General features: G+C 36.8%; 7 protein-coding genes and 1 long non-coding RNA gene across 11 annotated transcripts in view; 1 reads left to right on the top strand and 7 right to left on the bottom strand.

The window, feature by feature from the left end:
- LOC107809709 (acetyl-CoA acetyltransferase, cytosolic 1-like) overlaps positions 1–3,982 on the bottom strand; it is a 6,792-nt gene extending 2,810 nt beyond the window's left edge. Inside the window, 7 exon segments of the mRNA NM_001325842.1 lie at positions 234–299; positions 384–461; positions 958–1,096; positions 2,340–2,445; positions 2,531–2,704; positions 2,804–2,902; positions 3,829–3,982. Coding sequence (NP_001312771.1) covers positions 234–299; positions 384–461; positions 958–1,096; positions 2,340–2,445; positions 2,531–2,704; positions 2,804–2,902; positions 3,829–3,865 — 699 coding nt within the window. The 5' untranslated portion in view covers positions 3,866–3,982.
- Positions 3,983–8,824: 4,842 nt separating this feature from the next.
- On the bottom strand, positions 8,825–10,497 carry LOC142177508 (uncharacterized). Its single transcript, XR_012706011.1, has 4 exons — positions 10,315–10,497; positions 9,814–10,236; positions 9,162–9,739; positions 8,825–9,092 (listed from the first exon to the last, which is right to left on the bottom strand). It is a non-coding gene; the product is annotated as an uncharacterized LOC142177508 (long non-coding RNA).
- Positions 10,498–58,756: 48,259 nt separating this feature from the next.
- Positions 58,757–61,270, bottom strand: LOC107766002 (DNA oxidative demethylase ALKBH2). 2 transcript variants are annotated; one of them, XM_016584712.2, is made up of 5 exons: positions 60,951–61,270; positions 59,871–59,987; positions 59,595–59,784; positions 59,254–59,414; positions 58,757–59,153 (listed from the first exon to the last, which is right to left on the bottom strand). In XM_016584712.2, the coding sequence occupies exons 1-5, from the start codon at positions 61,230–61,232 to the stop codon at positions 59,112–59,114; spliced, it is 792 nt and encodes a 263-aa protein (XP_016440198.1). In that variant the 5' UTR covers positions 61,233–61,270; the 3' UTR covers positions 58,757–59,111. The 2 variants fall into 2 exon arrangements, with proteins under 2 accessions (XP_016440198.1, XP_075102920.1); XM_075246819.1 differs by having other exon boundaries at positions 58,757–59,414.
- Positions 61,271–62,343: 1,073 nt separating this feature from the next.
- On the bottom strand, positions 62,344–65,780 carry LOC107766000 (protein C2-DOMAIN ABA-RELATED 11-like). 3 transcript variants are annotated; one of them, XM_016584710.2, is made up of 4 exons: positions 65,597–65,780; positions 64,363–64,504; positions 63,744–63,839; positions 62,344–62,992 (listed from the first exon to the last, which is right to left on the bottom strand). In XM_016584710.2, the coding sequence occupies exons 2-4, from the start codon at positions 64,471–64,473 to the stop codon at positions 62,693–62,695; spliced, it is 507 nt and encodes a 168-aa protein (XP_016440196.1). In that variant the 5' UTR covers positions 64,474–64,504; positions 65,597–65,780; the 3' UTR covers positions 62,344–62,692. The 3 variants fall into 3 exon arrangements, with proteins under 3 accessions (XP_016440196.1, XP_016440195.1, XP_016440197.1); XM_016584709.2 differs by having other exon boundaries at positions 64,363–64,482; XM_016584711.2 differs by having other exon boundaries at positions 64,363–64,479.
- Positions 65,781–69,902: 4,122 nt separating this feature from the next.
- On the bottom strand, positions 69,903–73,804 carry LOC107766004 (nuclear transcription factor Y subunit B-9-like). Its single transcript, XM_016584715.2, has 2 exons — positions 73,736–73,804; positions 69,903–70,619 (listed from the first exon to the last, which is right to left on the bottom strand). Exons 1-2 carry the CDS (start codon positions 73,802–73,804, stop codon positions 69,903–69,905), a joined length of 786 nt encoding a protein of 261 aa, XP_016440201.2.
- A 3,597-nt stretch (positions 73,805–77,401) lies between these two features.
- Positions 77,402–82,208, bottom strand: LOC107765999 (uncharacterized). Its single transcript, XM_016584708.2, has 8 exons — positions 82,013–82,208; positions 81,505–81,593; positions 80,821–80,884; positions 80,160–80,237; positions 78,315–78,391; positions 78,153–78,219; positions 77,972–78,079; positions 77,402–77,669 (listed from the first exon to the last, which is right to left on the bottom strand). Exons 1-8 carry the CDS (start codon positions 82,082–82,084, stop codon positions 77,640–77,642), a joined length of 585 nt encoding a protein of 194 aa, XP_016440194.1. The 5' UTR covers positions 82,085–82,208; the 3' UTR covers positions 77,402–77,639.
- A 4,074-nt stretch (positions 82,209–86,282) lies between these two features.
- On the top strand, positions 86,283–91,219 carry LOC107765998 (peptidyl-prolyl cis-trans isomerase FKBP16-3, chloroplastic). The gene is made up of 7 exons (XM_016584707.2): positions 86,283–86,417; positions 86,540–86,841; positions 88,611–88,694; positions 89,102–89,151; positions 89,862–89,910; positions 90,481–90,555; positions 90,903–91,219. The coding sequence occupies exons 1-7, from the start codon at positions 86,387–86,389 to the stop codon at positions 91,020–91,022; spliced, it is 711 nt and encodes a 236-aa protein (XP_016440193.2). The 5' UTR covers positions 86,283–86,386; the 3' UTR covers positions 91,023–91,219.
- Positions 91,220–93,258: 2,039 nt separating this feature from the next.
- On the bottom strand, positions 93,259–99,985 carry LOC107759893 (heavy metal-associated isoprenylated plant protein 7). The gene is made up of 5 exons (XM_075246628.1): positions 99,797–99,985; positions 99,112–99,286; positions 98,007–98,206; positions 94,042–94,132; positions 93,259–93,890 (listed from the first exon to the last, which is right to left on the bottom strand). Exons 1-5 carry the CDS (start codon positions 99,803–99,805, stop codon positions 93,541–93,543), a joined length of 825 nt encoding a protein of 274 aa, XP_075102729.1. The 5' UTR covers positions 99,806–99,985; the 3' UTR covers positions 93,259–93,540.
- Positions 99,986–144,179: the final 44,194 nt, after the last annotated feature.

Below are 144,179 nucleotides of genomic sequence, written 5' to 3'. Positions count from 1 at the left end.
GCACATTGAAGCATTATTTTACTATAGAGTATTAGGCAAGAAATAGCTCAGGGATTTTCCTATAGCTAGTCAGATGCAGTTTCCCACATTAAGGGGTGAAAATATGCGTAAAGGATAGATAAAAAGGTAAAGCAGATTAAAAAGATTCGATCTACGAAAAAATAATCTCACATGGAAACAAAAAAAAAAAAAAGTAAGTACTATACGTCAGTTTGTTAACGAATCTGGTTCACCTTTATTAAACCTTCATCTTTATCAACATATGTAGATGGTCTTCCACTTCCACCAGAAATTTCTACCTGCACGAAACATCAAAACTTTAGTCTAAACTCTCAACTTTCTAGAGCATCATTTATACCTAAAAAAGGAATGTAGAATCTCACCGGAACTATTTCCCACACAAATGCACCACTACGTTGTGCAGCAATTCCTCGCTCAAAGCTTTGAATAGCGTAAGAATCCTAGAGAAAGAAGATAAAGCACAGGTAGAAAATTCAATAGACAATCATGTTTAACACTACGTTTTCACAATTCTAAGGCATTTGCTTCCAGAAAACAAAGCAGCTCTAAGCTCTACAATAAAAACACCCTTATAGTACTTCCCAGTTCCCACAAAAGGAAAAGTAAGAAAACAGGAGGCAGGAACACCCCCGTGAGAAAGAGGTTGATAACAAGGAAATTACATGTTTGTCCTTTTGATTGGTCGTGGAACTTTTTTTTTAATAGAATAATAATTTTATTGATTTGGGAAGAGCACCCGATACAAGAAAGATACTAAAAAGTAGAGTACCTAGACAAACAGGTGGAGATGTATTACTAAAAAGACCAACTCATGAACAATGGAGAAAGGGAAAGGTCAACAGGCAGAAAAAGAGAGGAATGCTGACTGCAAGTTCCTAACATGATTCATAGACGAAGAGAGAAATCTTGAAAATTTGAGGTAGCAACAGATGTTACCTGCTGTTGTCTTGTGATTTTATACTGATCAGCACATAGTTCTGCACAGACGCCCATCCCGAAATCATTATAGGCATCCCAGAGTCCATCTTTTAGCATGCCATCTACTATAGTATCATGACCTAGCCGCGACCCCTTCCTATCGAAATAAGTAAAATCAGAAATGGCAAATGGTTTTTACTGTATGTTATACAACAACAACAACAACAACCCAGTATAATCCCACAAGTGGGGTCTGGGGAGGGTAGAATGTACGCAGACCTTACCCCTACCCCAGAAGGATAGAGAGGTTGTTTCCGAAAGACCCTCGGCTCGAGAAGAAGAAAAATAAACAATAGACAATATGTCAGTAACAACAATAGAAGATAAAAAATATTAACAACATCATAAGAAGTAGAAAAATAGATGTAAAAGCAATAACTATAAACAACAATACTACCATAGAAAATAGTGAGGAAACTACATAAACCACGAAACAACAACAGGCCACCCCCCGGAACAACCCTAACCTACAACCCTAATGCTCGACCTCCACCCCTTCCTATCCAGAGCCATGTCCTCGGAGATCTGAAGTCGCGCCATGTCTTGCCTGATCACCTCACCCCAATACTTCTTAGGTCGTCCTCTACCTCTCCTCGTACCTGCCAATGCTAACGTCTCACACCTCCTAACCGGGGCATCTATGCTTCTCCTCCGCACGTGCCCGGACCATCTAAGTCTTGCTTCCCGCATCTTGTCGTCCATGGGAGCCACGTCCACCTTCTCCCGAATATCTACATTCCTAATCTTATCCAGCCTTGTGGCAGCCATTCTCAAAATGGAGCTTCCTCAAAGCAGACCAATAAAAGGAAGAAAGAGAAAATCTTTAAAGAACGTTGTCTTTAAACGATCAGAGAAACAAAGATCTTTCAGGTGATTATCTATAGGAGTCCTCATGTAAGATCCAATCCAGAATATAAAGAAACAGCTTGATTCACAGACATAAATACATATATTTGAATGCAACGGTGTAGTGTCTTCCACCAAAGATGCCTATGACATGAGGGGCTGGATGTAAAAAGCTACACTTTAAGGCATCGCAAACTTTAAAGCATGCAAATCTTCCTGGAGAACCAAGAGACTAAAGATTGGTTTCTCGTTTTCACATAATTAAGATAATTTTGTAATTCACATAGGATGGCTTTACAGCCACAATAGATTAAGGATGTGAACATTATCGATGGAAGAAAGACAGAAAACACTAACACTTGAAGAGTAAGTGATTTTACTCTTTCCTTTTGCTTCCTCCCTCTTTTCTTTTTTATTCTTTTTCCTTGGGAAGTGAGGCTTTCTTATTTTATTATTATCCAGATACATACAATTATTAGAACCAAAAATCAAACCTTGCTTGAGCTAGGTATTTCGGTACATTAGACATGCTTTCCATGCCACCAGTCACAACGATATCATTGCTTCCTGATTGTATAGTCTGAGCTGCAATCATTGTTGCTACAAGAAACATAAACATGTCAGGAAAAAGCGGGGGGAAAAAAGTTTGATAGAAATCATCGAAATGTATATATAGTGATCCCACCTTTAAGTCCCGAAGAACAAACTTTGTTGATGGTCGTGCAAATCACTGAATTAGGAATCCCGGCTCCTAAGGCAGCCTGTCTAGCAGGGGCTTGACCTAAGTTTGCACTGAGAACATTTCCAAAGAAGACCTCTTGAACAAGGGACGGGTCTACATTTGCTCTCTTAAGAGCAGCTACAGGCGTAACAAACACGGGAAGTTTACTAACATAACCAACAATGCTAAATGGACATTAGATAAGTAATGCAAAATTTAGCTATCCATTAATCTCACCTCGGATAGCTACAGAACCAAGCTCTGTAGCAGACAAAGACGAAAGAGAACCAAGGAAACCACCCATTGGCGTTCGAGCAACACCCACAATGCATACATCTGGAATTTCAAACATTCCGTCATACATACATTTTTTGGTGCTAAAAATCAGATCTTTATGATCACTTTATTAATTGCTATACCAGTACCACTAAATAATAGATGAAACAAAGCATGCCTAGACAGATAAATATGTACATATATGTTAAAGACTTCTAACCAAACACTAATAGCACCAAACAACTGTCTTTGGCCGAATTTGTTTGTCGGAGATCAGTTTTACAACCCGTCACAAATGTGCTTTTAGTTATATGGCCCTTTTTAAAGGAGATCGATAAAACATACTCCCTCCGTCCCAATTTGTGTGGCACTCTTTCCTTTTTAGTCAGTCCCCAAAAAGAATGTATCTTTCTATATTTAGAAACAATTTAACATTTGAGTTTCCCCATTACCCTTAATGAATTGATTTAAAGCCACACAAATGTCTAAGGCTTGTCTTAGACCATAAATTTCGAAAGTTTCTTTTCTATCTTAAACTACATGCCTAGTCAAATGGTGCCACATAAACTGATATCTTTGTAGTATGATCTCCTCTCATAGATAAGACTAAAAAATAACAGAGATCTTTTTGTAGCACTTTGCCCCTCTTTTTATTTATTCTTTTATTATTTCTGAAAGTGAGTCAAAAATAAAAAGGATCATTGTCTTCTATTCAAATTGTAACTGGTTATAGGAGATCATTTCCTTTGGTACCATTACAATTCAACGAGTCAACGAAATTTAACCATAAAAATTGTGATTTATAGTGTTTATGTAGCTTCTAATTATGTAAATTTTTATTTTTAAAAAAAACATAAATTCAAAGGTAAAATCAGAAAGCTGACTCTCCTACTCCAAACCCACCATTCTTACAAGCTATAAATAAATAAATAATTCAAATTCTGAAAAATCCATGAGAGATTTAAAGTTAAAAGGGAAAGAAGAACCTCGAGGTTTAATGGAATCATTAACCATCTTTGCCATATAGATTTCTCCAAAAATGATCCGTTCAAGAACAAGAATCAAAGATGAATACGACCCAAGTGAACTGATTTTGAGCCAAGATAAAGTAACGAACAGAGGAAAGAGCTTGATCAAAGATGAATTTTAAGGCCGTGAATAAATTTTTTGCAATAAGTTAATTTGAAGTTTCAATCAATTGTATTTTGTATTTTATGGAGATAGAGCTGCTTGCGCATAATAAATGGTGTCAGCAGATGGAGTAAAAAGATTAGCAATTGCATAGAAGGGCGTGTCCAAATCGATATAGCGCCGTTATTAGTTTGGTTACGTCTCTGGTGCTATCAATATTTATTTGGAGCCCAGAACCTAAACGTGCTTTTTTTTTGTCGCGTAGCACAGAAATAAGTGTAAAAAAAAGAGTGATTTATCCTTATATAACGCTCTTCTAAAGAGCGCTATATATTAACGGACGTTTTGAAAGTTAACGTATAGCGCTCTTTTAAAGTATTATACATCTATAATGCTTGGGCCCACCAATAATCTCATGCATTTAACTGACATAACAATAATTTAAATGGGTATAGTGTCTTTAAAAGAGCGAAATACCTAAAAATAATTCAGCTCCCCCGAGCTAAGCATTGTCTTATTTAAAGGCGTTACGATTTTACAAAAATCCATTCAAAAATATTCGTAACTCCTGTTAAAAATTTTCTTCTTGTTAAATTCTCAAGCATTTTTTTATAATGTCTGAAGAGCGAAAAGTAAGGGTTTCATTATATTTGGGGGTGAGGTTGTGGTGACGAATAACACTGTGAGCTATAGTTTATCTCCACAGTGTCATGTTAAGTTGCCACTTACAATGGAGTACGATACATTGGTATCGTTGTTATGTAAAAAAAAATGAGTATGAGGAAACGTTTGGTGAACCTTAAAGTAACCGGAAGATATCTGTATTTCGTCACTCCGCAAGGGGTTGCTTGTTACGCTAAGTTTAACATCGACGATGATGAAACTTTGAGGGATTTTTTGAGGACTCCAGATGAATACCGAAAATTTCTTGTAATAAAAATATTGGAAATGTACGTCAAGGTCGAAGACGTTCGCAATAGTGAGGTTGAGCATAGTAGGGATAACCCTCAGTCGTCGGGTGGTTATTCTGGAGCAGTTTTTGCCGGACAGGTTCCGGTTGAAAGAGTTTGGTCTGATTTAAACTTATCACCACGGGCGAATGAGGAGCGAGGAAATAATTTCTCTCATGCTTTACATAATCCACAAGACGAGTGGTAAACTTCAATTTTCTTTAGTGTTACGATATATATTTTTGTTGTATTGAATTTGTATTAACACTCATATATTCCACCAGGGGTACCGCCCAGATATGACTTTTACAAGTTATGAACCCACGCCCAGTTGGAATATGCGTAGTTCTGGTGTGTTGGATCATGGTGGTCCATCGGGGAGTCATCACCAACAGGATAATGTCCATCAAGGAATGTCAACACATTACGACTTGTAAGTGAAGTGATACAGATATATGGAAAGTATTTATTAATTTGAGTAGCTTATTATTTTATTATTTGTGCAGTAAAAACGAACAAGTTGAACCACCTGTCCTGAATCAATTGCCCGAAGACGATATATTAAATCGGGATCTGGCAGATACACAGAGTGAGGAAGAGAAGAGTGATTATGACAACAATGCCGATGATTCCGGAGACGACACACCCTTCCCTCGTGAGGATGGTGATGAGGAGGAAGATAATAAAGAACCTAATTTGACGAGAGAGTATGCTCCACCCCCGTTAGACTAAGAGTGTATGAGTCCCAAGTGTTGTTTCATTCAAGGAAGATTCCCTACCTTGATCATTTGCCAAGTATGCCGGATGTGGATGCTCTCACAAGGGATTCCCTACCTTGATCATTTGCCAAGTATTCCCTACAAGGTTGTTTGTCGCAGATGGTTTACGGGTTGTCATTGGATGCTGCGTGCGAGCAAGAAGAACACAGGTCTGTGGAAAGTGGGTAAATATATTCCCACCCACAGATGTGAAATGAACACATTCAATGGGAATCACTAGAACTTGGATATTGACTTGATTTCTCTTGTCCTTATTCCACACCTTGAAGCGTCCATAAGGTATAAAATCAAAGAGTGCATTACATCAGTCCACCAGGAATATGGCCATACCATTACCAAAAGAAAGGCATTTCTCGGGCGCAAACGTGCGTTTGAAATTATTTATGGTAACTGGGATAAGTCATTTGCAGCTCTACCCAGGTACATGGCCGCACTGCAACAGTTTAACCCCCGGGACGGTTGTTGAATGGAAGCTTGAGCGGAGTCCGGGAATACCAGAATATATATATTTAATTACGTGTTCTGGGCATTTAAACCAGCAATTAATGGTTTTTCGCATTGCCGACCGGTAATATCCATAGACGACACTCATGTTTATGGAAAGTATGATATCAAGCTGTTGATCGTCGTTGCAGTAGATGCTAATAGACAAATAATTCCTCTAGTTTTTGCTATTTGTGCCAATGAAAGTCAAGAGACGTGGACGTTGTTTTTGAACTATTTGAAAGAGCACGTTGTCAAATAGCTTTCCGGTATTTGTCTAATATCTGATCGACATGGTAGTATCTTAAGTTCTGTAGAGAATTTTCCTGCATGGCAAGAACCTTATGCCTACCACCGTTATTGTGTGAGGCACCTGAAGGCCAATTGCCAGAAGGCACATCCCAACAAGGATCTGCATGATTTGATGTGGATGGCAGCAATAGACCACCAAGAGCATAAATTCCAGAGGCACATGGAATCTATCAAGCAGGAAGACGAGAGAGCCTATCGTTGATTGATGCGATATGAGCTTGACAAGTGGACTTTGCATGCGAATGGTGGAAGAAGATGGGGAATTCTGACTACAAATGTGTTAGAGTCTTTCAATGGGTTATTGAAATTGGCAAGAGGATTTCCTGTCACTGCCATGGTGCGCATATCGTTCAAGCAGATGGCGGAGAGGTTTGTTGAAAGGGCTGCAGTTGCAACGTCATTGATGGAAAGGGGTGTTGAATTTATGCCACTGCCGATGAAGAGATTTGAGAAATACATGTGGCAAGCACATTAGCATTCATTTTTACAGTATGATCAAGACAGAAATATTTTTGAAGTTCGCACCGCTATCCATAAAAATCGAGGGAATAATGTACATACCATAAATGAATCTACAAGGTTATGCTCTTGTGGGAAATGGTCCATCTACCACATGTTGTGCTCATATGCCAGCAGTTGCTTTCAACATGTTGGTTTAAGGCCAACCAACTACGTTGATAAACAATATAGTATTGTTGCATACTTAAACACCTATAGTAGACAGTTGCAACCAGTGGGTGCTGAGCATTATTGGCCGCCGGAACCATTTAAAATGGTGTGTAACAAGGAGTTTTTGCGTCAAATACAGGTGCAGAAGAGAACGCGTATACGGAACCAAATGGATGTTAGCGATACCGTTTATGCGCGCAAATGTGGTATATGCTCGCAAACAGGACATGACCATCGAAATTGTCCTTCGGCTGGTTTGGGTGGCGGTGGTAATCCATCTCCTGGTGGGAGTTCTTCTAATGTGCCCAACTATCAAGGATACACGTAGTAACTGGATTTCGTAATGTAGTTGTAATAAGTGTATGCATTTGTTTATGTTGCAAGATGTATCAAATAAAATTATGTTTCCATTGTTGTTATTGATAATGGTCTATTTTTCAGTTGAGTAAATTAATGAATTTCTCCCTCTCGTTCATGTAATCAAAAATAATATTGGATTAAAAAACAGAAATTTTTTTTAGTAGACCTTCGAATTTCACGCTAAAATTATTATTAGAAAACTACACTGTCAGAAGAGGAAGATTTTTGATAAATATGTGAATATATATAGCGCGATTAAATACTACGTTATGTGTTAGCATAGCGCGGTTAAATACTACGTTATGTGTGTTGTCTTGTCGAACTGAAAAGTTGCCCGCCTATGAAAAAGATGTTTTGTATCCGAAAGAATCTTTAGCACACGAAGCACAACGCGGTTAAATACTACGTTATGTGTGTTGTCTTGTCGAACTGAAAAGCTACCCGCCTGCGAAAAAGTTGTTTTGTATCCGAAAGATACACACGAAGCATAGCGCGGTTAAATACTACGTTATGTGTGTTGTCTTGTCGAACTGAAAAGCAGCCCGCCTGCGAAAAAGCTGTTTTGTATTCGAAAGAATCTTTAACGCGCGAAGCATAGCACGGTTAAATACTACGTTATGTATTAGCATAACGCGGTTAAATACTACGTTATGTGTGTTGTCTTGCCTATAAATAACGGACACATTCTAGTTATTTTCTGCGCTTAACAATAACCAATATCAAAACTCTCCATAAAAGCAGGGTTTTTTTTTCGCTTTAACAAATGTCTGAACGCCTTTATGTACCAAGGTGTCAGTGCAGCAAACAATGTATGATGGCGGACTGTTGGGATGATGGTGAAGTTGGGCGCCGATACTGGATGTGTGTGAACAAGTTTTATAGGATTCGCGACGAACCTTTTTGTAATTTTGAGATATGGATTGATGAACCCTGTAAGCAGGAATACTACAAACAAACTTTGCAGTATATTCATGATTTGAACAAAAGATACGAACGTGATGAGGTTATGTATAAACGAGAAATTACGGCGTTGAAGGAGAAACTAAAAGAGGTGGAAGAAGAAAAAAATAAGTTGTTGGATCAATTTGAGTGGTTGAAGAAGATAATAGTTGACTAAACAAACCAATGTATGTGTTGAGTGTTGTATTTTATCTTTATGCTTTCCATGGCATGTATTTTCATTATGTGTGCCGAATTTAAATTATGTTAAGTTGTTGTATTTGTGTTTGTGTTTATGTTTGCGTTTGTGTTTGTGTTGCAGTATTAAAATAACGAAGAACCCGGAAAATATATACATAATGCGCATATAACGAAAACAATAAAAATTGTTGTTATTATCTACATAAAATAATATTTACATCAAATACAAAAAAAATAAAAAAATCAATGTGTTCCACAACCTGTGTGCTTCAATGCAGCTGCTTGCCTGAGGCGCATCCCATCCTGCCTAGCTACGCTATCAGGATCATCCTCATCACGTCGTCTCTTTATAGCAGGATGCGTTGCAGCATGATTATCAGTAGTGCTGGCAGGATCGGTAGAAGGGGTCGTCGGTCTAGTAGTAACCTACAGAAGAATAAGTCAGCTTAGTATAGAAAAATATATATTAAGTCACAACAATTTAAATTGTCTTACCACGATCTCGTCGGGCTCCTCGATGATGAGCCATAACTCAGTCGGCACCCACTATCCACATCTCGGGTCGGCCGATCCTCAGCAGCGGTCGATGGGCCTCGGAAGTATGCATCCCAATACTCTCCGGTAATGCTCGTACCTGTGATCAATAATGGACTTGACTGGGTCACCTGCGAAGTCCCTGGAGTGAGTTGCAGCCCAAGGCTGTATGACGGCATGCTGCTGGGATACTCATCCGGCTCATGAAGGTCACCCGGCAGATCAGCATCAATATCATCAACAGGGGCCTCAACTCCCCTTTGCTGGGGACCACCTCCTCGCCGCCAACCACGACCCAGTGGAGCAGCCCTGCCTCATGGGGCACCCCTCCCTCGTGCGACACCCCTACCTCACTGGTACTGCTCTGGCGCCACATAAGCAGGGTCGTGTCCTAAGTGCTGATCCTCCCGGGCTCGCTGCAGTATCCGGGCAGCCACCTCTGCAACCTGCCAGCCATAATCGTGCAAAGCGGTCGCTCCCTCGCCGGCATGCTGATGCATCTGCAATCCCATCTGGTAAACTATATGTAGGCCAATAGCCTGTACAACGTATAAAATATAAACTACAAAATACTATGTTACAGTTATATAAGTAATAATACTAGAAAACATACCAGGGCCTTGTGCCGCCCAGCATATGGAACGTACCAACTGCCAGCTCGATGAATGGGATTCCCGACGAAATTTTGGGTAACGCGGCGGTACCAGGGCATATACTCATGAATAGTATTCGTCCGGCTCTGTGAAGGGGGGGCTGAATCAGGTCAGCTCGTCGGTCCTAAGTATCGACCTAGCCATGCCACATATGCGTCGTCCACTCTGGAACGATCATCCTACTGATAATGTGTGGGCTCCCATGTGGGCCCTCTCGGTACAAGTTGCGGACGGCTAAACTGGCGAAGTACCCGCTCCGTGGCATGATGCTCCACAATATCGAGGCACATCAGCATGACGGAAGTGCTCCAAATCAGTCGGACGGTCGAGTAATAATCTGGCAGGCCACCTATCAAGTCATCGTTGTATGGCATCCAGATGAACTATTAAATAACAACAGAAAACGTGAGTATATGCAACACATGTGAAGCTATACTAAGTAAACTTAGGAATACATTTACCTGTGCGCCCTCCAACATATCCAGCAAATCCCTGCAAAGGGGGAGATTATGTCAAGCCTCGTAGATATGTACGTATCCCCGCCGAAGAACCCACCTCCTAGCTAGAGGGAGAAACGAAGGTGGTACATCTGGAGGTAATGGTGGTAGAGGTGGATGCAACTGCAGGAACCGCTCCCAGGCCCAAACCTAACATACAAAGTTGACATAAAGTTTAAGAAAATTTTTGACTAGATAGAATTGGAAGGAATGAACAGAGTATTCATCACCTATAGCAGCGGCAAAAATCCACATACGTCATGTTGGGTGCCCATGCTCGCGCGGCACATCTTCCTGTACAAGTAGGCGAGAACAGCAGCACCCCAACTATACTGGGGTAAATCATCTAGCCGCTAAAGATGATGAAGAAATCTCAAGCTGACTAGGTTCCCTGAAGTGTTCGGGAACAAGACCCCTCCAAACATAAGGAACAACAACAACCTCGTATACCGGTGAATATGCATATCATCTGTCTCGCCAGTGATGTCGGGGTGAAATATCTCCAAATGCTGTCGAATACCTGTCAAACTCATGCGACTGGCCCATGAGTGTGCAGTCTCATCCTGTGGCCTGAAACCAGCGAGCTGTTGTAGTATGTCCAAATACTGCCCACGCGTCATCTCTCTCATGGCATGAGGCAGTGCAACGGGCAGTCCATCAATGAGCAGCCCATATAAAACCTACACGTCCTGCAATGTGATGGTGGCCTCGCCAATGGGCAGGTGGAATGCGTGCGTCTCCGGTCGCCACCACTCTATCAGGCCCGTAACCAAAGACCAGTCGAGTTACAGCCGCCCGATCTCCAAAATTCTGTAGAAGCCTGTAACCCGCAGGCGCTGGACTACACGGGGATGGAGATCTTTGTCCTTCATAAAATCCCACATGTCGTCCACTCTCCTGGCGCGAAGAGTCTGGGCTAGTAACTCTCTCTCCCATACGTGGGCGGACCTATGATCGCCCTGTAACACTAATAGCTCATCGCAGAAAGGTTCGGGATGCATAGGCCGTCTATGTCATCTATTGTAAATTAAACAACATTAATTGTATGTGTTGGTCTGTAAATTAAATAATTAATTTTTATAGTTATACAATATTTAATTGGACAGAGTATATATCTATGGGTTCCATGCTCGATATTTGAGGCCCAGTAGCACCAAGCTATCCTGAATTCTTGTATGTGTCAATTTTATTATTTTACATGTTAGTTTCATAACTTTGTATGTTTGTTTTATAAATTAAATAATTAATTTTTATAGTTATACAATATTTAATGGGACATAGTATTAACATATGAGTTCCAGGCTCGATATTTGAGGCCCAGTAGCACCAAACTATCTTGAATTCCTGTATGTGTTAGTTTTATTATTTTACATGTTAGTTTCATAATTTTATGTGTTTGTTTTGTAAATTAAATAATTAATTTTTATAATTATAAAATATTTAATTGGACAGAGTATTCACTTATGGGTTCCAGACTCGATATTTGAGACCCGGTAGCACCAAGCTATCCTGAATTCTTATATGTGTTAGTTTTATTTAATTTACATGTTAGTTTCATAATTTTATATGTTTGTTTTATAAATTAAATAATTAATTTTTATAATTATACAATATTTAATTGGATAGAGTATTCACATATGGGTTTCAGGCTCGATATTTGAGGCTCAATAGCACCAAGCTACCCTGAATTCTTGTATGTGTTAGTTTTATTATTTTACATGTTAGTTTCATAATTTTATATGTTTGTTTTGTAAATTAAATAAATAATTTTTATAATTATACAATATTTAATTGCACAGAATATTCACATATGGGTTTCAGGCTCGATATTTGAGGTCCAGTAGCACCAAACTATCCTGAATTCTTGTATGTGTTAGTTTTATTATTTTTACATGTTAGTTTTATAATTTTATATGTTTGTTTGTAAATTAAATAATAAACTTTTGTAAATTGGACAGAGTTTATTTTTGATCTATCAGTATAAGAGATACTTAAATAACAGGGATACTACGCTAAAAGGCTCTACATTTTACTACGCTAAAAGGACACTATATTACTAGTCTTTAAGCAAATAAATAATCTAAACTAGATAAAAATGACAAATATATTTTAATCACAAAACATTCACGAAAATACATATAAAATAGTAAAAGTAATTTATTAACATTTTTATTAACAAATAATAATGATTTCTCAATTTTTACATATTTTTTTAAAACACTAATATCTTAGTCCGGAAAAAAATAACATACCAGTTTAATCGCAAAAAAATACAAAACAACATGGAACACATTCAAAACAACTAATATGCATTATTTATTCGAGTTTTGACATAAACTAAATCGGAATACCTCGATTTATGTTTTTCGAAAAGTTGAAGAATTGAAGATTTGAGTCTGGAACAAGCAACCCACAACAAGAAAAAGCTTAGCTAGGATGTGGGACCAACACTCTTTACTTTTTGTGGGACGGGTGGGGTCCACTCGATTTTTTTATCTCGTTAATTGGGGGGCGTTTTTTAAAAATGGGGGAGGGAGCTTTTGGTTCAAAACGTGGGGGGAAGGGAAGGGGAACATTTTTTTATGTATGTATAGCGCGGTATATAAAAGCGCTATACATATAGCGCTTTTATTTACCGCGCTATGCATACATGTCTTATCAGCTTCGAGGTATATCGCCTTTATTAAAGGCGTTTTACATATAACGCTCTTTGAAAGAGCGCTATACCTTAACATCCAAAACGAACGTTAAAGTATAGCGCTCTTTAAAAGAGCGCTATATATAGATATGTCACTCTTTTTTTTTTTACATTTATTTTGGTCCTACTTGTCCAAAAGAACCACATTTAGGTTTTGAGCTCTATTTATTTGGCGTTCGGATAATATTTAGTTGGAGCCTAAAAAGATTATGGGTAGAGGCGGATGCAGGAATGCAAGTTGCGGGTGCCACTATTTTATACATATGATATATTCAGGGCAGATATACATGACATCAAGATCGTTTCCCCGAAAACTTTACTAAATATGTAATATATAAATAATAAATAAAATAAAAATATTGGATATAAATAGAAAAATTGACTTTGTCACTATAATAATTAATTCATTTGTATTCAAATGTTGACACTATTTATGAAAATTTATGAATACACGCCTAAATATACTTACAACTAGCTACAAAGACCGAGTAGTTTATATGTCGTTTTGGCTAGTTTATGGGTCGATTTGGCTAGTTCTTTCATTCACAAAGCATCGATTTGGCTTCTTTCTTTTTTTTTTTTTTTGTTGAATTTCCAATGAAATGTTTTCTTTAAAGAATAGCTTAATACTACATATTCTTTATTTGACTAGATTAATTTACCTTTATCATTCTTGGGTTATCTTTTACATGTTAATTGTCGAGTTATATGATAATTATTTTTAAAGCAAAACCTTCAATGTTTAACCTATAATAGTCAACTCAAAACGACTATTAATCAAGTTATTTATTTTTTCAAAAGCCAATAGAAAAGACGATTCAAATTATACTCCAATATATAAATAAATACTGTGTCATTAAAAGAGAGACATTATATGCTAACTAAATCAGTTCACATTACCTATCGAAAAAAGTTGTTCATGAAGTAAGGTATAATAATATAAAGTAAAAATAAAATGAAGACTGATATACAAAAAAAAATTAAAAGTAAAGAAGAAACGTGAAACTTAGCAAATAAAAAGAAGAAAAAAGAGGAAAGAAAACTAAGAAGAAAAAAAAGGAAAAAGAGGTGAGGCTCTAGGGCCCAATTAAAAATAAAGGAAAATCTTAATTAGTAAAAAAAAGGAAAACCAGAAAAAAGGAAAGAAAGAAAGATAGTGCTCCTAAGGGAATCAATCTCGTATTCATGAGGTCAATGATAGCCTTCAGAAGGGACGTAGAACCACTGGCACCCATATCACTTTATGAATTTTGGGTGCCATCATTTTAATATATCAGTGTTTTCACAAATATATTTTATATATAGTAAAAAATTTAGTAAAGCGAGCGGATGGCGTGGCACTCCTACCTCATAAGGTAGATCCGCCCCTGATTATGGGAGGTTGAAAAAGGCACTTATTGGATTTATAAAGTTCATTTTTGAAATTTTAACTATAAATTTGGATTTAAAATGTATAATAAGTCACCTTCTTGCTAGTTGGTGGTTTTCTTGTACTTAATTGTCCCTCCAAGCCTTTCCATTGTGTATATTACAACTTGTTTTGGATGGTTAATTATGTATTGTGTTCGTAATGTATCGTATAGTATTGCATTGTATTATATATATATATATATATATATATATATATATATATATATATATATATATATATATATATTATTTTGATATACTATTATGTATCGTATAGTATTGCATTGTATATAATATTTGGATATATTGTATTGTTTGTCATCATTTTATAATGTCACGAACCAACAATATGAAGAATAAATTTGTAATACGAGGTAAAATTATTATATAAAATATAAGGTAAAAGATAAAATAGGATTATTAATAATAAGGAAGTGCAAGATGAGAGAAAGAAAGTATAGGTAATGACGCGACCACACCAAATTGATCATTCCATAAAGTAGCAATTTTTTATCGTTACGTAACGACAGATTTAACAATATGATACAATAAAATTTAAGTAACAATCAATACAAACATTATATCTAAAGTAATAATGCGATACAATGTAACATGTAACAACCAACCAAACAAGGGTGACTTGGCACGTCGGCTGTTTTAATGGATTATATGGAGAAACATTATGAAGCTTGCAATGTGAATGCTTAGGCAGTGTTATATTCTCATACATTTTTAAACTGAGCTCTATTGAGCAAAGACTTACTTCCATAGTCTCTTAAACGAGGAGGGGACAAAAGCATTGTACTAGGTGATTTGGAACTCTCCGGGAGTCATTGTGACTTTGGGTATTGTAGGCGGATTAGAGTTGATGAAGTTGAAGATTAGAGTCGTTGTGATTTGGCTATGCGTAAGATGAGAAGGGGCAAAGTGATCGGGCCGGATGAAATCTCGATGGAGTTTTGGAAGAGTACGGGCAAAGCAGGCTTGAAGTGACTCACTAGGTTATTTAATGTCATTTTTAGAACGAAGAAGATGACCGAAGAGTGGAGGTGAAGCACGATGGTTCATGTATACAAGAACAAGGGTAACATCTAAAATTGCAATAACTATTAGGGTATCAAGCTGCTTAGCCATACTATGAAAGTCTAGGAGAGAGTGGTAGAGCTAAGGATGAGGAGAAGTATGTCTATTTCTGAGAACCAGTTCGGGTTTATGCCGGAGCGTTCACTATAGAAGTCATCCACCTTGTTAGGAGATTTATGGAGCAGTATAGGGAGAGAAATAAGGACTTGCATATGGTGTTCGTTGACTTAAGAAAGGCATACGATAAAGTTCCAAGGGAAGTTTTGTGGAGATGTTGGAGGCTATAGGTGTACCTGTTGCCTACGTTAGATTGATTGAGGGAATATATGATGGGAAAAAGACCCGAGTGAGGACGGTGGGTGGAAACTCGGACCATTTTTCGATTATTATGGGGTTGCATCAGGGGTCAGCACTCAACCCTTTTTTTGTTTGCTCTAGCGATGGACGTACTAACGCGCCACATCAAAGGAGAGGTGCCGTGGTGCATGCTATTTGCAGATGATATTATATTGATTGACGAGACGTGAGATGTTGTGAATGTACAATTAGAGGTATGGAGGCAGACCCTGGAGTCTAAAGGTTTCAAGTTGAGTAAGACCAAGATAGAATACTTGGAGTGTAAGTTCAGTGGCGAGACTCAATGAGGGGAAGGGGAGGTGAGGCTGGACTGGCAGGTCATCCCTAGGATAGGGAGTTTTAAGTACCTTGGGTCTATTATTCAGGGGATGGGGAGATTGATGAAGATGTCACACATTGTATTGGGGCAGGATGGATGAAATGGAGACTCGCTTAAGGTATTTTGTGTGCCAAAAAGGTGCCACCGAAACTTAAAGGTAAGTTTTACAGAGTGATGGCCAGGCCAACGATGTTGTATGGAGCTGAGTGTTGGCTAGTCAAGATCGCTCATGTCCATAAGATGAAGGTAGAAGAGATGAGGATGTTGATATGGATGTGCGGGCACACCAGGTTAGATAGGATAAAAAATGAGGTTATTCGCGACAAGGTGGGTGTGGCCCTTATTGAGGACAAGATGGGGAAAGCGCGGCTTAGGTAGTTTGGTCATTTGAGGATGAGGAGCATAGATGCCACGGTGAGAAGGTGTGAAAGGTTGACATTGGAGGGCCTACAGAGAGATAGAGGTAGGCCAAAGAAGAGGTGGGAAGAGGTGATTAGGCAAGACATGGCGCAACTTTCGCTGACCGAGGACATGACCCTTGATAGGAAGGTACGGAGGTCGAGGATTAGGGTAGTAGAGTAGGTAGTCTAGAGTGTTCATAATAGTAGTATTGTCACGCAGTCTCGCTTTCTGTTGGTAATAGGTTTTTATGACTAACCGTTGTTTTCTTTCATTGTTGATCTCCTTACTATCTTGTTGTTTTTATTCTGCTTTTATATGAATTTTTGGTACTGTCCCTTCTTATCTATATTTTTTATTAATGTGGTGATCATGCTTTCCTGAGCCGAGGGTGTCACACCTCTTTTTTCCGATGAATCGGGAGTTTTTCTAATTTAAGTGACATTATTTGAAATAAGATTATTTATTTAATTAGAGTCGCCACTTGGGATATTTATTATGGTGTCCCAAGTCACCGGTTTATTTTAAAATTCCAAATTGAGGAAATTGGCTCTGTTTACAAGTCCTCGAAACACAGAAGACCGGATAAGAAATTCTGTTAACCCGGGAAAAGGTATTTGGCATTCCTGGATTCCGTAATTTTAGTACGGTCGCTTTGATCATACCTAGCATAATTGATTGTTTAATTACGTATTTTAAAACCTATATGTATTTTACCTTTTACCGCTTTTAATTATGGCGATATGGATTTATCTTTGAAACGGATCACATGTGCGTAAATCCGTTTTATTTAGTGCGCTAAAATCATGTCATGCATACGTGTACACAATTAATCACGCTTTATTAAATATTAAGATTGTTTAACCAAAGTCGCGCGAACGCATACCTTAATTTATTTTGGAAATCATAATTATGTCATGCGAATGTGTACATAATCACGATAATGAATTAAAGAACGCGCCTAAAGAATTCTACGAATGTTTGAACGTTAATAAACTTTACTAAATGTTTTAATATATTTGAAAAGAAGCCTCATGACAAATGGAGTCAGTTGGTGATAATTTGGATTTACAGATTTAAAGTGCATTGGCTTTGAAGTCGGAAATTGGTTCAAAGGACTACATCAATGTGTCCACAATCTAGCATTAAGCTAAATTAAAGTTAATGAAAGAACTACATTTATTCAACTAATTTGCTTTTATTCAAAGACAAACTGGGCTAGCGTTTTGGCATGATCGGAAGTTCACGTTGAGACCTCAGATGGGTCAAACATCAGCAGATTTTGGGAGGAAGTCTGTCTGCCCCTACAATGAGGCAGATTTCTACTTGGGCCTGAAAATGAGTCCTAGGTCCATATGTAGCTTAATACCAACAACTTTGTATGGTCTGATTAATAAAGCCTAAAGATTCTGAATATTTATTAGGCAATTCTACAGGATTTTCATACACTAACATGAATAATCACTCGCAAACTAATTCACATGATCAATCCATCTTACATTACAATGCTAAAATCATTTTATTTACAATAGAAATCACTTCTGCACTCTAAACTTCCATTTCTGAAATTGAATCATGTTACAGCAAATAATAATTCCTCATGTTTTAACTCTAATTAAAAAAAAAGGCAGTAGTGGACAGTCTCGACTCCAGTTTTTCACAAGTGGTCTAAGAACCTACAAACTCTGGTAAAGATAAAAGTACCGATCCTCAATTACTAACACATTCTATGCTAATCAAAACACATGTTAACTTAGGTATAGCTATAGGTAAACTTCCATTTCAACTCAAACACCAAATATCATCACGGACATGCCATATTTGAATCAGTTTATCGAAAATAAGTTACATCAAAGAAAATATTGAATCTGGACATTCATGAGACTATGGAGGATTAAACAGGATCTCAACTTTAAGGGATTACAAACCAATTGAAAGTAGGATTCGAAAACTACAATATTTCATTACCCAAAAACAAACATATCATTATCAAACTCCATACATTTCAGAGATTTATAAGAGAGCAGTAGGCAGAAATACCTGGAGAGATGAACATAGAGAAATAATAAGAGATAAATAAAGGTTGGAAAACCAAAGAAGGATCTCAGCTACGAAGCAAACAAACAGCAACATCAACTAAAGCCAGAACAGCCTCAAATCTACTCCCAGAAATCCCAACAAGAACTCAGAAGCTAATGAAAATTGTGTGATGGAACTCAGAAAAGGCTTTTAGATCTCTCTTTTTTTGCTTTTTTTTTAATACTATTTTTAGCTCGAGACTCTGAATTTCAGAATGTTCTTTGTAAGAAAATCAGTGAAGATGAAGGAATATTGCTTGAAAATTCAGCAGAAAATCAGTATTGTGATGTGTGTCCTAGTATCTTTTTTAACAGAAATGGACAGCTGTCCAATTCAAATGATTCCTTCCTACTTCTCCACCCCCTAACTTTTGAATTTACCCTTTTTACCCCAATTTTGACCTAATTTTCCTTGTTTTATTGCATTTTAATCCTTGTCTAGAAGCTTCATACATAACTGTCACGACCCGAAATTCTCACCTTCGGGACTGTGATGGCGCCTAACATTTCACTTGCTAGGAAATTCAACGTTATCATAATCTTAACCATTTTTAGACAATTTAAATTAAATGGAAGTCAATTACTAAAATAAAATGCGGAAGACCATAACTACCGAATCATCAAAATACATCCCCGAATCTGGTGTCACAAGTGCACGAGCTATTAGAATAATACAAGTAAAGGTCTGAATATAATTCAAGCTGTTTGAAAAATAATACATAGCTAAGACAAGATAGAAGGGAACTCCAGAACTGCGAACATTGTGCAATTATACCTCAAGTCTCCTCTGAGTAGCTGAATCCGAGCAAGTCTATGGTATGCCGCTGGGACCAACTCCAAAATCTGAATAAGAAGTGCAGAGTGTAGTATGAGTACAACCGACCCCATGTACTCCGTAAGTGTCGAGCCTAACCTCGACAAAGTAGTGGCGAGGCTATGACATGACACATACGTAAATAACTTGTACAAGTATATATATATACAAATACGAAGCAACAATAATATAATAAATAACACTTTATAAATTTGGGAGGGAACATGCGAAGGGGGAAGATGTAATAATTTCAGCAGGAGAAGTATCACTTAGCAGCCAATTAATTCCTCAACAATAAAATGAGCAACTGCTAATATGCTTTCATTCCTCCCATAATTTGATAATTAAATAATAATAATTGGCACGGCATCACCTTTCGTGCTTTAACTCTCTTTTGGCATGGCATCACCCTTCATGCTTTTACACTCTCTGAAAATGGCACGGCAATACCCTTCGTGCTTTTACACTCTTTCTCACCATATTAAACAATAATCAAATCAATAAAAAAATTTCATGAATAATGATCAAATAATCAATAATAAACTTATGCATGAATATCTTAATTAAATAAGCAATTATTCAAAATAAAATAAATTCCTCCAACATGCTTTGACTCAACCACAACACATAAGTACTCGTCACCTCACATATACGTTGTTCCCGCACATTAAATCACATAGCAAATAGACAAATAAATCCTACTCCCCCAAGTCAAGGTTAACCACGACACTTATCTCGATTCGCAACCAACTCAAGATTCCAATAAACCTTTGCCTCGCGAATTCATCTCCGAAAGATTCAAATCTTGTCACAAATAATTCAATATACTCAACACGAATCGTAGGAATTAATTCCATATGAATTTATTAATTTTCCGAATTAAAATCCGAAATTCACTTAAAAATTAACAGTAGGACCCACGTCTCGAATCCAGAGAAAACTCATGAAATCTAAACACCCGTTCCGATACGAGTTCAACCAGACAAAAATTATCGAATTCCGACATCGGATTGACCTTCAAATCTTCATTTTACATTTTTGAAAGATTTTATAAAAATCTTATTTTTCTTCCATAAATTCACGAATTCATGATCTAAATGAGTATGAAATCATGAAATATAATCAATATAGGATAAGGAACACTTACCCCAATGTTTTTCCTTAAAAATCTCCTGAAAATTGCCTCACCCGAGCTCTTAAAATCCAAAAATGGTCAACCCCCGAATTTATATGTTCTGTCCAGGGCTTTTCGCTTCTGCGACCTCGGCCTCAACTGCTCTCTTCTTAGACCTCGGACTCAAATCATGCCTCGTCCCTTCTGTGACCTGGGCCTCAACTCATGCCTGGTAGCGACCTCGGCCCATCTGCTCGATTCTACGACCTCAGCCTCAACTCATGCCTGGTCGCGACCTCGGCCCATCTGCTCGCCCTCGGCCTCAACTAATGCATGGTCGTGACCTCGGCCCATCCGCTCGCTTCTACGACCTCGACCTCGGCCCATGCTTGATCGCGACCTCTACCTCAGCCCAAACCTGCGAGCTAAATTCTGCAGGTGCGATTGCACTAGAAGACTAAAATTTCCAACAGCTGTTTAAGTCCAAATTTTGATCCGTTAACCATCTGAAACTCACTCGAGGCCCCCGGGACCTTAACCAAATACACCAACCAATCCTAAAACATCATACGAACTTATTCGAAGCCTCAAATCACATCAAACAATGCTAAAACCACGAATCATACCCCAATTTAAGCCTAATAAAACTAAGAACTTTCAACTTCTACATTCAACGCCGAAACATATCAAATCAAGTCCGATTGACCTCAAATTTTGCACACAAGTCATAAATGACATAACGGACCTATTCAAATTTTCAGAATAGGATTCCGACCCCGATATCAATAAAGTCAACTCCGCGGTCAAACTTTAAAAATACTTAGCCTTTAGATTTCTAGTTTTCGTTAAATGGCGATAATTTGAGCTAGGGACCTCCAAATTCAATTCTGGGCATACGCCCAAATCCCAAATCATGATACGGATCTACCAGACTGTCAAAACGCTAATCCGAGTCCGTTTTCTCAAAATATTGACCAAAGTCAACTCATATGAGTTTTGAAGCACTATTTTCACATTTTAATTAATGTTTCACATAAAAACTTTCTGGAAAATTATACGGATTGCGCACGAAAGTCGAGGATTGATAAATAGTACTTTTCGAGGTCTTAGAACACAGAAATGAATGTTTAAATTAAATATGATATTTTGGGTCATCGCCTAAGATTCCCTATTTTTCTTTCCCAATTACCCGCTCAAGTTTCTAATAACTACAAATAAACTAAACCAAAGAACCAAGCGGATAAAAAAAAAAATAGGAAAACAATATCCTGAAACTAAATCAATGACCTACTTCAATATCCAACCAATTATTGACCAATTAACCTAAAATTTATGCAATTAAACTAATTTCATGTAATTGGACTACTGATTATGCAATTAATTGTTTAAATCTAAGCATGCAAACAAGTAATTACAAAACCGGATGCAAGACTACAATTAATCCATGAACTAAGCTATTCTACCAAAAACTAAATTAAACAAGCAAAAAAATTTCAATTAGATATTGATTAATAAACAAGAAAATGAGTATATGATAGAACGAGATGTTGGTATACCTATTAGAACACACTGTGGAGTAGGAAATGGCCAAACAACGAGGTTCGAACGGATTCTGGTGGCTTCGAAATAAATCGAAACTAGCGTATAGCGATTGCTCTTGTCAAGAGAAATCGATTCATGTAAGTTTCAAGCCAAAACGACTGAGCATATAGTTGAAAGTCACAGAGGGAACAAAATTCAACTTTTCTGGAAATTAAGTTCTGGTATTGGGCAAGTTTGGTGGGGATTTTGGGTAAGTTGATGGTAGATTAATGACGAGGATGAGGTGAGGAGTGTGGGGTGTGAATTTTAGGGAATTTTGAGTGGTGTTGTCACGACCACAAATTCCCTCCGTAGGATGTCGTGACGGCACCTAATCTCTAAGACTAGGTAAGCTTATCAATTATGTTACAACCCAAATTCGCATACCATAAATCACACCGTAAGTTAGTCGACATAAATCCAAGAAGAGATTATCTTTGAGATGATAAGACGTTAATTCTATTGGTCTTAAACGATACAAGGGTGTATAAGAGTGGTTAACAAGTATTTGAAGTTAAACGAATCAAGGATGTTGTAACCCGTATTTTCGGGTAACACTAGATGTGATTAATTATCCCAAGAGGTCTTGTTTTAATGTATTTGAATCATATAATATCCGCATCATAAGTCTTGAAGTCAAGCGAGTTATGAAACAAAAGTCGATAAAAGTTGTCGTAACCTAGGTTTATAATTTTACTTAAACTTTAGGTCAAATGTTACTGCATTTTTCTCCCAATGTGCTTAGAATTATGGGGTGATCTACCTATCAAATTGAATATCTATGAGTCTAGTTTCCAACGCATTAAACCGTTCATCGATACGATCTCGGAATAGAGAGATATTCATATTTTTGCGAGAGTGCACCAAACTGCTCTCTATGGGGCCCACAAAGGCGGTTTAAGACATATGGACATATATAAGATACCTCAACCCCGTTTTAAGTCATTATCTTTCAGTATATTCAGACCTTATAACCCTAAAAACAGTCTCTCAAGGTTCTCTCATGATCCAAGACCCAAACAAAGGGCAAACAACACAAATCAAATGTCGGGAATCCCGTGGCGCTAGTAAGTTTCTTGTTCTTCTTGTTGTTGCTGATTTTTGTGTTATTCCAGCTCGTGTGGGAGGTTTTTTTAAGTGTTTTATGTCCTGTAAATACACCTTCAAGTTTTTAATATCAACCCTAGGTGATTTCAAGTCTTCTAAAGTAATTCTAGTGCCGAAAAACCCGAATTGATGGCTAGTTTCGCTTCCTTGTTCTTGTGGCAGAATTGAAGGGATATTTCGTGAAAAATTAAGGTCAAATTGGAGTTGTTCTTTCTATTTAAAGGTAAGGAATCTCTTACTCTATATATATTTAAGATTATCCAAGTTGCAGCTAAGTCGTTGAAGCTAGAACTTGTGAAATATATATCGAAAGGCTTGGTAGTAATGTTGTTGGTTGGTGGACTATTTTGGAGGCTCAATATGATTATTAATGATGTTTTTTGGGCTGTTTGGTGATTTTATTGACTTGTGGGAAGTCATATAAATAGGGGAGGTGCTGTCCGTTTCATCGTAAAATAGGTTGTGGTCGATACATAATAGTTACGACGCTTAAACGATAATGATAGTGTCATTTGTCTTATTGTAGACTAAGGAGTCGTGACATTTGCATAGCTTGAGGTTGGGCAGTATATACAAGGTATGTGAGGCTATCCCCTTCATTCTTTTGCACGACTCCGATTGTACATAATGTAATGAACGAGCTCCCAAAGATACTCTACTCTTAGAAGCTAGCAGTACTTATATTGCTGCCCTTCTTATGAAACGATTGATATTGATGTTACTTCTCTTATTCTTATATTATCAATGTTGTTAGTAGTTCCTGATTCTTATAAGATTCTTGATGAAGATTTAATCCTAATAACGTGTACGAAGGATACCAACCTTATGTCACTCCGAAAGGTTCAAAATGTGATTCCAATGAGTCCAGCATGCATCATATATATGTATCTATTTTACTCTACCGAGCCGCGCTATAGTCGGCCGGGTACGGCACCTATTGTGCAACCACTGATCAGTTGGGTTTTACCGAGCTCCACGTGGTCGGGTACGATTCTACCGAGCCCTATGATGGCCGGGTACGTTTTACCGAGCCTATTATGGCCGGGTACGATATGATGATGGTGATGCCCACAAAGGCGTATGTTTTAAAAGTTTATGTATATATATGTATGTATCATGTATTTCATGTCAGTAGCCCTCAGAGGTACCCAGATGTCACAGGTTGTATATTCTCTATTCCTGTTTACATTACTATTCTTACTTATGCTTTCTTGCCTCACATACTCAGTACTTTATTCGTACTGACGTCCTTTTTATTTGTGGACACTGCATGTCGTGCTGCAGGTCCTGATAGACAGGTAGACGTTGCTCCCCCACCACAGTAGGCTGTCCAGTTCAGCGGTTATTGGCGAGATCCCTTCTCCGGACTTGCCGTGGTCTTGGTATGCATTTTTGTTATAGATATTATGGGTATGTCGGGGCCCTGTTCCGGCAATGTTGTAGCACTTATGTTCCTTTAGAGGCTCATAGACAGGTGTCGACTTATGTATGGTTTAGAATGCCTTTTCGGCTGATTTTTGTTGTATAGTCTTTCATGGCATCATGATAGCTCGTACCTTATATATAGTTTCTTGACAGTCTTGTCGTCCCATGTTATGTATGTTCATGACATTATCTTTTATTGTTGGATGTTCATGATCCATGTCTACTATTTATATTGATCTTGTCGGCCCTTAAAGATAATAAGGAAGATTAGATAAAATGTACGTTGGTGCTCGGTAAGTATGGCCCGGGTGCTAGTCATGACCCTCCAGTTGGGTCGTGACAAATTATGTGGAATAATGGAATCTAAAACTGAAACTCAAATCTCAACATATGTAATAAATCAAAACTAGAATTCAAAATAGTTACAACTCCCAAAACCCGGTAGAATTAAGTCACAAACTTCTAAGAGAAATACTAAGTATCTTTATGCATGAAAGTATAAAGAGAATAAGGAGAACAATAGAATAAGGATAGAGGGGGACTCCGAGGTCTGTATTTTGCTTAGATTACATGTTTTTAGGTGAAATTAGAGGATTTGGGCCTAGGGATTTCAAAATAAGAATTTGAAATTTGGAGGTCGAGTTGAAGATTAACTGAGTTCCCTTCTTTTAAAATACATTAACTGAGTTGCCTTAGCATATGTAGTGATATGTCTAGCCCAAGACTGGGTCAATACCAATGGCTGTGAAGATACTTTTTACGATCCGTAGTGCCCCTTGCGGGTTTTCACCAGCTGACCTCTCTCATTTCTCTTCTCACCATCGCCTTATAGAGCTCTTTATGAGTTTTCACTAATAATACTCTCTCATTTTTAATTTATCTACTTACCATCGTCTTACAGTACCCCGTGAGGGATTTCACCAATAAGACTCTCTCATTTTATTTCTCTCATTTGGTTGTATCAGATCCAAGTAACTGTATTCTCCAATTCTTGAACATTCTTGTCAATTGATCGGAAGGACTTGAAAAGGATTTGGGTAAGAAGAATTTGGATTTTTTTTATTTTTATTTTATTACCCCTCCCAAATTATGAGGATCTATAGTGTTTCCACACTTCCCCTCAGCGTGACTCGAACCCAGGACCTAACGGTCGTAGGTGGAGGTGCTTTTACCAACTGAGCAAGCCTCACTTGTCGAATAATTTGGATTGAATTACAACTTTTGAACCTTTCAGCCGAAACCATCGCCGAACCATTGTAACATCTGCCCCAATTTCAAATTTTGGGGGATTATGGATTTTTGTTTTGGTGTGACTGAACCCCAGAGACAGATTACCTACGTATCCTTACAGAATCAAGTCGAACGTAGTTCAATATAACTTTATTTTTTATTTTCTTTTATCTTTATTATATTTTGTTTCTTTTCTTTTTTCTTTTTTTTCATTTTTTTCATTTTTTATTCATTTTTTTTCAATAATAACTTCTAGGTTCCAAAGAGGGTATTCAAAGAAAGAGAATCGGCTCAACGGGTTTGTAAATGGTTGATAGTGTTTGCATAGCGAGAAAGAAAGTCTTCGTCATCCCAATCGGAGCATGTTAAATCTGTATTAAAAAAAAGGGTCAAACGTAATACCTTTTGACCGCATCTGGATTGAGAACTGTCTCGGGGTCATTTCATTCAATGTCTCCCAAATACAGTGCTCCATTCGGCAACACTCTTCTTATAATGTATGGACCTTTCCAATTTGGAGCAAATTTTCCTTTGGCTTCTTCATGATGCGGGAGAATACGTCTCAGAACGAGTTACCCCACATCGAATATTTTGGGCTGCACTTTCTTATTGTAGGCACATGCCGTTCTTTGTTGGTGCAACTGCCCGTGGCAAACTGCGGCCATCCACTTTTAATCAATCATAGTCAATTGTTCCAACTGGGTTTTGACCCAATCTTTCTCCTCAATCTCGACTTCAACAATGATCCGAAAAGAGGGAATTTCAACTTCGTTCTAATTTTCTATTTATTTTCTTACAAGCCTTGTCTTCAAAACATTCTGTTTCTTAATTCATTATTTCAGGGTCTGACTGCATCTTAGGATCTGCGCTTGAAGTCCGCAAGCATGTCATGCCATTAAAATCTGCATTAATAGAACTGAAAAGAGAATAAGAAAAGTGACAAGATTAAGAAAAGAGACATTCCTGGACAATGAAATATTAATTTTATTTGATTTTGATTTTTTTAATTTTAATTTTAATTTTTAAAGATAGAAGGGTTTACATCAGAAAGTAAGACAATAAAGTAAAACATCCGGATTATACCCAGAAATAATTCGAATGCACAAAAAATAGCAAGACCGGCTACCGAGATTCCCTTATAACAGAAAACTTTTCAGGTTTGGCACCCGTTTTTTGGTTTCTCTTCTGTCGCGACAATGGCTATTATGGCTTTCAATGCTAGATCAAATTCCCCATTATCACAGATTGTGAGCAAACACCAGATTGTTCGTCACATTAGGGGCTTCTTCTTCCTTGAGAACTATTGACTTGACCTCAATAAGGTCCTCCACTGCTCTTTGAGAGTCCAACAGTCTTCAGTATCATGTCCTACTGCTCCAGAATGGTATTCACATCTAGCATCATCTCGGTGCGAGGGGGACTCGGGGTTTGGCCAGTTCGGGGCCACTAGCTGCAGCAGACCTAACTTGACTAGCCTTTGGAACAAACTTGAATACGATTCACTAATATGGGTGAACTGATTCCTTCTGAGGGGATCTCTTCGGCGAGGATTGTATTGGGGAACATTTGGTTGGGTATTATATGGAGCTTGGTAGGGATGGGCATTTCTGGGAGGTGGAGCTCAGTTTTGTGTATAATTTTGTGGCCGCGTGTAAGATTGCGCGTTCATCACCATATAGGGAGGCAGTGCCACGGCATAAGCAGCATCTTGATAGGGATAATAGTTTTGTGGGACCTTAGGAAACATATATGATTGGTTGAATGACCTGCGGGGCCCTCTCGAGCTCAAAACCATCATGGCTCCCTCTACTCTCCCATTTTTCTTCATCAACCCCCCCGAACTAATCTGAACGGCATGTGATGTGGCCTTAAAGGCAACATGACTCAAAATTCGGCCCATTTTTAATCCATTTTCAACCATCTCCCCAATTTTAATAGCTTCATCGAACGACTTACCTATAGCAGACATCATGTTCTGGAAGTAGTCCTCCTCTTGGGCCTATAGGAAGACCGTAACCATTGCTGCTTCATCTATTGGAGGCTTGATCATGGAGGCTTGCTCACGCCATTTGGCAGCATATTCACGGAAACTTTCCGTTGTTTTATTTTTCAAATTGGACAAAGAGTTTTTTCGGGAGCGATGTCCAGATTATATTGCAACTGGCGGACAAAATCTCGGGCCAAATCGTACCACACATGCCAATGGGTAATTGCTTGATCTACGTACCATTCGGAAGCAATTCCGGTGAGACTTTCTCCAAAATAGGCCATTAACAACTCTTTTTCCACCAGTGCCCCTCAACCGGTTACAATATCATTTCAGATGAGCGATCAGGTCTCCATGGCCGTCGTACTTTACAAATTTTGGGGTTTTGAAACCTACTGGCAAGCGCACATGAGGGAACATACATAGATTAGAGTACGCGACACTCTTTTGGCCGCTTAAGCCTTGCATGTTTTTCAAGCTTTGTTCCAAGTTGTTCATTTTCCGAGCCATTTCTTCTTGCTCGATATTATTGACAACCTTTTCTTGCCCAACCGAGAAATCACATTGCGGAGGTTGAGTAAATGAGTATGGGATCACATATGTTATTTCTGGTTGAAACTGTGGACCCTGAAAGGTGAACATTGGAGGCTCAACTTGTTGCCTGGGCACAGTTGGTGGTGCCATGGTGAAAACCGGTAGTGCGGAGAATAAGGTTAAAGGTGCCCCGAAAAATGGTGCCTGGGGGCGAACAACAGAAGGCATACCGGTAAAGTTGGATGATATTGTAGGGTACGCACACATGATAAATGGGTTGGTTATATGGATGTTGGTGGTTCCACTCGTCCTTGGGATTAGCTCGGGGAACCCAAGAATTGCACTTGGAGGTTCCCTACCATTAGACCAAGCGTCCCACATTTGCAGCATGCGGAGATGCATCATCTTATTTTCTTCGACGGTTGCCGATTCAGGTTGTGAAATAGACAGTTCATGGCTATCCTCAGGATTAATAATACTGAGATTGCTTTCTGAGGCCATTGGAACCCTTCCTTTGGATCTTGTAAAATAGGGGTAAGAAGCCAGATTACCGACAAAACCAACCACCTGAACAGAACCTAGCTTATTTGCACACACAACAACCTTGTCAATTTTGAGACATTTAACAGATAGGGAATCACACATTGGGGATGCAATGCACCTGAACAGTTAAATGCTTCTAAAATATTTTTACAACGGCTGCGTGTTTCATCCCGACTTTCACTATCTCTTTTTCACTCTATAATTCTTTTCTTTCATTTCCACTCTCTTTTTCTCTTTTGTTTTGTCATTCCTGGTTTTCTCTTTTGGGTTTATCACACTTTTCTTCCATTTTTTTTACTTATTGTCTCTTAATTTTCTCTTTTTTTTTTGTTGATTTTCACTCAGATTAATTATGGCTATGATCGCATCCGATGGGGATTACCTACTTATCATGACGCCTCATGAATCAGACCATTATGTAGTTGATAACAAAGACTCGAAGACATTGATAACTGAATTAAAAGAAAAACATACAGACTTGAAATGGATGAAAAGACAAATAGACTTGATGCGAGGAAAAAGTAAAATACAGACTCAAAGACTGAACAATCAAGAACACAGATGAGCCTCAAATGTTATTCCGGGGGCCCAAGTGGCTTCAGCTGGTCTTGCTGTAGGCCTGCTTGTAAGCTCTTCCTGAAGGAACTCGAGGTCGGCCATGACCTAGCGAGCGAAATACAGTACCAAAGCAAAGAATATAGCTCGAGTCATATTTTCACACTCATTGCATTTCATTGCCGTGTAGTCAGCTATTTCCTTGATTCTTAGCTTGATAGCCTCTTTCTCTTGGAGCAATCACCCAATCTGTTATTCCCGAACTTCCACTATTTGTATGGCCTCGTTGTTATGGTTTTGAAAAATCAACACGCTTTCTTCCTATTTGTTGATCAAGGCATAACAATGCTCCCTCTCTGTCCTGAAGTCTTTCACTTATTAACCCATTTCGTTTTCAACAACGGCCAACTCTTTCCTTAAGATCGCGACTTCTCTATCATAACTTTGCGTCACCTGGCGGGCTAGCCTTGTCTATTCTTCTGCATCTTTCCCCAGTTGGATCATCCTTGCGTGAGCTTTTGCCAAATCTTTCTCGGCCTTTGTCAGGTCGGCCGCATAGTCATGCACTTTTCGCCTTAAGTTGCTCATGATTGTTTCATCCCTCTGACTCCTCATAGGCATTTCAACGGCTATTCTAATTTCCCGGATTTGAACTCGGAGTGCCTCGTTCTTACGGGTCATACTTTTCTTTTCACCTTTAGCCTCTTGTGCTTGTAAGTCATTCTCAAACTTGAGGTTTCTTAGTAGCCCTTTTTCCTTTCTCCCCAGGCCAACCGTTCTCGGATTTTATCATCAAAAGCCTGAACATGAGGCCTTTTGCCGAGCCTTTAATACTCAGGCTCATCATCAACGCGAGACCTTTTCTCGAACCACATAGCATAACCTAGGTCTACTTCACCTCTCTTGGGATCTGACACTTGGGTATCATCTTTTGAGTACCGGCAGCCATTCCAAACTCGTTGGATTAAAGTCTCAGGGAGTGGAGCTTCTGGGTGTAGCTCAATGACTTGGACACTCAAATCTTCATCCTCGGGCACCACTTGGTACCTTCCCAGCTATCTTAGAACTCTCTACGGTGCATATGGTTGGACACTTCTCAAACCCATCAGCAACAGATAGCTTTCCAAAGCCAACATGTGTATCACTTCCCTTACCGGGAGTCATCCCAAAGTCCACTCAAATTGACTCGCGTTTAAAGATCTTAAATGGGATATCCATGCTTCCACCCCTTCTAGAGAGTCGTAATCTTTTACTCTTTCCTCGTAACTCTCGATGAAGTTGTTCTTTCTAGGGCCATTACTCATTAATTTGGGGTGATGACAGAGATGCTCGATCAACCACATCTGAAATAAAATATTGCATCCTTTGAAGAACTTTGCCTCGGATTTACATAACGTCAATGCCCGATAAATGTCTGATAGTATCTTCGGAGCAAGCGTGTGATTCTCTTTGGTAGTGAGGACCTGCACAATTCTAGCAGTGCGGATATCAATTGTTCACTCTTCATATGGGATGACCATAATTGCCAAAAACGCCACTATGAAAGCAAAGCGACGATGAATTTGCCATGTGTCCTTGATCTGCTTGTTGTTTAGGCCATTTTCTTGTATTTCGAACCCATTTGAGTGCCCTAACCTGGTGTACAGGAAGTAAAAGGAACAACATCCTCTGTCTACATTATTTTTTTTGATTTGCTTACTAATATTCAGAATATCAAAGAATCGATGCACGGAGAGAGTCCTTGGGAATATGAGTTGTTGGTTTCTCAAATCCCTGCCAAAACCTGAATATCCAGCTATTTCTTCTAAAGTGGGGGTAAGATCAAAATCAAAGAATTGGAAGACATTGTGAACGAGATCCCAGAAGGTCACTAGTGCTTCAACCAAATTGTCCCGTGGTTAACTTTCATAATATATGTAAGGGCGCCCAAGTGCTTCATTACCCAATCTTGACCATCTTTCCCTAAGTCGTACCACCACATCGGAAGTTGTAGTGGAGCCTGATTTATAACCATTAATGGCGGATTCTGGACAATGCTCATTTTGTACCTGTGGATGGTTATGGTTAGGGTTGACACTAGTTCAAAAGACAAACTGTCACGACCCTAAATTCTCTCTGTAGGATGTCGTGATGGCACCTAGTCTCTAAGACTAGGTAAGCCTATCAATGCGGAATAATAATAAATATCTGAAATAAATAAACTACAATTCAAACAATTTCAACTCCCAAAACCCGGTAGAAATAAGTCACAAGCTTCTAAGAATTTATTCTCTATGTCTCTATACATCAGAGTCTAAAGCAAATAAGGAAGACAACATAGTAAGATAGAAGGGGACTCCGGAGTCTGCGGACGCTGGCAGATATACCTCGAAGTCTCCTCGTACAGCTAGTTTACTGATGCGTGGTCTGATAAGATGTACCTGGATCTGCACAAAAAGATGTGCAGAAGCGTAGTATGAGTACACCACAGCGGTACCCAGTAAGTGCCAAGCCTAACCTCGGTAGAGTAGTGACGAGGTCAGGTCAGGCCCTACTGGAGAATAAATAATGGCATGGTAAAATGTTTAAACAATATTATAAGATAAAATGACAATGGAAATGAATCAAGTAGTATGTCACATTTAATTACATCAAATAATGGCAAATAAATACCTCGTGGAAACAAAACAGAATTCTTTTCAACTTTAAGAAAATCACAACAATAATCAAAGGCAACTGCGGCCATAAATCAATATCAACAAGGGCATTCCCGAGGTACCGTCTTGTAGTCCCAAATCATAAACAAATTCACAATATCTCATTTTCTTATCTCACCGCGGGAGCCTTCACAATTTATTTGAAAGAAAAATATTTTTCTCGAACTAGCATCCCGCGTTTTAGTCATCCTTATCACACCGCATGATGTCTAGTAGTTCCCCCTACTAGCCACGCGTATCAAGCCACCCTTATCTCACCGCATGCGTTTCAATACCCAGACCTTATACCACCGCATGCGTATCAATAACACAATTTGTACCTCAAGTGCTCAAATAATATAACTTGCCAAAATAATTCGACAACAATATTTTTTCACAATAAAGAGCTCACGGCTCATGTCTAAATAATTCAACAATAATATTCTTCCACAATAAAGAGCTCACTGCTCCATCACAATGAGTACAAAAATATTCAGGAGTAAATAATTTAGGAAAATAATATTTCAAGATCTTTAATACGTTGCTTCAATATCAAGTTTTAAAATGTCAAATACTTCATATTAATAATATTTAATTTAAAGAAAATCAACCTTCAAATAATGCACAGAATAAAAGAAACCAAGTTTCAACTAAACAAGTAAAACAATTAGTTAGAAAAGGTTAAACAAATTTGAAGTATATATCTCAGATCAATGATGAAGAATATAACAAGATAAAATAATTTAATAAATGCGCAACAGTGATCTACACAATTTAAAAATATAATCTTTCACATTTATTCCGTGTACACACTCGTCACCTCGTGTACACGACTTTCAACACATTTCAATAATCACATTAATATCAATTCTAGGGAAAATTTCTCTCCCACAAGGTTAGACAAGTCACTTACCTCGACTTACTCCAATTTAACCAAGTATTATGCTTTTTCCTCGATTTTTCCGACTCCGATCGACTCGTATCTAGTCATAATTAATTCGATACAGTCAACAAAAATTATAGTAATCAATTTCATAAGAAAATATTATATTTTTCAATAAAATCTGAAATTAGCTCAAAATTTGCCCGTAGGGCCCACATCTCGGAATCCGGCGAAACTTACAAAATCCGACAACCCATTCAATTACGACTCCAACCATACCAGTTTCACTCAAATCCGACTCCGGATCGACACCGAAATCTCAAAAATCCGTTTCTATGAGATTTCTAAAAAATTTCCAAATTTCTATCTCAAAACACTAGTTAAATGGTGAAAACAATGATATATTCGTGTATATTCACCAAATTCGAGTTAGAATCACTTACCCAAATAGTTTTCCTTGAAAATATATCAAAATCGCCTCTCATCAAGCTCTAATTCGTCAAAAAGGTAGATGGGACGAAGTCCTCTGTTTTTATAACTTACAGATTTGTCAGGGACCTCGATTTGTCAGGGACCTCGATTTTGGAAGGGACCTCGATTTTGTCAGGGACCTCGATTATAAGGGACCTCGATTTTGTCAGGGACCTCGATTGTTAGGGACCTCGATTTGTCAAGGACCTCGATTTGGTCAGGGACCTCGATTTGTCAGGGACCTTGATTGTTAGGGACCTCGATTTGACAGGCAGTCCGATTTTGACAGCATTTCCAGCAGAAATATTACAGCAGCTAAGTCCCACTTTTGATCTGTTAACCATCCGAATCTCACCTGAGGCCCTCGGGATCTCAACCCAATACACCAACAAGTCCTAAAACATCATACGAACTTATTTGAAACCTCAAATCACATCAAACAACGCTAAAATCACGAATCATGCTCCAATTCAATCTTAATGAAACTTAGAATTTCCAACTTCACGAATCATGCTCCAATTCAACCTCAAAGTTTACACCCAAGTCATAAATGACATAACGGAGCTGTGAAAATTTTCAAAACTGGATTCCGACCCCGATATCAAAAAGTCAACTCCCCGGTCAAACTTCCAAACTTTAAATTCTTATTTTAGCCGTTTCAAGCCTAATTTCACTACGGACTTTCAAATAAAATTCTGATCACGCTCCTAAGTCCAAAATCACCATACGGAGCTGTTGGAATAATCAAAATTCTATTCCGGGGCCGTTTGCACAAAATTCGACATACGATCACTATTTGAACTTAAACTTTTAACTTTTTATCAAAATTCCATATCTCGGGCTAGGGACCTCGGAATTTGATTTCGGGCATACGCCCAAGTCCCAATTCACGATACGGATGTACCGGAACTGTCAAACATTGATTCGAGTCTGTTTGCTCAAAATGTTGACCAAAGTCAACTCAGTTAAGTTTTAAACCTCTAATTCACATTTTAATCCATTTTTACCTGAAAACTTTCCGAAAAAATTTACTGACTGCGCACGCAAGTCGAAGAAAAATAAATAGTACTTTTCAAGGTCTTAGAACACAAAATTAATTATTAAATTTAAAGATGATATTTTAGGTCATCACACAAACCAACTGACTCTTTTTGCAAATCAACCTTCCAATTTTCTAAGGAAAAATCTAAGGGAGGGTGGATATTTATGCAATATTAGCCCTAAGCAATGATGGCTATTTTTGCAATAATGGCCATTTCCCACTTTCAAGGAAAGTTTTGAGGCCGGGGAAGAATAGTTATGGCAAAAGTGATTCCCAATTGACAGACATGTCCGTTCTTGCGAGACTCGCCCTTCGACAATTTCGGAGGTGTTCTAAGGCTATTCCGACATAAACGGCTCAAGATGCAACCGAAGTTGGGTCGGCTTACTTATTTGACCAAAACACTGAACACATTTTATTTTTTTGGTAATTTTTGCAAAAATGAGGTCGAACCCTATGGAGGTTGCCTGCGTATCTCACATTCGGTGAGAATCATACATGCGTAGTTTGGTCAGTTTTGACACAACAAGGAAAACATGATTTTGAAGATATTGACTCATTTTGAAATAACTTTTCTTTGTTCTCTTTTTTTTTTCTTCAAAATTTCGGTAAAGTTTTAGGATTTTTCAAATAGCTGGGTTTTTCATAATCGGGTGAATCTTCTCTTTCCCACCCCAATTTTGGTTTTTTCTTGATTTTCTTCCCCTATTCTAGAAGCCGATCAACATACAAGCCAAAACAAACAAATGCACAAATAGCACGTAGGATGCATCAAAATGGTCTTTTATTTTGGGTACATCTATCCTAGACGGACCCAACCCCTGTGTTGAGTCCTCAAAGTCAAATGTATGTGATGCAAACAATCGTTCCTATTAGGGATCCGGCATGAGGCTATGTTATTCTAGGTTTAAAATCCTGGGGGAGTGTTTTAGACCTGGCTTACCCAAGCGGACAACTCGAGCCGAGGTGGGGGCAACGTACCGGGAGCAAGAAAGTCTACCCGGCCTTGTTATTGATCCAGCCTCATTCTATTTGGTATGACCTCTAACAAAAAAGTGGGCCACACGCACGGGTGCACCATAAATTTAGAAGACTGAAAAGGGAGGCATAGAAAGAAAGTTTAATACAGTTCAAATACTATCAAAGCGGTAAATGAGCGCCAATTAGCACATTAAGCCCACAAACAAAGTAAGATCCAAAATCAAGAAATCCAAGTATAGATCACATTACAAGCTCGAATTATGAACCCTGAACCATAGATTCTGGGTTCTTGTCCCCAGCAGAGTCGCCAGAGCTGTCACACCTCCTTTTTTCGAGGAATCGGAAGTTTTTTCAATTTAACTGACATTATTCGAAATGAGATTATTTATTTAATTAGAGTCTCCACTTGGGATATTTATTATGGTATCCCAAGTCACCGATTTATTTTAGAATCCCAAATCGAAAAAATTAACTCTGTTTACAAGTCCGCAAAACACAGAAGACCGGGTAAGTAATTCTGTTAACCCGGGAGAAGGTATTAGGCATTCCCAAATTTCGTAATTTTAGCACGGTCGCTTTGATCTATGGGTGGCATGTGGGCCGGTACGGGCCCTAAATGGGCCAAGTGGGGTGGTCTAATCGGTCCCGGGACCGGCCGGTCCTTAAATAAATAGACCTACCGGTCTCGAGCTAAACGGTCTTTTTGTAGGAACCGGCCCTGGACCGGGTCCACGAAATCATGGTCCCAGGCTAAACGGGCTGGGCCCGCGGGCTAAGTGGGACCAACGACTAAATATTAAATAGAAATTAGAGACAAAAAGATGTTTAAAAAATATCTAAGGTGCTAATATTGTAAAGAGATATTCAAAATAATGCCTTGTCATTTTATTATAGCATTAAAAAAATATGGCAATATCTTTCTTAGTCTTCCTCCCCCTATCGTGAGCACAACTAGGTGCTAATACCACCATTGAGAAGAAAAAGAAACTAATCAAGATGTGCCAAAATATAAGTTACATAATACATACTAATCTTTAGTTCATACAAGTTACATGGTATGTTGATACCCAATTGTGCCCTCATATTTTCTCACAAATATATATATATATATATATATATATATATATATATATATATATATATATATATATATATATAATTATTTAGTTTACAAATCTATACAATCATTTTCTATAATTTCCTATAATATTTAGAGCTTTAAAATTGATTTTCAGTATTTAAATTGCTTGAATATTTATAAATTACTCTTTCAAATTATTTTATGATGACTTAACAACTTAAAGTTATTAAATTTGAACCTATAATACATGTTTCAAATGTTTTACTTTATTTTATGTAATTACATTAATATTTTTAAGCTATATGCGCAATTTTGCAGTAATAGCCTATATCTGTACAGAAATGCTCTTTATTTATATTAGTTGTGTCAAAATAGCATTTGATATTTTTATAATACAAAGTTATTATTTTAATTATTTTAGTGCATAAATAATATTTTTATTTATTTATCAAGCATTGTTTATAAAGAGTTTTGATAAATTTTTGGTATTTAAATAATAGCCCAATTTTAACCAATTTTCGGACCAGAATTAGCCCAATTACCCCAAGCCCAAAACCAAACCACCCTTTTAAAATAACCCAGCGGATAACCCGTTTAAATGGCCTACCCAACCCAATTCATTCATCTTGGCCGTTGATCTCAAATGATCAACGACCCCTAATAAACTAACTCGTTCTCTTAAAACCGGCCCCCATAATCCTAGAGACCCATTGTCTCTACCCAGCCACCCTCAAACGCTCCTCCTCCCACCAGAAAACCCTAATCGTCGCCTTCTCCAAATCTTTCCCTAATCCCGTCGATAATGGGATTCTCCCATCATTCACTTACCATACTAGTGTTTCTCCGCTACTGGGTGTTTCTCCATGGTATTACTTAGTACTTTCCTAAACATGGAAAGTCCCATCTCTCCTATCATGCCCATTCACTTCAACCATTTGAATATGGAAAATATCTAGTCCATATACATCAAGACCATGGCTATATGGGTCCGATTAACCAAGATTTCCGGCCAATCTTTGATTTCTGTCAACTAGGGTTTACTTATTAAATTCCTCCTAATGCTGCTAGTTCTGAGATTGCCTAAGTCTAACTTGGATAATCTGACCCTCTTAAGTTCGTTTATCTAGTGTATCGGTGCCTGAATGTTCCCTAAAATATGCTTATTTGCTTTGTCCTTAATCTCTATAATGAATGCTTCACACTTGTGCTAGAACTTCTTGTGTTAATTATGACATATTCCCCTGCTATTGTGTCACTCAGCATGATCCCCATACCACATTAGTGATTGACTGAGATCTTAACAGTTACCTCAACTTGTTTTCCCTGCCCCGTTTCAACCATTTTATTTTATGGCATAACTTAGATCTTCTTTAGTTAATTAGTATATTATGTCAATCCCAGAATCCCTACATGTGCTATTTGGTATGAACTTGCTATTTCACACTGCTCTGAATCTATGCAATATTTGTCTTGCATGTACAATGCGTTTCAATTTGTATTAAGACCATTCTCTATGATCTTACTTCTATGCTAATATGTTCCCCATCATGTCTATGGTTCATTTGATATCCTGTTCTTTCAGTGATTATTTGGCTTGTCATAATGTGCATCCCCCATCATGTCTAAATACTGATTAGCATGACACTAGGATGTATGTTTAACATAATCTCTTAGGTTTTAACTTGTTTGTATTGTGCATCTGTGACTGCAAACTTGTTTCTCCCCTGGCCCTTCCCACATGTGGTTTTGTCATAATGTGTGCTCCCTATCATGTCTCAATGCACTCCTGTTTCCTGATGAGAGTTAATATGTCTATCTTATGATACTAGGATGCATAGTTAGCTTAATTTGGACTTTTAGGTCTCAATTGGTTTAGTATCATGTATTTAAACATGATAATCTCTGTATATCCATGCAAACCTTTTTCTTCCCAAACTCTTTCAAAATGTGGTTGTCTATGTGATACTTTGCTATGTATGGAAATCCTGCTAAACCTACTGGCCTTCTTGATGAGTTACTCTGTATGCTCAACTTGGCTATGTCTACTTTAGGTTATAAGGGTACCCCCAGTTCTGTCCCTCAGCCATTGTCCATTCTCCTCATCTGCTACTTATGCTATTCTGAACTTCTTATTCTTAGCCGGCTGAAAGCCAAGGCTACCTAGGCTTTACTGCTGATGTCCTAGTGTGAGCACTGGTCGGGGTCCATTTGAGGCCCTTGTGAACTATGACACACTAGGATTTGGGTCCTTAGTCATTCCCTGAAACTTAAACTACCCCCATTCAACCCCTTTCTTCCTATTATTTGTTGTACATCTAAGTCGGTTGGTTTAAATGATGCAATGCTTGGAAATATGGTTATATGAATTGACTTTGGGCTCCTCTATGGATTCTGGGGTTGTGTTAATGAATATGGCTCCTTGTTAGAAGTCTGGGTATGCTGTGTGAGAATTGTTGAAGGCCCAGACAGTGCTGGGTATTTCATTTGGGCCTATTGTGGGCCTATTGTCATTATTTGTATAATATTTATACCTTACTCATTAATGTGCCTGTAATAACTTTGTATAAACGATTGGGGTGTTAGTAAAGTGGGGAATGGGTAGATAATATACCTATAGGACTCAATGATTTACTTGTGATATATATCATATTCCATCACTATGTGCACTATAGAAATCATGCCATTAGAAGAAACACAAACATACACACAGTCTGCTAGCAAACATGAATTCAAAGTGCTGCAATTATGCTCACTGCTACATGCTACTAGAAAACCTGTCTATAGGAATAAATATCATTGATTTCATTTCGCATCAGCATTCACTAGAAATCATGCCTACAGTATTCTAACTATTCCGTTTGTCACTGTCACCTAGAAAATATGCCTATAGGATTAAGGAATAACGATAAAATCAGCTCTAAGTGTTGAACGTTAGAGATCCTGCCTATAGGATATAATTACTCGCCATAATTTGTTAATGTTAAATCGCTCAAACATTGCTTCATGTATGCTATTGTTAGAAAGCATGAATAATTATGGGCTTTCCTCCAATAGATTTCATTGTCACTTAGTGATTAATACCTAAACACAACATATATAGGTTAAATAACTGGAAATCTGCAATCTCAAATCAGCATGCAACAATCATATAATTATTTGGAGATAAGCAGCGTCTAGCCTTTGAAACCGCTTGTATGTTTTAATGCATAGTCACGTAGAAATCATGTCTATAGGGCATGAGGTTCTTAATTCTGAAATGGCGTAACATGAAAACCTGTTTTGCATGCATTTGTTGCTTAAGTGTGGAGGCTAACTTGAGCCCTTAACTGCCATATTTGCAGTCCAATATGTGTTTTGTACGTCACCTTGTTTCGATATTTTTGAGCAGCCTATCTAAGGTCTAGAACTACCTAAATAGAGGTCCAAAGCCTCCTGGACCATAGCTATGGGACGGGCAGGGCACACATAGGGCACGGCATGAAATTGAATTAGAGCGCTCTTAGGTAAACAACTTTAACATAGTAATCGGGTAGCAGGAGATGATAGTCTGTGCCCGCTGGATAATATGAGTAATAGCATATCTCAAGGGAGTTACGAAATATTATTTATGTTGCACGGGGTGATCCTTTAGGCTAAAAAACTTAGGACCCCCCCCCCCCCTCCTTTCTTTTCTATTAGAATGAAAAATAGTTGTACATCCCTATTCAAGATCTCTTTGTAATAAAATTCTTAGATTTTGTACTCTCTTTGCTTACTTGATAACATAGACTAATCCATATAATTTAAGTTCGGCTGGGACCCATAGTTGTGGACCTCGAGGAATGCCTAACACCTTCTCTTTGAGGTAACTTGAGCCCTTACCCGATCTTTGGTGGTGTTGACTAGTTAAAACAGAGTTATTTGCAAATATGTGCTGTAACGCACCTTAAAAATCGTTAGGTGGCGACTCTCCTCTTTTAATACCTCCTTTAAAAGAGTTGTCACACGTCGAGGCCCACTTTTCGCGAGAAAATGGGGCGTGAAAGCATGGCGACTCTGCTGGGGTTTTACACTTAGGCTCTTACCATAGCGAATTTGGCTTATATGGATTAGTCTTCTTTAATATAAACACGCTTCCCTTTTCCGTTTTTATTTACTACTACATGCACATCCCTCTCCCATTTTCCTTCTATTTGTTGTAATATGCACATCCCTTCCCTGCTCCACCTTCCTTTGCTTAAATTGGTTATAACATGCATATCCCTTTCCTATTCACCTTTATTTACTCTAAACTACTCTTCATTTGTTTAAGGATTGCTACATCATGTCTTTCCCATCCCTACTCCCTTGTTTTCTTTATTACATTCTCGCATATATTCCACAGACTAACTTTTTCCTTTGTCTTTCTTTTATGTTTTTCATGTTTTACCTTAATACTGTATTTACCGCTTTTTACATATTTATCATGAAAATACTTGGCAATGTGTTATTATCTCTGCATAAAGCATGCTCCATATCATACTCCACTCGTTCCAATTATCAACATAGCGGCTCTTGATGAATGTCCACGCTCTTCCAAAATTACCCTTTTAAATCGGAAAGGCTTATTTGCGGTAGACTAGTCGATCAACGGTGCAGTCGACAGTCCCGTTCCTTTCCCTATCAAGTTGTCAACTTGGGAGTACCAGTCTAGGCCATTCTAGAAACCTCACTCCAATATTAAATGTACATGCATCATGTTACACCTAGTACGGGTTAGAACGTTGCTAACATGATAGCCTGCTAAGATAAGCCTTGTCCAAAGTCCGGCGGGATTTCCACAATCCCAATGGACACCATCACGTTATGTGCATTACTTGGAAAAAATAGGCAAATATATTGATCATTAGTGTGTAAATAGTCGAATCTGGAGGGGGAAAGGGCTAACTCTATTTGTTTGCAGAAAATGAAGTACGAAGTCCCCAGGTTTGGCATGGTCCAAAACATCCCACCTTTGCTGCTTGATTAGTGGAAGAACCTTTCACCTACTGACAAGAATCATGTGAAAAGGGTCCTTGGTAACTTACCTTCCTTATTGGACATTCGGCCAAATAAGGCATTGATTGAGGCCGCCACTATGTTTTGGGATGAGAAAAGAGTTGTCTTCCGCTTAGGTAACATAGAAATGACTCCTCTCTCAGAGGAAATAGGAGGTTTCGCTAAGCTACTGTGGGATAGTCCAGGGTTATTAATGCCAGAGAATCGCACCCCTCGCAGTTTTTTGAATATGCTGGGTTTCAAGAAAAATGATGAGTTGCTTTGTTTGAATAAGTCATACATCCCATTTGAATTCCTTTACGAACGTTATGGGAATAGCAAGTCATATCACCTTTATCATGATGAACTTGCCATCAATTCCTTAGGTTGGACACACCGCCGAGTTTTTGTGTTCATTGTCTGTTTCTTGGGATTGCTGATATTTCTGATGAAAGGGGGAATGATCCACACTCTCTTAGCCAAGGTCGCTAGGACTCTAATGGAAGGAATCAAGGGAAAAACTTACACTATCATCCCCATGATCTTGGCCGAAATGTATCGCGCTTTAGATCAATGCAAGCAGGGGTAAGGACACTTCGAGGGCTATAATCTGTTGCTGCAGGTTTGGTTATTAGAATATTTCCAGAGAGGTGAATATCGCCAAGAGCTTCTGCGAAGACCATTGAATGACTACATAGCTTACCATCATCCAAAGAGAATGACATTTATCCCAGATAGGTTTGCGCAACTTGGAAGTGCTGTGAGCTGGGTGCGTTTCTTCAGCAATCTGACTGACAACCATTGGATGTTTGAATGGTTCCCTAGTAGTGAGTTCATCATCAGATCAAGAGAAACTACTCATCTAGTGTTGATCGGATTAAGAGGGATCTATCCTTATGCTCCTATAAGGGTAATGAGGCAAGCGGGAAGAAAACAGGTTATACCTCGGGTTTCCAACATGGTCCAATACAAAGCAGATTTTAAAGGGAACATCATTCCGTTCAAGTTCGAGGAACATGTGTGGAATCAAAAGGTCATTGTGGAGAGAGATACTATCGAGCCAGACAGGTATCATGTCGGCCATGTGCACTTCTACCCATCATGGTTGGTAGATGATATAGCGGGGGATTTTAAGCAAGGAATTAATCTGAAAAATAGGGTTATAGATGACGCTGCCGAAGCACATGTCAAGTATAGGACGCTGCGCAAGAGGGTTTTCAAGTCTGAAGCTAGGCATTTGGAACAACACAAATTGGATATGGAAGTAATCAACGAATGGAGGGAAACCGCCACTAAATCAACAGAAAGATTAGAATATTTGGAGCAAGGGTTGATGGATCTTGAGGAAAAAATGAGAAAGAGGCTTTCAGATTGTCAGAACACGGATGGCAATTAAGGGGGCATCTAGCAAAGGCTTACTTATTGTTGGATATGCGCGACCTGGGGAATCTGATTGATGAAGTCAAGAGAGCCAAGCACAGGGAAGGTCCTCTTAGGACCAAGTAGATTAGGAAATGATGTTCTTTACTGCTTTTTAGCTTAGTTTTAGATTTCAAATGTAATAAGGCAAATGCCATTAGTAACTTTCTTATTATTGTCGTTTTAGTAAGGATTTGATTCATTTTCGCATTAATGAAATGACACAATTATTGGCATCAATTTTCTCCAAGTCTATGTGTCGCTTAGGCTTACCTAGGGCACAACGAGGTCCCCCAAATTAGGATGCGATTCTGTTACATAATTTTGAAGAGCATGTTTAATATTGCAAGCATTCTTTCAATATCCCTTACTGACTTGGTCACCTTTTTGTTTTTCTTTTCTTTTGTTTATTCCCATTCCCCAAAGGTTGGTTCGTGCATACTGGCATCATCCGCATATCACACTAGATCCAGAGGTCCTCCACCTCCTCCTCCACCAAGTGATCCTAAAGGCAAAAGCAAAAGGAAAGGAAAAATGGACGATTTAAGCGGTATCAGAAAGGACAATGCAGAGAACGTTGAAACTTCAGATGATCGGAGTACTACAGCATAGAATGAATTGGTCCTATGTATGGAACAAAAAACATTGGAGCTATAAGGGGAAATTGAGCAGGTCCGGAACTTGGCAAACATTTCCCTCACCCTAAACGTCCCTGACATCAACCAACAAAACACAAACGCCCAAAACCCGACACCTCCCCAGAACACGCAGAATAAAAACCCACCACCAAATCCTCCCGCACCACATCAATATGCCACACCTCCTCAGAACCACGACCCTCCACCGGTACCTACTCCTCAACAACACCATCACCATCCAACTCAATACCCACAAACAACCACATACCACACACCTCAGAATGTACCACAGCCTACTCCTGATCCACAAAACTCAAACAATGACCACCATTATGCCCATATTCCCGGAGTCCATAAAAGCAATCCCATATATGTCGAAACCCCATAACAGACCCTATATATACCTGAATCCGCTGAGAAGGACCTGTTCATCAATAACTTGGCGGAAGAACTCAAGAAGCTTACTGGCAGAGTTCAAAGTGTCGAAGGTGGCAAAGGCATTGAGGGTTTGAATTATGAGGATTTGTGTATTCAGCCAGATGTAGAACTGCCAGAGGGTTACAAACCTCCTAAGTTTGAAATATTCGACGGAACTGGTGATCCGAAGGTACATTTGAGAACGTATTGTGACAAAATTGTAGGGGTTGGCAAGGATGAATGAATCCGTATGAAGCTTGTTCATAAGAAGCCTCACCGAAGATGCCTTGTCTTGGTACATCAGTCAGAACCCAAAGAAGTGGGTTAATTGGGTGAGCATGGTGTCGGATTTCATGGATCGGTTCAGGTTTAACACAGAAAACGCACCAGACATTTTCTACATTCAGAATCTCAAGAAGAAACCAACGGAATCTTTTCGCGAGTATGCTACTCGGTGGAGGTATGAAGCCACAAAAGTAAGGCCAGCACTTGAAGAAGAACAGATGAATAAGTTCTTCGTCAGAGCTCAGGACCCGCAATACTATGAAAGATTGATGGTTATTGAAAACTATAAATTTTCTGACATCATCAAGTTGGGAGAAAGAATAGAATAAGGGATCAAAAGCAGAATGGTGACAAATTTTGAAGCACTCCAAGCCACAAATAAAGCTTTGCAGTCAGGAGGTATCTCCAAGAAGAAAGAAGTGGGTGCAGTAATGGTAGCCCAAGGTCCAAAGTCTCCTCTCACATACCAAACACCTCCACCCACATATCAACTTTCACCTCCCAGATACCAACAACCTGCCGCCACTTAGCATACCTATAACACCCAACCAGCATACTACCACTCACCACCAACCTGCCAAAATTACCAAAAATCAAGACCAAATTTTGACCGCAGACCACCAAGACAATACACTCCAATTGCTGAACCCATAGACCAACTATACGAGAGGCTAAAGACTGTCGGTTATGTCACTCCCATTCCCGTTGTTGCTATGGAAAACTCTTCCCAGTGGATTAACCCAAAAAAGTCATGTGCCTATCACTCAGGCATGAAGGGTCATACTATTGATGAGTGTCGTACTTTGAAGGATAAGATTCAGACATTAATTGACACCAAAGTCATACAGTCAAAGTAGGCTCCATCCAATATACAATCCTCTCCCGGATCACCGGGGTGAAGGGGTAAACGTGATGGAGACCGATGAAGAATGGGACTCAGAAGGGTCAATTGGACTCATTCGAGAAGGGGATAATCCTAAAACATCTCCAGTCACTCTCACACCTATCGTGGTTCAAACTCAGGCACCAATTGAAGTTGAGGTAGTCGCACCAACTCCGTTTGAGGTTGAAGTAACAACACCCTTCATCGTGATGGTAGCACCTACGCCATCTTATAAGTCTAATTTATACACTCGAGCATTTGGGAGGAACGAGCAAAGAAGCTGCATCTAAGTCTCCTGTCATTGAGACTGGCTCGGATGACCTTTGGAGAAAGGTGCAAGCAAGAGAATATTCTGTGGTTGATCATTTGAACAAAACCCTTGCTCAAATATCTATTTTATCACTACTGCAAAACCCCGAGGCACATAGGAATGCCCTGATGAAGGTGTTGAATGAAGCCTATGTACCCAATAACATCACCAGTGGAGAAATGGCCAACATGGTAGGACAACTGTTGGAAAGCCACAAAATCACTTTTCATGAAGACGAGCTGCCACCAGAAGGACTAAGTCACAACAGGGCACTGCATATCACAGTGCAGTTTGAGGACAAATTCATTGCCAGAGTCCTGATAGATGGGGGGTTCGAGTCTCAACATATGTCCACTAACTACTCTAAAAAGATTGGGTAAAGGCCTGCACGAGATACGAGCAGGAAGTATGAATGTGAAAGCATTTGATGGGTCTCAAAGGGCCACAATTGGGGAAACCAACCTCAGCCTACAGATGGGCCCAACCTGGTTTGATGTTGAGTTTCAAGTGTTGGACATATATGCTACCTACAACCTATTGTTGGGACGACCTAGGATACATGCCTCTGGGGCCATAGCTTCTACTCTACATCAGTCCGTCAAGTTTGAGTGGAACCATCAGGAAGTGATCATCCATGGAGACGGAAGTAATCCCATTTATACCAATCAGACTGTTCCGGTCGGCGAGAATAGAAGGAAGTTGGGTGGAGAAATATACCATCGCATCGAGCGCGTCAACGCAATTAAGAAAGACAAATGGTGAAGCAGTAAGATAGAAAGCATACTGTCATGGATAGGATATGAACCCGGCAAGGGTCTCGGCAAGAATCTCCAGGGGATCACCAAACCAATACAGCTAAAGCGTCATAGCACAACTTTTGGGCTTGGGTATGAATACACCTGGCAAGAGTGTCAGAAATAGTCGCCACCATAGCGTGGTCCTTATTACCCTCTAGAACAACCAGTACCACATTTTCACCAGTCATTTCATCAAGATGACATGATGTGGGGGTCCGAAGAAGATAAAGTTTTAGCTGGCATAAGGAATTTGTTTCTGGATGCTGAAGACATGGATTGCAGTGCGATAGTTGAGGAGGATGAGGAGGAGGAGTAGGAAGGCCGTATTATTCAGACCATGGAGAAGGGAGCTGTTCTGAAGAACTGGATTGTTGCACCATCAAGGGCCCGTCAAGTTCCTAGGTAGCCTGGCATTAGCATTATTTATTTTTGAAAGCAATTTTATGAGCATCTAAGACATTCTCAGTATTTTGTTCTGAGCGTATTTTATTTTCAAATAATTGCTCGAGTCATCGAGCTGTACTTATTTGACATTTTCAAGACTTATTTAATGCATTGTTATTTTTAGTATTTATTATTATTCTTTATATTTTTTCTCTACAGCATTATTATTACCTATCCCGATGAACCTACGACTGTGACATGTAATGAGACAACGCAATGTAAGGATAGTGATTTAGAGGACCTGGAAGAGGATGTAATACCTGAGGAAATTGTCAGAGAAGTGGAAAATTTTAAAAACAAGCCTAAGTCTAATTTGGACTAGACCGAGACGGTTAACTTAGGGGATTCCGAATCAGTCAAGGAAACTCGTATAAGCATTCACCTATCACCGTTAGAGAAGGAAGAGTACATCCAGTTCCTGAAGGAGTATGAAGACATCTTTGCATGGTCTTACGATGATATGATTGGTATGAGCATATCCATAGTGGCTCACAAGTTACCCATCGATCCCATGTGTCCACCAGTGAAACAAAAGCTCAGAAAATTCAAGCCAGCTTTGAGTTTGAAGACAAAAGAGGAAGTCACTAAGTAAATCAAAGTCAAAGTTCTCAGAGTGGTTGAATATCCGATTCAGTTAGCCAACATTGTGCCGGTTCCGAAGAAGGATTGGAAGGTCAGAGTATGTGTTTATTATCGGGATCTAAATAGATCAAGTCTCAAAGATGATTTCCCGTTGCCCAATATACACATACTAATCGACAATTGTGCCAAGAATGAACTCCAGTCTTTTGTGGATTGCTTCACGGGGTATCATCAGATCTGGATGGATGAAGAGGATGCCGAAAAGACATCCTTTATCACATCATGAGGGATGTACTGCTATAAAATGATGTCGTTTGGCCTAAAGAATAGTGGAGCCACTTATATGAGATCCATGACAACCATTTTCCACGACATGATACACATGAAAATAGAGGTGTATATGGATTACGTCATCATCAAATCAAGGAGAAGCACAGATCATATAGACGACTTGAGAAAATTCTTTAATCGGCTTTGAAGGTACAATCTGAAACTGAATCCTGCAAAATGTGCCTTCGAAGTCTCTGCCAGAAAATTGCTAGGATTCATCATCAGCCGCCGAGGGATTGAATTGGACCCATCAAAGGTCAAAGCTATCCAAGATTTTCCACCTCCGAAGAACAAGAAAGATGTGATGAGTTTCTTAGGGCGTCTCAATTACATCAGCCGTTTCATAGCACAATCAACTGTGATCTGTGAACCGATTTTCAAAATGTTGAAGAAAGACGCTAGAACAAGTTGGACTGAAGAGTGCGAGAAAGCCTTATCCAAACCACCTGATTTGGTCCCACCGGAACATGGGAGACCTCTGCTACTCTATTTATTTGTACTAGATGGGGCTTTCGGTTGTGTCTTGGGACAACACGATGAGACGAGAAGAAAGAAGCATGCCATATACTATATGAGTAAGAAGTTCACACCCTACGAAGCACGGTATTCTTTGTTGGAACGCACCTACTGCGCTTTGACATGGATAGATCAAAGGTTGAGGCACTACTTTTGTGCCTACACCACATATCTCAGACCAAAGATAGATCCGCTAAAATACATCTTCCAGAAACCCATGCCTACGGGGAAGTTAGCAAAATGGCAGATACTACTGAGTGAGTTTGACATCATCTATGTAACTCAGAAGGCGGTCAAAGGGAAAGCATTGGCGGATCATCTGGCAGGAAATCCTGTAGATGGAGAATACGAACCACTGAAAACGTATTTTCCCGATGAAGAGATATCATTCGTAGGAGAAGATATCACTGAAGCCTATGATGGTTGGAGAATGTTCTTCGATGGGGCTGCGAATTTCAAAGGAGTGGGTAGTGGAGCAGTTTTAGTTTCAGAAACGGGTCAACACTATCCAGTATCCGCAAAACTCAGATTTCCATGTACTAACAACATGGTAGAATACGAGGCATGCATATTAGGACTCAGGTTAGCCATCGATATGAACGTTCAGGAATTGCTGGTAATTGGAGATTCAGACCTTATGGTACATCAGGTTCTAGGAGAATGGGCTACAAAGAATGCCAAGATATTACCATATTTGTACTATGTACAAGAGTTGATGAAGAGATTCACAAAAATAGAGTTCAAACATGTTCCGGGAATCCAGAATGAGTTCGCAGATGCATTGGCCACTTTATCTTCCATGATACAACACCCAGACAAGAATTTCATCGATCCTATCCCAATAGGGATTCATAATCAGCCAGCTTATTGTGCTCATGTTGAAGAGGAAATGGATGAAAATCCATGGTTCCACGACATCAAAGAATATTTGGCAAAAGGAGAGTACCTGAAGCACGCAAATCATACTCAGAAATGCACACTCCGAAGATTATCCAACCACTTTTTCCAAAGCGGAGGAATTCTGTACGGAAGGACTCTAGATCTGGGATTATTACGGTGTGTCGACTCCAAGGAAGCATCCAAATTGCACGAAGAGATACATGCCGGAACTTGCGGACTTCATATGAATGGCTTTGTCTTAGCTAAGGAGATATTAAGAGCAGGATATTTTTGGATAACTATGGAAACAGACTACGTTAGGTATGTCCAAAAGTGTCATCAATGCCAAGTACATGCTGATATGATATGAGTGCCACCCAATGAACTCAATGCAACAAGTGCACCTTGGCCTTTCTCCGTTTGGGGGATGGATGTCATCGGTCCAATCGAAACCACCGCTTCAAATGGGGACAGGTTCATTCTAGTGGCCATAGACTATTTCAAAAAATGGGTTGAAGCCGCATCTTACAAGGCTGTAACTAAGAAGGTCGTCGCAGATTTCATTAGGGATCGTATTGTTTGTCGGTTCGGGGTGTCGGAATCAATCATCACCGATAACGCTGCCAACCTTAACAGTGCTTTGATGAGATCTATGTGTGAAACCTTCAAGATCAAGCATAAGAATTCCACAACATACAAGCCGCAAATGAATGGAGTTGTAGAAGCCGCCAATAAGAACATCAAGAAGATATTGAGGAAGATAGTAGATAATCACAAACAATGGCATGAGAAGCTACCATTTTCCTTACTAGGATATCGTACCACGGTTCGCACATCAACCGGGGAAACTCCTTATTTGCTGGTCTATGGTACTGAAGTCGTTATTCCCGCCGAAGTTGAAATTCTAGAATCATACAAGAGGCTAAACTCAGTGATGCAAAATGGATACGAAGTCGCTATGAACAACTGGATCTCATTGATGGGAAAAGAATGAATGTGGTATGTCACAGTCAACTCTACTAGAACAGAATGTCCAAAGCTTTCAACAAAATGGTCAGGCCTAGACAATTCACACCGGGGCATTTGGTGCTAAAGCGGATCTTCCTGCATCAAGATGAAGCCAAAGGGAAATTTTCACACAATTGACAAGGGCCCTACATGGTTCATAGAATACTAACAGGAGGAACACTCATACTTGCAGGAATGGACAGAGAAATTTGGCCAAAACCTATCAACTCAGATGCAGTCAAGAGATACTATGTTTAGACTGTTTATATTTCTTCATCTGATGTAACTGAACTACGCTTGACCTTATTCCCGTTTAAGAGGGGATACGTAGGCAGCCCTATAGGTTCGGTCATATCTTAATAAAATCTTCATTTTTCCATGATCAGAAAACTGGGGCAGAATTTTGAGGAGGACCCTCAAAATTCTTAAGCAAGTTCAGTCGACATCGTCGTACATGGAATAACCAAAGTGTTGCATTTAAATTGGGGCAGAATTTTGAGGGGAAAGCAAGGTCGTAATGTCTCTAAAATATGTCACAGTCACAGGTTCATCTAAATTATTTGAAATCGCATACTACTACATTTCAAATAACTATACTTATCAAATGCATGCATATTTTTTTGAAAACTTTATTTCTATGACAGCCATATGCTACCCAGGGTAACTCAAACAGGACCTCAAGACAGGAGCAAAGGCAAAACAGAAGATAAAAGCGCAAACCAATCTTCCCCCAAAAAAACTCACGATTTTTCTTTGGATGCAGGCACGATAAGACAACAATACCCACAGATACATCAAATCACTACCTTCATGACGTCAAGTTACCAAACGCAAACACTTCCAGCTAAGAAATACTTTACTTTCTCACTGTCACTCATCATTTTTCTTGCATAAGGCTAAACACTGCATTTCCCTGCATGAGACTAAGCATTGTCTCCTCTTCCTGCAAGAGGCTAAGCATTGCCTCCCTAATTGCATAAAGCTAAGCATTGCCTTTTCTGCATGAGACTAAGCATTGTCTCCTATTCGCATGAGGCTAAGAATTGCCTCCTTAACTGCATAAGGCTAAGCATTGCCTTTTCCCCATAAGACTAAGCAGTGTCTCCTATTTGCATGAGGCTAAGCATTGCCTCCCTAATTGCATAAGACTAAGCATTGCCTTTTCCGTATGAGACTAAGCATTGCCTCCTATTTGCATGAGGCTAAGCATTGCCTCCTTAACTGCATAAGGCTAAGCACTGTCTTTCTTTGCATGAAACTAAGCATCGTTTTCTATTTGCATGAGGCTAAGCACTGCCTCCTTAACTGCATAAGGCTAAGCACTGCCTTTCTTTGCATGAGACTAAGCATTGTCTCATATTTGCATAAGGCTAAGCCCTGCCTCCCTATTTGCATGAGGCTAAGCCATGCCTCCCTATTTGCATGAGGCTAAGCTCTGCCTTCTTAATTGCATAAGGCTAAGCACTGCCTTTCCTACATAAAGCTAAGCACCGCTTCCCTTACTTGCATGAGACTAAGAATTGTCTCCTCTTCTTGCATGAGGCTAAGCATTGCCTCCCTAATTCCATAAGGCTAAGCACTGCCTTTTCCTCGTGATTAAATTCTATCTCCATTACGCCATCTAAGACCTAGCATTATCCTCTACTCACCTAGGGCTAAGCATTGCCCTCATCTTACACAAGACTAAGCCTTGTCTTGTCTCATCTTCGCATACGGCCACACATTATATTTTGCATTTCATGGGCTGAAATATCGCCATTTTGTCCAAAGGCGTCATGGTCTGAAAGAATCATCCTCACAGCCGGAAGACACCATTCCATGGACCGAGGATCTCTTAAAAGTGCACATCATTATTCAAAGGCGTCATGGTTCAGAGGCACTATTCTCATGGCCCTAGGACATCATTTCATGGCCTGCGAATCCCTTATCACATAATTCATGGCCCAGGACGTCATGGCCTAAGGACACCATCCTCACCGTCCAAAGACAACTCTCATGGTCCGAAGGGAATCTGCATCATGTTTAAATTCTCGCAATAATCCATATATACTTGCATGCATCGTGTTTTAAGTTTTGCAGGTAATCCAGGAAGTAACCATTCTCCTAACTGGAGCAATCTTCACTCCGTTTTTCGTTCACAACGTTCACATCCTGTAATTATTTCAAACATAACCGACCACCATCTATTACCCGCCTTTTACTCTATGACCGTTCAGATATTTGCATCCATAACGTTTTAAATTTGCATTCATGACTTCACATAAATTCATCTGATACTATCCTACCCAAAGGAACCCTTTCCGAAACATACGACCATTCTTATAATAACTCCATCGGTTTCGTTCACCGTTGGATCCAGAACTACACACGGCCTGATTCCCGTAACACCAGGGATATATAGGCAACTCAGGAACCAGGGTTCCATTTTTGCCAAATCACATCATCCCTCATTTAATTCAGTCAAAATTGGTCATCATGTTCTTTACCCGACAACTCTTTCACCATTCCGGGGTAAAGAGGGGTAACTGTTGATACCTAATTTTGCCCTCATATTTTCTCAAAAATATATATATACTTTCAAAACATCATTTTTACGTCATTATTTAGTTTACAAATCTATACAATCATTTTTTATAATTTCCTATAATTTTTTAGAGCTTTAAAATTAATTTTTCTGTATTTAAATTACTTGAATATTTATTAATTACTCCTTCAAATTATTTTATGATGACTTAACTGCTTAAAGTTATTATTTTTGCACCTATAATACATGTTTCAAATGTTTTACTTCATTTTATGTAATTACATTAATATTTTTAAGCTATTTGCGCAATTTTGTAGTAATAGCCTATATCTGTACAGAAATGCTCTTTATTTATATTAGTTGTGTCAAAATAGAATTTTATATTTTTATAATACAAAGTTATTATTTTAATAATTTTAGTGCATAAATAATATTTTTATTTATTTATCAAGCATTTTTTATAAATTGTTTAGATAACTTTTGAGTATTTAAATAATAGCCCAATTTTAACCAATTTTCGGACCATAATTAGCCCAATTACCCCAAGCCCAAAACCAAACCACCCTTTTAAAATAACCCGGCCGATAACCCGTTTAAACGGCCCGCCCAACCCAATTCTTTCATCTTGGCTGTTGATCTCAAATGATCAACGACCCCTAATAAACTAACCTCTTCTCTTAAACCCGACCCCCTGATCCTAGAGACCCATTGTCTCTACCCAGCCTCCATCAAACTCTCCTCCTCCCACCAGAAACCCCTAATCGCCTCCTTCTCCAAATCTTTCCCTAATCCCGTCGATAATGGGATTCTCTCATCATTCACTTACCATACTAGTGTTTCTCCGCTACTGGGTGTTTCTCCATGGTATTAATTAGTACGTTCCTAAACATGAAAAGTCATATCTCTCCGATGTTGCCCATTCACTTCAACCATTTGAATCTGGACAATATCTAGTCTATATACATCAAGACCATGGCTATATGGGTCCGATTAGCCAAGATTTCCGGCCAATCTTTGATTTTTGTCAACTAGGGTTTACTTATGTTTTTCCCAAATCCGATTTTTATTGATTCTGCATGTTAATACTTCCTTATTTATGTTTGATTTTACAGTTTTCCTTGTTTACTTGTTCGATTTCTGTCACTATATAAACCGCTCCTCATTCCCCTTTGAAAAGAGGGAATCGATATAATCTCACTAAAATTTGAAGCTTTGCTTTGTTAATTCCTTCATTATCTTGTTCTGTGTTTTGTTGGCCGGCTGAAAGCCAAGGCTACTGAGAGTTTACTGTTCTAACTTTCTCTTGGTGCGAGCATTGTCCGGGGTTCTTTCGAAGATCTTGGAAACTTTGACGCATCGAGGTTTCTGGGTTCTTATGGATCTTTTGTTCTTTATTGTTGTCAGTTTAACTGATAAGACACTTGACTTTTGCAATTTCATCCCTATGTGTCTTTGATTTACATGTATTCTCACCTCTGAAATCCATGGCTTAATATGTTTTCTGGATTACTTTTGTGCACGATTCCGTTAATTCTACTTTGTTCAAAGTCTCTTTAGCATTTAAATTCATCCTAATGCTGCTAGTTCTGAGACTGCCTAAGTCTAACTTGGATAATCTGACCCTCTTATGTTCGTTTAGCCAATGTATCAGTGCCTGAATGTTCCCTAAAACATGCTTATTTGCTTTGTCCTTAATCTCTATAATGAATGCTTCACACTTGTGCTAGAACTTCCTTTGTTAATTATGACATATTCCCCTGCTATTGTGTCACTCAGCATGATCCCCATACCCCATTAGTGATTGACTGAGATCTTAACAGTTACCTCAACTTGTTTTCCCTGCCCCGTTTCAACCATTTTATTTTATGGCATAACTTAAATCTTCTTTAGTTAATTAGTCTATTGTGTCAATACCAGAATCCCCACATGTGCTATTTGGTATGAACTTGCTATCTCACTTTGCTCTGAATCTCTGCAATATTTGTCTTGCATGTACAATGTGTTTCAATTTGTATTAAGACCATTCTCTATGATCTTGCTTCTGTGCTAATATGTTCCCCATCATGTATATGGTTCATTTGATATCCTGTTCTTTCAGTGATTATTTGGCTTGTCATAATGTGCATCCCCCATCATGTCTAAATACTGATTAGCATGACACTAGGATGTATGTTTAGCATAATCTCTTAGGTTTTAACTTGTTTGTATTGTGCATTTGTGACTGCAAACTTGTTTCTCCCCTGACCCTTCCCACATGTGGTTTTGTCATAGTGTGTGCTCCATATCATGTCTCAATGCAGTCATGTTTCCTGATAAAAGTTACTATGTCTATCTTATGATACTAGGATGCATATTTAGCTTAATTTGGACCTTTTATGTCTCAACTGGTTTAGTATCATGCATTTGTACATGATAATCTCTGTATATCCATGCAAACCTGTTTCTTCCCCAACTCTTTCAAAATGTGGTTGTTTATGTGATACTTTGCTATGTATGGAAATCCTGCTGAACCTACTGGCCTTCTTGATGAGTTGCTCTATATGCTTTACTTGGCTATATCTACTTTAGGTTATAAGTGTACCCCCAGTTCTGTCCCTCAGCCATTGTCCATTCTCCTCATCTGCTACTTATGCTATTCTGAACTTCTTATTCTTAGCCGGCTGAAAGCCAAGGCTACCTAGGCTTTACTGCTGACGTCCTAGTGTGAGCACTGGTCGGGGTCCATTTGAGACCCTTGTGAACTATGACACACTAGGATTTGGGTCCTTCGTCATTCCCTGAAACTTAAACTACCCCCATTCAACCCCTTTCTTCCTATTATTTGTTGTACATCTAAGTCGGTTGGTTTAAATGATGCAATGCTTGGCAATATGGTTATATGAATTGACTTTGGGCTCCTCTATAGATTCTGGGGTTGTGTTGATGAATACGCCTCCTTGTTAGAAGTCTGGGTATGCTGTATGAGAATTGCTGAAGGCCCAGACAGTGTTGTGTATTTCATTTGGGCTTGTTGTGGGCCTATTGTCATTATTTGTATAACATTTATATCTTACTCATTAATGGGAATAACTTTGTATAAACGATTGGGGTGTTAGTAAAGTGGGGAATGGGTAGATTTCTAATATTTGCATACCAAATGGGTAGATAATATGCCTATAGGACTCAATGATTTACTTGTTATATATATATGTTATTACATCACTATGTGCACTATAGAAATCATGCCATTAGGGACACACTCACACACACGGTCTGCTAGCAAATATGAATTCAAAGTGGTGCAATTATGCTTACTGCTACGTGTTACTAGGAAACCTGCCTATGGGAATAAATGCCATTGATTTCAATTCATTTCAGTATATTCATTAGAAATCATGCCTATAGGATTTTGATCACCTCATTTGCTATCATCTAGAAAATATGCCTATAGGATTAAGAAATGACGATAAAATCTGCTCTAAGTGTTGAACGTTAGAGATCCTGCCTATAGGATATAATTACTCGCCATAATTTGTTAATGTTAAATCGCTCAAACATTGTTTCACGTATGCTATTGTTAGAAAGCATGAATAATTCTACGCATTCCTCCAATAGATTTCATTGTCACTTAGTGATTCATATCTAGACACAACATTTATAGGTTAAATAACTGAAAATCTGCAATCTCAAATCAGCATGCAACAATCGTATAATTATTTGGAGATAAGCAGCGTCTAGCCTTTGAAACCGCTTGTATGATTTAATGCATAGTCACGTAGAAATCATGTCTATAGGTTTGAGGTTCTTAATTCTGAAACGGCCTAACATGAAAACTTGTTTTGCCCCCCCACCCCCCCACCACCACCACCACCTTTTCCGTTCTTTTCTATTAGAATGAAAAATAGATTTACCTCCCTATTCAAGATCGATTTGTAATAAAATTCTTAGATTTTGTACTCTCTTTGCTTACTTGATCACATAGACTAATCCATATAATTTAAGTTCGGCCGGGACCCACAGTTTTGGACCTCGAGGAGTGCCTAACACCTTCTCCTTGAGGTAACTTGAGCCCTTACCCGATCTTTGGTGGCGTTGACTAGTTAAAACAGAGTTATTTGCAAATAGGTGCCCTAACGCACCTTAAAAATCGTTAGGTGGCGACTCTCCTCTTTTAATACCTCCTTTAAAAGAGTTGTCACACGTCGAGGACCGTTTTTCGCGAGAAAACGGGGCGTGACATGGTATCTCTTACAAACTTCATAAATCTTTCAAGGTCCGGAGGAATTTCTGTTTATGGTGGCGGAAAAGTAGCTTGGTCATCGCCACTTCCATTGTCGGGCAAAGCAGAATCCTCCACAAGTTCAACTAACATTTCTTCGTCTGCTTCGTCTTCCTTTGGTTGTGATTCAGCAAGTCCAAAATTTCTTCTTTCCGAACGGATCCAATCTCTGAAAAGTACTGATTTTTCTAAGCTCTCCCTCATAGTCGCTCTATAATCACAGATTTTAAGTCTTGCTTGATAGAAAGCGCTCTTTAATGCCACTGTTGAAGCTTGAATAGTTAAAATGTCTCGGGCCATCCTTGAAAGAATCGGAAAGTGTTTTTCTTTGTCCTTCCACCATTGCAAAAGATTAAAGGAGCCGACGAGATTCACTTCCTCAATTTGCTGCAACAAATAAACTTCAAGCTCATTTAGTTTTGAAAAATTATTACTACTAGTGGGTGTATCATCATCCGGTTGAGTTTCATCAAGATCAATTTCCTGATCATCATTTTCATCAATAGTATTATAATTATTAGAATAAAGAGCATTCATTAATTCATGGTCTAATTGTTCACCGACTGCAATATTATGGCAAAATTGACTCACAGTAAATTGTAATAAACTATTATCGCTATCAAGAATAGCAGGTGTAGGACGGATATGGGATTTGGTTCGGGGAGCCGGGGGCAGGGGAGGAGGAACAGCATGACCACTAGATTCGACACTCTTGGATTTTTCCTTATTCTTATTTTTACCAAACATATTTTTTAAGGAAGCCATCTTAATTAATCAAGTAATAGCAAATAAATAAAACAAACAAAACTATAATATTAAGACTTAAGAGTTGGAACGAGTTTACCGAATTGACGAACAACTTGTTGAAAATTGATTATCGTTGAAGACTTGAATTCACCAACTTCACAATTTTTTCGCAAATTGTAACAACCTCAATATTTTTTTATTATTTTTTGGAATAAAGTAAGCAATAGTAGCAAGTATAGAAGAAAATTAGAGAGAGATTGTGATAGATTGATATTGATTTTGTAAGAAAAATGAATGAATGAGGGGGTATTTATATTTGAAAATAGGAAAAAAGTGTAATTATAAAATATTTGGGGTTAAAACAAAGTTGGGGGGTTAAACGACTATTTTCTAAATAGCCAACGGCTATTTTTGGGCTACCCAACAGCTATTTTTTGAAATAGCCAAAAAAAAAAAAAAAAGTCCCTTGGCGGGCCAAACGGTCCCAGTCCTAACGGTTCAAAGGCAAGAACCGCCCCACGAGACCGGCCCAAGCCCACCTCTAGCGGTCCTACCGGTCCCGGCCCACTTGGCCCGCGATTCCGGTCCCTTGGCGGGCCAAACGGTCCCAATCCTAATGGTTCAAAGGCAAGAACCAGCCCACGAGACCGGCCCAAGCCCACCTCTAGCGGTCCTACCGGTCCCGGCCCACTTGGCCCGCAATCCCGGTCCCTTGGCGGGCCAAACGGTCTCGGTCCTTACGGTTCAAAGGCAAGAACCGACCCAAGCCCACCTCTAGCGGTCCTACCGGTTCCGGCCCACTTAGCCCATTTGGCCCGCGATCCCGGACCGTCCCACTTGCCACCCCTACTTTGATTATACCTAGCTTATTGATTGTTTAATTACGTATTTTAAAATTACCTTTTACCGTTGTGAGACGTAGAGTTTTTGTTGTTTTGTAGATAGATAATATTTTCCCAATACACTTTAAGTGTATGTCATTTGCTATAACTTTATAGACTAGCATGTAATTTTAACCAATCCTCCAAATCTTTTTCCTTTTCTCATTCATTTTGATTTCTAATGGGAAAAATACAGCTAATATACGCACATTACTGGAAGTGGAACATCTCATTCTTGCAACATAAAACATAGTAACAAATAACAATCATAAGCCTGGAAAAGATAAACCTTTCTCTACATGATTTGCAGATTCTGTGCGGTGAACTCTGTTTATAAGCCCAAAAATTTCCTCTACAACCAGAAGGTGTAGAACACGGAGCACGTATCATTGTGCCATCGGACTGAAGATAGATGCTCTTCCACTACAACCAGCAGAAAAGGAAGGGGAAAAAAGAACAGATCTAGTACTAGTAAATTTCATCACACAAACTCAAAACCACCTTCCTTTTGTTGCTGAGTGCACTGCATAAGATATCCAAACCCCAGTTATATACAATTAAGAAGTGCATTTGATACACAGTAGTGTTCAAAGAACAAGCCTGAAGGTGAGATTAATCCGTACAGAATCTGCTTTCACGCGCTTAGGCACTGAATGAAGCCAATCCCGCTGAGTGTAGTCTCTCATTACCAGCAACGAGCCATGTTTTAGGACAAATGAGTGTTGGTCTGGAGAGCCATTCTTCTTCGGTCGCTTTTTGGGCGGTTCACCACTCGTTATTTTACCTGGTGCAATAGATAGCAAACAGAAGAGGAAGTGATTAACACGATTTCCATGGAATCAACATAGTCACTTACAATTAGTTAACCGGACAGAAGGTCTACTACACTGAAGACTCGCACATCATTTGACAAACAAAAGAACATTTTAGAATCAATATTTACAGTTTTACACTAATCACGTACCTCCGGGTGTTTTGTCAGGTCTCTTCTTCAACAAGAATTCACGTTCACATCCAAAAGAAAGAGAAGCAATTTCTGGAGTTGGTCCATAAAGTTTCTCATCATCAGCATGCCAACCCACATAGTCATCGCCTCCCTTATACCTATTCAATAGTAAGCTGTTGAAATGACTTCCTGGAAGAGCTTTATGGACCTAAAGTGCAACACTGAAGGTATGAGAAAGAAAGTAGCTCAATGACCGGGTACTAGAACTTGAGAGGTGAAGAAGAGCAAGCTTACAGCATCCAGAATGTCCTTAAGTGGAGGAAATTCATCCCAAGAATATGCATGAGGCTGGTATCCACTATAAACTAGCTGTGGTAATCCTTCACTTGCCACATAACAACTGTCTCTAGGCTGTTGAAATATTATGAACGCTGTCAATCTATTTCCCCCCACAAAAACACATGGTAATGAGAGTAAAGTAACAGCATTTTTTATTTGAATGATTGGTACACGGACATTTAAACATTTTTTTTATTTCTACATCACACCCCTTAGGATGCGGCCCTTTCCTGGACCCTGTGTGAACGCGAGATACTTTGTGCACCGAGCTTCCCTTTTGATCAGTACACGGACAAACTAAACCAAGAAATAACACACTGAAAGAGCGAAAGCAGCAGAAAATTTACAATTTGAATGGTCAGGCAAACTAAACTATGAAATCGCACACTAAAAGAGCGTAAAGCAACAATTATTTTCAATTTGAATGGTCAGTCATGGGCACCAACAAATGAAATTATGAGTCATGCGACGTTATTGTTCAAGCATATCGTGCAAACAAGGACAAAACATTTGGCCATGATCCTTAAAGTCCTACGGATCTATTCGCAAAATTTGAACATCTCTGTTGCTCTTTTTCAAATACAAGTCAGAACTGAACTGATTCAGTACAACAGAAAAGAAGAAGCATCCAGCTTTAGCATTAAAAGTTTAAAATTGTATGTTTCTTGTTGCCCAGTTGCAGCCATTCTAAGATTGTAACAGGAAAAAGCATCATTCTATCCTGATGGACATAACTCACTGAGGTTTTGCTACTACCACCATCCTAAAACGACGAGACAAAAACTGAACCAGAAACAATAAAATTCTTGAAAAGTTAAATACCCATTTGAGATCATGTTGGTAATGGTAATTCGTGCATTTCAAATTAGTTTGTACTGCTATCAATTCAAAAATTAAACCGTACAATAGGGTAAAAAACAAACTTTTTTAGTATATATATAAACTTTTAGATCCCCTTGAAATAATTTTAAAAAAAAAGTTTTTAGTACTGATGGAGCTAGATAAATTGAAAGAGAGATTGCAGAAATGGAGAACCTGAACACAGGATCGACCGAAGACGCGAATAGTGGGACGTTTCCAGGGTATATTTTTGTTTAAATATTCTAAATAATCCCATGATTGGTCGTATGCTAAAAACTTAGGCATGTAGATTACTTGGCTTCCATTTCCTAATTCCACAACTACTCTCTTTGTTTTTGAATCGCTTGTTGCTGCGACAGCTACATTCTGCTCCACCTCATTCTCAGACTTACGGCCGTGGCGGTCGCCGGACTCGACGGTCTCGGCCTTCGGGTTCAGTTTCGTCACCATCGCCATTGGCGGAGAAAGAGCGGAAATGAAAACGGTAATGATTTGGGCCTAGTGGAGGAGGGTTAAATTCAAAAATAGCCATTTATAAGTGCTAATTGAAAAATAGTCACCGTTTCAAAAGTAATTAAAATTTAGCCACTTTTCATGTAAAGATAAATCTGAACAAAAATACTATTTAAAATCCAAAAAATATTCCAGCATAATATACTGGAGTCTCAGTAGAATATAGTGGAGTTCCAGCATAATATACTGGAGTTTCAGTATAATATACTGGAGTTCCAGCATAATATGTTAGAAGTTCATACACAGATACTCCAATCTCCAGTATATTATGATGTAACTTTTCGTGTGCTGGAGTTCCAGCATAATATGTTGGAAGTGCATATACAGGTGCACCAATCTCCAATATATTGAGCTGGAACTTTCCGTGTTGCAACAAAATAAAGGTTATTTTTCAATGGTTTTACAAACGCTGACTATTTTTCAATTACCAGTCCGAAAACATACTAGCCCGTACTATTTTTACAGTGGAATATGGCGGCAAATTCGACCCGGAATCGGTCCAACCAACGCAGAATGGGCCTTTGTGCCCGTCTTGTCCAAGTGACTAATGTTTACACAAATAGCCGACCACTTTCATTGTTTACTTTTATTTTTAGCGTAACTAATTGAGTGGGTTGCTATTTAGGTTAATTCTTTGGGATTCGTATGCCTTATTGTTTAGCGACAAGATTTTTTTTTACCTTTTTTCTTTTCTTTTTACAAGATTTTTTTTACTCAAATAATCCCTCTATTTCAATCTAAATGACACACTTTCATTATTAGTTTGTTCAAAAAAGAATGACTCGCTTTACTCTTGATAAGAAACTTTTATAGCCACAAAAATATCATGGCCCCACAACTTTTGCCCCTTAAACTTTTAGGATCACATGCTTCAAAAATATTCTTTTTTTATTTTATACTTTGTGTCAAGTCAAACTACATATCTAAATTGAAACGGATGAACACAGAATGTCTAACTTGACAGTAGTTTGAATCCAATACCATATACTGTTGCCTAAATCACCATAATTAACTTGCAACATAAGATACAACACCACATATTCCCAGCCAAATCTAGTAAAGAGAATAGCCTTTTTCATAAACAGGTACTAGAACATGTTTCTTTGGTTATGAGAAGTGAACAAATTCAGTGCTAATTGCTGCTTAAAAGGGACCTGTTTCTACCCTTCCATTCCAATTGTAAATCACTCCAGCTTGTCTGTTACAGAATAAGCCTTGGGAGAAGCACTATGATTTAGATTATGCACATACCAAGTTCCAAATAAAAGACGCCAAATATAGGCCCTTCTTCTACTTGACATGGCACAGTACATGCTAACACTGATCACTTGACATCTTTTTCAACCTACAATAAGAAGTATACAGCTCGAACAAGAGATGCATCGATGTCATTAAAAACCATTCTACTTGGAGGGAGAAGCACACGAAAAATCGATCAATTTGATCTTCAACTCTATCTCCCCAGACTCCACCTCACAAAGCCTCAACCAAACGTGTTGCACAACTTCACCATTCACCCAATTAATGCTGCTATCAACTGCTAGACAATTATCTCTCTCCGGGATGACCTTCCTTAACGTTGTCCCCTCGGAAGCAACCCCGAGAATCTTTCTTAATCTAGCAGCTGCAACCAAAGGTTGAAGGCTGAGTTGAGCATTTCCCATCTTGTCATCTGCCTTGAAACGGTCTTTGTCGAATACTTCCTGTCACAAATTGCATTACAACGACTTGGAAATAATATCATAGAATTTTTCTAAGATAGCAGTTCAGGATACCGACATGATTTCATTTTCATGTAATAAATAATATACACACTGAAGAACAAGGCCTTAGAAATCCTTGAAAATATGTTCCAGCATATTAAAGATCTATCTTAACTTCTTTTGCTTTATCTCAACCAATTAGGCGATAAATTGTTGAAGAACATATACACTAAATGAACCAGTAGAGTGAAATGACTGAAGTTCAGCCGCATCATAAATTTCATAGGATGGCCCTATGGATAACTGCTAATATCCTTTTCAATCTTAAACTTCAAACATTTCAGAACATGCAGACTAACTATTAAACAGATCTACACCAACAAAAGGCAGCCCGGTGTACTAAGCTCCCACTATACGCGGGGTCCGGGAAAGGGCCGAACCATAAGGGTCTATTGTACATAACCTTACCCTGCATTTATGCAAAAGGCTATTTCCACGGCTCGAACTAATGACTTCCTGGTCACATGGAAGCAACTTTACCGGTTACGCCAAGGCTCCCCTTCCTAAAGGGCAGCCCCGAGACCTACACCAATAATAGTGCAAAATAAAGTAATGGAAATATGCAAAACTTTTGTCAGAGGCAAGCACGTCGTCTGCCTGAATCCAAGTCTATAAAATGGGATTAGAGGTGGACTACGAGAGATGACAATACAACTGCTAACAATATAAAAGTCTAGGTAGAAGCATATACCAATTCGAGAACCTCAGCTGGTTCGAAGATAGAGAAACAAAATTCTTCATTCCAAACAGGATTAAGGCAGCAATTTATGACTTTGGTTTTGGCAGTCTGGTAAAACAATAAAATGCACTATCAGATGTCAGCTCAACATAGCAATTACAAAACTCTCATGTAAAGTGAAAGGGTAACATCATACATCGTAACAAGTATCTGACGTGACCTACAACATAAAAGATTTTATTTTTAATCTTTCCGAAGCAATTGTACGATTAATTTGAAATACTATTTTGTAAATGAAGAGAACTCTATAAGTACAAGAAAATTATTGTCTTGCGGGTTGAGGAAGTGACAACAACAATTCCATAAATTAAAGAGAGATGCCCTATTTCCAGCTCTATTTGTGAGAGAGGCAAATAAGAAATTAATTTATCTGCGACTTCATCACATCATAAAATATTAAACTTGGTCTAACAATCACAAGTCATTATCGCTACTCGCTAACTAGGATTCAGAGTATGCAATTGAAATAAAACTAGTAAAATCTCTGAATGTCCAAGAATAAATAACATCTGAGTAACATAAGACAGATAATATCATAAGGAAGAAGCAGAGGGGGAAAACATAGAACGACCTGATTGCCGAGCTTGAGAATGACATAAGGATCGCTGGTCCTGAAGTCCCGAATCACCAAACGTTTCCCTTGTACAACAGTCACTTTTATCTGTCCTAATTTGTCTCCCATAATCCACTACTGCAATGTCATAAACTCAGAGCTGCATTTTACAAGGCAACTTAACCTTATATTAAAATAGAATCCAGAACATATTAGAGGATATGGGAAAGCAGGAGTGGAGCGAGTCTATTAGGTGTGTGTTCGGCCGAACCTCATTACTTTTGCTTAAACACTGTATTTGTATTAGGTCATTAAATATATATAAATATTTAATTGCGAACCCAGTAACAAAGATAGAACTATGGGTTCTATGGCAAATTCAGAACTCATCAACTTCAAATCCTGGCTCTGGCTCTGTGGGAAAGAAACAAACACTTGACTCTGGGAGGTTGCATTCTGTTATACTATAAATTAAAGGTGGAACTTTATGATACATAGATCAGAAAAGACAGATAATTAGCAGAAAAAATCAGCTCTAATCAAAAAGAAGAGGAAAATGTCAAGAGTGGGAGAGAAATATTAGATGATATGGGAAAGCAGGAGTGGAGCGAGTCTATTAGGTGTGTGTTCGGCCGAACCTCATTACTTTTGCTTAAACACTGTATTTGTATTAGGTCATTAAATATGTATAAATATTTAATTACCCAATAACAAAGATGAACTATGGGTTCTATGGAAAATTCAGAACCAATCAACTTCAAATCCTGGCTCTGCGTGACTCTGTGGGAAAGAAACAAGCACTTGATCTGGGTTGCATTCTGTTATACTATATTTTAAAGGTGGAACTTTATGATACATAGATCAGAAAAGACAGATAATTAGCAGAAAAATTCAGCTCCAATCCAAAAGAAGAGGAAAATGTCAAGAGTGGGAGATAATTTCTTGCAAAAATCACACACAACAGCAACAAATTACATAAAACCCTGGAATTGAGCTTGAGAAAGGGAACTTCATTAACAGTGTCCAACTAGATAATAAGCAGCTGAAACCTTAAAAACAGCAGACAGACAAAAAAAAAAGATCTTTAATGCAGATGAAGCAGACCCATATGTCGAAAATTTCCACAAAACTTTAAAAAAAATCAGAAAAGAAAAAAAAAAGGAGCAAATTTTAAGTTACATGAAACAGAACCAGATATTTCAAGAAAACTTTAAAACAACAGGAAGAAAAAAAGGAACACTGTTTAACTCACATGAAGCAGAAGAAGATATTCTTGTTATGATCGCTGCTTCTTCGGTTTGTTCAAAAGATTCAGCTTTCAATTTGCTTTTGAATAGTGAAGAAGCCAAGACTCAACAAAGGGGCAGCGCAAAATGGAGCTTAAGAATGGGTGGATTATGGAATGACCGAATGAGAACTGTCTAAGATACCGCATAAAGATATAATAGTACCTTCAAAAGATATATTTGTTTCGTCTCATTTGTTTCGAATATAAAATTTGATTGATATAACAATCGAATATAAAATTCGATTGATTTAACAAAATGTAAATATATATTATAACATAATATAAAAATTAATTTCAAAAAATACTTAACCGTTATTGTAAAATATTATTATTATAATAGATATTTTGTTATAGAAAAGTTTGATTATATTTGATTAATGATAGTGGAATGATTAATCCTAACATAATATTTGGCATACGATAACACAATATTTAATCGGTCTTATAAAAAAAATTAAATATAGCATTAGTAGGATAAAATCTCACATAAGATAACACAAAAAACTCAATAACTTAGTAGCGTTAGTAGTATTAATCTTTAAACAAATAATAGGCCAGATTCACTTTTTACTTTTCTTAATCGATAAACGTAAATTATACACTGATTATACATAATTATACACATATTATATACTCTTATGCATATATTATACATCTAACTGTTATTTTTAAATTTTTTTTAAACGGTTGAATAAGCGGCTATTAAGTTAATTCTTCTAATCATACCAACATTAAGTTTTGCAGTAACTTATATAATCAGTACTATTGTTTTATACGAGGTACAATATAGAATAAGAATATAATATATAGTAATGATACAGAGATTAAAATATTTAAAGAATAAATAACTCGTTGTATAATAATTTCTTTACAATTAATTACCTCATAGCAATTACTTCATTTTAATCATCGCATATAATTCCTACATTATAATTTTCACATAACTAGTATGTTAAGCAAACAACATGAAGTTTAATTAGGCTGCCAATAGACCAGCCATTGCCATATTGTATAAATCTGCCATGCTTAAATTCCAAATTAAGTTAAATAGCTTATATAGCAATATGAATACTCCATATTTGTTTCTTGCCCTTTAAGTTAATTACCATAATTTTTATTTTCTTGAAGTTGAATCTGCCTCGAAAAGTCTACACATAAGCATTTAACAAGGATTTGTTTGGAAAGTCACGTAACTAGAATTGGTGTAATTATTAGGGTAGTAATTACTAGGGTAGTAATTACACAGTCTGGCAATTATGACGACATGTTTGTTTGTCATAGCGTAATTACAGTGCAATTACAAGCGTGTTGTTTGGTTGTACAAATGTAATTACACAGTTAGATTAAATTTTAAATGAAGTAATTATCAAAACTTAAAAGTTAATATAATAAATATATGCCTATAAATGATTTTTTATAAGTATAAATGATACTATTACATTTGGTATTTAAAATGCATACTTTTTCTTGGATATACACTCATTAGTAATCATATATTTTATAACTAATATTGTAAAAATAATTGATATATTTTTTTCAAATTACTAATATTTAGTTTAATTAATTATGAAAATTAAAAATATATGTTTTGTAAGAACATCATGTAATGCATGTTTAATAAAATAAATTAATACTTATAAATATAACATTATGAAAATGTTTATCTATCAATTCTAACTAAAAAATGAACAACACGCAATGTGTGAAATAACAAGCTAATACTACTAAAACAAGTAAATTGGAACCATAAATATAACACAATTTTAAAATCCCACAAAAAACACTTTAACATATGTCAAATTCCAACACAATAAAAATAAGTTCCAATACAACTTAAGATTAAGAAACATAATAAGTTTATAACCTCATTCAACAACGAAATTCTACTTTAATGATATCACTAGTTATATGCCATATTTGTTAATGACTCATTATTTCTAATACTAGGAGGTGTAGTCTCAAAAACTAGAATAATAACGTAGTTACGCAAGATGAAGAAAATAAAATAAATAAGAAATAAAATATACGAGCAATTACATGTAATTACACCTTTCCAATTACACTCAATTTCATGTTGACCACGTAATTACTTGACCAAACAAACATGTCAAACTATATAATTATACCCGATTACACCCAAATCAAATTACTAAGTTCAAACATGCTCTAAGAGTTAAAAATTGTATCAGTGGAGGCAGTTCGGCGTGGTTCATTTTCCCTCATTCTTTTTCTCTTTCATACTCTTAATTAATTTAAATCGTGTTAGCCGTTTAGTTTGAAAATGTAATTAAATATAAAAATCCAGGCTATTAAACGCTACAATATACTATCACATTTTCCACATTAGACGTTAGTCATTACAATTCATAACATTTTTCCACTGTCCTTTTCTAAGTATTTGCTTTGACCAAATCGCACTTATTTCATTTTCCAACTTTTTGTAGCATCCTAGCTAGATTGATTTTCACATCCAAATATTCGTTTAGCACCTTTATATTATGTATAAAATATAAATTTAAAAAGCTTTGCAAAAAAATATCTTCAAGCACGTGAAATAGTGATATTTGTTCTATCTCTGCTAACAATTTCGACATGTCCCATTTAATCCACCTATGACCCATACTACAAACCTAGTAGTGTTCAAGCGGGTTCAATTGAACTTATAACTTTCGACGCGGAGTAAAAATTTATATATAAAAATTTATTAAAATAGCAAAAATAATATATATGAACTCATAACTTTAAAACTATAATTGGTTCAATGTTAAAAATTTTGAAAGTTGAACCCAAAATATTTAAATTCCGGATTCGCATCGACTACAAAAGGTAGCACCTTTTTAAGAAGAAAAAAAAAAACAGAAAATGGGGTAATTTCGAAAAAAGACAAATAGTTTGCTACGATGTTAAGTCATTTTCCGGGACATGTTTTCCAGATAAAGAATTATTTTCCAAAAGAATATTTTCTTTTGGTCGGGAAGTAAAAATATTTATTAAAGACTTATAATAATATTAGCCAACTGGATAGTGTTTTGATCAAGATTTTAAGTACTCCTATTAAAGATTGATAATATTGCTAAGTCTTAGTTAAAGCAATATAATAATATGAAATTGAAGTTGAGATAATTATGAAGGAAAATACCTTCCGCTTAAAAGTGAGGGATGTTATTTTCCCTTTTCGGTGAAAATAATATTTTTCCTCATGGAAAATAATTTCATCAAATCAAACACCAACAAAATGACTCATTTTCTGAAAAATATTCTCCGATCCTGTTCTATGGAACAGACCCTAACTATACTTCTAAGTAGGGGTGTACAAATCGAACCGGAAAATCGCACCAAACCGAAAAGTCAAACCAAATCGATTAAAAAACCCGATTAGATTTGGTTTGATATGGTTTGGTATTAAGTAAAAAAAAATCCGAACCAAACCGACATATAAATATATAATTTTTATATATACTTTTAAGATTTTATATAGAATTTTCTTTAAAAAATGTCTAGAAATATTTGAGATTCTCTTGCGGGATATAATATTTAATAGTATATGCAGTGCTCCATATTTATTAACCTTAAATAATGGGTTGTATGATCGCTTTCTCATCAAGTATTACTGAAATACGTCAATCTCTTTGTTCTTCCATATTCATATCATATGCTAAGATCTATTAAAATGTTATATCTTTTCGGATGTGAAGTGATCATTATTATTTAGGTATCATATTGATTTTTATGTTTAATTACTAAATTCGGTTAACCTTGAAAATGTGCATCAACGAAACATTATTGTCAGACGACTTAAAAAATAACTATTATGTGCTACTAAGAAAATTCTCTCATAAGAATATTTTAATAGATAATATATTTGTCATTTTTTTTATATTTTTACTAAACATATATTTACTTATCAAAAATTTAACAAAGTAAGATTAAAATAATATTTAACTAACGAAAAACTCAAAAAAATCCGACAAAACCGAACCAATCCAAACCGATATAGTTGCAGTTTATTTTGGTTTTGATAAAATCCGAATCAACCCGGTCCATATACACCCCTACTTCTAAGTTCTAACTAAAAAATGTCGCAACTATTTCGAAGAAGAAAAAAAAACAAGAAAGAAACACCAAATTATATTGGAGACAGACCACCTTAGAACTTAAAACCGAAAAAGGAGCAATTTGGAATAGTACAATAGTTAGTTCATACAAGAAGAAAATCTAAATAGAAACCAAGAAATAGTACAGTCTATTTTTATTCATTTCCTCTTAAAACTTACTCCATATGCTCATCATAAGATTCAACATTTACCTCACCATTAACTGCTGCAGCCTGAGAAGTGCTCCCATTATTATCATGATTTTGCATGTACCCATTACTCATGGGTGCAAAAGCAAAATATCCATGGTGATGATGATGAGCCATTGCGAAATTATGTGGCACCGGATACGGTGCCATAACAATGCTAGTTGAAGCCGCGGGATCAACCCTGGCCTGTGGCTTCATCAGCAAAGGTTCCCCTCTAAGGAAACCGCGCTCACCACCATCATACTCACGATAACGATGCAAGTACATAGTCAGGGGTTCGATGTAGCCATCGAACCCGAGTTTGCTCATGGCCCAGAGGACATCCTCGGCCGTGATAGTCTTGCGCTGCTCGCGCTGGCAACGGTCGTTGGCTTCGCCAGTGATGAAGCTGATGAACTCGGACACGCATTCTTGGATGGTTTCTTTCGCATCGTCTGAGATCTTGGCGTGTGGAGGGAGGATTTTGCGCATGATTCGGATCACGTTTGCTATTGGCATGAAACGGTCTTGCTCGCGAATAGTGCATTCGGAGTCTTCTGTGGCTACATTGTGGATGTTGTTGTTGTCGTTGTTTACGACCGTAGGAATGACTTGGTTGAGTTGGGCTGACAAATTCATGCCCATCTGATCAGTAACTTTGACATCTTGAAAAGAAAGGGAACATTTGAGAATTCTTGCATAAGACTATAAGCATTCAAGTGAAGTAAGAAATCTAAAAAATAATTCATCATTAGCATGCCTCACCTCGAACTAGTTGGGTCAATTAAATCAATAATTTTCTATAACAGTTTGAGGAGGAGACAAGATTTTAACTTTATGGGTTTTGGATTTTAGAACGATAATTTCAAGAGCTAATAACTAGGTTCTAAATTTAATATTCGTATATATTTAATGAAAATTTTAACACAAATATACTTTTTGAGCAACAACTATTGAATTCTGCTGAATCCGTAGCCGAACTTCTAGCTCTGCCCCGATAATAGTCCGATCCATATTAATAAGACTTATGATGTTCAGACTATTATTATGTTAGTAGTCAATTTACCGCAATCCTTCTCTTTTTATTCGGGTTTGAGAATTGCTACACTTTGCAAAGTGTTAAAAATCATTTTTATAAACGACTAATGTGTGTGTGTGTGTGTGTGTGTGTGTGTCTATATATATATATATATATATATATATATATATATATATATATATATAGTGTCTACAATAGAAGATTAAAATTTTAGATAACGTGAAGTATTTTAATTAGGTCACATTTGTTATACTGGTTTTGCATCTCTTTAAAGCTTTAACAACAAATTCAAGCCTTAATTTGGAAGTCATTTTCTAGTAAATTGAACACGAATTCAAGCATGAACATTCGCTTAACAAGAAATTCAAGCATTAACAAAATTGCATTAGAGGAAAGTAGACTACTCCTTCCGGTCTACTTCAATTAACTTTTTGGTTATTTTCACACATATTAAAGAGTTCACCTTTTAACATTAATTAATAATGAAATTGACCATACTAACCTTAATTTGTTCATTGAAGATATAACAAATACTCCTAGACTCTTTACTCCAAGGGCAACTTTGAAATAAAGAAGTTAATTCCTTCTTGAAGTCTTAAAAAATCTAATATTATGGACCACAAGAAAAAAGTCAAAAAATCATTTAAAGTAGACCCGAGTAAGTATAACTCTTCGAGAAGTGTAATCTTAATAAGGTAACTAAATAATGACACTTGACAGTTAGGTACACCAATTAGCACTCCCTGAAATTAATTTTCAGCTAAATTAATACTGTGCCATTTGATCAATTTGTGTAATTAATTGGTTCATCTACACAGTTGAAGTTCGTTCAACATTAATAAACGAAATAGACAGTCAAATGTAACCACCAAATTAGATTCTAGCTAGATGTTATACAAATTACAATGAGGGGCGGCATATAAAGACAGTAATTGACAAAAGAGGTGAGAGGCCTTGACAATTTCAGTTACAAAAACTCCAAATTTTAAAAGCCAGACGACAAAATCATAGTATGAATGTAGACAAAACCAACAGAAAATGCTTCATTTTAGTGGTTTTCGTCATCTATTTTTGTCTTCTGCTTAATACTTCCTTCTCTACCATCATAGAAGTTAACCTTGCAAAACTTGCCATTTGTCCCTTTTAAAGTTTTTTTTTTAGCTTCTTGATCAAAAGGATTTTCTATTTTAATTTCTTTGTCTTTTAAATTTTCCAACCATTTATCCCCGTAAGATATATCGAAAACAACCTCTATATCTTCATAAGGTATGGGTAATTAGGTCTGCGTACATTCTACTCTTCCCACGCCACACTGTATTTGTTGTTGTTATTTTATCCCTCGTATAAACTTCTGTTTAGAGTGCAGTGCTAGTACATAATTTTTTAACAAAACCAAATTAACTTACCTGTAATAAAAGTCATTTGAAAAGTAAAGTAAATAATAATCTAGTATAATAGGTTAAAGTATATTAATAATGTAAAAGTTGTTTACAGTGTCAATGTATATATATATAACTAAAAACACTTTTTCTATCCTCTTGCTATAACTCTAGACCTAGCAGTTTAAATGAGGTGTATCACCAATTACCTTAGCTTCAAACTTACTTTCTTTGTATTCACTTAGCAGTACTTAGATAAGTCTTGGCTAGAACGATACTTTCTCAAAGCTAATGATTAAATTGACCGCATATACTAATTAATTTTTAATTTGTGGATGAGGAATAAAAAAATATGGTACTCCATTAGAGAAGAAATGTCCAACAAGACTGAATGAACTAAGCAAAAGCCTTATCACAAGCAGAGAAGAGCTGGTTTTGGAGAAACAAATGAGCCAAGTATTACATATATAGTGTATACTCCACCTTTGTTATGTATCTGACAAATTTAAGACCACCAATTTCAAAAGAATTTTCAATATATATCAGAATTTATTTTTATTAAATTACGTGTCTAGTCAAACAATGCGTATATATAAGCATTCCCTAATGGTGGTCTTTTAATTTCATTTCACGGTAAGGAGCATGATGAGTGACACGTGCAAATATAGGGGTGAGGCACTTGCATGCATTTCACTTGTTTTTATTTTGTCTTTAAAGCTCAAGAAAAGCAGAAAAACAAATTCATCAACCACCATTTGAATCTCTTAATTAGAAATGCAGACATATCTTATCATTTAATTTACTTAATAGAGTTACGAGAAGTGTGACAAACTAAAAAAAGGAATGAAACTAAATTTTTGGGAGCGACTGCACGAGAGGATAATTCAAAAATAAGAGGTTCTACTAGTAGTTGACCAAAACTTTTTAGATACAAATAGACTTATACTACTACCGTTTGTGCATGAATATGGATACATAAATATAATCACAAACAAATGATGTCCATAATAGATGTAGCTCTATGCCTCTACATGTTTGAAAAGTAGTTTTGTGAACAAGAAAAATTGAAGATGCATAAGACTTGAAATGAAACAAGAAAACCCTTCAAAGAACTTGTGTACCCCGGATACAGGGGCGGATGTAGCACGTATGTATATGTGTTAAAAAATTTACTAAAAAGATACAACTAATAGACTTCGTAAAATATAACTACGTAATAAACTTCGAATCCAATAAATCAAATGGACTTTGATAAAACTTCGAACTCGAACTCATAAACCTCAAATTTTGAATTCGTCTATGTGCTCAAGCTCATGAAATCACCCCCCCCCCCCCCCCCCCCCCCCCAAAAAAAAGACCAAAAAAAGAATTAGCAAGGCAAATGAATATTAGGTTGAACGTACCAGAGGAAGTTGTTTGTGGAACCTACGATAGCCATGAAAACCTCCACCATTACTGCCTCCAACATCCATCTCTATAAGCTACCTATCTAATTTTGCTTTCTTTTTCTCTACAAAAAAGAAAGAGTAGTACTCTTCTGTGTATAGGAAATAGCAAAGGAAGTGAATGGTCAAGTAGCCATTTATATATATAGATACAAGAGTTTGAAAGAAAGCAAGAAAAAATTAAAGGCCGCGTGGCAAGAGGCGTAGTGAACGAGAAGAAAGCGTACGCCGGTAAGAAATAAGGCAGAAATGTGAGCATTTGACCGGCAGAGCATGCACTGATAAAATTATAAGCAGAGATTAATTTCAGACTTTTTTCTTTCTCAATGCATGCTAGGCTTTCAGAATTTATAAGTACTAGTTCCCATTCCAATTGAAATTCAATGCTGTAAATCCATTTAGTCCTCGATTTAAGTGACCAAACTAAGTAGTACTGCAATATAATGGGCAGCCTCCTTATTCACAAAACATGATGTATTTACGTATGATTCGAGGAAGGATCGCAGATCAAAGGTGTGATATAAGCGGGATATCCTTATATAAATATCAATGATTGATTTTGTGGATCGAACTTGTGCCTTAAACATCACATGGAAATAACTTTACATTTAATACAAGCAAAAAAGGCAGCCAGATTTACAAAGCATCCTGCATTTATGTAAGATTCGAGGAAAGACCACATACCAAGGGTGTTATGAAGACATGCTATACTAATATAAACATCAATGACCGATTCCGTGGGTCGAACTTGTACCTTATACATTACATGGAGATAATTTTGCAGTTGCTGCAAGTAAAAAGGCAGTCGGATGCACAAAGTATCATATATTTACACAGGGTTGGAGGAAGGACCGCACCCCAAAGGAGGTGATGTAGACAACCCATGAATATACTTCTACGGCTCATAACCATGACATAATTTTACTATTGCTCTAAGACTCACGGGCCTTCCAGTTGCTACAAGTACTTAAATATAATGCCTTAGCTTAGCTTTATTGGAGTTTAACCAGTCTTCCCTTAACTTTGTAAGTTGTTGTCCTCTTGTTGGTGTAACTTGGAACTTGCTAATTAGTCTCTCCTTATAGTCCTCATCCAATTCCAACTGATGATGTTGTTTCTCTGTTCCATCTTTTGGATGCTATATGTCATTTTCATCATATTAATTTTCCTCTGGTTTTCCTCATCTCTAATAAAGCATGCTTTTTATTGTTACTTCCTTGTGAGTGATACTCCTTCTTTTCTTTGTTGTTTTAATAATTTTATTATGTCCATTTTCAAAAATAAGTATCAAATGTGTTGGAATCTAATTATAGTAGGAAACCTTAATTGTTTAGAATTTAGTTTATTTAATTCATGTCTAATTAGAATTTGTAGACATAATTAATATAGGAATAGATTTTCCTATTTCTAGTTAAAATAGGTTTCACACTATTATAAATAGGGATATTAGTAGCTTATTTTATGTGTAGAGATTTGCGAGAATTGTAGAGAGCTTTCAGAGAATTTATAATAAAATATTTTTCTTCAAATTGATATCGGAGTTTCTACGAACTTGGGAGAGAATCAAGTAGCTTTCGTTGCCTGCGGACGGCGCTAGCCAATATGTGTCGCCCGTCTGGCCATTGAATATATTGAAAAGCGTCATGCCAATGATATATGTATGAGAAAAATAAAATTGTTCAAGTAGACGCTAGAAAATATGGCACAAGAGTAACAAAGGTCTTCTTTAAAAGTTCGAGAGGGGTGGATTAAAAATAAAATTGCAATATTGCAAGTTTAAAGGGGTGCAAGCAATTTTACACAAGAGATTACGTGCTCTTCTATAAGAAGTTGGAAGTTGATTACTCGTGATCAACAAAATTGGTTGTTGGTGACAAAATGTATCAGCGGGAGTTGAAGATAGGTGCTTCAACAAAATTAGTTGTTGGTGACAAAGTGTATCAACGGAAGTTGGAGACAAGTGTTTCAACAAAAATTAGGTGTTGGTGACAAAGTGTATCAATGTGAGTTGAAGACAGGTGCTTCAACAAAAATCGGTTGTTGGTGACAAAGTGCATCAACGGAGTTAAAGTCGGGTGTTTCAACAAATTTGAGTGTTAGTGACAAAGTGCATCAACGAGTGTTGAAGACATGTGCTTTAACAAAATTGGGTATTGGTGACGAAGTGCATCAACGAAGGTTGAAGACATGTGCTTCAACAAAAGTAGAAGTTGGAGAGAAGTGCACACACAACGAAAAGTCAGACGTATACAACTTTGAATTAGGAAAAAATGTTGGAAAGTAATTCAAAGTTACAGTAGGAAACCTTAATTGTTTAGAATTTAGTTTATTTAATTCATGTCTACATAGGATTTGTAGACATAATTAATATAGAAATAGTTTTTTCTATTTCTAGTTAAAATAGGTTTCATACTATTATAAATAGGGATATTAGTAGCTTATTTTTTGTGTAGAGATTTGTGAGAATTGTAGAGAGCTTTCAGAGAATTTATAATAAAATATTTTCCTTCAAAATGAGATTATTAAGAGAGTTAATTAGTGGGTCGGATAAAACTAATTATTATTTTATAGCTTATAATAAGAGTGGATATAATCATACATCATCAATTAATAAAACCTAATTTTTACGTACTTCAAAAACTAGTTTTAATTTACAAAAATAACGAATTCATTATCGCTCATAACATTCTTTTTTTTTCTTTTGCTGACATCTACATTTTAGGTGTGGAATAAAAGGGATCTAAGTAGGATCACTAAATGGAATAAACTTGGTACATTAGTGATTAGACAATTGCTACCTTTTCAAATCAAAATTGATTTTACATATATAATTAGGTATGGAATTTGAAATATGTTGACTAATATAAATAATACACTAATACTGGAAGAAACATTAACTTTAATAGTTTACCTTCTTTGTTTATATGATGCTATTTCTTTTTAATTACGTCCCAAAATATTCGAAACCATTCCACTTCACACAACAGAAGATAAGAGGGGAGCTGATCTTTCTCGACCACAACTTTGTTTTTACTTTCCCGCTCAGTGTCCGATACCTGCTTCGAGGCACGATTAACCTGAATTCGTACCAGAAAGTCCCACTTTGAGGAAAAAACACTTTCTACCAAAGGCGCCTTTATTTTGAGGTTCGAACCGAGACCTTTAGTTAAGGATAAAGGGGTACACCACCTCACCACAACCTTTGGTGACAACTAACCTAACCTCAAAGAAGATGCCACAAAAATCCTTCAATTTAATTCACCATTCCAAAACCGACGAATGAATAGTTCTTCACGAACCAACTTGCACGACACCTCGACTAATTTTACGGGTACCTTATTACTACCACCAACACAGGCACCGGGTAACTCTGTTCATCAAGGCTAGGACATATTAGAAAAAATCACCTAGTGTTTTTGCGTCCGGCCGTCCGATGAGAACTAAACTTGAGACCTTATGGTTCTCAACCCACTTTATTGACCACTAGGTTACACCCTTGGGTGCATAATACTTGCTTGAAAGTTGATAAGTGATAATGTAGCAAAACAAATTTTTCCAGCCAATATAAAATATTTACAAAGCTAAAACAACAATGACCTCTCCAACTCGAACTTAGGCCAAAACTTTCCACCAACAGCTCGTCAACATGTAATTTCCAGAAATCACAGTTTAAATTGCAATATTTTACACCAAAAAGAAAAATGCTTGCTGTGAATCTCAGAATGTGTTAAACAAATCTACTATAGCAAATAATGCCATAACTGGCATTGGATCTTCTTAGGATAGAAATGAGAATTTTCATTTGTCATCTCATCATAATGTCATTCGAGATTTTTGCACCAAATATGATGACAAATAAACATCAGCCTAGTCTTGCTTCCCTTCTTAGTACCTGTACAGGCAGTAGCATCAGTGTCGAAACGCTCGTAAGCTTTTCCAAGAATCTAGTCCTAGTTTTCTGACTTTTTTTGAGGGGGTGGGGGGGATTGAGGATAAATAGGAGTCCTACATCTTCAATCTTAGGTTACCATAGCAGACGGCCATTTTACAACTGACCCAACTTTGACTTCACGCTAAAATGACTAACATTATAGTCAAGTAAAGAAATAGGTAATTGTGAACGCGACACTTCAAAAATCTGTAGAGCAGCCAACTAGTAAAGTTGAACAGAAAGATCAAATAAAACTGATTTACCTCTTCAGCAAATTTTATCAAAATTGTTGTTCGTGGTCGCTGCTGCCCCTCCACAGGGACGAAATGAGCTGTCACAACAGCTGGGAAACCTGCATTTTCCAGAACTCCCTTCAAGAAGAAAAAGAAAATAAATAATAGCTCTCAGATATGGTAGATGAAGCAAAGCCGATAATGTTCTTACCCTTACAATACCCGCAACAAAAGCTCCGCAGTTGAATGCACCCATATCTTTTGGAATTGAAATGAATCTAAAATGCAAATGCATATTAAAAAAATTATATATAAGACTTCGTCCAGCAAGTAGATAATCGGAAGCATTTATAATGGGTTCAGTAAAAATCACCTGTTGACAAGGAGCTCCTTCTCACTAATCATATATTCATCTTCATGTTCAGTGCCTTTCTCAAGTGAGTCAGCAACCTGGTATACAAAAGCCAAAATGTTTCACCTAATCCAAACCTCCAACAATTCATCGGCAGAATAACTTGGATACGGAAAGTAAAAGTTAGGCTAGAGGAGCTTGATTCCAAAAGCAATGATGCCACTCAATCAAACGGAGCATGCATTAAGGAAACAACTGAGAAAAGCTAGAACACGTCAGCGAATTCGCTGAAAAGAAAATTTGATTACAAATTTTAGGTGGGTCATAAGATTATCTTGCGAGGAAGCTATAAAAGGGCAGCCCGATGCATAAGGCACCCTGCATTAACGCAGGGTCCAGGGAAGGGCCGTGCCACAAGCATTAGCGGTTGCTTTCACGGCCCGAACCCCAGACATGTAGGTCACATGGAGACAACTATGAATAACTTAAACAAAAGACAGAGAGACTTATCACGATCACAGGGACCTATAATAGATTCTAAGAGTAATAAACTAACTCAACTAAGCATGACTATAAGAAATTATTCTAGACAATAAAGGTTGTTCTGGAAAAGAAAAAGTAAAATGTTGTGTTAGTGGGCGAGATAGGGAGCCTTTGAACCTATACATTCACAAAGGAAAAGCACTTGCTTCTAATCAATATGCAAATATTTCTGATACCATTTGAGCTTTTAACAAAGCGGCACATTTCCTGTAATGAGGAAGTAGAAGAGATAACATCAAGCAGCATATCTCCTCTCTTCATTTTCTTTCCTCTTCCCAACTTGTTTGGAACTGAGGCTAGTAGTAGTAGTTGTTGTTGTTCATTTTCTTTCCTCTTCTTCCACCCAAACCAAGCATAATGAAAACCTTCCATTCCCTTCCCTATTTTCTAGAAAAAAAACGTTTTATGTATCAAGAAGCATCCATTGAGTGAGAAAGGACACATGCACACAACCTCCAAGTTGAATTTTCCCACAGTAAAAGGATTCATAAAGCCGGCCCCAACTCGTCTAGGATGGAGGCATAGTTGCCTAATTTGTATAAAGAGAAAAGTATTAGTCCTACAGTTTAGTTTCAAGCTTTCTAATATCTCCTTGTAAGCTCAATGCTGGACAGTTATTAGTTCCACGCAAGAATGACATAGACCTGTGATTGCTCCATAAACTAGTGAAACGTAGCTCCAACCACATTTTCACAAATGATAAATATGCTGCCCTAAAAAAGGCGCTTAATTTAAGGTCACAGGAAAACAACTATTATCAAATATCAACCCCATTACACTTCCTTATAAAGAAGTTTCTCTTTCTTGTGACTTCACTCGTGTAATCTCTCTCACAGTATACTGATGTATCCTAGTAAAAGCTCTATGGCATACTGAAGTACCACATAGCATCATATCCACAGAGCCTATTGGCATTCCATGTTAACAGAACTAGTATGAAGAAAAGATGGACCGCAATGTTCACATGCTATGCGTAGCACATCTGAAGCAGTTGAGAAAGTGGTTAAACATAGACTGAAGTTTTCCACGCTTGCTACTAATTGAGTTACTTGAAATAACATGCATAAAGATAGAGCGCTTGCTCCCATAAGTATAAGAACTCAATCTTCCAAATGATCAAGTTTTCTCCATTTGTAATGAAAAGGTTTCCAGTCATCCCCACCCCCACTGCCTAAAACCAAACATAAACACAAATATCGATACAACAAGAGAAATCTTAAGCACATTCCCCCCAGAAGAAAACAAATTAATAGATTCTAAAAGAGATGAGAAAGTTGTTCAAGCAAAAAAAGGGGAAGACAGAAAGAAGAAAAAGAAGTTGACCTTCCCAAACAAAACCTTCCATACTGTGCTGTGCACAAACGAGAGTATACCCAGTAGTCGTGTCTCCCTTCTGTTTCCCTGCAGCATAATGAAGAAATTAGAGCAATTACTGTGTCCACTTTGAAAATAAAGCTTGCCAAATCGTACTACAAATGGCCATCATTATTTGCTTGCTCAAACATAGAAAGTAACTTTATCTGATTTGATGTAATATTGCATTCTTCACCAAGTAAAGCAGCACTGAGAGCAGCAATAGAGCTAGCTCCTCTAAGTCTATTCTTGATTTTGTCCAAATTCTGAATTTTTATTGGGGAATGAGTTAGGATAAGGATGTGGCTCAGTGAACAGGTAGTCATCATATTCTCCTCTAAGAGTTTCCCAGTCTAAAGTGTCAGAATCAGACGATAATGGTCGAAAAACATGTCTTCCCGTATCAGGATTCAGGAACAAGTTCAAGTCATAAACATGATTATGTTCAACATTACTGTATGTAAATATGCTAGTGCAGATTTCCATGTAATGGACACTGATTAAATGGAAATACTTGCCTAGGGAATTATTTGTTAGTCAAGGTTTACTGGCTGCATCCAGACATGGAGTTTCTCGAAGTGAAGAAGCAAAGAAAAATATTAGGGTGGAAATTGCAATTGAAGTTTCATACCTTTTCTCTATGGCAGAGGAGTTCCAAAATCCGTGCTCCAACAGCAAAGCCAGCATCCTCTAACCTATTTCCGAAAAAAAATTTAACATCCACAAGAATGCTTTCACAAATACAACCTTACCAAAAAAATCTATTTCTAACTTAAAAGGGCACAAAAGTTTAAGCTCAAGTTCAAGACTGCGCTCACAAAAAAAGTAAAAATTTGTGGCAGTGGCAAAACCTTCCCACAAACACTATCTCAAAAATAAAAGGGCAGAAAAACATATTCAACCTCCTTTCTTTTCACTAATTGATCAGATCATCCGTCAAGTATAAAACACCAACGGTCCCATCCACGAGTAGATGTGTAAGCAAAAACGGCAAATTTATTCCTTTGATAAGGAAATATTTCAAAACAATGGATGTAAAGGTATCAATCATGGCGTACAATTAGTTAAAATAGCTAATCCTTACTCTCAAGGTGATACTTCCTTTCATTTGAAACTAATAGTATGGAGATGACTCTTAAGCACTTAAAAGATAGTTAGCATATGAATCCTCAATAACCATTTCTCCCCATTCGAGTCCATTCCAATACTAGTAGTTCTCTAAGTTTTCACAGACATACAAGTCATTTTCCCTCTAATTTCAAGGGCAAATGAATATAGAGATCTTGAAATGGGGTAATATGAATTAAGAAGTCACCTTCGCTCTAATTCAGTAATGTTGTCTACTTGGGTCTGATTGTACTGAACAAGCTCCGAAAACAAGAAAGCAAAACCACTCAAACTGACCTGCAAAAGGAACTCAATCACCAGCCTGTAAGTATATCTTCCCCCGGTGGCGAAGTCAGAAATTCTTACAAGGGGATTTAAAAGAATACAAGAATGTAACACTTATTTGGACACGTGATCAAAAGTAATTTCTGAGCCCCTTTACCATTGCACGAAGTATAATTTTTCGTTATGCTAAGGGGATACAATTATTTATATATTAGCAAAAAATACATTTTTTTTCAATTTGCATAGCATAATTATACGACAAAGGGGATTCAATTGAACCCCCAAGCTCGAAACCCATTTGGAATTGGTAACATAGGTCTAAGTTAATAAGGTCTATAATGAAAAAAGAATCCCCTTTTTTTTTCTTGAACTGATTACTAGGTCTATAATGATATAAAGATGTAAACTTGAAAAGAGAAAGAAGAAGTTACCTCTTGTTTGCCCTTACTGAGGGGTCTTTCTAAGACATTTGTGTACTGCTTGATCTTCCCTACTCCTATCATTTTCTTCCTTCGGTTCTTCCCAGATCGCTCTGTATCTAGTGTGTGTACTGTTCTTTAGGTACTCAGATTTCGTTATTCATTGGAAAATTGGAAAGGAAGACCGAAGGAAAATGACAAAATTGGTCCATATGTTTCGGGTAGCTCTAACATAGTTACTTAAATATATTCCTGAGCAAATTTTAGTCCTTTAAATTTGTAAAAGATAGCTTTTTGGTCACCGTCAAATATTTAATTGTTTACCCGAAAAATGAATAGAGTTGAATTTATACGTAATTCTAAGTATACGTGGTATAACTTGGTACAAATTGGAAAAATAAATAGAGATATATCGAATATTGACTGTAGAAAGGAATGAATACAGACCCAAGTTGAGTAGAGGATGATTGATAAACGAAGAAGATGAATCAATATCGAAAGCCCAAAAAATAATAATATTTGCTAGATGTTATGTAAATCTCAATAATCTCTGAATGTGAGAGTGTATGAATGTATCCCCCTCCCCTTTTTTACAAATGATAGCCACTCATAATATAATGGAGGAATCCTACTTTGGATATAATTAAAAATATATAGTGGGGATCCCATGATAGATTAATTAATTAGTTTTTCCTTGATTTCCGCCAAGATTCTCTTCCTTAGTGCAGCTATAACGGCTTTGTTATTCCTTGGCCCAATCTTGATCTTGATCGGTCTTTGAGTCTCGAGCTCGACCTTGACTCGAGCTTGATCAGTCTCGGCATTGATCGGTCCCTTGGCTTGATCTCGACCTTAGTTGGTCTCGGTATTGATCGGTCTCTAGGTTTTGAGCTCGATCTTGGTCGGTCTCGATATTGATCGGTCTCTGGGCTCGATCTTGACAATCTATCTTCACATCATGGCTCGATATTACAATGATGAACCTTGGACCATCATGTTCCAATCTCGATTAGTCATAAGAAGGGCAGATTCGGTTTTGACCGTATACGGGTAGTCCCCTCATTTCTCGGAAAGAAGATAACGAGATACGATATGAATTTTCGAATTTCGACTTGGTGGATAATGATGTCAGCGTCGAGCCCGATTATGACGTACGTTAAAAACATCCCGTCGGTCTAGTTATCAAGACATTAAATGTTTGTCAGTCGCTGGTCGGCTACTACTGGTTCTAAACTGTCACCATCAAGCCTATAAATATTCAAACTCTCATCCACATCCAAACTTTTCACTTAAAAGCTTCTTCTCTACTCTTGTATCTTCTACAGCAAATCCCTTTGCTTCATATATTTACATCGCATACAACCCCAATTCTCTCTTCCTTTATTCATTAATGGCGAAAATCTCTAAAATAGTGCCGCAAAAAAAGGTCGTTTCTTCATCACGACCTGTCAGGGACGAGGATGCGGTGGAGCCCCTCCCCGAGGAGTTCGTTCCGGTAGGGTGCTCAACTGTTATTGATTTTAAGGTTGAAAAACCTTTTTCGATATCGGGCCAATGTAAGCCGATCTTGAGGTACCAATGTTCAATAACCGAGAAAATTCTCGACAAAGTAGAACAGGAATGCAACTGGGGCGATAAGCATGCGATAGTCCCATCGCCCGAAGAATTAATTACTACCCACGTGGAAGGGTTCTTAAGTGTTTATACATATCATTTCACGTTGGGTCCATTAGACCTTGTCATCGTCGCTTTTTGCAAAAGATACAACGTGACCCTTGGCCAAATCCACCCTTCGTTTTGGAGAATAGTGATTCTTCTCAAGCAAAATCGAGGGGTGTCTTTTCACCCTCGATCACCTTATGCACCTTTATAGTCCCCGACTCTATCGAGGAGGGTTAATTAAGCTAGCTCATCGAGCCACTAAAGCGTCCTTCTCGAGTATAGACGAGATTCGTGATCGAGGTTGGATGGGCCGATTTGTTCGAGTCAAAACCTCGGACCTGATCTCTGCCGATGACATGTCGTTTCCTGAGAAATGGAATATGAACCGTGAGTACTTACTTCTCTTCGAGCTTTTTATTTTGTGACTGCCTTTCATGTTCTTGATCCACTTTTTCTTTTCTGTTACAACCATGGCTCGGATGCCGAAACCGATTTCGGACCTTAAACAATGGGTTGAAGGTCTTGTGATGCAGAGACCGTACTCTGAGCGCGCTTGAGTGGAATTATCAAAGGGTCGGTGGAAGGCCTGTAGTCATGGTAAGCCTCTTTCTTAGTTTGTTTGTAGTTCGATCTTCTTCACTCACTTACCCTCCTCTTTTCCTTTGTAGGACTTGGGAAAAATGTTGTCATTGGGTCCCCATCTGGTGATGAAGAGGTCCCTGCCCCGAAGCATATTAAAAAGAAGAAAATAAAAGACGCACCGAGTTCCCTGGTCTTGGAAAAGAAAAAATCGGTGAAGAGAACTTGCAAGACCAAGGGGGCTTCGATATCATGCCTTTGGACTCAATCCGCTGATCAAGGGACGAGCCCGAAGAAGAATATGAGGAGTTAGCCTGTGTGCGGGCCAATGCTGTGATACAACAATCCTCCGAATCGGCGGAGGTTAATAAGGGGGTTCTAGCCGTAATTCCCGAACAGGGAAAAATTGATTCTGTTATGTCCCGAGATGAGGTGGTCGAAAGGGAGACCGAAGGCAGGACTTCTCGGGCAGCGGAAGATATCTTGAGGGATGAGCTCGGGATATTTGACATTACTGGATCTCCTCAGATTTCGGATGTCATGATCTGTGAGGCTAACATGCTGGAGGGTAGACCTTACGAGTGTATTCATGAGTCGACTGGTATCCACGACTTTCTGGACGGGCTCGAGTCTTCTGCATCGGAGGATATTGTCGGGTTCGGTGTGTTGCTGATACCGAAGAAAACGCCATGGCCGGGTGTTGTTGGGTCTTCATCGGGCCCAAAATTGGTGGATCGATTCCCGGCTTCGAGCGCCAATCCCGATCGTAAGCGGAAGATAGTGCTTTCTGTCCCGGAGGATGTCAGAGTTTTCTCTCCATATGTGGGGATTGCTAGTTACCTTCGGTCATTGGTGACCGAAGAGGACCAAATCGTGATGAATGCGGTAGGGCTCGCTTGTCTTTTCAGCGATGCCCAACATGCTCTGAATCGGGTAATTTTGATGGTATCTTTGCTATTTTTTTTTATACATAGGGTGGTAGATAATTCTAACATATTTTCCCATCTTTGTAGGTCTCAGTGTTGCATCATGAGTCTTTCCTCCGAATTCGGGAGGAGTATGGGGTTGAAGTTCGGAACCTCACTGAGAAGAGTGACTCCTACAAACTTCTTAGTGAGAAACTTCGAGCAGATTTGACAGCGGTTCGGGAAGAGCACGAGGAGATAGCTGAGCAGGTATTCCGAATTTTTCATGATATTGAAGATGAATTGGAGATAACTACTAATGATCCAATTCTGCAGGTTCAGTAGAGGATCAAGCAGATCGGTCGGCTCAATTCGCAGGTAGATGGGCTACTGGCCGAGGCGGAAGAATTCAAAATGAATATGGATATCCTCGCCTCGAAAAAGGAAGTCGTTCAAGCTCAGTTGGAATTGTCTGAGGCCCGACTTCGAGCTGCGAAAGAAAATGCCTCGGTGCTGACCGAGAGGATTAAGGAGCTTCAACATCGGTTAGATTTGGCTATTTTCGATAAAGCAAGCTTGGCTGATGAACTCGAAGTGGCCAGATCTGAGGTGATCGAGGCCAATAAAAGAGCTGATGCTAAAGTGTCCCAATTCAAGATCGATGTTGAGGTCAATCAGGCCAAGGCCAAGATCATAGTTGAACATGCTAAATGGCAGGCTCAGAGGGAAGCTCTCGAGGATGTCAGTGCTTAGGGCTTCAATGTTGAGGTCGAGATTGAAAATGCCAAGGCGGAGGAAAACATGGCTCAAAGGCTGGCCTTCCCTGAACGAATCTGGGTGTGGGGATGATCCCGAGGACGCGCCCTACGATATAGCATTTATTTATTTTTTATATATAGCATACAAAAATATATATGTCTACAAAAAATATATTTTTTTTCGACTATTATTTTTAGAGTTCTATACAATGTCATTCTCCCGAATCTTTTTTTCACAAGTCTCGTTAAGTTTAATGGCCGTAGATTGATAAATGTTTGACTTTGATGGGACTAAATATGCTCACTTTTAGCAAACTTAAGGGATTAAAATGCTAAGGGATATAGTTGCGGGAACTATTATCAATAACGTAAGGAGTCATTTTTATCATTTTTCTGCTTTTATTTCATTATCATCCACCCACTCTGTCTTTACTAGCAACTGATAACAGATTGCTGAAAGGCCAACTAGGATTATCCCAACTATGGCCTCCACATCTCTTCTACTTCCACTCGGTAAGCTTAAAAAAAAACTTCATAATATTAATTTATCTCTTTTTCTATAATTCAATTCTCTAGCACATTTGCTTTTCCAGTTTTTTTAAACTCATTATGATATTATTTTCTTGTATATAAAGGTTTAGTCTTTTCTAAAAGTTGGTCCAAGAATCATCATCCAACAATTTCCAGGAGCCAAATTCAAAGTGGAGTTACGAGGAAATGGTGTTTACAATTGCGGGCACAAGGGAAATGGGAGGGTACTGTTGAAGATGCAGAAGGGTACAACTTAATTAAGCGCAGAGACTTATTAATTGAGATGGGGTTTTGTGGTGTTTCTAGTTTTTTGGTGGGTTCATCCTCTAATGCAGAGGCAGCTGGTTTGCCACCAGAGGAAAAACCAAAATTGTGTGATGCCACATGTGAGAAAGAGCTTGAAAATGTATGGTGAGGTTATTTAGCTCCCTCTCATTTCTACTCTTACTTCATTTTCATTTATTTACTCCCTCTGTTTCAATTTGTGCGGCGTAGTTTGATTGCTAACGGAGAATAAGAAAGAAACAAAGACTTCTGAAATTTTTGGTCTTAAACGTGTCATGAGATCATTTATATGGTTATAAAAGTATATCATTAAGGCTAAAATTAGAAGTTAAAAGTTAAATTATTTCTAAATATGGAGATGTGTTATTCATTTTGAAACGGACTAATAAGAAAATAGTAATACATAATATACAATGGAGGAGTAGTGGTTGCGGTCAATTTTCTGCTCCTCCCGAGTCATAACTTATATGTTATTCATTTTGAAACGGACTACTAAGAAAATAGTAATACATAATATACAATGGAGGAGTAGTGGTTGCGGTCAATTTTCTGCTCCTCCCGAGTCATAACTTATATGTTATTCATTTTGAAACGGACTACTAAGAAAATAGTAATACACAATATGCAATGGAGGAGTAGTGGTTGTGGTCGATTTTCTACTCCTCCCGAGTTCCATGATAACTTATATGTTATTCATTTTGAAACGGATTAATAAGAAAATAGAAATACATAATATGCAATGGAGGAGTAGTGGTTGTGGTCAATTTTCTACTCCTCCCGAGTTCTATCATAACTTATATGTTATTCATTTTGAAACTGACCAATAAGAAAATAGTAAATACATAATATGCAATGGAGGAGTAGTGGTTGGGGTCAATTTTCTACTCCTCCCGAGTTCCATCACAACTTATATAACGGTATTTGAGTGAATGAGTAATTTAAGATGTTAATTTCTTAAAATATACTGTTATATAGCACATGCAGGAAGGAAGTTTGAGCTAAACCAATGACTAATAAAATTACTTGAATAGAGCACGCATCATCACATGTTTAATATTTGAACAGTTAAATGACTTGGAAATGTTGAAAGTTGTGAAAATTGTATAAGATAATATTATGAATGGAATGATATCAAATGCTTTGGGATGTCCTAAAATAAAAGTGTGTAATATAATTTAGGATGGATTTGAGATCGTTTGAAGGAAATTACAGATGTAACTACAAATGGCATCTGTCTTAATAGTAAATAGTTGACTTTTGCTGATTTGGATGTGTTTATCTGCTATTAAAATCCTGGTCTTTGCCAGTGATAGCCTGGATTCAATTTCCCTAACACCAGCTTATTTGGTAATACTAGCTCTTAACAGCCGCTAAGGAAACATGTTTACCTGTGGCAAATCCCTTATACATTTTCCTTCCAGGAATTTTCACCCTTAAATTTTCACCTTTTGGTCAAATTATCCTTAAATGGACAAGGCATAAACTTAAACAAAGACATGACATGTTGACCTGAAATATATGTAGAGTTGATGTTATGCTTATACCTTTAGATTTAAGATTGAGTTTACTCATGAATCATGGCTGAATACGCCCTAATTTGCCATAAATTCAATTTGATGCATTGCTTTGTCTTACTCATTTAGTGCTTGCCATCTGCCAAACTAATGCAAAATGGTGTACCAATGGAACTGAAATAGCTTCATTACCATCTTCTTTCTCTAAGATACATTGTTTCTAGTTGGAATCCATCAACTTAGGAGGCTATCTTTGATTTCTGAAGGATATGTATAGTCAAAGGTTGCGTGATTCAAAAGATTAGTGAACAATATCCTTTGTTCTCAGAAACTTGAGGATAATCCCACTAATGGTAGATTCTTTTTATAAGTGAAGGTTCCTATGGTAACAACCGAGTCAGGCTTGCAGTACAAGGACATCAAAGTTGGTGGAGGCCCTAGTCCCCCTGTTGGTTTCCAGGTATCTATCCCGATGTCTGCTACTCGGATTCTTATGTAAAAGTGAAAGAGGAATTATTCACTAAACTAGCTGATTATCTTAGTCATTTTGCGATTAATGGTAAAGCCAGTTACATTATGCTGCTTCATTTTCGCAAATGACGAAGTTGTCCTTTATCGAATAACTTGAAGAGCATTGAGGAAAAAGAGCATGCCAAGAATTGAGAGAGAGAGAGAGAGAGAGAGAGAGAGAGAGAGAGAGAGAGAGAGAGAGAGAGAGAGAGAGAGAGAGAGAGAGAGAGTGAGATAGATTTTGAATTATCACATATGGAACAAAAGATATCTGGCTCCTTCATTCATGTAAGTTCCATTCAAAATTTTATTCTATTGATTATTTTGATGAGGTCAAGTTTTGTTTCATGATAACAGGTGGCTGCAAATTGTGTTGCCATGGTTCCCTCGGGACAAATTTTTGACAGGTCATTACATTACACCTATTTTGATTGGTTGCTGATCATTTTACAAAATTATATACATGCTTTCAACTTTTTTGGACATCTGGAAATTGTTTCCAGTGAAGCATATGAATGGTTATGCTTTTTCATAGTAAGGTGATGATGTTGTGACGCCAGATGATTGTATGTGCTCATGCATCATGCCATAGTTATAAGGGGGCACATATTGTACTGTTAGGCAGCGAAATAGCATAGTAAAGATCCTCCGAAGAAAAACGTAAGGACTAAAATCTCAAAGTAATAAATAGCTTCCAGGAGAAAAGAGAGAAATGGGAAGGTTTCTTTTCCTTATAGTATCTCCTTTAAGTTTGTTCCTTATTTGAACATGATGGAGAAAAAGTTGAGAAGTTATTCTTGTCCTTTCCTCATGATGTCATACATTATAAAAGTAACTTCGATTTCTCTTCTTAGAAGTCTTTTTATCCTTTCCTTCAAAACACACATTAATTCCTATTCTGCATCTAGGATAGATACTTTAGCTGAGAGTCTATCGAAAACCGCCTCTCTGCCTTTCCAGGGTAGGGGTAAGGCTGTGTACATCCTACCCTTTCCAGACCCCACTTGTGGGAATACACTGGGTTATTGTTGTTGCATTCAGGATAGATAAGATCTATGATTCTGAATTTCTCCAAAAATCTAACTCTGACAACATATCTTGATTTTTGAATTAACAGCTCCTTGGAGAAAGGTCAACTTTACATTTTCCGTGTGGGTGCTGGCCAGGTAATATTCAGTAAATGTTCATGAAAATTTATGATTTCACGACTGCAGTAACAGTAATAGGAGGTGAAGAGTAACTTAAAAATTATGTAAACTTTGTTTAGTAGCTACTGTTCTTCCAGCTACAACTGTTAGCTCTTTTGGTATTTTAACTTTTGCCGAAGTTGTCTAGAAGTTACTGAACTTCAGCTTTTTGTGTGCAGCAGCTGCACTTTTCCTGAAAAATAGAGACAGTCATTTAATTGGAAAAACTTAACAATTGGTTCTCCTAACAATTTTATTTCTAAAGAACGATAGTAGTCCGAATTGCTAGGGCTGTCTATCGGAAACAGCTTATCTACCTTCACAAGGTAGGGGTTAGGTTTGCGTACACACTACCCTCCTCAGACCCCATTTGTGGGATTCCACTCGGTTTGTTGCTATTGTTGATAGTATTCCAAATTAAATACTCTGCGCAAGATGGATTTCAAGCTTTAAAATTATATGTAATACTAGTGCTCTATATTTTGGTTAAATGAATTAAGTCTCATACTTTGGTAGTTCATACATGACTAATTTCAATGGCTAAAGTAGGTAATCAAAGGACTTGACGAAGGGATCCTGAGCATGAAAGTGGGAGGAAAACGTCGAATCTACATACCTGGATCTGTAAGTTCTCTGCCTTTTGAATTTCTCATTCTACAGACAGCAAGTCTGATTCTTCAAGTAGATAATAAGCTCCCCACCCATCGTGCACCCAAAATTCGGTCAGCATGAAAATTACATTGTGCAAATGTGAAAAAGATAATTATAAAATCAATAAGCAGAGTTAAAAGATAATTACATTTTGCATAAAGAAAGAAAAATAATACGCATCTGTTACTGCATTCTTGTCAATAGCTTACAACTCTCTCTTTTTTACTCTCACTTCTTACTGTATTCTTGGCAATTGGCTTGAAATAGTCCAGATTAATGAAGTTCTATTACAGCCTAAGTCTCGTATTTCTGTTGAATAGTTGGCGTTTCCAAAAGGTCTGACATCGGCTCCTGGAAGGCCAAGAGTGGCTCCTAATAGCCCAGTGATATTCGACGTGAGTTTGGAGTACATACCAGGCCTTGAATACGACGAAGAGTGATCATTTTTTGTATTGTTTTCCCCTTGGCATGTATCTATAAAGCTGAGGAAAGGCTCATTTAATTACATTTCTTTGATCATTATATGCTCATTTGCTCAGTTAGCTGTATACAGTTCTTGTGATGTGCTCATAAAGCATACATGAGTATAGACATGACAAAGAAATGTTAAATATCACCCCCTAGTATTTTGTTCCTTCCTAGTTTCTTCTATGTGGAAAATAGGAAAACCATTTTGCCAAACTGGTCACATCTAGACTGCTTTTATTTTAAGAGTTCAAGTTTTTTGCACTAAGGGGTTGTTTGGTTTGTGGATAAGGTTGTCCTGGGATTAATAATACCGGGATTATTTAGTGCTATATACTTCGTTTGGTACATTGGATAAAAAATGGGATATGCAATATATAATTCAAAATATGTGTTTGTTTTAAAGCTGGATAAATTTTTGTTTCCAATTTTAACCTTGAATATTTTAGTGGTTTAGAAAATCGTTCACTACACACATGTAAACTAGAATCAAGATGATAACGGTTCTGAATCAAGATAATAACAGTGCATATTAGAATGACAAAGAGAAGCCTCAACACTAGCTGTGCACGGGAAATCAAGTCCTCAAAAATGCAGAATCTGATTAAGCCTCAGAAAGGTTGCAGTGAAAAGGGAAGAAGGATAATCTGGTCATTTCATATCTTTATTAGTTATCCACCTAGGAGATGGGATAATTTAATCCCAATTTGTGGTATAATTTTATACCGTGTTTAATTAATGCCTCAAACCAAACATGGGATAAATTTAATCCCAAATTCTATACCACTTTATCCCACCAAATCTCAGGAACCAAATGACCCCTAACGGTATAAAAATTAAATATTCGAGCTACAATAACTTGCAACTTAAAGAAACAAAGTGTGTGGCCTAGTGGTCAATGAAGTGGGTTGAGAACCATGAGGTTTCATGTTCAAATCCAAAGGCAAAAATACCAGGTGATTTCTTCTTATTTGTCCAAGTTCGTTGGACAAAGTTACCCAGTATCTATGCTGATGGGAGATAGCAGGTATCCTGTGGAATTAGTCGAGGTGCGCACAAGCTAGCCCGGACACCATGGTTATAAGAAAAAAGGAAACAAGGAAACAAGAAAAAGCTACACGGATTGTTAGAAGTCAGGCTTGTGGTTCATAAGGGGAAAAAACCAAGGCTAAAAATACACAGCGTCAAAGGGATCAGGACAGAACTAGAGAGCCGTAACGGCTCTGCTCAACTTAATAGTTTTTATTCAAATAGTATATTTGTGTTAAAATTCATTAAATATTTACAAATATTAAATTTAAATCAAATTATTAACACTTGAAGTCGATCCTTTTAAGATCTAGAACCCACAAATTTAAAATTCTAACTCTGTTTCTAAAAAGATAACATATAGTATATAAATACACTTAAACTTAACCTATTTACCTAACTTAATTTTCAGGCGAAGGTTGTCTATTGACCTGAATGGACCACGGAGGGCATCTTTTATCCTTATTCTCGTTCAAGCTGAAACTGATAGATTTGGACTTGAATTTGTGAAAATGTGGGGACATTTTCCAATGGGTAGTGAGACACATTTCTGCAACTTGAAAATAATGACAAAAGCAGCATAAGGGGGTGCAGGCACATCACTCCCTTTGATACGACAAATTGCATAGTACATAAATACATAATCATATATTTTAGCTCTCCAAAACAATAACAACAAACCCAATAGAATTTCACGAGTGAGGTTCGGGAAGGATAATATGTACGCAGACTTTACTTCTGACTCATGAAGGTGGACAGACTGTTTCCAATATACTATATATTTAGCTGTCCTTTTTGCTAAACTGTATCTTTATTCCAACTTTAAGGAGTACACTATACTCGTTGACTTAAAATACTGAACAATTTTGTGACAAAATCCTTGTAATTCTAGTTGCGAAACTCTGCCTAAAGTAACAACAACAACATATTCAGTAGATTTCTACAAGTGGGGTTTGAGAAGAATAGTATATATATAAATATTATCTCTATCTTGTGCAGGTAAAGAGCCTGTTTTCGAAAGGACGTCGACTCGGAAAACCTAAAGGATGGTTCAAAATATGATTACACTTATTAAATAGAAGCATCAGTCATCAAAACCTGACCGTTTCCTCTTTGTCGCTAATAAGATCATTTTGAAAAGATGGCAAAAGTTGTAAACTTTCAAATGGGAAGGGCTAAACATTAACACCATAATCATCTTCTGATTAAACTCAAAAGTTTGAAGTATATACATCTTGTTTTACACCTTAGCACCAGAACCCATAATTATTAAAAAAGATGAAGAGATCAATCTCTCAAACTGCCAAATCTTTATTACTAGCATATATAACACTAGACTAGAGCATATGGAAAATTGGACATGAAGACTAAAAATGGGGTTTGGGGGGGGGGGGGGTTCGTTTTTTTTTGGATCTCGTTGTCAGAATTTCTGACTTCGCCACTGATGAAGAGTAACCGAAAATGTTACATGACAGAGCAAGCATGAGGATTTTCATCACTGAAAATCTGAGGGGGATAATTAGCATACTCCATATAGATATAGTCCTTTGGATGCAAATATTCACTTTTCTTGATTTCTGTTGTTGTTTTATCATCTTCTCCTTTGCTTTCTTCTTGATCATTTCCTTTCTTTTCTTCTTCTTTCTCCTTTTTCTCTTCCTCTTTCTTCTCTTCTTCCTTCTTCTCTTCCTCCTTCACTACTATAGCTTGCTTCCCGGTTCTCTTGTACACGTCACTCACTAACTTTTCTGGATCAACGACTCCTTTTACTACAACTTGATTGTTTCCAAGATCTGTCGTAACAGATTCAACTCCTGCAATACATTTTCAAGTTCGTTACAATGTGAAGATTCATCTTGAATTGACTAGTTTTACGTTGGCTGTCAGCCTTCAAGTTCGTTACAGTAATAATGCACGATAATACATTAGATATGTGGATTGTAAAATATGGCAACCATATGATACCTTGAATTTTCCGAATTCGTTTCTGCAATGCCTGAGCACATGCATCACAATGCATCTGAACGCTCAACTTAACCGTTATGACCGGCGGAGGCTGTCATGTGAAAAACATACGACATTTTCATGTTAATTTCATCTAATGAGTGACTAGTTATATTGTGAAAAAAGGAATAAAAAGGACAGTATGGTGCACTAAGCTCCCTGTTATACGAGGGTTGGGAAGGGTCGGACCACAAGGGTCTATTGTGCGCAACCTTATCCTGCATTTCTGCAAGAGGCTGTTTTCACATCTCAATCTCGTGACCTCCCGGTCATATGGCAGCAACTTTACCCGTGCACTAAGCTCCCGTTATGCGAGGGGCCGGAGAAAGACCGGACCATAAGAGTCTATTGCACGCAGTCTTACCCTGTATTTTTGCAAAAGGTTATTTTCACGGCTCGAACCCGTGACCTCCTAGTGACAATAACTTTACTAGAGGCTCCCTTCAAAGGAAATATATAGTTTCAACGAGAAATTAAAGATGCCCCAAATATTACTTGGTCAATATGGCCTTGTCAATAATCGTTGCTGTATAAATAGTCTATTTGCTATATGCAAAACTTGCTATTGCTTAAATTTATAACAATTCTCAAGTCTTACTGTTTACAAAATCCAAATTCTTAAAACAGTACCTACATATAAATAGGCAATCTTTCACAATTATATTACTTGTAGTATTTTCTAAAGATGTAGGCCTACATTACTCATTCAAAAATAAAAGAGCTCGTTGTGTACATAAAAGTGTGTATAGACAAATTGCAAGTCTATATTCCATGGCAAGACAGAGCAACTATGATGTACACTTCTAAAATAAAATGCAGATGAATACTACAAATGCAATAATAACTACTATATCTCAGTCCAAACTGAGTCGGAGTTCGATTATATGAATTCTTACTGATCATAATTCACCATGTAAATTCATAGTATGCCAATAAAATTAATAGTGCCGCGAGGAATTACTATAACCCAATCTTGATAAATAGTTATTAGCATTATCCAGTAAAGTGGCGGAGCCACATAGACTCAAAGGATGATCCATTAAACACCCTTAAACAGAAAATTGTGTTAGGCATATAGAAAATTATATACACCCTTAAGTCTTAAGGCCTGTTTGGCCATAAAAAATTATTAATTTTTTTTTCTTTCATTCGAAATCAGTATTTTTTTGATTTTCACTTGAAGATGAATTTCGAAATTTTTCGAAAATTTGAAAAACTCCAAAAAGCTAATTTTTAAAATTTTCACTTCATCGCTCACAAAAATTCAAGAACTGCCCAAAATTATATTCATGTCCAAACACAACTCTAATTTTCATATACCATTTTTACTTTTTCCAAAATTTTACAATTCTTATATCCAAACACCTACTTAAACATCTTTTACGAAATTTTAGCTTCACCATTGTTTAAGTGCCATTAAATCAGAGGGTATGATACCATCACCTCCCCTAGGGGTGGAGCTAGTATGTCAAATACGGGTTCGACCGAATCCAGTAACTTTGATTTAAACTATTTATTTGTCTTAAAACTCCCTTAAATAAATACAAATTATTAATTTAGAATTCAATAGCTTAAACGAACTATAATCTTGAACCCATAAACTTCAAATTCTGGTATCGCCTTTGCGGCCCGCAAAAGCCAGTAAAGGTCAAGACAATTTTTCCAGTAAATTAAAACTTGATCACATGAAATCTTATCATTTCCTAAGCAGGTTTTTCCTGTCATCTTCTTGCCTTTCCTTCTGAGGTGAAAATCTTAAGTTGCTGTCTTGGGATTGTTATTTTATTAGTAGTAATTACTAGCAGAAAAGTACAAAGTATTGAATGCCAGTCCCGTGAATCCCTCTTAGGCCCCATTTCAAGATACGATATGGTAATATTGCAGAGTGTCAGGCTGGCCAGCCACAGTTCTTTCCAAAAAGGTAATATGGCGATATTTTTATTTTTTATTAATCCATTCCAAGAAGAATTATAGTTTTCTATATTTAAAAATAATTTAAATTATATTTTTAACTTGTTTGGCCACGAAAATATTTTCACTTTTTTGCAATAAGATTTTCAATTTTCACTTTAAAATAGAATTTTGAAATTTATAAAAAAATTTCACTAAAATCATTCACAAAAATTTAAAAACAACCCAAAATTATATTTATGTCCAAACATAACTATAATTTTCAAACCATTTTCACTCGAATTTTTTTTCACTTTTTCCCGAAATTTTATAATTCTTATGTCCAAACGCCCACTTTTTATTCTACTCTTTATGAAAAGTTTTAACATAGTCTTACGAATGTTATGAATTATTTATTGTGCCATACTTAGTTTTACAATCTTTGCCGCATAAATTACGGAGGAAACCACTCCCTTTGTTTAAAAATATTCAATATTTATTTAATAAGAAGCACATCCACACAAATGTTATAACTTATTTAAGATTACCTATCTCAAAAGTCTTATGTTCTTTATTAAAGATTCTATCAAATCAAACTAATAGCCTGTTTGGCATGCTGCAAAAATAAGTTTATTTTGAGAAGTATTTTTTTCCTCAAAAGTGTTTGGGTGAGAAGCAGTTTTGTTTGACTAATTTATTTGAAAAACAGTTCAGAAAAGCAATTAGTGTTTGACCAATTCTAAGTTTATTTTTTTCAGAAGGGCTTTTAAAAAACAAAATTGATTTTGTAAAAGTTTGCCGGGCTATAAGATAATCTTTAGATGAATGGAGTAGTAAATAACTAAATATATAAATTTTCAGATATGGCTAGGGAACCCAACTCAAATGTGGGGTAGAATCTCTCTACACCACAACTCTATATATCCTGTAAATCACATTGTAGAATGTGCCCCAGTGGGTAGCTCAGAGACTGTCCTTTTGCTAAATTTACTGTAAATTTTTTGTAATGTTGCTTTCATCGTCAGCAAGGAAACTACAGTCACAAGCTGCAGTTGCCCTATGAATTCACTGAATCTTGATTAGTATTATTTTCTTATAAAAAAAATCATTATATATTTTTTTGGTTTCTCACTATTTAATATTCATAATAGAGTCTAAACTAATTCAGATTCGTGGATAAGAATAATCAAAGAGATTCTTTTTATATCTACATACAAGATTGGAAGGACCCTATTTATCCCAACCATAACTTTTGATAATAAATTAACTTAATCTTGATTCTTATGTTAAAAGAGTAACTTTTTCGATCCCCCTAACAACTTGTTTAATGTATAGTATTGTGTTGTATAGTATTGAACTGTATCGTTTGATGAATACAATGTTTGGATAGAATGTATCGTTTGTTGTTGTTTCAACGCACCAACAATATGAAAAATAAACTTGCAATATTATAAAGAAATATTATGATTCGGGTAAATTTATTATATAAAAAGGTAGGATAAATGATAAAATAAAATTATTTAATAATAATGAAGGGTGAGATGAGAAAAAATGAAAAAATAACGATGCAACCACACCAAATCGGTCGTTACATAAAGTGGCACACTTCGTTGTTACGTAACGACGAATTTAACGATAAGATATAAAAATTAAGTAACAACCAAAACAAACATCATATTTAAAATATTAATATGATAAAATACAATAGGTAACAACAATCTAAACAATCTATAAAGAATAGTTAAATTAGAAGCGGTGAAAAATTAAGTATCTACTCTCTCACACTCAATTTATGTAACAATGCTCAAATTTCAAGAGTCAAACAAATTATATTTTGACCCCATTATTTCATATACTTTTTAAATATTTTGAAGTACTAATTAATGTAATTCACAGTTTTTAAGTGATTTTCAAATATATAAATTTATTTTCTTTTTTTAATGATTTATCTAAATGTACGGTCAAAATTAAGAAGTTTAAATATCTAAATGTATTTAAAAAATTTATAGGTGGATGAGCATAGTTAAATTATTTACCTCTTCTTTCTTCTCTTCTTTGGGCGGCTCCTCTTTCTTTTCATCTTTTTTATCTTCTGTTGGCTTAGGCAAAGGTGAAATAAGTTCCACTTTTCGACCACTTTTCTTTTTAACTCTTTCGAACACTTTGAGAGGATCTGCATTCTTGCCTTTCACCACCACTTTACTCGCCTTACAATCCGCCGTTACTTCCTCCACTCCTGTTTATTTACCATATAAAATATAAAATTATTAAGTCTCTTCTATAAAGTCATGCCTTTTTAGCATATGAATACAAAAAGAAAATAATACTATAATTTTACAATAAAGTTGTTGTCTTGGTCTATATTATAAGCTTTATTTAATTATTATCTTTACAGTTCAAGAATTAATTAATGAATAGTTGAATTGAACAACGTGATAATGAGATATGAGATTGATCAAATATTATATTCTAGAAGCAGAAAAACTATACAGGTCATTAACAAAAGAAAAAGAAAGGATTTAAAAATCCACTAATGAAATTTTATACCGTTAATGCAATTTAACATAGACATATCTCTATAAAAGTATATTCTATAACATCATTTCACTGCAACAGTCTAGTTTTGTTTAGAACCAATTTTTTATGTTATATATAATATATGTTCACTGTAACAATACTTCACTATAGCGGCCAAAAAATAACGTAATAAACAAGGCAATTATAGAGAAATTTAACTGTATTATTCAGACTACTAATTCACATATTATGAGCAATTATCCGTTATTACCTTTTAAATAACAATATACAAAAATCTTATATTATTAGTAAAAGGAAAATAGTCAAATTTATTTTTATACATTAGAAATTGATCAATTTTGTCTTTAGTCTAATCTTACTAGCTGTTAGGATAAATTCTCATAATTTTAGAAAATTGAGCAAAAGAATTAACCTAAATAATCGCTCACCCAATCGTTTAAATTAAAAATAATCGGCGATTGTATACTACATGTATAATTCATACGGAGTATATAATATGTCTATATGCGTATATAATTAGCGTGTAATCTACATATGTTAACTAAAAAAATTGACCAGTAAATTCGACCGACTATTTATGTAAAATTCCGGGCAAAGTAATACCTTGGAAACCTTTGAGGGATCTGGCAACTTTTCTGGCACAAGCTTCACAATGCATATCAACTTTGAGCACAATCTCTTGAGGAGCCTCATCTTCTTTCTTTTCTTCTTCTTTCTTTTCTTCTACCTTCTTCTCTTCTTCTTTTTTCTCCTCCTTTTTCTCCTCCCCTTTGTTCTCCTTTTAATATCAAAATTCAACATCATGCAAAATTAAATTAAAAAAAATACACACTCTTGATTAAGTCATAAATTTTTTATTTAATTATCTAGTATTCAGAATTCACTACCCAATTAATTAATTACTCAGATTCGGACCACTTAGAGTCCATTTAATAGGATACGTTCCTACAAAAAAAACCTTCATTTTCAAGATTTAAAATTTCGATATTCATTCATTTATATATATATATATATATATATATATATATATATATATATATATATATATATATGTGTGTGTGTGTGTTGCACGAACTTTTTCTGAAAAAATACACTCCTTTGGAAAATCCTACACGCATACGGCGACATTTTCGAAAAACACGAGCAACATTGCTAATTATAAACCCTCAATATAAGAGAATAGGACTCCTTACCCTATCAATGTCTACACCAACAAATTATTGAAAAACCAAAACAAAACTAGATTGAGTTATAGATTGTGGAATGTGTTTGAGTGTTTTGAACATACCTCACCCATGTAGTCAAAAGCTCCTAAAATTAATGACAGAGAAAATGAAAGGCTATTCCTTTTTGCCTTCTTTAAAACCTCTCTAAATCCCTCTTTAGAAATATATATTTGTGTTATTTCTCTGTAAATAAGAAGGGGAAGAGGCACATTTATTTAAATAGAAGAAGAGGAAGAAGAAGAGGTAACAGTAGTGTAAATAAATCTGACATAGAATTGTTTAAATTGCAGATTACAACAGAAAGTGGTCCTGTTGCTGACTCAGCTTCTTATAATTTGTGTTTCACATTTACTACAAGTCATTTACGTACTGTTCATTTTAAGACCATGTTTTACGTGCTTTGTTCCTTTTCATTTTGACTGGATATAGAAACTATTACTGCTGTATTTGAAAATTGAACGTTGTGGTTTGAATTGACATAATCTATTGAAAAAAGAATTTAAATTTTGTACTTCTTTTAGTTTGATTTCCTTTTTTTATTTTAAAATAATGAAGTTCAAGATATCTAAAACAGGTTAAAAGTACGCGGTATATATAACAAATATCACCTAGTAAGGGGTTGTTTGGTTTGAAGGCAACTTATGCTGGAATTAGTTACGTTGGAATTAGTTATACTGAGATTAGTTATCCTAGTATTATTTTTTATTAATTGTTTAATATGTTGTATTAATCTTGAGATTGTCAATTTTATTGTTTTATCCTGTGATAACTTATCATGAGATTATTATTCCACCCTCTGACAGTTAATATTTTTAATCTTGGAATAGCTTATCCTAGGATTAGTAACCAAATAAGGAATAAGATGGTACTAAATTTTTAACTCAAGATTATTTTTACTTATCCATCATACCAAACAACCCCTAAGAGAGTGAAAAAGAGCTGGAAATTCTAGTTATTTTTAAATAGTTTAGATAATAGATGGCGTTAAAATAAAATTCAAATTTGTAAAGCTAACATACTTTGAGATTATGTAATTTAGAAGATGAGGTGAAGTCTAGTGTTCTCTGGAACTAAACAATATCTCAAGGTACTATGAAATAATAATCACGATATTGTTTAAGATTGTTGAGTTAGCAATTTATAATCAAGAATGAATTAATCATTTTATTTCACTTTCCAACCTTTAGCAAGTTTTAAAACCTATAACCAAATGTTGTCGTGGAACAATAAGTACCCATTCATCCTTAATTACAAATCTGATGATCGAATCTTAGAAATAAAATTGCATTTGATGGGGAGCACATTACCTCCCATAGTAGCATATTGCAAATCCGAATTAATTGGACCCCAAAGATAATATACCGAATATCGGATGAGAAAAAAATAATATGTTTTAAACATAACTTTTGTAAATGATATCGTTCCTCAATGCAAGGAAGTATACCTAAGAAGACAAACTTGATTTTTTTTTTGGGGTGGGTTGGGGGGGGGGGGAGATGAAAACTGTAAGGAAAATTGTTTGATACTGAAGTTGGAAGTGGTTTCCTCTCCTTTTCTTGTTAAGATTTGACCGAACATGGGAGATTTCTGTATAATTATTTTCTTTTATTCAAATTGTACACGCATATGAAATCATTTCTGAGATTGATTTTGTCGTCTATTATGTATGTTTAGTTATGTGACATTTTTCATAGTAAAAAATAAACTAGGAGATTTGTAAATAACGTACATGAAATTTTTAAAGGATTATTTTCTTGTATTCAAATTATAAGTGGACATAGTAAATCATTTCGTCCTAGGATATATTTCTTATTGACCTCAATATATGGGGTACTGTCAAGCCCAAAATGACTAACTAAAATGGGACACCAACTTTAAACATAAAGGAAGATTACTTTTTGGATGCAAGAAATATTCAAAGAAGATAGTAAATGGTTGTATTGTTAGGTGAATGGAGCCCATCATCTAATATAGATTTCAGAACAACACTAGAAAAGATCACGAAAGAATCGATTAGAATGGTTCTCGAATTCATTTACTATCTTGAGTTTTCAGGCATATCGCATTTTCACTTGGATCGAGGCTTCTACTCCATCCTAATAAAGATCAAAGGAGTGTGGGAACCTCTTGCTAATTTTTAGAATTTGACATCAGGAAGTATTTTTACACTATTGACAAACATCCACTCATACTAATCTTTAAAGAAAGAGATCGATGATCTCAATTTTTTTTTATCTCATTTAGAAAGTATTTTTCGTCAAACGACTCGTAAGAGGTGAGAAGGGTTCTTACTCCGTCACTCGCAGTGTGTTACTATTGCCCTCACCAGACATCATTTACTTACACAAGCTCGATCATGAGATAAGTAGGATCCAACAGAATTAAAAAATTTAATACACATGACCAAGATGAATAAAAAGAAGGCTGACATAGAGAAAAATATTGAAACTAAATGGTTTAATTTGGTTCTTCAGGATTGAAGACGATCTTCTAATCTAAAGAAATAACAAATAATCGAAAAAAGAGAAGCAGATGCGAAATTATGGTTCCCACTTTTTTTTTTTTTTCGCGTTTGATATAGCCATCACCAAATGAGTGAATGACATTGACTGGTAGAAAAACATTGTCGGTATAGTTATCTTTTCTACAGTTAACAAATATTTAGAGAGTAGAAAAATTCTGATTAAGCTATATTACTTGCACTATTAGTCGTTTTTCTTGGGGCATTTACGTTCTAACATTATGCACAATCTATTAACACTTGTGTCTCTAAATGAAATGCCAACTTTTCTCTGTACATAAATGGCCTATCTCTGCTTATTTTTTAGTTTTCAAAATTTTCTTTATACTTTATAAAAGTATTGAATAATTTATTTTTAAGATCCAGAATTCAGAAAATACTCTTTTTCAATTTGCACTTTTTGAATGTGTTGGCTTGCTGCTACACTACTCGACTTCCCTCTCTCTCGTCATTTTCCCAAACTTCTTTAAATTACTGTAAGTTTAGGATTTAGAGTTCAGGGTTCAGCGAAGTTCTGCAACATCACTGCATGTAACCAAGCCCTTCCTGCACTAATTTGTGATATAGTAGCTATTAAATTACACCAACATCAATTATTTGCTCGAGTTTTACTAGTTATTCTTATAGAGGACTACTGTTTACGAATCAATGCATCAACACGCAAATAAATTAGATGAGTAACTCTTCACAATATAAAAACCCAAAACGTTTGTCATTTTCTTGTAACTGTTGGCATGTTAGAGATTTTGCAGGCAGTACCGCCGACAATATAAATTCGTGGTCAGATGTCAACTTGCTGGAGTAATCATTAATACTCATACATATGAATCAATGACGGATTCATTAACGGTCGTACTGTGATAGAGTCAAAAAATACTATCTCATTTTTTTTTCATATGTTCAATTAAGTTTTAGTGTATAGAGTTATTCGGTATCTGCACGGACATGAGATAATAAATACTTTTTACAATTAATTAAGATGCACGTATACGGGTAGGACGGGTAGGATTAATTAAGCTGGTTCGAACACCAATTTATTCAAAAGAAAATGCAGAATCTCGAGATTGGGAAACAAAATTGATAAGTCACTTTCTATATCTTGGTGTCTCCCCTATTGTAGGCTATAGCTTTATCTATATGGCATAATAACCTCTTAATCTAATGGGCCTGCCATCACATGGGATACTGGATGTGAAAATTTAACAACCAAATATTTGGGTGGGTGGTACAAGCCTTTCACCCAGGGCTTTTATATCTATACCTCGTTTTGGGGTCACAATTGAATCTATATTCATTTTACAAAAAAATTTACAACCCTACCCACTTTACTATTAACTTTAGGCTTATCGAGTTTGATATTAAAAAAAAATTAGTCTGAAGTGAATTAAGGTCAAATAGGTCTAAAGTGCAACAAATGGTTTCATACACTTAAGGCTAATAAGTGCGAAGTGAAAAATTACACTTCAGATGCACTTACGGTCAAATAGGTCTGAAGTGCAACAAACGTTTTTCTACACTTAAGGTCAATAAGTCTGAAGTAAAAAATTGCACTTCAGATGTACTTAATGCCAAATAGGTCTGAAGTGCAACCAACATGATTTAATGAACTTAAGGACAATAAGTCTGAAGTGAAAAAAAATGCACTTCATATGCACTTAAGGCCAAAAGGTCTGAAGTGCAACCAATATTTTTAGGCACTTAAGGCCAAATAGGCTTAAAGTGCAAATTTGCCAGGAACAGAAATTTGTTCTTCGAATTTTAACAATCCAATATACGATTTAATACCTAAATCCACTCCAAATTAGCTCAAATTTGAAACATAACCTCCAAATATCATCAAGAACAAACTCCACTCATCAATTTTTCAAAACAGCAATAAATCTAACGAACTCATCTTTCAATTAAGAAAAAGAAAAAGAAGAAACCCTAAGCAATAGTAAAAAATAAAGCGCCACAACAGCTCACCACTGTAAAATATCATAAACTATCTTAAAATATGTGCACAAACACCATATAAAATCATTGTTACCCGAAGAAGAAAGAGGAGATTAGTGCTGATTTAAATAGGTTTTGTTAATTTGTGATAGATTAGTGTATTTGGTAAGTTAACCAATCAAGTGAAGCAGAATACTTTACTAGCCCCGCACGATAGTTATTAACCTCGTAAAATCTTTGGACAAATTTGATACATATCAACAACTTTATGTAAAAAGATAGTATTGATAACTTAAATACAAATTTTATACAATGATTCATACATTATACAACATTCAAATAAAAAAATATATATAACTACAACAGAATACAATTTACATACAATTATACTACAACTTGTCTACAATTTCGTAAGTACATGGTATGTCATGTGTTTTTCTTCTTCTTCTTATTCGAGTTTCAATATGAAATTCAGCCAAAATCAAGTATAATCTTTACCAAACACCCTCAAAATTGAGATATAAACTCCAAACAATATTCTCAATTGTTTGCAACAACACCCAATCCAAACAAATAATGATTTTTGAAAACCCAAATTCAATTTCATAGCTTCAAAGCTTTTTAATGGCTGTCAATGGTCAACAATCAGCGTGTGCTCCTATCGTATCCAACTTTTGCACAATCTGGCTAGCTTCTCCATTTTCAAATTCAATATCATATTTGAAGTGGCTCTCTATCATGCCAGAGATTATTTTAAACTCGTTAAAAGTTGTTGGATGATAAAATTTTGTAATTCGCCGGACCTAAGGTTGGCCAATCAGCCACTGGAATTCTCCCTTTTAAGGCTTAAAATAGGTAATACACGTGGAAGGAATTTTATTAAAAGAGGAATGGAGAGAAAAAAGAAAAATGGTGTAACTAAATCCCCTAATTTAAGGCACTAATAATGGATTGTATATAATTTATAAGTAATTCTTATTTAGAACGAGTAATATATAAAATTAAGATAATTTTAACAAATAAGTTTCAAAAATTGTATAGGAAGGAAAAATCCCTTTTTACTTTAACCTCAAAACACCCATGCCAACAAAGTGGGCCTAACTCTCAAATTACATTATAATAGAGCTAGTAAGAGCCCAATAACACATTATACCAAATTTGGAAAGTAGATGTTTAAGGAAAAAGCTGTAACCATGAATTGTTTTTCAACCACTGTAAGAAAAGTTATTAGAAACCACAAAAAACTGGGGCGAAGTAATAATTACTCATTCACATCCTTAACCAAATGTCTCCGTTTCGAGCACCGCATATGAAATTGTTTTTGGTAGTGAGCGTTTTACTTCCCAAAGTGAAATTTTCAGACACAAATTCGAATTAGTCGGGCCCCAAAGGGGTACTGGAGTGGGAAACCAAAAAAATATTAAGAAAAATATATTAAAGTCTTGGGGGAAACCTTAATTTTCAAAAGTAACTTTTTAAGATGAAAAACTTATTAATTGTTTTTTGAAAGATATATCTATAAGAAGTTTCACTGAATTTCTTAGCATTAGGCAATTCTTTCTTTAATTATATTTAAGACAGTCTCAGTCGCATTATGTTTGGTAGCTTTCAAAATATAGAAGACAGAAAAAGGCAAATAGAAAAATAGAAAAAAGTAAAGACAGAAATTGAAAGAGACCAAACGCAAATAGGAAAATAGAATAAAATAAAGACAGAAATTCCCTTTTGTTTTTTTTTCATTTATTTTGTTTTAGTTAATTTTCGTTCATTTATTTCCTTTTTGTTTTTTTGTTTAGCTTCACTTGGATAATGTTATAATATGGTTTCTAGCTATCATGAGTGGGATATACTATTCAAGAGTTTGTCTGATTTTTAATTCAAATATGAGAAAGGCATGTACTTTGTCTCTCTAGTATATTTTGAGTTTACTTAGAAAAGAGGATTTATATATTTTGAGTTTGTATGCCAACTATAAGGCTCATCTCAGGGAATCATTATGGGATAATATCAGTTCATTCTCTGAAGATATGATTGCACCATGGGTGGTTACCAGAGACTTTAATTCTATTATGGATCCAGAGGCGGAGCCACATGCATCCAAGGGTGTCAACCAACATCCTTTCGTCAGAAAATTATACTGTTTAGTTCGGTAATTTTTTTAAAAAAATATATATATATTATATAATGACACCCCTTGACTTTTTGGTGAGTTTATTTCTTTATATTTTGACATCCCTTAATAAAAATCCTGACTCCGCTACTATATGGATCCCGATGAAAAAATGGGGTAAAATTCATAGTATATCTAAAAGCCTTCCTTTCATCAACTGTATGGTAGACAGTGGTTTGTTGGACCTTGAATATTCTGGCAATCCTTTCACTTGGTGTAATGGTTGGGCTCCTAGCAGGATATGGGCAAGGCTGGACACAACATTAGTAAACTCAGAATGGTTACATAGATATTCAGATACTTCAGTCTCTCATTTGGTCGGAACTGGTTCTGATCATGCTCCCTTGCTTATCTCTACAACTAATCCTCAATTGGAGCCTAAGAAATATTTCAGATTCTTAAATTTCTAGACTGATCAAGAGGGCTTCCTACAAGTAGTTGAACAAGATTGGTAGATTCAAGTAGAAGGTGGTCTTATGTAAAAATTTCATCTCAAACTTAAGAATGTCTGTAAGAATCTTTTTTTATTGTCTAAAAACTCTATTGAAAATATTTTTGACAAGATCAAGGAACTACAAAATAGACTTGAAGAGCTTGAGGATCGATGTTTGAATGATAATTCAGAAAATAATATGATGGATTACAACAATATGAATGCTCAGCTTATCAGGCACATTAAGAATGAAGAATCCTTTTGGAGGCAAAAAGCATGATTGAAGTGGTATTCGGAGGGGGATAATAACACTAAATTCTTTCACTTTGTTATCAACTCCAGAAGGAAGAAGTTGCAGTTAACAAGAATTTAAAAAACAGGATGGCACCTAGATTGAGAATAAGGATGACATAATGGCGGAAGCTGTCGAATATTTTGAATAGCAGTTCACACAAGAGATCATATGCAGAGATTTTTCTATAATAAGACGGCTTCCCAGAGCGATAGATAACGATGATAACCAGACATTTGGGTCCATTCCTATCATAGATGAAGTGAAAAAAGTAGTCTTTTCCATGAGCAGCAATAGCTCACCTGGACCAGATGGTATATCTGGGAATCTTTTTCACCACTGCTGGGATATTATTGCAGAGTATCTATACAATGTTATACTGGATTTCTTTTCTGGAAGTGAGCTCCCAAGATCTTTTACACATACATATCTTGTCCTTATTCCGAAGATTGATAACCTACAACAATACACTGAATTTAGGCCTATTAGCCTAAGTAACTTCACTTTCGAAATCATATCCAAATTGCTGAATACTAGGTTGTCCCCTTGATGAACAAAATCATCTCCCCTAAACAAATTGGTCTCATTAAGGGAAGATCCAATTCTTTTTGGTGAGATAATTGGACATACAAAGATGCACTGGCCAAAGTAACTGATCAAGGCAACAAGTCTAAGAAGATTAAAGTGTCTGAGTTCGTATCACACAACCAATAGAATCTAGAAAAGCTCAATGATGTTCTCCCATCTAATTTGGTGTCTCATATCCAGTCCATTAAGATCACCAATGAAGTGAACGATCAACCTATTTGGCTTGCAAATCACAATAGTTCCTTTTCAAGAAAATCAGCCTGGAAGACCCTTAGAAAATCAAAATGATCATCACTCACACTTTCAAAGATTTGGCATAGTAAGCTTCTGTCACGACTCAAAATCTCACCTGTCGTGATGGTGCCTATATCAATACTAGGCAAGCCAAAAATCCTAATAAACCACCATTTTTTTTAAATATGAAATAAAATAATTAAATTAAGCGGAAGAAATCTCAAAATTTCAAATATATCACTCCCAAAAATCGGTATCAATAAGTACATGAGCATCTAATATGAATACAAGTCTGGAAAATACGGTCTATAATAGTCTAAGACCAAATACAGTAAACAAAGAGATAGAGAAGGAGAGGCAAGGTCTGCGAATCACGACAGCTACCTCAAAATCTCCTGAAAATCAACTTTACGAAAGAATCAACACCCGCTATATCCGGGAACACCTGAATCTGCACACGTAGTGCAGGGTATAGTATGAGTACAACCAACTCAGCAAGTAACAATAATAAATAAGAAACTAAAGATAGTGACGAGCTATACAATTATAATTCATTTTCAGTAATTCCAGCAAAGAATAGACATGCTTTCAAATGCGGCAGTTTAAGTCAAATCAATTTTTATACAATTCAAGTTCATTTAATCTGGATATAGAATCTTTCAAAAATTTTACCACAATAACAGATAGCAACTAAGTGCATCAACCAATGAAAAACAAGTACATCCTCTCATGACAACAATCACTCACTGGGCTCCCACCCCTCAGCGCTCACACTCAATGGGTACCCGCACTCACTGGGGTGTACAGACTCCGGAGGGGCTCCTACAGCCCAAGCACTATAATCTGCATGGACAACTCACGTGCCATAATATAAATATCTGGATCCGCACGCAATTCACGTGCTATAGTATAATATAAGGATTTGCACGGCCAACACACGTGCTGCACGACCAACTCACGTGCTATATAAGGATCCGCACGGCTAACTCACGTGCTATAGTATAATATTTCACAATCAGGCCCTCAACCTCACTCAGTCATAAAGCTCTACAGTCTCTCGGGCTCTCAACAATTATAAAATCAGCCCAAACAACAATGATATGACACAACAATAATGAACAATAGAGACTGAGACAAAATAATCAAGTAAATTGTGACTGAGTACAAAAAATAATTTAAGCAGATAAATCAACATGTACACGACCTATGTGGGTCCCAACAATACTAACATATATCCTAAATATGGTTTCTAACATGACTTATAGTCAAATTTTCACAACACATAGAGAACACATAATTATCAACAAGTTATTCAACTTTGCAGTTTCTACGGGACGGACCATGTCACAATCCCTTCGGTGCACGCCCACACGCCCGTAACCTAGAATGTGCGTTACCTCCAAAATAATCATATGATACAAAATTCGGGGTTTCATACCCTCAAGACTAGATTTAAAATTGTTACTTACCTCAGAGCGTGAAATTCTTTACCTTGCTATGCCTTTACCTCGCAAATCGGCCTCCGAATGCCTCGAATCTAGTCACATATAATACGTTTTAGTCAATAAAATTTATTGAAATTAATTCCATAGGAAAATGCTAATTTTTCATAAAAATCCGAATTTTAGCTCAAAAATTGCTTGTGGGGACCACGTCTCGGAACTCGACAAAAGATACAAAATCCGGAAGCCCATTCAACTACGAGTCTAACCATACCAATTTTATCAAAATCCGACCCCAACTCGACCCTCAAATCTTCAATTTAAACTAAAAGGGTTTTCAAACTTTTCCAACTTAATTCACCAATTAAATGATAAAAACAATCATGAATTCAGATAATTTAACCAATATTGAGTTAAGAACACTTACCCCATTGTTTTTCTTGAAAAACTTTCGAAAATCGCTTCTTCCCGTGCTCAAATCCGTCAAAAACTGTTCAGAACTTAAACTCTCTGCCCAGACATTTGCTCTACGCGATCACGAATATTCTTACGTGATCGCGAAGAATAATGTTTCATCGCCTAGATTTTACTCTACGCGATCGCGAAGCACAAAACGCGTGACTTCTATTTCTGCTCCACTTACTCTACGCGAACGCGACCTTCTTCACGCGTTCGCGAGTCACCCAATCCCAGAGCTACGCAATCGCGTCCCGCTCCACGCGACCGCGAAGCACAAAATGCCATTGCCTTATATTAACCCTACGCGATGGCAGATATCCCCACGCGATCGCGTAGAACAAAATCCCCTACTGACCAACTAAGCCTATGCGATCGTAGATGCATTCACGCGATCGGGTAGAAGGAAAATATCATCAGATATCAGAAAATTCCAACAGTTGTTCAAGTCCAAATCTTTGATCCGTTAACCATTCAAAACTCACCCGAGCCCCTCGAGACCTCAATCAAATATACCAACACGTCCTAAAATATCATACAGACTTAGTTGAACCCTCAAATCAGCTCAAACAATGTTAAAACCATGAATTACACCCTAATTCAAGCCTAATGAACTTTAAAATTTTTAATTTCTACAAATGACTCCGGAACCGATCAAATCATGTCCGATTTACCTCAAATTTTGCGCACATGTCATAAATGACATAACAGAAGTAATCAAATTTTCAGAATCGGATTTTGACCCCGATATCAAAAAGTCAACCCCCGATCAAACTTTTCAAAAATTCAACTTTCGGCATTTCAAGCCTAATTCCACTACGGACCTCCAAATAATATTCCGGACACGTTTCTAAGCCCAAAATTACCATACGGAGCTATTAGAATCATCAAGATTCAAATCTAAAATCATTTACACATAGATCCATATCCGATGCACTTTTATAACTTAAATTTTCAATTATTAGACTAAGTGTCTCATTTCACTCTGAATTCCTTTCGGACCCGAACCCACTAATTCGGTAAGTCATAAAATAACTATAAAGTATAAATTAAGCAGTAAATAAGGGAACGGGGTTATAATACTCAAAACGACCGGCCGGGTCGTTACAGCTACCTTTCAAAGTGTCATTCCATATTCTTAGGTTATTGAATGATAAATTAGCCACATATGATTTTTTTCGTTGAATTTGGTGTGCATGATCTTTCAAAATGCTATTATTGTACTAATAGCAGTTCTGAATCAATTAATCATCTTTTTTGTAAAAGTATGATTGCTGGAAAGGTTTGGAAATATTTTAAGATGCATGTGGATTGAATATGCAATCTACAGGAGGCATAAGAGGCAAAATCATTAGATGGTGGCATGTTAATCCTCAAAACAAAGTTCAGGAGATGATACTACAGTGTCTTCCATCTGTTATTTGCTGAAAAATTTGGAAGTTCAGATGCACTTTCAAATATGAGAGAATTAGTAGCACAACGGGCAGAATCATTAAAAAATAACCTTTTTTATGCAGATGTTGCTTTCTGCGCAATTTCCATCTCTATCTTTTAACTCGACTTTTCCCAGAATTATTCAAATGGTTAATGGAATTAAACCCAAGCTAAGCATTACTCCAGTAAAGTTGAAAAAATCTTCTTTTGGTGAATTCAAGCTAAATGTGGACGGATGCAGCAAAGGAAATCCTGGTAGTGCCTGGGTGGTGGAATATTGTAAGACCATCTTGGTCATACGATCATAGCATTCACTGTGCATCTTGGTTCTTGTTCAAATAATTCAGCTGAGGTGCAGACAATTAAAATTGGGATGAGATGATTCTTAGACCATGACTTCAACAGATTAACAATTAAATCAGACTCATTACTTGTTCTTGAAATGATAAAGGAATAAATCTCTACATCGTGGCAAATCAAGGAGGAGATCAAAGAGATTCAGTCAATGAACTTAGAGGGATAATTTCAATTCATTCACACCTTTAGAGAATGCAACATTCCAACAGATCTTCTAGCCAACTTAACTGAAAAGGATAAAAAGAACCAGTTTTTCACTGGGGATATAAACTTGCCAAGGTAGATTACATCTTCAATGAAGAATGATGAGCTAGGAAGACCAAACTTTAGAATTAAGGTGAGGAAGAACACCTTCATCTTTGATCCTGGTTGAAAGCTTATGTTGGTTCTAAGTTTCATACTTAGCTTTCTTTTTGTTACCTTAAATGTTAAATGGGCAATCCTCCTCTTTACTTAAGCTTCTCTAGGGATAAGTCAAATTGTAAAGATGGATTTTGTTTATCTTATTTTGATGAGGTCAGATATATGTCCCCCTCTATGTACCTTTTGACTTATTCTCAATATTACCTCCTATGGGTAATCTTTGAAATTTATCTTATATATAATGTATATGAATTATGAGGGCTATATTTTTCTGTATATGCCTACAAGTAGAAATATAATGGTATGTTGTGAAAGAATTTTGTCACCACCCAATTTCTCTTATAGACCGTGATAACGCCCAACGTCGCCGCTAAGCAAGACAACAATGAACTAGCCATGTGATTGCTCCTTTTAATAAGTTTTCAAGTAATTAAATTCTATTTATTAAGTAATTAAGGAGCAGAAAAATTTGGTATGTGTGTCAAGAGCTGGTGTCACAAGTGTATGAGCAACTAGTAGAATATACAAAATTCTAATTGCTGTCTGAAATAAAGTAGACAGAAAAATAGATACAAAAGAGAGACTCTAGGTGTTGCAGAACGGCTCAGGAAGCAGCTCACCACTAGGCCTTTGGAATAACGGGGGTGCGCGCTGATATGCCCGCTAGATGCACCTGCCTCAGATTCCGCACGTTTAGTGCAGAAGTGTAGCGTGAGTACATAAATAACATGTACCTAGTAAGTATCTAGTCTAACCTCGAAAAAGTAGTGACGATGGATCAACATCAACACTTACTACGGGCTAGCAATGAAAATACAAAAATTCTAAATGAGCATGGTTTATGTAAATAATAATAGTAACTCAATAACAAACAGGAAATAAATGATTCTTTCACAAATGGTAAATCCCAAGTCAGTTTTTGTCTCTCTCTCTCTCTCTCTCTCACACACACACACACACACACACACACACATATATAAAATCTCTCAGGCCATAAAATAATATCAAATATAATTTAAGCTCCGAGTACTATCACGCACGATTATGCCGAGGTCGTACGGCCCAATCCAGAATAATGTGTACACTGTGGAGGGTCGTGTGACATGAACCATAGATGCATCTATCTACTGCCGAGGCATTTGGCCCGCTCCACACGAAGAGAGGATACTTTATGAACATTCGATTTAAAAGTTATTATGAGGCTAATACACAAAGAAGCACAATTTCTATTAACGGTTAAGTAACTTGCTAAAACTCAAGTAAGTGAAATTTAGTCTTTTACAATTCCTTTATCATGTTCCAATATAATTTAGACACTTAAATTAACAGGTAGGGTATAAATATTACAAATATTTTATGATTTGGGTTCTAAACTATCCGGACATAAGCATAATTAGTAGCTACGCACGGACTCTCGTCACCTCGCGAGTACGTAACCCCCACAATTAGAAGAAAAAATTAATATAAATCACCTATGGGGTAAATTCCCTCTTACAAGGTTAGGTATAAGACTTACCTTGTCTCAAAGATCGCTTTACAGCCTCCAATTCATTCTAAAGCCTCAACTCGGTGCCGAATAATTCAAAACTAGTCAAATATTATATAAATTAATCAATATATGTTCAAAAGTTCGTATTCTAACTATTAGAGTAATTTTTCCAACCCATATTGAAAGAATCATAAAATTCACCCACGGGCCCACGTGCTCGTATTGCGAAAATATTTGAAAAAACTAGTTACCCACAACCTCACGAACTCAAATATAAAATTTTGACCCAGTCCCATAACCATTTTCGTGGCTAAATCCCATTTTTATCAAAACCTAGATTTTTTGTCTAAACCCATTATTTTCACTATTTTATATGTTAAAATCTACCCATAATCTGTGTATTTAACTTACATTGGATAGAAATCACTTACTTCCAATAACTAGGTAAAAATCCCTCTTTAAGATGCTCCAAAATCGCCCAAGAAATGAAAGAAATGGGTCAAAAATGGCCCAAGTCGTGAATTAAATGAACCTCACTGCCTCTAGGACTTCTGCTTCTGTGGCTCTAGGACCGCATCTGCAGAGAAAGCCTCGTAGATGCGGCTCTCACTTAGTTGGCCTCTTCCGCATCTGCGGACCACATGCCCGCTTCTGCGATGCGCGTGCCGCACCTACGGCTTTGGCCGTTTATGCGGTTGCTCCCATCACACCTGCGCGTTCTTAGATGCACACCATGTCCCATATCTGCGGTTTCTGGGCTGCCCACGCTGGGCCGCTTCTGCGAGCTCGTACCTGCGGCTAGCCCTCCGCAGGTGCGATTGCACCAGAAGCTCGATGCATCGCCCAAATGACTTCCGTGCATCGCCCAAATGGCATTCGGGGCCTCCGAGGCCCCGTCCAAACATGCCAACAAGTTTGTAAACATGAACGGACTCGCCCGCACCCTCGGAACGCGGAAGACAACATGGAAACCAAGAATCGCAACCCAAAACCATTAGAATCAACTTTTGAACTTCAAATTTTTCCAACTTACTCCAAACGCGCCGATTCATACTTAAACTATTCGGAATGACACCAAATTTTGCGTGCAAGTGTTAAGTCATTCAAACCTTTTGGGACCGTCAAATCCCGGTTTCGAGGTCGTTTACTAGAAATGTTGATCCAAGTCTAACTTATCCCTTTAAAGCCAATAGCAAGGAACTAAGTATTCCGATTTCAACACGAACTCTTCCAAACCCGAACTAACCATCCCCGCAAGTCGTAAAATAGTAAAAGCACATACGGGGAGTCTTATTTAGGGGAACGGGGATCTAGAAAATAAAACGACCGGTCAAATCGTTACAAATTTTTTAATCCAGTCCAAAACCTTCGCATGTGTTTTTCAATTCTTGGTTTTACACAAGGACTTTATTTTCATCCATCTTTTTTAGAAGGTTGGATTTTGAAGAGAGAAATTAGGCTTAATAGGCTGAAGAGCGGGCTTGTAATTGCGAGCAGAAAGAATAAGCACATTGCTACTCGATGAGCTTAGTTGAGAGAGAAAACCCAGAGCTATATGATTTATTAAATTTTGACTATGATATCATGTAAAAAATCTGATCGTGCAATCCAAAACATTAAGTCAATCGGTGGAGCAACCCAGAACAGACCCTTACACAATCAATGAGGGCCAAGTGTATATAGCAAGAACTTATTATTAAGGAAACATATAAGCTACACTCAACGACAACAATTTCAATTTTAAGTAAGATATTTAATTGTATCTTTCTATGTTTGTTCATACAGTAGACAAACTCAATATGATATGATATGATATTTTCTAAACGGAAAAGGACCAAATATGCCCTTATACTATACGAAATTGAGCATATTTGCCATTCGTTAATACTTTAGCTCAAATATGCCCTTACTGTCACATAGTTAGTCCATATATGCCCTTAGAGTTACACAGTTGGCTCATATATGCCCTTTTCGAAACATAATCCATCCAAACTAATTAGCTCTTTCGTTAATTGTATTAAAGTGTATTACAAACACTATTTTCTTTTTATTAATACTTTTTTTCTTTATCTTTCTCTTTTCTTTCTTCTTTTTTCTTTTCTTCTCTTTTTTTTTTTTCCTTTTTCTTTCTCCCTTATTTGATTTCCTCCATTAATGATGTCTTCTCCATTTTCATCACCAATTTCACTTGACAAAACTCATGAATTCCAATTACTAAGAAAATTCTCCCATAAGAATATTTTTATAGATCATATGTTTGTCAATTTTTTTTAAAATTTAACAAAGTAAGATTGAAATAATATTTATGTAACAAAAAATCTGAAAATCCAACAAAACCGAACAATCCAAAACGATATAATTGGTTTGGTTTGATTTTGATAAAAATCGAACCAACCCGTTCTATGTACACCCCTAATCTACATAGTTAATAAAAAAAATAGAAAATGTCCAGCTGAAAAAAGACTAATAACTCAAATTTATAACACTACAACTTGAACTCTAGGCTTTTAATCAATAAATTATCTTTCTGAAAATAATTTAAATATTTTGGTCTTTTGAGTATTGTTAAAAGTTGAGATATTTTTATTATTTTAAAGTTTAAACTATAATTTTTGGAACAATTTAATTTCGTTTATTTAGAGGGCCAGTGAAATTGAAACTTGATTACCTTATGCGAGAATTTTCTTAGTAATTGGAATTCATGAGTTTTGTCAGGTGAAATTGGTGATGAAAATGGAGAAGACATCATTAATGGAGAAAATCGGATAAGGGAGAAAGAAAAAGGAAAAAAAAAGAGAAGAAAAGAAAAAAGAAGAAAGAAAAAAGAAAGGTAAAGAAAAAAAAGTACTAATAAAAAGAAAATAGTGTTTGTAATAGACTTTAATACAATTAAAGAAATAACTAATTAGTTTGGGTGAATTCCGTTTCGAAAATGGCATATATGGGCCAGATGTGTAACTCTAAGGGCATATATGGACCAATTATGTGACGGTAAGAGCATATTTGAGTTAAAGTATTAAGCGCAAATATGCTCAATTTCATATAGTACAAGGGCATATTTGAACCTTTGCCCTTTTCTAAACAAATCATGTCAATTGCACATTTTATTAAAGTAAATTTAGAAGAGGAGATAAAGCTAATTTTCTACAATTTTTCGAAATCAAACTTTTTACAATTTAAATATTTTAATTCGTTTTAGCTTTGTATCTTATTCTAGTTTCCCTCATTTATCTTTCCTTAGTTTCCAAGCAAAGAGATTTGGTTGTAAAACAGAAGCTTTGGTCCATCACTTTATTCATTATCACAAACATTTTAGTTCTGATTACTTGTAGGTTTGGTGGCTTTTAATTTATCGAATATCTAACAAAAAGCAAAAGATGTGAAAAAGAAAATCTCCTAATAAAAGAAGTTTTGTCGGTATGAGCTAAGAGGCAGTTGACAAAGAATTATATTTTAAGAAAAATGAAACATGCATGACGAACTTTATGGTGCAATGACATTGAATTTCTTTCTTTAAGTTTTACATTTTTTCCGAATTCAAATTAATCGAAGTTCTAATGCGAGATGTGGAATTTTCGAATTCAAATTAATCAAAACTTCAATGCGAGACGTCTCTCCAACGGTAGGATTCCAAGCTTTCCTCTAGAATCTATAAATAGAAAAGAACTCAGTCTAGTCTATAGGAGATTTTAAAGTGTTCGGAGAAAATCAAGATCAACTTAGTCGGATCTTACCGGGCAATTATTTTTTTTATTCGCTCTCCTCTGAGGCTTAAGAGCTTAATTATTCCCCTTTTGTTTACCTCACCGGACACCATTTAATAAGAAAAGAAAAAAGAAAAAGAATCCTGTTAGTTAGACGATCTTTTTCATTTTATTTTTTAATTGTGTAAGAGTTCTTTCTGTTTGTCCATATATCGTGACGAATTAGGTGATAAGTTGCAACTTTTTTGTAGATTCGTTATCTCGATTTTATCTTGTTATTACCTAGAGTTGTTATTAGGCGACAAATATATATTTTTAGTCACTCGCGAAAATAATAATCGATAATATATCAAAGTATTTTTTATAGAGCCTTTGACTATATATATATATATATATATATATATATATATATATATATTGTTGCGGCGTGCAGCCTGATCCACTTGTAAAATAAAATTGAATAATTGACTAAATGAATTTATATAGACTTCTAATTCCAAATTCAATTCCAATTCAAGTTCGATTTCTAAAATATTATTCACTTAAATTAATTTTGATTGAATTTTGTTGTCATCAAGTTGGCAATCAAAATCATTTAGTTTGATCGAATATTCATTTTTGCTAGTTAGGATAGTTTTTCTCGTTATATATTTTGCACAACTTGCATTTTTATTTAATGACGTAAATAGTTTTCTTATTAGGCAATCTTCAACACTCTTATAACTAGAAGTGTTCAAACCGAACTCGAAAATCGCACCAAATCGAAAATTCAAACCAAACTGATTAAAAAATATAATTAGGTTTGGTTTGATTTGGTTTGGTATTGTGTAAAAAAAAAGCTGAACCAACCCGACATATAAATATATAAGTTTTATATAACTCTTAAGACTTTATATAGAATTTTCTTTAAAAAAATATCTAGAAATATTTGGGATCCTCTTATGGGATGTAATATTTAATAGAACTATGAAGTGTATTTATTTTTATATACATTAAATAATAGGTTGTATCACTTTCTTATCAAGGTGTTATTGAAATGCGTTAATCTATCTCTTTGTTTTTCCATAGTAGTATGTCAAAATTTCTTATATCTTCTTTGAATTTGAAATGATATTTAGATAATTTAAAATTAAATAGAACATATCATTATTTAGGTATCATATAGATTTTTATGTTTAATTATCAAATTCGGTTAACTTTGAAAGCGTACATCAACGCAAAATTATTGTTAGACGAGTAAGAAAACAACTATCATGTGTTGCTAAAAAAATTCTTCCATAAGAATATTTTAATAGATCATATGTTTATCAAATTTTTCAATTTTTACTAAACATATATTTATTTATCAAAACTTTATCTATAACTTTAGCAAAGTACGATTGAAATAATATTCATGTAACAAAAAAGAAATCGAGAAACCCGAAAAACCCGACAAAACCGAACCAATCCAAACCGATATAGTTAGTTTGGTTTGGTTTTGATAAAAAATAAACTAACCCGGTCCATGTACACCACTACCTATAACCATTGAGCTTTACAAATTGTTCTGGAAGGACCAAATCATCTGTTATTGTATACTCTTCTCAGTTTCCAACACGATATAACAACAATTGTTTTCGCTGAATTATTTTTACTTGATTGCATATGTATGAATTTAGTAAGCTTCCATTTACAATTTCTATCCTTGCCAATTAATATTTGATGAAAATCACCTCCAAAAATTATTATTTTTTACGAAATCGTTCATCAACATCTATTATATAATTGAGAATAAGTTGTACGACCACCTAGTAAAATTGCTTGCTACTACTAAACCACTTGTTACTGTTGCTAACTCTATCTTGCCTGTTTTATCTAACTTGTGCGAGTAATTCAATATATATGAACTTTTTCTTAGCTCTTCGTGATCCTCTACAAAGAAAAATTCGGCTCCAGAGTCAACTATTTGTAATAATCTTTCTCTTGTCTAGATTTTAGCTTTGATTGTTAAAATCTTTCACATGTAGTTTTATATACATCTCTTTAATTATTTCTATGTGTTCAGATACAACATTATTAACTAGCCCCTAATGAAGTTAAGATATATCATATTTGTCTATAGTCTTGCATGTACTCTTTAATAAATAATTAATACTTTTCAGGGTGTCATGTGTCCTTCCAAAGTGTCACGATCTAAAACTCACTATAGGTCGTGATTGTGTCCAACGTCGCCGTTAGGCAAGCCAATAGTGAACTACCAACTTGATTAGGCATTTTATTATTTTCGAAATTGTAAATTTTATTAGATAGAGAGATCAATGCATTAAAATTATGGAAACTTACACCTTAAATAGAATAGATAATAAGAGTATATAAATGCTATGCAAAATCACCAACAACATCTAGGACATCCCAAAACCTAGTGTCATGAGTGCGTGAACATGTACTAAAGAGTACAATAATAATACAACATTTGTCTGAAATGTAAATAAGACATGATAGAGTAAATAGTACGATGAAAACTCTGTGGGCGGCGATACATAGCCTGGAATGCAACCCACCATAAAGTGACCTCAGCAGCTGCGCCTACACGCCAAGGTAACTACCAATTGAACTTGTCAGATCCTGCACATTTAGTGCAGAAGTGTAGCATGAGTACGTAAATCAACGCGTACCCAGTAAGTATCTAGCCTAACCCCGGAGAAGTAGTGACGAGGGGTCGACATCGATACTTACTAGAGGTCCAATAAAGCAATATAGCAAATCATAAGCAGATATGAAGCACACAACAATAATGGGATAAATCTGTAAGTTACATAATCTCCAAAAAAATTCTTTTAAAGTATTAAAATCTCCGTCTTGTATTCTACCTCAACAACTTAGATGTAACAAGTGTCAGTATCAAACAGACAAGGAATACCATATAAAATGCCAGGCATCAGTGGAAAGATAATCTTGTGAGTATTCGGACTGCTAGCGATATAACGCACGATTATGCCGAGGTCGTTCGGCCCGATCCAGAATAATGTGTACACTACCGAGGGTCGAGCGACATGAACCATAGATACATCTATTATACTGCCGAGGCGTTCGGCCCGCTCCACGAGAAAGGATGGAAACTATCGACTTACGAGACTCGTGCTTACAATACAATACATGAGCATAAAGTGAATATAACCTTTACCGTTTCTCAAATAATTTGCCAACAACTCAAGGTGATAAGACTCGGCCTAATATATGTGTATATTTCTCAATTTCAATTACAAATTCAATTAATTAAGCCAATAGAATGAGTTCAAATAATTCAAATATTACATGATAAAGTCCTAAGTCTACCCGGACATAAATATGCTTTAGCTACGTACGTACTCTCGTCACCTCGTGCATACGTAGTATCCACAACTAGTAGCACATAATAATTACGTCGCCTAGGGGTAGTTTCCCCCTCACAAGGTTAGACAGGAGACTTACCTCGCTCCGAAGTTCCATAACCTGCTCAAATGCCTCTCTAACTCTCAAACCAATGCCCATCAATCCGAAACTAGTCAAACAAGGTACAAAACAATCAAAATATACTCCAATGCGAATAATTTATCAATTTATAATAATTCTCAACTCTGCACGAAAAGTCAACAAAATCAACCATCGGGCTCACATGTCCGGATTCCGAAAATTTTCGAAGATAAACTTTACCCATAATATTACGAACTCAAATATATGATTTATTCCCAATTCCATGTCCAATTTCGTGGTCAAAATCCAAAAATAAAATTTCTAGGTTTTTCTACCAATTTCCCACAATTTCTACTACTTCCGTGTTTAAATCCACATATAATCCATGTATTTCACTAAACTTATGTGGGAATTAGTTACCTTGCAATAGATGATGAAACTCTCCCCTTGAAGAGCTCCAAAAATCGCCCAAGCCATGTGAGAAGTAGAAGACATGAACCAAAACACGCAATAAAACATCTGCCCAGTAACTTCCTTCTTTGCGATCGCTAAAAACACCTCGCGATCGCGAAGGCCTATTGACACTGCCCCAAAACCTTTTCCTCGCGAAAGCGACCCTTTCCACGCGTTCGCGATATACAACAAATCCAGAGCAACGTGATCGCAACCCAAAATTCGCGAACGCGAGGCATAATTTCCTAGTGCAGAACTCCCTCTTACGTGATCGCGAGTCCATTTCCGCAATCACATAGAACAACCGTTCCTCTAGTCCACTTTACTCTTCGTGATCGGGTTCTCTATTCCGGGATCGCAATGCATACCCAAGACACCAGAATCCAGCAATCACAAAACCAAGAAAAATGGTCTGAAACCATCTTGAAATGCACCCGAGGCCCCCGGGACCCCGTCCAATCATACCAACCATTCCCAAAACATGATGCGAACTTGTTCAAGGCCTCAAATCACACCGAACAACATCCAAACTATGAATCGGCGATCAAAATCCTTCTTTAAACTTTCAAACTTCCAAACTTAGACTAACGCGTCCGAACCATATCAAAACATTCCGGAATGACGCCAAACTTTGCCTACAAGTCATAAATCACGATACGAACCTATTCCAAGGCTCGGAATCCCAAAAGGACATCGATAACATCAAAATTCACTTCAAATCAAACTTAAGAAATCCTTGAACTTTAAAAATGCCAACCTTCCATAATAAGCACCGAAATGCTCTCGGACCACCCGATACTCGATCCGAACATACGTCCAAGTCCGAAATCATCATACGAACCTATTGAAATCTTCAAATCCCGATTCAGAGGTCGTTTACTTATAATTCAAACCTTAGTCAACTCTTCCAACTTAAAGCTTCCGAATCGAGAATTTTCCTTCCGAAACCACTCTGAACTTCCCGAAATTCAATTTCAACCACACATACAAGTCATAAAACATTAAGTGAAGCTACTTGAGGCCTCAAACCGCCAAACGGCGCGCTAGAGCTCAAAACGACCGGTCGGGTAGTTACATTCTCCCCCACTTAAACATACGTTCGTCCTCGAACGTGCTAAGAACTGCTTCGGAGTTCCCCCAAAATCATTGTTCAACACCTTGTGCACCTACCCGTGCCACCACAACACAATTGAGCACATTACCTCGATCCAGACGGAAGATCCTCCCTTTTATTTAGCCAATAAGCCTTAGAACCAAATTTCAATCTCCGAATTTCTCTACAAGACCTAATTCTAACATACGAACACCGTATCAATCACTATACACTGTACCAAAACTTGATCATACACCTTTACTAAATTCACACCACATACCGCATAATTCACATGCCCATAATAAATCCTCTGACCACAATACCAACATTGTAATTTCATGAATCTGTTGCCCGTAATACGCCTCATAACACATGTAAGCCTTGTTCCAAATCTCGCAATACCGCCATGACGAAAGAGATGTGTAGAAACTCATAATCACCTACCAAAACAATAAATCATGGGGTCTCTTCACCTGACCAGAACCATTACCTCATTCTAAACTGAATAACAATTTCTCTTTAATATACCCTACTTAACTCCTATCGCACTCATCTCAGGTCCAATAATCTCGTATCACCCAGTACAGGCTGCTCGGGCAATAAGCCACCTCAAACACCATCTAAAATCTTATATGACGCCATCAATGTGCCAACAAGCTATAACTTGAATATGGCTGATAATGAAAAATAAACTTTGGCAAGTAACTACCCAGCCCGCATAACGAATGAAATGGCCAAGCTGATGTTATGGTTTCCATATCAGAGATAAGAAACAAGGCACACAAATAAGTATAAGGAATCGTACTTAAAATCTCATTATTGTGGCATGTAACCCGATCCAACTATGACATTGTTGCGGCGTGCAACCCGATCCGAATATGATACTGTTGCGACGTGCAACCCGATCTGAATATGACATCGTTGCAGTGCGCAACTCGATCCACATAACATACCCATGGCGGCATGCCACCCGATCCAAACAATATACCCGTGGCGGCCTGCCACCCGATCCATACAACAATCAGTAAGGAAACACCCATTAAGCCGTAATGCTTATACTTACGAATGCTTGAATATCAACCACAAGCACGCCAAGTTCATAATACAAGCCCTAGGGAGACGGATAGCGCCATATGCTACAAAAACCCAAAAATGACTAAGGTGCAATAAATGACCTGCATCTCGAGAGCCATCCTGCTTATATAACACCACAAACTGCACGAGATCACAACACATGTGCGAATAATCAAGCCATCTCACAACCCACCTGGTACAATAGAGTATTACATGGAATAGCTGATGAGGGGAATAACATCCAATGCCCGAAGAATCCTCCATAAGAAATGCTATGCCAAATGAACACATTTGACTTGATGTAGAGCAAACATTCACATTAGACCCACTAACAAACCTCAAGCCGATTCTGATCATACCATACTAGGCCAACAACATTTCAAGGATCCACCATGGCCCTATTCCTAACACACACGAGCAGTCGGCCACTCGGACCAAACTCACACAATCCACAACCAACTGACTAGAGCACTTTTCAGGCATAAACTCTCATACTTGATTTCAATCATTAACAATCAAGTGACTAACATTACACAATTATACAAATTTCCCCGTGGGATACGCTCCCACGACTTTCCGCACCAGGCAACAAAGTCTGCACCTCCATACCACCCACCATACTAATTCTATAAAGCAAATCAAGAATCCGCAAATCAATACACAAAGCCTCTTACACAGGACACCGTTCTCAGGCGATACTAAGATAACTGCAACATACTCTGAACATCTGGAATCCTCCCCTGCTCTTCTGAGCTCGTGACATTTCTATCAAAACGAACAGCAACCTTGATCCCCAACTTCCAATTTCCATACTGCTCACCGCACCTAACGTGCTTCTACGCGAGAATCCTAGGACTTCATCATAACTCCTGAACCACAAGTATAATAAACAGTGAACCCTATAGAACCCTCTCACTCTACTTATTTCAAGAGAATAATTGCAACACGCAACCAAATTCCCATAAATGTAGAAAATACAGATCTTAAGTCGTGGCCTAAACCGCCATAACTCCTCCGGGGTTTATTTATACATTACAAGGCCATTAGAATCAAATACCTCCTAAATAAATTAAATTATGGTGGATGTCAAGCCCGCACGTACAACCACAAACCACATGTATAACTTAACACGCCGAAGGAACTGCTCATTGCCTCAATCATGATGATTCAAACCATTACAATACAACCCAACTCCTTCCAATTTACTCTTCACTTGCCTTAGAAATAATAATAGCTCCATTCAAAATATAACAAACTAAATCAACACTATAGAACATAACTGTAGAACCCACAATGATTCCTCCTTCGTAATTACCATGATCTCGCACCGTTAACCCGCCCAATATTTCTCGTAATCTCTTGTTAAACTTTTCATGAACATTCCGAGTTATCAGCCACCATCGCATATTCGACCTCCTGCCGGGTAGTTAATAGAACTCTTCGTAGAAACTTCATCAAAATTACGCAACCGCTAACCTGCTCACAGGAGATAACCAACCCGTGGAATCCCATATCGACATCTTCCAACAATGCTGCACTGGGTACAACTACCACGAAATCAGTAAACCTTCCTGAGCCCACGCTCGTCCACCAGCTATATAAGTCTGTTCATTCCCCATTGATATCAACTGAAAGTCCAACAATACATTCCAAACTCGAAGTCACGTCGCATCCCATAACGATAATCAAGATTTTACACCCCTCTTCATTCCAAGCAAACTACTCTCTGTCATATTCAATCTTCCTCAGTACAGTAGCTACCGTCCCAAATGAAATTTATAAACTTAGTTATTGTCCACCATGATCCCCAAATCGCTCTAAACTTCCTCAAAGTATGTGGATATCCTACCACGGAATCCATACGCTACTCTGCTACTCCCACTTCGATAAACCCATTCCTTAAGTAACTTCTCAGCCTCTGTTGTTCATATTTGGCCTGCTAGCAATTCAACCACCGCGAGACACCTCCCACCATGTCCTTCATCATCATTCGCTGCCCAAATACTGCCTCAAATCAAAAACCATCTCTGTAGCACCTGAACTAATAAATGTCTACCAATTCTAAGCCTCTTCGAAGATCATCTCCCTCGAGCCACCAATATTAGAAGCACTGATTCGACTCTGAACTGCTACATACCGCCATCTCTGACACCGACGAGCCTTAATGTGATCAAACAAGGACGACGCCACCACATCACAAATGAGAATTCCACCACGCTCAAAAATATTATGTCTCGTTACTCCATCAACCAAAGCCTGAACATCCACAGTCTGAATGCCTTTCCTCCGTTGGGAATTAGTGTCGAACCTCTAAACCATGAACCGAGAAATTCTCCTTTTGAGTCATTCACTTCCGTGACCCATAATTGAGAAACCTACCATTCATAACAACACAACACGATAATAACGCACGAACATCATAATAATATGTGCATAGCCTCAAAACCATATGCAATACTAATACAGGGCTGAAACGATAGAACTCCCTTCCACAAGATGACGATAATAACTCACTCGAATACGTAGGGAGAAACATCCCACACCACTCCAGTAGTACCACTACACTCATCGATGTTCAATTGATAACAAGCGCTCCACGTCGCCAAAGATTGAGTAGTAAAGAAATGAAGGCATGAACTTTAATGGAATCAAATCGCACGTTGAGGAATCAAGAAAGGAAGTGATCCTAACAAGCCTTTAGCCTCTCGAGGATAAGTACAGACCTCTCCATGCCGATCCGCAAGATTCTACTAGACTTGCTCATGACTCGTAAGACCCAAGTGAATCTAGAGCTTTGATACCAAGTTGTCACAACCCAAAACTCACTATAGGCCATGAGGGCACCTAACATCACCGTTAGGCAAGCCAATAGTGAACTACCAACTTGATTAGGTATTTTATTATTTTCAAAACCGTAAATTTTATTAGATAGAGAGATTAACGCATTAAAATTATGGAAACTTACACTTTAAATAGAATAGATAATAAGAGTGTATAAATGATATGCAAAATCACCAACAACATCTAGGACATCCCAAAATCCGGTGTCACGAGTGCGTGAGCATTCACTAAGGAGTACAATAATAATATAATATTTGTCTGGAATGTAAATAAGATATGATAGAGTAAATAGCACGATGGAGACTCTATAGGTGGCGATACGTAGCCTGGAATGCAGCCCACCATAAAGTCTTCTCAGCAGCTGCGCCTACGCACCAAGGTAACTACCAATTAACCAGTCAGATCTTGCACATTTAGTGTAGAAGTGTAGCATGAGTACATAAATCAACGTGTACCCAGTAAATATCTAGCCTAACCCCGGAGAAGTAGTGACGAGAGGTCGACATCGACACTTACTAGAGGTCCAACAAAGAAATATAGTAAATCATAAGAAGATATGAAGCACACAACAATAATGGGATAAATCTGTAAGTTACATAATCTCCAAAATAATTCTTTTAAAGTATGAATTTCTCCGTCTTGTATTCTACCCCAACAGCTCAGATATAACAAGTGTCAGTATCAAACGAACAAGGAATACCATATCAAATGCCAGACATCGGAGGAAAGATAATCTCGTGAGTATTCGGACTGCTAGCGATATAACACACGATTATGCCGAGATCGTTCGGCCCGATCCGAAATAATATGTACACTACCGAGGGTCGAGCGACACGAACTATAAAAGTATCTATTATACTGCCGAGGCGTTCGGCCTGCTCCACAAGAAAGGATGGAAACCATCGAATTACGAGACTCGTGCTTACAATACATTATATGAGCACAAAGTGAATATAACCTTTACCTGTTTCTCAAATAACTCGCCAACAACTCAAAGTGATAAGGCTCGGCCTAGTATATATATATATTTATTTCTAAATAAAAATTAATTTCAATTACAAATTCAATTAATTAAGCCAATAGAATGAGTTCAAATAATTCAAATATTACATGATAAAGTCCTAAGTCTACCCGGACATAAACATGATTTAGCTACGTACGGACTCTCATCACCTCGTGCGTATGTAATACCCATAACTAGTAGCACATAACAATTACATCGCCTAGGGGGTAATTTCCCCCTTACAAGGTTAGGCATGACACTTACCTCGCTCCGAAGTTTCATGACCGGCTTCAATGCCTCTCTAACTCTCAAACCTATGTCCATTGATCCGAAACTAGTCAAACAAGGTGCAAATCAATCAAAATATACTCCAATATAAATAATTTATCAATTTATAATAATTCCCAACTCTGCTAGAAAAATCAACAAAATCAACCCTTGGGGCCACGTGCCTGGATTCCGAAAATTTTCGAAGATAAACTTTACCCATAACATTACGAACTCAAATATATGATTTATTCCCAATTCCATGTCCAATTACGTGGTCAAAATCCAAAAATAAAATTTCTAGGTTTTTCTACCTAAATCCCACAATTTCTACTAATTTCTGTGTTTAAATCCACAATAATACGGTGCTTGCAATAGGAAATAGAAGCAACAATTTACAGCGGGACACCACAAGTAGTAACACAGTAGAATGAGCTGGACACAGTTTAAATCCGATGAAAAACAAATAAAGGAAAGACAAGTCGCAACCTGATAAGAATAACCGCTTTCGCACCAGGTTTATTCAATAATCCTCACGAGGTACCAAACCTCAAAATTCACACAACCCATTCATGAATCCTAATCACTTGAAATCTCGTGCCCTCATTACAAATAATAACTGCACGGACGACTCACGTGCTAATAGAACCAATCTAACATATAAGACAAGCAGACGAAGTACGTACAAATGATCGGTAGCATCAGAGTTCATCTTCTTAAACCGATAGGGTGATAAAAGTACGTGTATGCTGGTACGAGTGTTCTATCACAGTTCGGGCCAACGAATAAGAGTAGAGAAAATGAACGGCACATAAGGAACGATCCCCCCAATTTGCACCAAGTAAAACTCACACAGGTTAGGCACGCCACTACACAAATATCAACAACAACAATGCCCTCAGGCCATCACAAGTCATCATAAATCAATCCCCGACTTAGCCCACCTTGTCTCGCCATGTGCACTATAATAAAGTAAATGCCCACTTTGTCTCGCCGCACGCGCATAATAATAGTCCCACCTTGTCTCGCCATATGTGCAAACCCACATATATAGCCCGCCTTGTCACGCCGCATGTGCATATATCAATAGTAACAACAACATGGTAGAAACCTCGTGCAAAAACCCGAACAAAACCTCCCAACAATATCACGTGCCAAAAACACAACATCACAATATAATGACTTTCACAACATGTGCCCATATTCCACAATATTTCATCTAAACAGTGTCAATACCACAACCGCGCATAGCCCTCGGCTCAACAAACTGAGTACAACAGCAACAATAGCATAAGAATACGACAAGTAAATCAACTCAAGAGATTTGGATCACAAAGAAGCAGTAGAACGAGCTCACAAAGAATAAACACAATAGGAAATACTAGTTTCAATAAGAACAGCTCAACAAGGGAGAAATGATATGTAACAAATGATTCCACAAAAGTACAATCCGACATCAAGGGAGATAACATGAGTCAATAATTCCAAATAAGGATGAGGCCACTACGATCAAGGATAACTAGCTTCATTTAGGGTTGAGCAATTACGAAGAGGTACGACAAATTCAATTAAGGATAAGTAACAGAAAATATAATCATAACCTCTATTAAGGATAGATAATTACAGAAAAGATAATAATAATAATTTTAATTAAAGATAAGCAATTAGAAAAGGATAGCTTGGCAATCGAAGAGGCAACAACTTCAGTTAAGGCACACAAGAGTCAAATAGGCAATAAGAATGGAACATGAAAGTAATTAATTCCAATTAAGACACGTAGAGGTGAAACTAGTAAATGGGGAACATAACATAACAAAACAACTTCATATCTAATGAGCATAAGAACCTAAGAGCCCTAAAAAATCAACTTTCCACAAAGAAGCCCGAGCACGTACTCGTCACCTTGCGTATACGGACTTCACATAACACAATTATCACCCATGATTCAATACCTAAGGGGTAGTTTCCCCCACACAAAGTTGGGCAAGATACTTACCTCAAATCACGCTCAATCAATCAATTAGAAGGCCTTATCCCTCGATTTCCAACTCTAAACGACTTGAATCTAGCACAAGCAATTTCATACTATAATTATAACTATAGAAAACTAATTTAAATAATGAAATAATGATCTTAGATAAGAGTTTAAAAATTGCCCCAACAAAGTCGAACCAGGCCCGCGTCTCGGAACCCAACCAAAGTTACAAAAATCGAACAACCATTTGATATCGAGTTCAACCATACCAAAATTATCTATTTTCGACCTCAATTCGTCCTTAAAATCATCATTTTATATTTTGAAAGATTTCTTCAAAAATTCCCATTTTCCTAAACTCAAAATACTAATTATAAAATAAAAATAAAGATGGAATCAAGGAATATAAATAATTTCGGGTGAAGAACACTTACCCCAATGGTTTGCTTGAAAACCCACGAAAAATCTCCTAAAGCCGAGGTCTACAACTCAATTGTTGAAAATGGCCAAACCCTCGACTTATATGATTCTGCCCAGGTATGACCGCACCTGCGACATAATTAGTCACTTTTGCAGCGTTGCTTCTGCGACAAAAGAACCGCACCTGTGAAGCCCACTGAACAGCTTCCCTCTCGCACCTGCGGACATCCTTCCGCTTATGTGCAACAGCAGGTGTGCATGCCCATATCGCTTCTGCGCTCCATCTCGCCTCTGCGTCCAATATTCTGCTTCTGCAAAAATGCAGATGCACACCAATTTTCCGCATTTGTGAAGACTACCAAGCCCATCCCTTCTCGTACATGCATCTTCGTCTTCGCACCTGCGACCATCGCTCCTGCGCCTAGGGTCCGCAAGTGCGACCACACCAGACTTAGCCCAAACCAGCCTCACCCAAAAATGTTCCAATTGATCGGAAACACACCCAAGCCCCTTCGGGACCCCGTCTGAATATACCAACAAGTCCTATAACAGAACACAGACCTACTCGATGCCTCAAATTAAATCAAGGAACGTTGAAACTACGAATCGCACCTCGAATCAAACATATGAAATTTCGAATATTCCAACTTCTAAAACCAATGCCGAAACATATCAAATCAAGCCGGAATGACGTCAAATTTTGCATGCAAGTTCCAAATGACATACCAGAGCTAATGCAACTCTCGGAATCGCATTCCAAACCCGATATCACCAAAGTCAACTCTCGGTCAAACCCCTCAACCTTCCAAAAATTTCAACTTTCAAATTTCGCCGAAATGCTTCAAATTATCCTACGGACTTCCAAATCCAAATCCGGACGCATGTCTTAGTCCAAAATCACTATACGAAACTATTGGAATCATAAAATTTCCATCCTGGAGTCTTTTGCACAAAATTCAAATTTCAGTCAACTCTTAACGCTTAAGCTTCTAAAACACAAATCCTTTTTCCAAATCAATGTCGAATCATCCGAAATCCGAATTTGACTACGCACACACGTCATAACACATAATACAGAGCGCTAATTCTCAAAAAGACAAACCGGGTCGTTACATTCTCCCCCTCTTAAACAAACGTTCATCCTCGAACGTGCCAAGAATCATCCAGAAGTCATTAAATCACTGAATGTATTCATCCTACATACACCCGCAGGTGATCCCACGTCACCCCAATCCACATAGGCCCGACGACACTATCTCAACTGACATTTTTCCCTCCCGCCAATACTAATAAGCCTTAGAACCAAATTTCTCATTATCCCATCGTTCCCAAAAGACTCGATTCCTGCATCAACACACGGTACCAACCTCAACCAGCTGCGACAACTTATGCCTACGCCCACATGTCACAACCACACGATGTAACACATCACCCATATGCCCTTAACAATAACCCTAGCCACAACAACTGCCCATAATCAAATCTAGCACCGGCAATTAGCCTCACATCCGTTAGAACCTTGTTTCAAACCTTCACAACACTGACAACGATGTAATAAACATGAAGACTTCACGACTATTCACCCGAATCAACAAATTACATCTAACACCACCTGGGCACACACCCCGCAAGCTAAAACCCAATAAGCACAACACGAACATTACTGAATATGTAAGGAGAAACACATAAGAGAACTATCAAACAAGCCCGACAAGCACCACTCCATATCAGTCTCAGACTACGAATCAATTTCATAAAGGGAGAATCGATGCATATGAATAAATCACAAGGATTTTATCTTGATATAACTCCGTCGTGGCCCGTAGCCGGGTTCAAACATATCAAATCACATGAAAACGCGAGGATCCCATCCTCAGCTCTGAATCGCATGTAGCATACACATCATACCAACCGAAACCTTCCACTAATTCAAATTCGCCGACAAAATCACAACACATACTGAAATCTCACACCGGTAGAGCATCTAAATCACAAGTCGTAACCTATCACCCAGAAACCACATCAAAACTACCGAATGAGGTACAAAAGTCCCTCAAAATCTCATAAATCTCAATAATGAATAAAAATAAAATGGTAGACACGAGCTACCACTTTAGAATCTCCTAACAGGGATAAACACATAAAAAGAGTACTAAATCATGAAACTCACTCACATGTGAAGAAAAATAGGAGGACTCATCCCGATAAGCAGAAGAGAAACAAAATACGAATGATGCTCTTCTATGACAGATCAAAACCATACATATACGACATCATCTGGTGCAACGGCCTTAATCATACTGTAGAAAACACATCAATGGGACGGGCCTCCCCCTCTTAGGCCCCCTCTACTCGCCTGACATGTACCCTAAGCTGGCGGTGCAGGGATATCAGCAGCTGGAACCGAACTCATAACCTAAATACCCCGTTGTGACATATCTATCCGGAGTCTGGGATAATCCCTCACCATGTTGCTCGTATCTCCACACTCAAAGCAACCTCTCTACTGATGTGGCTGTAGAAACTGTTGAAAAGTCGAGGTCAACAACTCAAAATATGTTAAAAATGGCCAAACCCTCGGCTTATATGATTCTGCCCAGGTATGATCGCACCTGCGACATAATTAACCGCTTCTGCAGCGTCGCTTCTACGACAAAAGAACCGCACCTGCGAAGCCTACTGACCAGCTTCCCTCTCGCACCTGCGGACATCCTTCCGCTTCTATGCAACCGCAGGTGTGCATGCCCATATCGCTTCTGCGCTCCAGCTCGGCTCTGCGTCCAATATTCCGCTTTTGACGAACCGTAGATGCGCACCAATTTGCTGCATCTTCTCGCACCTGCGTATTCATCTTTGCACTTGCGACCATCGCTCCTGTGCCCAGGGTCCACAGTTGTAACCACACCAGGCTCAGCCCAAACCAACCTAACCCAAAAATGTTCCAATTGATCCGAAACTCACCCGAGACCCTTCGGGACGCAGTCCAAATATACCAACAAGTCCTATAATATAACACAGACCTACTCGAGGCCTCAATCACATCAAGCAACGTTGAAACTACGAATCACACCTCAAATCAAACTTATAAAATTTTGAATATTCCAACTTCTAAAACCCATGCCGAAACACATCAAATCCACCCGGAATGATGTCAAATTTTGCATACAAGTTCCAAATGACATAACAGAGCTAATCCATCTCTCGAAATCGCATTCCGAATCTTATATAACCAAAGTCAATTCTCGGTCAAACCCTTCAACTTTCCAAAAAACTTCAACTTTTTAATTTCGCCGAAATGCTTCAAATTACCCTATGGACCTCCAAATCCAAATCCGGCGCACGCCTAAGTCCAAAATCGTCATACGAAACTATTGGAACCATAAACTTTCTATTCCTTAGTCGTTTGCCAAAAAGTCAAATTCCATTCAACTCTTACCACTTAAGCTTCTAAAACACAAATCCTTCTTCCAAATCTATCCTGAATCATCCGAAATCAGAATTCGACTAAGCACGCACGTCATAACAGATAATACAGAGCGCTAATTCTCAAAATGATAAGGCAACTTACTTTTTTGCGATCGCGGAAAATGCTTCTTCTTCGCGAAAGCGAACCTTTCCACGCGTTCACGATATACAACAAATCCATAGCAACGCGATCGCAACCCAAACATCGTGAATACGAAGGCATAATTTCCCAGCTCAGAACTCCCTCATACGCGATCGCGAGTCCATTTTCGCGATCGCATAGAACAACCGTTCCTCCAATCCACTTTACTCTTCGCGATCGCTTCCTCTAATCCGCGACCGCGATGCATACCCAAGACACCAGAAACCAGCTATCACAAAACCATGAAAAATGATCTGAAACCATCTCTAAACACACCTAAGGCCCCCGGGACCGAGTCCAATCATACCAATCATTCCCAAAATATGATGCCAACTTGCTCGAGGCCTAAAATCACACCGAACAACATCCAAACTATAAATCGACGATCAAAATCTTTCTTTAAACTTTCAAACTTTCAAACTTCCAAACTTCGACGAACACGTCTGAACCATCTCAACCTATTCCAAGGCTAGGAATCCCAAACAGACTTCGACAACATCAAAATTCACTTCAAATCAAAGTTATGAAATCCTTGAACTTTAAAAATGACAACCTTCTATAATAAGTGCTGAAATACTTTCGGGCCACCCGATACTCGACCTGAATATACGCTAAAGTCCGAAATTATCATACGAACCTATTAGAACCTTTAAATCTGATTCTGAGGTCGTTTATTCAAAAGTCAAAACTTAGTCAACTCTTCCAACTTAAAGCTTCCGAATTGAGAATTTTCCTTCCGAAAACACTCTAAACTTTACGAAATTCAATTTCGAACACACGTACAAGTCATAAAACATGAAGTGAAGCTACTTGAGACCTTAGCATGCCCGTGTTAGCTTCAAGGTTTTACATATTAATTTTGATGATAACAAACCAACATAATTATTAATCAAATGATACTTACTTGTGGTAATCTTATTTTTGCACAGGTTTATTCAAGAAAGAAGATGCTGGTTAAGATCCAAACAAATATGGGAAAGAGAATATCATGTGATGAATTTATCGAGGAAGATTATTTTCAGAGATTTAATCTCCAAGCGTCATAGAAGGAATAATATTTGAAAATCAAATTTCAAATATTGAATGACTTACTACAATATCAGAAGAAGAATCTGCGAAAATTATGGAAGGAAAGTTTTTCAATATCTTAAAAGGAAACTTGCTAAAATCATGGAGAAGATCTATTGTTTTGTGGAAGGAAGATACTACATGGAAGAGATATTACAAGGCCAAGGAAGAATATATTTTTTATGAAAAATAATATATTATGGGTATAGTATAATCTATATTATGGAAAGAGATTATTTTTCAAGATCAAGAAAGGAGTCAAAGATATATTGAGATCTATCAAAAAGGAAATAGTTTATTGGAAGAAGATATCATGATTTATTTTAAGGAGAAAATCTTTTACACCGATCATGGAATCTATTAAGGAAGAGATTTGAAAAATCCATTTGTACTTACTTACTAAAGGAAAGAGATTATACATCAAACTCACTGAAATACTTTGGAAGACACAAATAAGTGGTCTAGGTTCAAGAAGATTTGGGCTTTAAAATACTTACTACGGGATGCGATGGAAGTAAGAATACTCTTACTTCAACCTGTATTTTGGGAAGTATTTAAATTCAAGGATATGGTTTATTCATGAGAATATGTTTGAATTTTATCTCAAGAAAGAGTACTATTCTTATGAAAATTCAAATATTACCACAAAATGAAAAGAAGCATCCATATTCTTCAATGAAAGAGAAGTTAGACATATGGAAACATAAGGCTAAGGAATTGAGTTATTGGAATTAATCAAAGATGATTAATTACTACAATTATGAAAAAATAAATCACGGGATCTTGATTGAATCATCATGACTATTCTCACGTAGATATCCATAAGATTATATGGCGCACCGAAATGAAAGAGTATTTTATACTCACAATTAGTACAACTAATATACAACAACTGGAGTCTTAAAAAGGGATAAAGATCATCACTAAGCAACAAAAGTGAGACTCCACAAAGGAAAGAGATATTTTGAGAGGAATGCTACCAAGAAATATTAATCATTGGATCTATTCAAGGAAAGAATAGAAACTGACATCATGCTTGGAAATTCAAATTATCCAATTCAAAAGGAAAATTTGCATTGACAGAAGATATCCAAAATCTACCTTATAGAGCAATGTCAGCAACGGTCAAGAGATCTAAAATAAGATATTAGTCCAAGATTCGAGGAAGCATCATAAAACGGCTATAGAAAGATTGGAAGAATCTTTAAAAATCCCTTGGGTTATGCAATAGCTAGAACAAGTTGAAAAGGCTATAAAAAGGAAGACTTATGAAGTAAGAAATATACGCAACATTCTATATAATTGTCTACCCAATTTCAAGTTCTTTATTCTACTCTTAACGAGCATTGTAATTCACTTTTAGTAGATTTACTGTGTACACAAAAGAGTGAAGAGAGACAGAAAAATATTGGAGAGGCAGTGTGTCTTGATAGGTTGTGTCATTATTCATTTTTTTGGTGATCGAGTAAAAATTAAAGGGTCGTTATTGGTGAGTGAGTAAAAATCAACCTTTTACGTTGTTGGTGAGCGTGTTAAAATCAACCCTTGTTCGTCGTTGGTGAGCGAGTGAAAACCAACCTTGTAAACGTTGGTGGTGAACGTTGAAAATCACACAAAATGTACTCAACTCATATTACAAAGAGCTAAAGAGATAACCTTATTGCAACCCAAGGGGACTGGATTAGGATATGACATTGGTTCCGAACCAGTATAAAATTTCTGGTGTTATTTACCTTACTGCTTTCATATTTGATTACAAGCCATTACTTTTGTCAAGATTAGTATATGATTGAATCGAAGTACTAATAGTATTTTGTAGGCTGTCTCCGTATTAGTCGACTAGATCTGAGGAGTAGTCGACTAGCAATTTAAAAAGGCTATAATTCATACCCCCTTGTACTTTCTATTGGTATCAGAGCAGATCTCACATTTTTACTTTTGCTTAACAGCAAGTGCGTAACGATCATGTCGGCACACACAGTTATCAGAGCCTTACTCCAAGAGGGGACTTATGAATTAAGACCCCATACTTCGACGGACAATATTACACTCACTGGAAAGTTCGAATGGAAACTTTCATCAAATCTTATTATGTCAAAGTATGGCGAGTCATCAAGAAAAGTGACTTTCCTCTCCTATATTCCAAACCAAAAAATAAACCAGAAGGATATGTATAAACTGAAACCCTTGATATTAATGATTACACGGATGAGCATATGACAATCGTGCAGATAAATTCAAAGGCAAAAAATCTATTATACAATGCTATAAACAGAGAAGAATTTGAGAAAATATCAAGTTGTGACACTTCCAAAGAAATGTAGGATAAACTTGAAGTTACCTATGAAGGTACCAGTAAAGTAAAAGGGACAAGGATAAACCTTCTGATTCGTTATTATGAGCTGTTTCAAATGAAGGATGATGAATCCATTGAAGACATATTTGGTCGATTCAGTAAAATAGTTGTAGATCTAAAATTCTTTGGAAGACCATATTCAAATGGTGAACAAGTCAGAAAAATTCTAAGAAGTTTACCCACTTTATGGCAACCAAAGGTTGTTTCTCTTGAATACGGAAATCTCGACAAATTATCATTTGATGAACTTCGTAGAGACCTTATAACCATTGAGCAAACCTATCTCAAAAGGCATGGACATGAAGAGAAGAAACAGAGTGTTGCTTCTAATCAACTATTGTTGAGTCTGAAAATGAAGACGAAGAAGAAGGAGACAAACATCAATATGATATTGCATTATCTTTTAGAGTTGTCTCTAACACGATGCAAAGAAGCAAGAATAATATAAGAGGCAAATCAAGTTCTAGAAAAGGTAATAAAATAAGTGAGCAGTAAAATAATGATAGAAAATGGTATGAATACAGAAATTATGGTCACATCCAAGCCAACTGTCCAAAACTAAAAAGGAAACTTTATAAGAGCGATCGAAAGAGAAAATCTTCCAGCGTATGGAGTGATGAATATGTACCATATAAAGATCATAGTCGAGCTTCCAATCTTTATTTCATGGCACGAAGTGAAACAAGTGAAAAAAGAAAATATTTTAGTGCCTGGAGTGATGAAGATATATCAAAAAACGATCATGAGGAATCTACAAGCAACTGATTTATGGCCCCAAGTGAAACAAGTAAGGTAAGATCCTATGACTGTAATAAATGTAATGAACTACGAAATATCGTAGAATATGCTTTAGAAGATATGAGAAAAATTCTTGATGAGCTCAAGAAGACTAAACGGGAGAAGAAGAACTGGGAGACCCAACTTGAAGAATATAACAAGTTGAAAAAGGAAAAAGAAGAGTGGGATATTCTACTTGAAGAATATCAGGTTGAAAATGACCTACTTCAAGAATAAAATGCGGAACTTCGCAAACAAATAAATAGTTTGCAGAAATCTTCCCATCATCATTTTGATCGACCGAACAAACGGGCTCATTTTCTTAATAATTCCAAGTTGACTGACAAGGGATCTACTAGTAGACGCCCTACATAAAACAAGTCGACTCAGGAAAGCTTCAAGTCGACTAGGGTACCTGCTGGTTAATACTCTACTTCTTTTGTTACATGTCACTGTTGTGGTAGTTTTGGACATAAGGCATTTGCATGTAATTATGCCAAAAGTCATGTTAGATCAAAATTTATTTAGAGACCTAAACAATTACATGTATCTCCAATTATACAAGCTACTAACCATGAAGGACCCTTAAAGGTTTGGGTACTAAAAACAAACTAATTTGTTTTGTAAGAATTCCTAAGTCCAGCCATAAAAAGGATCAATGATGTTTGCATATTGGCCGGTCGAGGCACATGCTTAAAGATGCTTCAAAGTTCTTAAATATTCAATAGAGGATGAAGAAAATATGACGTATGATCTAAAGAAGTGACTCGTATCACTAAGGTTTATTCAAGTTCTTCTCGCTGCATTAGGTGATACATATCCAGTTATTGGTTTAGTAAAATATAGCCTAGTATATACATATTAGTCACCTATATACACTTTGAGTCCACTAGCTACATCACATTGTTATTCTCTTTGGTATTATTTTTATACATGACTTAGAGACTTTAAATAGCTTGAGTACATGTCTTTCATGAACCATGTCATTTGCATAAGATATTAGGACAAGCAAGCATGCGATTATATTGATATTGTACAAACTTGACTCATGCCTATATGTATCTTAGATTATTCTTGAAATGAATTATATGTGTGATATTTGCTTTCCTGGCAAGAATACTAATGCTTCATTCAAGTCAAGAGAGTTATTCAACCTTTAGGTCACTTCTGCACATGAAAATTTTCGGGCAATACTCAAAAGGTTGAAGACAAAAGATATGTATTTCTACTATTGATGAATATTCACCTCAATTGGGTTATGTTCAGGATCCATGGGAGAACAATTCATATGAGATATGATATCAAGAAAAATTAATTGTTGATTATGTTTATCCTTTTGGTCAAATGTCTATCCACTATCATGGAAAAGATAAAAGTTGGTAAGATTGATGGTATCTTGCTAACCCTTGCTACCAGCTAATCTTATGAACATGAATTTATCTTATTGCACTAATGTAACTTTGAGAAAGAATGTGAATGCAGATTGGTATTGGTGCATTCATACAAGCTGATCTAGAAAATCCATGAGGAGTATTGTGTTAAATGATGTATTCTAGAAATACAAGAATAACCGAATAAAGTCGAAAGAGATAAAGAATGAGAATCGACCAAGTGTACAACCAAGTATATTCAAAAATTAAGCTTGATGATAAGGTATTGAGAAACAACGGTAAACTTACAGCTCAAGGTTTCACAGCAAGAAGGTTTGTTTCTTCGTTGAGATTATTGTTATATTTTTGCGGGCATCTTATAGAGTTTTTAAATATTTCTAATATGTTTTACATGGTTTTATAATTGAATAATTTTCATAAAACATCCCCTAATGTTAAGATTTTTCTAACAGTGTTCTTGTAACCAATTCGTTTTATGATCATCACTAAGAGTATAATTTCTCTTCTTTTCAAATTAAGTTTTTTTTTTAAAAAAAGACATGGTTGTTAGATTACAGCTATACACATATATATATTGATGATACTAACGAGAAGTTGTATCAAGAAATTTATAAAGTTCGCAAGGTGATTGAATTTGAGAGTACAAGGGAGAATTAACTCTCCTCTTCAAATCTCAAAATAACGCAAAGCAAGAAAGTAAGTTCATTCATATGGCAGATCATTCAAAAGAACTATTCAAAAGGCTTGCATTAGAACTTTATAATACATAAATACTCTTGTAAGTTATCTACTTCTCTAACCAAAGAGAAATATGCCAACGGTAAGGTAACATGGGAGTATGCCTTGAGGATACATAAATATTTTCTCAATTTGAGGAAAGAAATTGGTATCTTAGTGAAATCCTCGTGTATCCTCTTTGGTAAAAATGATTCATTATCATCTTACCTCATTTGTGTTTGTCATTTGTGTGATTTCAAGTCTACGATAGCATGTATGCGGTTTGATTCTATTAGAATTATTTTCAATAGATTCAAAATTGTTTCGTCCTGCTCTATATTATTAGAAGTCTAATAATTCTCTTCAAATGTTTGAAATTATTTTTGGTTGACCTAAAATGAACTACAATTTCTCGTGCTTTTGTATGGTCAACAATGATTTGGTTACTCAAAACATTTTCCAACTGAATCAAGCCTTTGGTATTGATTGCTTAGTGTTTATTATACCTACCGTTGGTTTTACTTTAAATTGGATAAATTAATGGATTGTGCATTTATCTGATCGAGAGATTCTTGGAATATAATTTTTTTTTTGTTTAAGTTAATTGAGTGCATGTTTTAATATTGGTTCTAGTAATTTATATCCTATTCCACCCTTTTGATGATGACAAAAGGGGGAGAAAATAATGTGTACAACAACTCAAAAAGCTCTAAACTTCAGGTAGAATGCATGGAGACGGGGGGCATAACTGAGAAATGCATAGAGTGAGGGGGAGTTCACACTTGATGTACTACATGCATTTCGAGAAGATGACTTACAGAAAGTAACCAGTTTATCTAGCTTATACCATTACTGCCTTTAATTAAGTCTTTTGATTAAATTTTCTTATTTTGTACTCAATGGTTTGCCATCATAAAAAAAGAGGAGATTGTTAGCTTCAAGGTTTCACATATTAATTTTGATGATAACAAACCAACATAATTATTAATCAAAGAACATTTACTTGTGGTAATCTTATTTTTGCACAGGTTTATTCAAGAAAGAAGATGGTGGTAAAGATCCAAACAAATATGGAAAAGAGAATATCATGTGATGAATTTATCAAAGAAGATTATTTTCAGAGATTTAATCTCCAAGCGTCATAGAAGGAATAATATTTTGTAAGACCCCGTAAAATATTACCTAAGATCCGGGGTTTCGTGGTGCCGAAGTAGGCTTATGTGTTGACGATTGTAGAGATTCCTTTTGGGTTGAACAATGCGTTGGGGAGTTGAAATTTTTTTTGGAAGTGTGGGGCATTTTTGCGATCCATTCTGCAATCGCAGAATAGATATGCGAACCGTAGATCTGCCGCAGAATTAGACAGACTTGGGAAATATTTTTGGACCCTTACGCGGTCCATTATGCGGCCGCATAACCCATCGCAGACCCAACATGAAATTTTCCGAGGGGAGTTTTGCGGTGCATTATGCGATCGCAGAATAGGTCTGTAGACCGCAGATCAGCCGCATAATGAGGCAGAATTGCCGAGTTCCGGAGGGCCATTGTGCGGCCCATTTTGTGGACCACAGAAACGTTATGCGGTTGCATATGCGACCGCAGATCTGTGTCGCAACTTCATTTTTCTAATTTTTTTTACCCGACTCTATTTGGATTAAAAGCCCTTTGGGCTCGTTTTGAAAGAGGAATATGATATTTTAGAAAGAAGAGAGAGTGTTCTAGAGAGAGAGAAGGAGACCCTAGGCTAATTGTTCAACAATTCTTGCTCACGACTTGGAGAATATTCACAAGGAAAACTCACAAGGTCTTTATTCAAGAGGTAAGGTTCTAACCCTAGTCTTCAATTTTGAGTTTAGGTAGAAGATGAGTAATTAAGAATATGATTCTTGAGTATGAGAGTTGTTTATTTTATATGCATGTACCACCAAGGGTAGTAGGAAAATTGTTGAGCTCTTTTGGGTAAACTTTGGGTAGCGGGATGGAAGAATTCACCATAGGAGGACCTTGAAACCTTAATGCACACCTAGTGTTTGATAAAATGCTCAAGTGAGCTGGAACTATGAACTCTCTCCTAATTTGTGTTCAATTTTGCTATATTTCTAAATAGATCGACGAGGCTAAGAATTCCGGAATATTGTAGTAATTTAAAAAGCTCGAGCCGAGGTATGTTGGCTAAATTTCTCTCTTAAAATTGAATTCCCACAATGATCTTGTAAGTCCATAGTTGTCCATTATGAATTGTTTTTTCTGAATAAGTTTGGTGTCGGATAATGTATATATATGAATATGTTCAGAATGTGTTCTGGAATATTCTTATCGTGAAATGTGGGGATTAGAATATATTTTGATTGGTTTGCACGTTGTTTGACTAGTTTTGAAGAGACGGGCATCAGATTAAGGTGTTTGCGTGTCTTTGGAGCCAGTTACAGAACTTTAGAGCGAGGTAAGTCTCTTGTCTAACTTTGTGAAGGGGAAACTACCCCCTAGGTGATATTAACTGTTATGTGCTAGTTGTGGGTGCTACGTACGCACGAGGTGACGAGATATGTGGTTTTAAATATTTTTAGTGCATTTATCAGAATTATATTTGTATTTTCAGGGCCAAATTGCACATTTTGCAATTATTCTTCGGGAGCGTGTTCAAAGTATGAGTATGTATTAAAATATTGTGACTTCAAGTCAAGCCCAATTGAAAGTGATCATATCAAATTGTGTAAGAAATCACATGTTCCTAAGACCCTAAATTGCTCAAATATGTGCTTAAAGTCTTGAATAGAAATGTTTGTTATTGACAATCCGTGTTAATGTTCTAAAGTAGAATAGTGAGCATGAATTATGAAGTACGACCAACTTGCCAAGAATGATATTGCGTATGGCCAATTATGCCAATAAAATGAATGACATGTAAAAGAATATGAATTGAGTGGTAAATACTTTTAATAATAAATGCCTTGGGAGTATCGTTTAGCCATCGAGGAAAAGTAGGTCAGAACAACCTAACCCTGAAACTACACGTGCCGGTGTAGGAGTGATTGAGGGGTAAATCCTCGTGTTAATGTGATGAGACTGTTTCCCCTTATATGGGATGAGATTGGTGTGTTGAGATATTTTCCCTTAAATGGGATGAGATTATTGCTAGCGAACTCTGATGTGATGTCAACCCACACGGATTGAGGTGAGACGGCTTAGCCGATAGGGCTGAGATCGGATGCCATGCCGCGCACATAATGGTATTGTGAGTGTATGTCTCTGGGTGAGACGGCTTAGCCGGTCGGGCTGAGATCGGACTTCGTGTTAACATACGGTGGTGTATCGGTGGTAAAGATCTCCCAACTTAAATTAAAGAAACTTACTTGAAATTTACCTTTACCCTAAATATGACACTTTGTTACTATTTGAGTCTCTTATTGATTTCATGTTTCCTTCTCCGTTTATTGTTACTCATTCTATTGAGAGAGTGTTTAGTTTTACATACTAGTACTATTCCACATGTACTAACATCCTTTTTGCCGGGGGCGCTGCATCTTTAATGGATGCAGGTGGTTCCATAGCAGGTGGTATTTATCAGTGATAGCAACACACCCTCTCCTCAGCTGACTCGGTGAGCCTCACTTCATTTCGGGGTCATGTATCTGTTGTTCCATATACATAGTGTTTTGAGGTATAGCCGGGGCCTTGTTACCGACACTGTCGTAGCACTCTTTTGTTTCTGTTAGAAACTCCGTAGACACAATGTAGGTTGTATCCTATTTTGGGAAGGTTAAACTAAACTTGTTGTAATTGTATCATCTCTCCCACTTTAACTACGAATGTATAATGTACCTTTTGGAAACTTGTTAATGACGTAACTAATGAAAATGAATTGTTGTTATTCACATGACCTTTTACTGTCTAATTAACGAAATGAATTCTTCTCCTTATTCATGGGTGAGTTGGGTAGAAGATATTGTACAGGCTTGCTCGGCTGGGGTGTCTCTTTTGAGAAGGGCATAATATATTTGAAAGTCAAATTTCAAATATTGAATGGGTTACTACAATATCAGAAGAAGAATCTACAAAACTTATGGAAGGAAAGTTTTTCAATATCTTGAATAGAAAGTTGCTAAAATCATGGAGAAGATCTATTATTTTGTGGAAGAAAGATACTATATGGAAAAGATATTACAAGGCGAAGGAAGAATATATTTTTTATGGAAAGAAAATATATTATGGGTATAGTATAATCTATGTTATAGAAAGAAATTATTTTTCAAGATCAAGAAAGGAGTCAAAGATTGTAACGACCCGACCGGTCATTTTGAGTATTACAGTCCCGTTCCCCCATTTACTGGTCAAGTTATGCTTTACAGTTGTTTTATGATAGTTGGTTCGGGTCCGGAAGGATTTCGGTGTGAATTGAGACACTTAGTCTCATAATTAAAAACTTAAGTTGAAAAAGTTGAGCGGATATTGACTTATATGTAAACGACCTCGGATTCAAATTCTGATAATTCAAATAGTTCCGTGTGGTGATTTTGGACTTATGAGCATGTCCGAAAAATTATTTGGAGGTA

Source organism: Nicotiana tabacum, chromosome 23 (genome assembly GCF_000715075.1).
Source record: "Nicotiana tabacum cultivar K326 chromosome 23, ASM71507v2, whole genome shotgun sequence".
NCBI classification, from domain to species: domain Eukaryota; kingdom Viridiplantae; phylum Streptophyta; class Magnoliopsida; order Solanales; family Solanaceae; genus Nicotiana; species Nicotiana tabacum.
This window is presented reverse-complemented; position numbering and strand designations above follow the sequence as displayed.

Bases quoted from the DNA above. Each gene is read 5' to 3' on its own strand.
- LOC107766002 (XM_016584712.2), bottom strand. From the start codon at position 61,232: ATGGCGATGGTGACGAAACTGAACCCGAAGGCCGAGACCGTCGAGTCC. The intron at 59,988-60,950 runs GTTCTCCATTTC...ATATTTCAACAG, and splicing joins TCGGTCGATCCTGTGTTCAG to CCTAGAGACAGTTGTTATGT. The intron at 59,415-59,594 runs GTACGTGATTAG...CTATTGCACCAG, and splicing joins ACCTGACAAAACACCCGGAG to GTAAAATAACGAGTGGTGAA.
- LOC107766000 (XM_016584710.2), bottom strand. From the start codon at position 64,473: ATGGGAGACAAATTAGGACAGATAAAAGTGACTGTTGTACAAGGGAAA. The intron at 63,840-64,362 runs GTCGTTCTATGT...TTGTTTTACCAG, and splicing joins TTCTCAAGCTCGGCAATCAG to ACTGCCAAAACCAAAGTCAT. The intron at 62,993-63,743 runs GTATATGCTTCT...AATTTGTGACAG, and splicing joins CAGCTGAGGTTCTCGAATTG to GAAGTATTCGACAAAGACCG.
- LOC107766004 (XM_016584715.2), bottom strand. From the start codon at position 73,804: ATGGATGTTGGAGGCAGTAATGGTGGAGGTTTTCATGGCTATCGTAGG. The intron at 70,620-73,735 runs GTACGTTCAACC...GAATGCTTATAG, and splicing joins TCCACAAACAACTTCCTCTG to TCTTATGCAAGAATTCTCAA.
- LOC107765999 (XM_016584708.2), bottom strand. From the start codon at position 82,084: ATGATAGGAGTAGGGAAGATCAAGCAGTACACAAATGTCTTAGAAAGA. The intron at 78,392-80,159 runs GTCAACTTCTTT...TTTGTATACCAG, and splicing joins GGAAGGTTTTGTTTGGGAAG to GTTGCTGACTCACTTGAGAA. The intron at 77,670-77,971 runs GTAAATCAGTTT...CTGCCTGTACAG, and splicing joins TGATAAAATTTGCTGAAGAG to GTACTAAGAAGGGAAGCAAG.
- LOC107765998 (XM_016584707.2), top strand. From the start codon at position 86,387: ATGGCCTCCACATCTCTTCTACTTCCACTCG. The intron at 86,842-88,610 runs GTATGGTGAGGT...TTATAAGTGAAG, and splicing joins GTGAGAAAGAGCTTGAAAAT to GTTCCTATGGTAACAACCGA. The intron at 90,556-90,902 runs GTAAGTTCTCTG...TCTGTTGAATAG, and splicing joins GAATCTACATACCTGGATCT to TTGGCGTTTCCAAAAGGTCT.
- LOC107759893 (XM_075246628.1), bottom strand. The intron at 98,207-99,111 runs GTATTACTTTGC...GTAAATAAACAG, and splicing joins ATCCCTCAAAGGTTTCCAAG to GAGTGGAGGAAGTAACGGCG. The intron at 93,891-94,041 runs GTATCATATGGT...AATGTATTGCAG, and splicing joins ACGAATTCGGAAAATTCAAG to GAGTTGAATCTGTTACGACA.